The sequence below is a fragment of the Oncorhynchus gorbuscha genome, linkage group LG01, assembly GCF_021184085.1.
Source record: "Oncorhynchus gorbuscha isolate QuinsamMale2020 ecotype Even-year linkage group LG01, OgorEven_v1.0, whole genome shotgun sequence".
In the NCBI taxonomy this organism is placed as follows: domain Eukaryota; kingdom Metazoa; phylum Chordata; class Actinopteri; order Salmoniformes; family Salmonidae; genus Oncorhynchus; species Oncorhynchus gorbuscha.
Window position 1 is genome coordinate 61,266,870 of NC_060173.1, and position 119,103 is coordinate 61,385,972.

Sequence of the window (119,103 nt, forward strand, 5' to 3'; positions counted from 1 at the left end):
AGTCGGCCACCAAAAGCGCTGGCGAATAGACGCAAGAGTGCCTCGAACACCGGGATGACCAGCTAACTTGGCAGAGTGAGCCCACTGAAGAACAGCCAGACGAGTGGAAACAGGAACGAAAAGGAGGTTACTAGGACAAGCGCGCGGCGACGCAGTGTGCGTGAGTGCTTGCTTAACCTGTCTTTCAATTCCCCAGACTGTCAACCCGACAACACGCCCATAAGGAAGAATCCCCTCGGGATCAGTAGAAGCCACAGAAGAACTAAACAGACGGGATAAGGCATCAGGCTTGGTGTTTTTGCTACCCGGACGGTAAGAAATCACAAACTCGAAACGAGCGAAAAACAACGCCCAACGAGCTTGACGGGCATTAAGTCGTTTGGCAGAACGGATGTACTCAAGGTTCTTATGGTCTGTCCAAACGACAAAAGGAACGGTCGCCCCCTCCAACCACTGTCGCCATTCGCCTAGGGCTAAGCGGATGGCGAGCAGTTCACGGTTACCCACATCATAGTTGCGCTCAGATGGCGACAGGCGATGAGAAAAATAAGCGCAAGGATGAACCTTATCGTCAGACTGGAAGCGCTGGGATAGAATGGCTCCCACGCCTACCTCTGAAGCGTCAACCTCGACAATGAATTGTCTAGTGACGTCAGGAGTAACGAGGATAGGAGCGGACGTAAAACGTTCTTTTAGAAGATCAAAAGCTCCTGGGCGGAACCGGACCACTTAAAACACGTCTTGACAGAAGTAAGAGCTGTGAGAGGGGCAGCAACTTGACCGAAATTACGAATGAAACGCCGATAGAAATTAGCGAAACCTAAAAAGCGCTGCAACTCGACACGTGACCTTGGAACGGGCCAATCACTGACAGCTTGGACCTTAGCGGAATCCATCTGAATGCCTTCAGCGGAAATAACGGAACCGAGAAAAGTAACGGAGGAGACATGAAAAGAGCACTTCTCAGCCTTTACGTAGAGACAATTCTCTAAAAGGCGCTGTAGAACACGTCGAACGTGCTGAACATGAATCTCGAGTGACGGTGAAAAAATCAGGATATCGTCAAGATAGACAAAAACAAAGATGTTCAGCATGTCTCTCAGAACATCATTAACTAATGCCTGAAAAACAGCTGGCGCATTGGCGAGACCAAACGGCAGAACCCGGTACTCAAAATGCCCTAACGGAGTGTTAAACGCCGTTTTCCACGTCCCCCTCTCTGATGCGCACGAGATGGTAAGCGTTACGAAGGTCCAACTTAGTAAAGCACCTGGCTCCCTGCAGAATCTCGAAGGCTGATGACATAAGGGGAAGTGGATAACGATTCTTAACCGTTATGTCATTCAGCCCTCGATAATCCACGCAGGGGCGCAGAGTACCGTCCTTCTTCTTAACAAAAAAGAACCCCGCCCCGGCCGGAGAGGAAGAAGGCACTATGGTACCGGCGTCAAGAGACACAGATAAATAATCCTCGAGAGCCTTACGTTCGGGAGCCGACAGAGAGTATAGTCTACCCCGAGGAGGAGTGGTCCCCGGAAGGAGATCAATACTACAATCATACGACCGGTGAGGAGGAAGGGAGTTGGCTCGGGACCGACTGAAGACAGTGCGCAGATCATGATATTCCTCCGGCACTCCTGTCAAATCGCCAGGTTCCTCCTGAGAAGTGGGGACAGAAGAAATGGGAGGGATGGCAGACATTAAACACTTCACATGACAAGAAACGTTCCAGGATAGGATAGAATTACTAGACCAATTAATAGAAGGATTATGACATACTAGCCAGGGATGACCCAAAACAACAGGTGTAAAAGGTGAACGAAAAATCAAAAAAGAAATAGTCTCACTGTGGTTACCAGATACTGTGAGAGTTAAAGGTAGTGTCTCAAATCTGATACTGGGAAGATGACTACCATCTAAGGCAAACATGGGCGTAGGCTTGTCTAACTGTCTGAAAGGAATGTCATGTTTCCGAGCCCATGCTTCGTCCATGAAACAACCCTCAGCCCCAGAGTCAATCAAGGCACTGCATGTAGCACCCGAACCGGTCCAGCGTAGATGGACCGACATAGTAGTACATGATCTAGATGAAGAGACCTGAGTAGTAGCGCTCACCAGTAGCCCTCCGCTTACTGATGAGCTCTGGCCTTTACTGGACATGAATTGACAAAATGTCCATCAAATCCGCAATAGAGGCACAGGCGGTTGGTGATCCTCCGTTCCCTCTCCTTAGTCGAGATGCGAATCCCTCCCAGCTGCATGGGCTCAGTCTCTGAGCCAGAGGAGGGAGATGGTTGCGATGCGGAGCAGGGAAACACCGTTGATGCGAGCTCTCTTCCACGAGCCTGGTGACGAAGATCTACCCGTCGTTCTATGCGGATGGCGAGAGCAATCAAAGAGTCCACATCTGAAGGAACCTCCCGGGAGAGAATCTCATCCTTAACCACTGCGTGGAGTCCCTCCAGAAAACGAGCGAGCAGCGCCGGCTCGTTCCACTCACTAGAGGCAGCAAGAGTGCGAAACTCAATAGAGTAATCCGTTATGGATCGATCACCTTGGCATAGGGAAGCCAGGGCCCTAGAAGCCTCCCTACCAAAAACTGAACGGTCAAAAACCCGAATCATCTCCTCTTTAAAGTTCTGGTATTTGTTAGAGCAATCAGCCCTTGCCTCCCAGATAGCTGTGCCCCACTCTCGAGCCCGGCCAGTAAGGAGTGAAATGACGTAAGCAACCCGAGCTCTCTCTCTAGAGTATGTGTTGGGTTGGAGAGAGAACACAATCTCACACTGGGTGAGAAAGGAGCGGCACTCAGTGGGCTGCCCGGAGTAGCAAGGTGGGTTATTAACCCTAGGTTCTGGAGGCTCGGCAGGCCAGGAAGTAACAGGTGGCACGAGACGAAGACTCTGGAACTGTCCAGAGAGGTCGGAAACCTGAGCGGCCAGGTTCTCCACGGCATGGCGAGCAGCAGACAATTCCTGCTCGTGTCTGCCGAGCATGGCTCCTTGGATCTCGACGGCAGTGTTACGAGCGTCTGTAGTCGCTGGGTCCATTCCTTGGTCGGATCCTTCTGTCATGCAGGTGAATGAGGACCCAAAAGCGACTTGGCGAAAACAGAGTTTTTAATCCAGTAAGATACTTAACAAAACAAAAGGCATAATACTACTCGTAAAGACGAGAACAGACTGGAGACATGATCAAGAACTGCAGGTTGCCTCGGGAAGGCACTTGAACCTAGCAGACTCAGACACCTGCTCACCACGCAGCATCTGAGGGAAACACGACACGACAGGGCAAAACATAGACACAGCACGGTGAATATAGACAAGGATCCGACAGGGCAGGTACGGAAAACAAGGAGAGAAATAGGGACTCTAATCAGGGAAAAGGATCGGGAACAGGTGTGGGAAGACTAAATGATTGATTAGGTGAATAGGAACAGCCGGGAGCAGGAACGGAACGATAGAGAGAAGAGAGAGCCAGAGAGTGAGAGAGGGAGGGGGAGAGAGAGGGATAGAAAGAGGGAAAGAACCTAATAAGACCAGCAGAGGGAAACGAATAGAAGGGGAAGCACAGGGACAAGACATGATAATTAATGACAAAACATGACACATGGAGCTTCATTATGCCGACAACAATGTCATCGCAGCAGACTCCGAAGAAGACCTTCAGTGTTTCCTGGATGCCATTGCCAAGTCATAGAGGCTCCTGGGTCTAGCCTTGAATTTAAAGAATACTAAAATCTTCACCAACCACCACCCAACAAGCCCTCTACTCCACCCACAATACAGGTTGACGATAACACCCTTGAAAATGTGTCTCACTTCCCATACCTCGACAGCCTTACCTTCTCCAACTCCGACACTGACTCTGCGATAAACCACCCCCTGAGTTGTGCCTATGGAGCTTATGCAAGAACAAAGAACATTTGTGTTTGAAGACCATGACCTATACAACTAGCTCTCAAGTCAGAATGATGTTCATCCATGTTTCTCAAACGTCAAATTTCGAAGTTCTTCCAAACAACAGTGTTTAAGGGTAGTATTAGTCATTAAATCAGAATTTTTAAGGTTAGGGTTAAGTTAAGGCATTACATCCAAATTGTTAAGGTAAGGGTTAAGGTTTGGGATAGGCTTAAAACAAACATTTTTAAATCGACTTTCTATTGCGGGATTTTAACACACAACCTTTGGCATCAGGCAGATTCTTACACCCATCTGGCATCCCTGTCCACAAAGATCTAGCAAACCGAAACCTACTTGAAGGTAACAGTGCTCACTGGCTGGTTTCTACGACATCTCCCGACATCCTCAGACATGGATGGACGTTGAATACTGACTTGTATCACAGGTGACCTGGATGGACCTACAGGTCCAAACGAAACTCCTGGTCTACAGGACACTGCTCTAAACAGACATAACTGAAGAGAAAATACTCAAGAGGGAATTGCACTACACAAAAAAAGATATCCACCATGCCGCGGAGGACTAGTGGCAGCTACACAAGTAGAGGCCCAACCAGGAAGGCACAACCACCACCCCTGCCCACACTGCACCAAAATATGTGGCTCCCGGATTGGCCTCTACAGCCATCTGAAGACCCACAACTAGAAGGCCCAAATGGAGGACAATCATACTTGACTTAAGTGATCGCCGATGATGGTGTATAAGTAGACTACCATGGTAATGTGAGTACCGGTATGTGTGCTAATAGCTCTATGGGTGTGCTTCAACAGGACATGCGTGTGGTAATGTGTATGTCCCCAGACCACAGTATTACTGTGACAAGCGGAGTGATTTCTATGTGCTTATTTTGGACCTAAGCTTGTCACCTCCTTCCCGCCTTTGGGACAATGACTCCCACTGTTAGGGTGGAAACATGAGCATCCCATAATTATATACAGAACTCTGGCTGTCACCAGCTGTCTACCACCTTAGGTATGGATAAAGTGATTAGCAGACGTGATCAGCAGAGATCGCACCATGGATAGAACACACGTTTTGATTGGTTTACAGTTTATTACTAGGCAGCGTTTGCCTGTCCAGCTAGCAAACATAAAAATAAGTATTTTACAAAAATGTGCAAGAATTGACATTGCCAACACATGGAAATGTGTTCAGATGAAACAAATACCGTGCCTTCGGAAAGTATTCAGACCCCTTAACTTTCTCCACCTTTTGCGTTAAGTTACAGCCTTATTCTAAAATTGATTAAATCGTTTTTTCCCTCATCAGTCTACACACAATATCCCATAATGACAAAGCAAAAACAGATTTTTAGAATCTTCGCAAATTTACAAAAAAATAAAAAAGATTAAATTTACATACAGTTGAAGGAGGAAGTTTACATACACGTAGGTTGGAGTCATTACAACTCGTTTTTCAATCACTCCACAAATTTGGGGACAAAGATTGTACATTTTTGATAAATGTCCTCTGGTCTCATGAAACAAACTTAGAACTGTTTGGCCATAATGACCATCCTTATGTTTGGACGAAAAAAGGGGAGGATTGCAAGCCGAAGAACACCATATCAACCGTGAAGCACGGGGGTGACAGCATCATGTTGTGGGGGTGCTTTGCTGCAGGAGGGACCAGTGCACTTCAAAAATAGATGGCATCACAAGGAAAGAAAATGATGTGGATACACTGAGGCAAAATCTCAAGACATCAGTCAGGAAGTTAAAGCTTGGTCGCAAATGGGTCTTCCAAATGGACAATAACCCCAAGCATACTTCCAAAGTTGTTGCAAAATGGCTTAAGGACAACAAAGTCAAGGTATTGGAGTGGCCATCACAAAGTCCTGACCTCAATCCTATAGAAAATATGTGGGCAGAACTGAAAACGTGTGTGCGAGCAAGGAGGCCTACAAACCTGACTCAGTTACACCAGCTCTGTCAGGAGGAATGGGTCAAAATTCACCCAACTTATTGTGGGAAGCTTGTGGAAGTCTACCAGAAACATTTGACCAAAGTTAAACAATTTGAAGGCAATGCTACCAAATACTAATTGAGTGTATGTAAACTTCTGACATACTGAGAATGTAATGAAAGAAATACAAGCTCATTCTCTCTACCATTATTCTGACATTTCACATTCATAAAATAAAGTTGTGATTCTAACAGACCTAAGACAGGGAATTTTTACTAGGATTAAATGTCAGGAATTGTGAAAAAAAGTTTAAATGTATTTGACTAAGGTGTATGTAAACTTCTGACTTCAACTGTAAGTAAGGCAGCAATTACAGCATAGACTCTTCTTGGGTATGACGCTACAAGCTTGGCACACCTCTATTTGGGGAGATTCATTATTCTCTGCTGATCCTCTTAAGCTCTGTCAGGTTGGATGGGGAGTGTTGCTGCACAGCTATTTTCAGGTCTCTCTAGAGATGTCCGATTCAAGTCCAAGCTCTGGCTGGGCCACTCAAAGACATTCTAAGACTTGTTTCGTAGCCACTCCTGCATTGTCTTGGCTGTGTGCTTAGGGTCGTTGTCCTTTTGGAAGGGTAACCTTCACCCCAATCTGAGGTCCGGAGCGCTCTGGACAGGTTTTTATCAACGATCTCTCTGTACTTTGCTCTATTCATCCCTGCCTTGATCCTGACTAGTCTCCCAGTCCCTGCCGCTGAAAAACATTCCCACAGCATGATGCTGCCACCACAATGCTTCGCCTTAGGGATGGTGCCAGGTTTCCTCCAGATGTGATGCTTGTCATTCAGGCCAACGTGTTCAATCTTGGTTTCATCAGACCAGAGAATCTTGTTTCTCATCATCTGAGTCTTCAAGTGCCTTTTGGTGAACTCCAAGCTGGTTGTCATGTGTCTTTTACTGAGGAGTGGCTTCCGCCTGGCCATTCTACCATAAATTCCTGATTGGTGGAGTGCTGCAGAGATGGTTGTCCTTCTGGAAGTTTCTCCCATCTCCACAGAAGAACTCTAGAGTTCTGTCAGAGGACCACCGTGTTATTGGTCATCTCTCTGACCAAGGCACTTCTCCCCCGATTGCTCCGTTTGGCCGGCTGACCAGCTCTAGTACGAGTCTTGGTGGTTCTAAACCCTTTTCATTCAAGAATTACGGAGGCCACTGTGTTCTTGGAGACCTTCAATGCTAAAGACATTTTTTGGTACCCTTCCCCAGATCTGTGCTTCGACACAATCCTTTCTTGGAGCTCTACGGACAATTCATTCGACCTCATGGCTTGGTTTTTGCTCTGACATGCATTGTCAACTGCGGGACCTTATATAGAAAGGTGTGTGCCTTTCCAAATCATGTCCAATCAATTGAATTTACCACAGATGGACTCTAATCAAGTTTTAGAAACATCTCAAGGATGATCAATGGAAACAGGATGCACCTTAGCTAAATTTCGAGCCTCATAGCAAAGGGTCTGAATACTAATAGATTTGAATAGATTTGCAAACATTTCTAAAACCCTGTTTTCGCTGTGTCAATATGGGGTATTGTGTGTAGATTGCTGAGAACTTAAAAACAAATAAATTTTAGAATGAGACTAACTTAACAAAATGTGGAAAAAGTTAAGGGGTCTGAATACTTTCCGAAGGCACTGTATACACAATATGTGACCAACTAGCTCGATTCGGTCTTATGTAGCAAAGTTTGAAATTGTGTTTTTTACATTGAATAAAAATAGAGACTGTGCTAGAAAATTGTATATCATACACAACAGTTGAATAAACAATGGGAAAGTAATTATGCTTTGAAAGTTGATAAACTTGTAACCCCACTTTTGAGAAAATGTCAATTGAATTTTTTCGTACACCTACTGGAGAGCTCTTCTTTGTCTACACACATTCAGCATCAATCACACCCTCGTAAGCCCTACCCCCACCCATCTCTTTTTTTTATTTTGTATTTTATTTTAAGGGGTGGATCAGCTTAATATTGAGTAAAGAATGTTGCTTCCATCAATGTAATTGTCTGCATCATTTCCAATCCCCCATATATATTTCCTTGTAAATATATATCCATATACATACATGCATGCATACATATACACATATATACATACCTATATAGACATACAGACTTTCTTTTAGAATATACCTTTATTATTCCCCGCAAACCCTACCACCCTTCCCCCCCAATTAGAGTAAACCAATAAACACTAAGGCTTCTAGCTTCAGTTTACATATCTTATACACATTTTACAGACACAATCTATTTTACAATAGTTATATTTTGTTTGTTTTTAGTCCTTCCTCTATTTCTGATGTCCATCCAGTTTGATTTCTATTTGTAACTGTGCTATTTCACAAAAGTTCTGAATCTATATACATACCCCCACTCATCTCTTTAAGGATTCACATGTGAGGCCATGTGCTAAACAGTGAGTACATTCGTGTACTAAACAACCAAAGATTTCAAGACAAAACGCTGGTTTATACTACATCTATCGACATGTCTGTATACAGTTCAATATTACAGGGAAATAAACTCACAACAAGATCATTATTTACAAGTTACAGAATATTAAAGAAAATAGCTTCCAGTTGTGAGTGTGAAGAAATAAAAGCAGGGCATTCTACTGGAAGAATTTTAGAACATGGACTCTGTGCCGATAGATTCTCCCTTCCCCGTGCACTCCCTAGACAGCCGGCCGTTAGGGTCAGGGTTGGTCAGGGAGGCCACGGTTCCACTGGACATGGTGACGCAGGGGAATCATAGGGGGCGAATTAGTCTTCGTTAATGATTCGCCAGCATTTCCAGTGGTGCTGGGGATTCCCTGGCTGGCTAGTCACAATCCTAAGATTTCGTGGAGACTGGGGGTTCTCCAGGGGTGGTCAGAGGAGTGTACTGGAAGGTGTCTGGGAGTTTCCATCGGTGGCACGTCGGTGGAGAGTCCAGACCAGGGTTCCACGGTGCGCAGCCCCCCTGAAAATGCAGATTTGGCTTTCAGTAAGTAAAGAGCGACTAAATTGCCACCTCATCAACAGGGGGATTGTGCGATAAATCTCCAGGTTAACGCTGCACTTCCCAAGAGTCACGTGTACCCCTTGTCCCAGGAGGAGACGTTGGCTATGGAGACATATGTCACGGAATCTCTGGGGCAGGGGTACATTCGGCCCTCCATCTCACCCGTCTCCTCTAGTTTCTTTTTTGTGAAGAAAAAGGAGGGAGGTCGACTCCTACCACGGTGAAGGAGGTGCAGCGGTTTTTGGGATTTGCCCATTACTACTGGAGGTTTATCCGGAGTTTTGGCCAGGTAACGGCCCCCATTAACTCACTGCTGACAGAGGCTGACAGAGCCTATAGGTTGCCAATAGGTTGAAGGCGCTGTTCACAGATGCACCCGTGTTGGCACACCCGGAACCCTCTCTAGCATTCATAGTGGAGGCGGATGTGTCCGAGGCTGGGGTGGGTGCCGTGCTATCACAGCGTTCGGGTACGCCACCACTGGCTTGAGGGGGCTAAGCACCCCTTTCTCATCTGGACCGACCACCAGAATCTGGAGTATATTCGGGCAGCTAGGAGACTGAATCCGCGTCAGGCACGGTGGGCCATGTTCTTCACCCGATTTAGGTTCACTCTGTCTTATAGACCAGGCTCCATGAACATAAAGGCTGACACGCTGTCCCGTCTCTATGACACCGAGGATCGGTCCACCGAGCCTACTCCCATACATCCAGCCTCGAGGCTGATGGCACCAGTGGTATGGGATGTGGACTCGGACATCGAGCGGGCGTTATGGGCGGAGCCTGCGCCGGCTGGGCGTAAGTATGTGCTGCTTGGTGTTCGGGACCAACTGATTCGGTGGTCTCACACCCTATCCTCCTCGGGTCATCCTGGGGTGGTGAGGACAGTGCGGGGCCTCCGGGGGAAGTATTGGTGGCCCACCTTGGTGGTTGTGGATCGGTTTTCTAAGTCCTGCCGTCTCCTCCCGTTGCCCGGTCTCCCTACAGCCCTACAGACTGCGGAGGCGTTATTTACCCACGTCTTCCGGCACTGCGGTCGTATTGCCAGGACAGGCCCAGGGAGTGGTCGAGGTACGTCCCATGGGCGGAGTTGGCCCAAGACACACTCCGTCACTCCTTGACGAACCTATCATGTAGGTTGTTGTACACGGCTGTAGGTCATGGTTGTCCGTGTATTTTGTATTTTGCTGGACTGTTTAAGTTGGCGTCGTTTACACTGTTGTGATGCAAATAAAGCAGAGATACCCTGAACTCTCTGCTTCCTGCACCTGACTTCTTCCTCCACTACACCCCGGGCGTAACAGTAATGTTAGCTAGCAAGCCAGTTAACGTTAGCTATCAGTACGCTTTAACTTGCAATGAAAAACAACTCTCTGACAAAAGTAGAAAATTATAATATTTGAAAATGTAGCTAGCAAGACTCTTTCACCTGTAAACATGAATGAAGGCTTCTCCTTTTCTGTCATGGATGCCATGGTTGCCTTTAGTTTGAGGATGTGATCCAGAGAGGTGTTTTATACAACAGTCTTCTGTGTTCTCTTTTCGACTCCCTCCATATCTCCTTAGCTATCATACTCTGCTTCCACCGGGCATTCCACTGACTTCAAAATTTGGTCCTCCAGAAAGTGGATAGATATCTTTCAAATAAATCCCAGTTAGAAAGGATTACCTACAACAACTGAGCAGCTCATTATAGACAGAAGCGTGCTAGATGACAAACCAATCCTAACTCATCTCTCGGCATGTCCAACCCATCCATTATCTCATCCGATCATGGCTAGCGGGAAGGTTCATGGCTTTTTCCATTGCTAAATCAACTAGGATCGTAATTTAACAATTGTATTCGTATTTACAGATGGCATACACGTTTGCTACTAAGGCACTTGAAAGTTCACATGTTCCAGAAGGTATTTCTGTCAAAAAACGCATTTTGAAAACCAGTCATGTAAAAACCAGCTTCTCCCTCAACAGAGATCAATCATCTCCCAAACTAAAGCAGATAGCTTGCTATGGCTCACCACCTAATTGTGACACACCCAAGACACACGTTGTTAGTGAAGCTGCGACTGCCTGTCTGTTACGCTATGCTCCGGTTCAGTAATAAATCACAGTTTATAAAGAGCCACTTCTTCCAAGGCATAAAGAGTTCCATGTGTTATTACAATTTCATGTATAATTTTTTTATCCAAACATTTGGTAATTGTAAAAGCATCGATCTTGCCAAAAGGTTGCCTTTTTTCAACCATGTTTTACCAAGCTAGCTAGCTAACCAGGCTAGTGATGAGCTAAGCTAGATATCTAGCTAGCCAGTTCACGTTGGACAATTTCAGTTGAAACTGGAACGAGAAAAGTCTGGGTTCACTTTTAAAATTACATTTATCGACAGCTAGACCATGTACATAATCCTTGACTAACCATGGGGTCTAGAATTTGTTTTACATTTCCCATTTGGCATATATAATTTTGTTGTGGTTTGAAGCAGCAGTAACAGCTGTGTTGACATGACAAATGGGTTCCTAACAGAATGGTATAGAGCTGACCAGCTTGTGGTCCTAAAAAACGGAAATGAGTTACCTCTGGTTCGTTCAGCCATTCATACTGTATGGGGGACATAAGTGGGAAAAGAATGGGGTTTTATGATAAATGCCAAAAATAAGGTCTGAGGTTAACACAGACTTAGTACATCTTACACATTTTATTCTATGATATAATATCAGTCAGTTAACATGACCTATATGAATTATGAAGCCTTTATGCTTGTTTTGATTACATAAATGCTTCAAAATTCACAAAAGGTTATGTTAGCTGAAGAAGATTGTCATAGAACAAAATGTATAAGATCTCCTACACCAGTTTTAACCACATACCTTATTTTCAGCATTTATCCAAAAACCCTACAGAAAAACCCATTCATTTCCCAATAGGCTTTGACCAACGAGCCATGGCAGGGTTAGTGCCTACAAAAAGTGACCATTAGGCTATTGCTCTATGATTGATTTATATTTCTTGTGATGCAATTCAATTAAATTGCAGGCAATTTTTGGAGGTTGAGACAATGACCAACCCAGATGCAACTTTATTTCAAGCAACATAAATTGCATCCAGATAGCTTTCTGTGAATATTGGCTTTTAAGGTCAAATGTAATTGCAACTGGCCAAATGTAACCTACTTGTTGATGTTTTGCCCACTATAGGCCTAGGCCTACTCCATAGAAAGTCAAGTCAATTGTAACCTAAAGACATTGAGTTCCAAAAATTGTTAAGCTACACCATTTTACCCCTCTCCAAATTAATATTTATTCGGCTGATATTAACTTAAGCGCAGTGTTGTAAAAACGTGCAATGGCGAGCCTGCCAGTTGGAGCGCATGCAAGGAGAGCGAGCACCGGTCACTCCCCACCGCCAATGGCCTGCTCGCCCCAACCGGCTGCTCTGGGACTGCCTGTCAAGCCAAGCTCCTCGCGTCTACCGGCTCCCTTATCACTATATCCTCTCTACTCTACCTTTCTGAAGAAACAGCCTGGCGTTACGTCAGACCTGGGCAAAAACCGCAGGGCAAGCAAGTCGGAGTCTAAGGAGCTAGGCATTGCTGCCAAACCCGAGTTAAGGCTGCTCACTCACAGCACAGCGTTCAATGTCATTAAAAAGGAACACTTTTAAACCGCGGCAGCATGTGGTAAGTCAATTTTTCTCTGATTCGTTTTTCCAGCCGTTGGGATTTTTTTTTTACAGTTTTCACTCACATGACACTTTGACCAGTTGTCTCTAGCTGGCATAATTGCGCAAAAACTGCGGTAACACCGCGTGTTGGAGATTGTTCAAAAGTAGACTAACAAACGTTCAGCCACTTTGAAACCTACATGACATGATGATGAGGCACCCAAGCTTTTCAACAACCACTTGCAGAGATTTTTTCTTCATTTTTTAAATTTGATTCTTGATCATTTCAAAAACAAACATGCCTCATGCTCGAAATAGGAACCCTAGCCCCATCCCTGAGGTAACATGGGATACGGGATTGAAGGAGATGAACGAAACTTGGAAGGGAGCTATTGCCTGTCTCGGGGTGGCAGTCTTTTTCGTCATGACCATTGGGATCATATACTGGCAAGTGGTGGATCAGCCTAACAAGAACTGGATCCTAAAGGGGAGTTATAGCGGGCTTATCTGGGAGAGACGGACTCACTCTCTGGTCATACAGACACTGACAGAAGACAAGACCTACGTGGAGATTGACGTGGGCAACGTGGGGAACCCCGATATTGAAGTGCCGTTTGTCAGGAACCTGTGCTGGCTCAATAAGACGGAGTTCTGCTACACATGGGATTCGGTGGCGGACGTTAAAATCTCTTTGGAGGTGAATGAGGCGACGGAGACAGAGTGTTATAGCATGACATGGTCGCCGGTGCACTGTCATGTGGAGCTGAAGGTACGGGAACGGTTTCTCTCTCTCTATCTCTCTCTCTCTCTCTCTCTCTCTCTGAGTGTGTGGCATACACACAACCGGTTCAGCCTGTCAGACAGATATCAGACTATTCAGAGGCGTTTTATTCACATAAACCCATCAGGATATATTTTCCAAAATGGTCGTTTCCAAATCAATCAATTTACATACATAAGTGGCTTTTATGATGGTTGTCACACTTTTTATTCTTGTGTGTATTTGTCAGCACCTGTATATTTTACAAGAGTCTTTTCAATATTATGAGAAAGACCAAGGTCTTTGGTTGAAATGGGGTCCCGTTTTATCCTGCATATCTTATTCCAACATAGAGTTAGTTATTAGCCATCAAACCCCTCTGTCCACTTGTGACAACCAGCCCCATTGTGGGGTTGGTTGTCACACAGTATGGGGGTTGGTTGTCACAATGTTTGCTAGTAGCTTATTCCTTTTGTAACAGGAAATTAAGCAATATAGCATATAGCATATGATTTAACAACATTCTGCATTTTATCCCTTGATAATAACATGACATATTGAGTAAATTTGTGCATGTGAATGTCAATTTACGAGTGCTGTCATATTTTTGTTCTAAAAAATATGTGTGTGAGAGGGAGGCAAAGAAGTGAGCTCTCTATAGTACTAGCAAAAAAGATCTTAGGATTTATTGTAATGTCCCTGAACAATATGCCCAGCAAACCACAATTGGTTCTGTGAAAGTTCCCAGAACATTCGTTAGGTTGTGGCAAATGTTCTCGTAACACAAAAACTGTCAAAAAAACATTTTCCTGATGTTGCAAGAATGTTCCCAGAATGTTGTTCTCACATTTTGTTGCAGCAGTATGTTAATAATAATAACCCGGTCCAAAAAACATTACTGGTACATTGTGCTATTACATTACCTGGAAACCTAATGAGAACGTTTGGGTTCGGGGAATGTTATTTTGTGGTTGTTACATTTTAGGGAATGTTAGGACAACATTCCAAGGATATTTTAATTTAAATATTAATGTTTTTGGTATGTTGTCATCCTAATGATTTCTGGTCAAACAACATATGGAAGAGGGGTCTTAGAAAACAGTAGAGTATAGTTCAGTACAATACAGTACAGTAGACTAGAGTTCAGTACAATACAATAGAGTTCAGTACAGTACAGTACATTTGAGCACACTAGCGTAGAGTACAGTATGATTGACTGTATTGTACTATACTGTACTGTACTCTTTTGTACTGTACTAAACTGTGCTGTACTGTTCTCTACTGTGCTGTTCTGTGATGTCCAAACCTGTGAAACATAGATGTCTATGATTGGTACAGATTTCGTCCAGTCCGGGCTAAACCAATTTTGGTCTTGTTTGGAGGTGAAGCTCGTTAGAATAATAGCCAGTATATAGAATAATAACCACGCATACAAAGGACGATTCTACATTTTTACCATGAAGATAATGACATTCATTATTATGGATTTCTGTATTGTACAGAATCGGGACCAATGATGTCATTCTGTTACTGTCACGTTCTGACCTTAGTTCCTTTGTTTTGTCTTTGTTTTAGTATGGTCAGGGTGTGAGTTGGGGTGGGCAGTCTATTTTTGCTTTTCTATGTTGGTTTCTGTGTTCCGCCTAGTATGGTTCTCAATCAGAGGCAGGTGTCGTTAGTTGTCTCTGATTGAGAATCATACTTCGGTAGCCTTTTTCCACCTGTGTTTCGTGGGTGTTTATTTTCTGTCTTTGTGTATGTCGCCAGACAGGACTGTTTCGGTTTTGGTTCGTTCACTTTATTGTTTTTTGTATTTCAGTGTTCAGTTTGATTCATTAAATATTACATCATGAACACTTACCACGCTGCAAATTGGTCCTCCGATCCTTCTCACTACTCCTCCTCAGAAGAGGAGGACGAGAGCCATTACAGTTACCATCATTCTGTTACCATAGAATTGCCCACAATCAACACCAATTTGTTTTTATAATGGAGTTGATTATGACAACCACCCACCCAATGCTAATTAAGATGCTAGTTACCACATGACTTGACCTAGGAACTCAGAAATAGGTTTGAAATATATCTTTCCCTTTCCTCTTTTCAACGAACATAATTGTTCATGGCTACAGCTGCACCATCTACAGCTGCACCATCGAGAGCATCACTGCCTGGAATGGCAACTGCTCGGCCTCCGAGTGCAAGGCACTACAGAGGGTAGTGCGTACGACCCAGTACATCACTGGGGCCAAGCTTCCTGCCATCTAGGACCTATATATTAGGCAGTGTCAGAGGAAGGCCATAAAATTGTCAAAGACTCCAGCCACCCTAGTCATAGACTGTTCTCTCTGCTTCCGCAAGGCAAGAGGTACCGGACACCAAGTCGAGGTCCAAAAGGCTTCTTAATAGCTTCTACCCCCAAGCCATAAGACTCCTGAACAGCTCAAAGGGCTACCCCGACTGTTTGCACTGCCCCCCCCCCTCTTTTACGCTCTGTTTATTATTTATGCATAGTCAATTTACCTCTACATACATGTATATATTACCCCAATTACCTCGACTAACCGGTGTCCCCTAAAAATTTACTCTACCGGTACCCCTGGTATATTGCCTCGCTTGTTATGTTACTGCTGCTGTTTAATAATTTGTTACTTTGATTTTCTATTTTTTACTTAACACTTATTTAAATGTTTTCCTTAACTTAAAGCATGGTTGGTTAAGGGCTTGTAAGTAAGCATTTCACTGTAAGGTCTACACCTGTTGTAGTCGGTGCATGTGACAAATACAATTGGATTTGATTTGATACCCACATTTTCTTTCACTGTCACCTACGCTACTGTTCAAAAGTTTGTGTCTAATTTTGTTGTTTTTGTCCATTAAAATATAATAAAATTGATCAGAAATACAGCGTAGACATGGATATTGTTGTAAATGACTATTGTAGCTGGACACGGATGATTTTTAATGGAATATCTACATAGGCGTACAAAGGCCCAATATCAGCAACCATCACTCCTGTGTTCCAATGGCACGTTGTGTTAGCTAATCCAAATGTATAATTTTAAAATACTAATTGATAATTAGAAAACTCTTTTGTAATTATGTTAGCACAGCTGAAAACTGTTGTGCTAGTTAAAGAAGCAATAAAACTGTCCTTCTTTAGACTAGTTGAGTATCTGGAGCATCAGCATTTGTGGGTTCGATTACAGGCTCAAAATGGCCCGAAACAAAGGACTTTCTTCTGAAACTCGTAAGTCTATTCTTGTTTTGAGAATTGAAGGCTATCCCGTGTGAGAAATTGCCAAGAAACTGAAGATCTCGTACAACACTGTGTACTACACTGTGTACTACACTAACACTGTCTCTAACCAGAATAGAAAGATGAGTGTGACTCCCCGGTGCACAACTGAGCAAGAGGACAAGTACATTAGAGTGTCTAGTTTGAGAAACAGATGCCTCACAAGTCCTCAACTGGCAGCTTCATTAAGTAGTACCTGCAAAACACCAGTCTCAACGTCAACAGTGAAGAGGCGACTCCGGGATGCTGGACTTCTAAGCAGATATGCACAGAAAAAAGCCATATCTCAGACTGGCCAATAAAAAGAAAAGATTAAGATAGGAGAAATAACACAGTGCCTGGACCAAGGAAGATTGGAAAAAAGACAAATCTAAGACAAATATAAGTTTGAGGTGTTCGGATTACAAGATGAAAGAACAACATTCATGAGACGCAGAAAAAAATCAAAAAATGCTGAAGGGGTGCATGACACAATCTGTGAAGCATGGTGGAGGTCTGGGGGTGCTTTGGTGGTGGGAAAGTGGGAGATTTGTACAGGGTAAAAGGGATCTTGAAGAAGGAAGGCTATCACTCAATTTTGCAACGCCATGCCATACTCTGTGGCCGGCGCTAGAGCCAATTTCCTCCTACAACAGGACAATTACCCAAAGCACAGCTCCAAACTATGCAAGAACTATTTAGGGAAGAAGCAGTCAGCTGCTATTGTGTCTATAATGGAGTGGCCAGCACTGTCACTGGATCTCAACCCTATTGAGCTGTTGTGGGAGCAGCTTGACTGTATGGTATGTAAGAAGTGCCCATCAAGCCAATCCAACTTGTGGGAGGTGCTTCAGGAAGCTTGGGTTGAAATCTCTTCAGATTCCCTCAACAAATTGACAACTAGAATGCCAAAGATCTGCAAGGCTGTAATTGCTGCAAATGGAGGAACACAATTATTATTTCAATTAAAAATCATTATTTATAACATTGTCAACGTCTTGACTATATTTCCTATTCATTTTGCAACTCATTTCATGTATGTTTTCATGGATAACAAGGACATTTCTAAGTGACCCCAAACTTTTGAATGGGAGTGTATGAAAAACATTTATATCATGCTGACATAAATTAACCAGGTGGATGTGTTCTTTCAAAGAGTTCACATATTCAAACCTTAAAAAATAACACACAGAGCCATTTTGAGAGTAATTAGCACTGTGACAACTCCTGAGACAAATAACCCCAGTCTCCTCTATACTTTAATATTGTGCCTATTTTTCATAAATAACTGAATCTTTTGGATTGTGTGCACTAGGCCTACTGTTTGTAGCCTATTGTTTGTAGAAGTTTTGGGGGACTGACACATTAGTTAATTCATTGTTAAAATATACCCTGGAAACAGTTTCATTTGTGACTTGTTTCAGCATGTCACGGGTCACTACTCTAGAGGAGATCTGCATGGAGGAATGGGCCAAACTACCAGCAACAGTGTGTGAAAACCTTGTGAAGACTTACAGAAAATGTTTGATCTCTGTCATTGCCAACAAAGGGTATATAACAAAGTATTGAGATAAACTTTTGTTATTATTTTCCACCATAATTTTCAAATAAATTCATTAAAAATCCTACAATGTGATTTTCTGGATTTTTTTCCTCATTTTGTCTGTCATAGATGAAGTGTACCTATGATGAAAATTACAGGCCTCTCATCTTTTTAAGTGGGAGAACTTGCACAATTGGTGGCTGACTAAATACTTTTTTGCCCCACTGTATACAGGTAAGATAGTCTCGCTAGCTACATTTTCAGATATTACACATTTCTAATTTTGACAGAAAGTGGTTTCATTTCAAGCTAAATTGTACTGTTAGCCATCTAGCTGACGTTAGCTGGCTGGCTCCCTAGCTAACGTTACGTGTACTATATTATTATTCGTATCCCAGAGCCGTTTGCTTGGCTAGTTAGAGCCTATTGTTAGCTAGCTGTGGCTGGCTTCCTAGCTAACATTACGTGTATGATATTATTATTCGTATCCCAGAGCCGTTTGCTTGGCTAGTTAGAGCCTAATGTTAGCTAGCTGCCTGGCTGGCTCGCTAGCTAACATTACGTATATGATGTTATTATTTGTTTCTCAGAGCCATTTGCTTTACTTGTTAGCCTAATGTTAGCTAACTAACATTGAATCTAGTTGGTTATCTTCCATCTGATTCATGCAGGGTAGTAACGACATTATTTGGCTCTATGTTCATTGTTGTTTAACTAGCTAACTAGCTGGCTGGCACGCTAGCTAACGCTACGTGATGTGTATGATCTTACACTTTATTTACCTAGCTAGGTTCATTGTTTACCTAGCTAGCTAGCTACATGTCTTAACAAAAGACTCCACTATGCACCTAACCATTTCAGGTTAGTTTGTAAATTAAATCTGAGTATGCCAGAGCCCCTAATAACTGATGAATTTATGTATGTGTAACACCCATTGAATATGGCCAGTGTCAGTAAACGTCGGAAAAAAGCGTAATGCAATTGTTGCCAGCAGAGCTGGTTAGGCTGTTTTCATGTTATCCAGAGGTAAACAAATCATCGGCCAGAGCATCAAGTCTGCGTTCCGAACACTCCGACAGCGAAACGAGATGGGTGGGGCTAAAGCTTAAGAGGGTGTGAATGATGCTGAATGGTTGTAGACAAAGAAGAGCTCTTCACTAGGTACCAAAACTTTCAAAGGCCATTTTCTCAAAAGTGAGTTTACAAGTTTATCAACTTTCAAAGCAGAGTTACTTCCCCATTGTTCCTAAAAAAATGCATTGTATGATATACCATTTCTCTTTTTTTATCCAATGTAAAAAAACACAATTTCAAATGTTGCTACATAAGACCAATTTGAGCCAGTTGGTCACATTTATACTAGACATTTGTATTATTTGGTTGAACTTGAGAACATTTGAATCAGATGTCCAGTGCACGTACGATGTACAGACATGGTTGTGGAAGGGAAGCAGGATCTTGAACGTCCAGTCTGCTTTGTCATGGCACTGGGTTCTAAGACCACATAATTACTTTCCTTCTATCCCTCTTGCTGCCTAATGATTAAACACTTAACAATTCGGTTGTTTTGAAAGTTTAATCCTTGTATTGGTACATTCCCTGGCATACATCTGTTGTCCCGTGTCATTTGGGGATTCCAGTGGCTTCATATCCTAAAAGATGGTCATTTCATAAGTCCCAAATCCTAGCACGTGTGTGAGAGAAATTACAAGATTATGTTATAATGCTGTTATTGCATCAAATGGTTGTTTTATGCAACAGAATAAGGGGTTGTTAGAGCACTCATCTAGAGCACTCAATCGATTCACTTTATATGTGTGTGTTGTCTTGATCTGCTCCCTTATTAATAAACTAAATCTTTATTCACTTAAGTATAACTCTGACTTGTGTGATAAGTTTGTCTCTCCTCATTTGATAGTAAAGAAAGTAACTGTCACACGTGTCTCAGGTGACCGCCTGGCACTTGTATAAATTCCTGGCACGGAGCGGAAAATACTTTGGAGGAAAAGCAGAATGAACATCATAGAGGCTAGGGTGAAAGACTACAAATGTGGCGTGATGGGGTTTACGTGGACATATTTTCTTCTTTAGGCTACAGTAAAGCAGTGAAGTGGAGATAGATTCAAGTGCCACATTTGAATTCATGTGGAATCATATTGCCGGCCAGCAGACCATTGTTCTCTGCACATTTGAAGGAAACGTTATGTAATATTGTAGGCCTGTCATTTTTCATTTGATTCAATGTCACATGCCATTATTATTCCACATAATTCACCAACTTTACTATAAGTGGAATATTGATCAGGTATATATATATTTTTAATTTAACCTAATTTTGATGCTCAAAAATTACAAAACACAGTCGCTTACAGCACTATAGTACTTATCACAATTGGATTAGAGTATGTAATGAGAATGTGAAGTGCAATATTTTGCCAGTGACACTGTAAAGAGGATGCGATGAATTTGACAGTAACTTACAGGAAGAAAAGTGTCAAGTAGGTTACTGTATTTTATATTGCAGTAAATCTACTGTAATCTAAATACATTATCAAAGCAAGTACTGTGTAATTACACACAGTACGATACCAAACAATTGCATGTATTATACTGTAAAAAATTAAATGCTACTGTAATCATAACTGAATGAATGAAATTCATTGAGGGGAGGGGTTTGTATTTCACAATATTTTACATAGGATTGGTGTAAGCAGGTTGGCAGGTTGGCTGCTAGGTAATGCGTTTATGAATATTTGGTGTTTTATATTACTTGCACTACTAGAGGCCTTAACAAAGGCTTCCAAAATGGCAGAGACTACAGGGCAAAACAGACCAAAAAGAAATGGCAAAATGTTCAACCATTTAAGGCTTAAAGGCCCAATGCAGCCATTTTTATATACATTTTAAGTCATTTCTGTGTAACAATTAAGTAGATTACTGTAATAGTTTTCCATTCAAAAGGTTAAAAAATGATCATAAATAGCTTTTTCGCAACAACTTTTTCTCTCTTTGTTATTGGTTTATTAGCTATTTTAGAAGCCAAAACCCCACCCATTCAAAACATGCTGGTTATATACACTGAGTGTACTTAACATTAGGAACACCTGCTCTTTCCATGACAAAGACTGACCAGGTTATTGCAGGTGAAAGGTTATTGCAGGTGAATATGATCCCTTATTGATGTCAGCTGTTAAATCCACTTCAATCAGTGTAGATGAAGGGGAGGAAACAGGTTAAAGAATAACTTTTAAGCCTTGAGACATGGATTGTGTATGTGTTGTATCCAGAGGGTGAATTGACAAGACAACATATTTAAATGCCTTTGAACGGGGTATGGTAGTAGGTGCCAGGCGCACCAGTTTGAGTGTGTCAAGAACTACAATGCTGCTGTGGTTTTCACGCTCAGCAGTTTCCCGTATCAAGAATGGTCTATCATCCAAAGGACATAACACTGATCATATTTGTTCACACTTTTACAGTGTTAGTTTCATCAGCTGTAAAATGTTTCACAGTATTTTACTGTTGATGATACACCAAATTACTCTATAAATGACAGTTTTACGTCACAGCGTACAGTTAAGTCAAGTGGATATAGCGATCACTATAATTAAGATTTCATTGGATACATTTGTTGTAAAATTGTTCTGACAGGTTACACCTAAGTGTATCCTGACCAACTGGCCCTCCAAATACACCTCCGCTGTCTTCAAACAGAATCTCAGCGATCACTGCCTCATTGCCTTGTATCCGCTACGGGCCCACAGTCAAACGACCACCCCTCATCACTGTCAAACGCTCCCTAAAACACTTCTGCGAGCAGGCCTTTCTAATCGACCTGGCCCGGGTATCCTGGAAGGATATTGACCTCATCCCGTCAGTTGAGGATGCCTGGTTATTCTTTAAAAGTAAATTCCTCACCATCTTAGATAAGCATGCTCCGTTAAAAAAATGCATAACGAAGAACAGATATAGCCCTTGGTTCACTCCAGACCTGACTGCCCTCGACCAGCACAAAAACATCCTGTGGCGGACTGCAATAGCATCGAATAGTCCCCGCGATATGCAGCTGTTCAGAGAAGTCAGGAGCCAATACATGCAGTCAGTCAGGAAAGCAAAGGCCAGCTTTTTCAAGCAGAAATTTGCATCCTATAGCTCTAACTCCAAAAAGTTCTGGGACACTGTAAAGTCCATGGAGAACAAGAGCACCTCCTCCCAGCTGCCCACTGCACTGAGGCTAGGTAACACGGTCACCACTGATAAATCCATGATAATCGAAAACTTCAACAAGCATTTCTCAACGGCTGGCCATGCCTTCCTCCTGGCTACTCCAACCTCGGCCAACAGCTCCCCCCCCCCGCGCAGCTACTCGCCCAAGCCTCCCCAGCTTCTCCTTTACCCAAATCCAGATAGCAGACGTTCTGAAAGAGCTGCAAAACCTGGACCCGTACAAATCAGCTGGTCTTGACAATCTGGACCCTCTATTTCTGAAACTCTCCGCCGCCATTGTCGCAACCCCTATTACCAGCCTGTTCAACCTCTCTTTCATATCGTCTGAGATCCCCAAGGATTGGAAAGCTGCCGCAGTCATCCCCCTCTTCAAAGGGGAAGACACCCTGGACCCAAACTGTTACGGACCTATATCCATCCTGCCCTGCCTATCTAAGGTCTTCGAAAGCCTAGTCAACAAACAGATCACTGACCATCTCGAATCCCACCATACCTTCTCCGCTGTGCAATCTGGTTTCCGAGCCGGTCACGGGTGCACATCAGCCACGCTCAAGGTACTAAACGATATCATAACCGCCATCGATAAAAGACAGTACTGTGCAGCCGTCTTCATCGACCTGGCCAAGGCTTTCGACTTTTGTCAATCACCATATTCTTATCGGCAGACTCAGTAGCCTCGGTTTTTCTAATGACTGCCTTGCCTGGTTCACCAACTACTTTGCAGACAGAGTTCAGTGTGTCAAATCGGAGGGCATGTTGTCCAGTCCTCTGGCAGTCTCTATGGGGGTGCCACAGGGTTCAATTCTCGGGCCGATTCTTTTCTCTGTATATATCAATGATGTTGCTCTTGCTGCGGGCGATTCCCCGATTCACCTCTACACAGACGACAACATTCTGTATACTTCTGGCCCTTCCTTGGACACTGTGCTATCTAACCTCCAAACGAGCTTCAATGCCATACGACACTCCTTCTGTGGCCTCCAACTGCTCTTAAACGCTAGTAAAACCAAATTAATGCTTTTCAACCGTTCGCTGCCTGCACCCGCACGCCCGACTAGCATCACCACTCTGGATGGTTCCGACCTAGAATATGTGGACTTCTATAAGTACCTAGGTGTCTGGCTAGACTGTAAACTCTCCTTCCAGTCTCATATCAAACATCTCCAATCTAAAATCAAATCTAGAGTCGGCTTTCTATTCTGCATCAAAGCCTCCTTCACTTACGCCGCCAAACTTACCCTAGTAAACTGACTATCCTACCGATCCTCGACTTTGGCGATGTCATCTACAAAATAGCTTTCAATACTCTACTCAGCAAACTGGATGCAGTTTATCACAGTGCCATCCGTTTTGTTACTAAAGCACCTTATACCACCCACCACTGCGACCTGTATGCTCCAGTCGGCTGGTCCTCGCTACATATTCGTCGCCAGACCCACTGGCTCCAGGTCATCTACAAGTCCATGCTAGGTAAAGCTCCGCCTTATCTCAGTTCACTAGTCACGATGGCAACACCCACCCGTAGCACGGGCTCCAGCAGGTGTATCTCACTGATCATCCCTAAAGCCAACACCTCATTTGGCCGCCTTTCCTTCCAGTTCCCTGCTGCCTGTGACTGGAACGAATTGCAAAAATCGCTGAAGTTGGAGACTTTTATCTCCCTCACCAACTTTAAACATCTGCTATCTGAGCAGCTAACCGATCGCTGCAGCTGTACATAGTCTATCGGTAAATAGCCCACCCAATTTACCTACCTCATCCCCATACTGTTTTTATTTATGTACTTTTCTGCTCTTTTGCACACCAGTATATCTTCCTGCACATGACCATCTGATAATTTATCACTCCAGTGTTAATCTGCTAAATTGTAATTATTCGCCTACCTGCTCATGCCTTTTGCACACAATGTACTGTATATAAACTCTTTTAAAAAATGTGCTACTGTGTTATTAACTTGTTTATTGTTTACTCCATGTGTAACTCTGTGTTGTCTGTTCACATTGCTATGTTTTATCTTGGCCAGGTCGCAGTTGTAAATGATAACTTGTTCTCAACTAGCCTACCTGGTTAAATAAAGGTGAAATAAAAAAATTAAAAAAGTGTTTTCCAGATATGGCAGATTTGTCTGGATAATTTGTTGAGAATTTCTGCAGCATCTACGTATTACACCTCTCTTGGCCGTATGAAATCAAAAAGAGCTACTTGTGATTATTATTAATATATTTATTTAAATCACAGCTCTTGGTAGAAAAGTCTGTTGCCCTCAGTCACAACCAGCTCATTATTTTTGTAGACTTTTTAAGTTAGATCTTCAACGCTCGTCCGCTCTTACATTGCTCCTCCTTTTTCTTCTTCCTTATCCTCCTCTTCCCCCTTTTCCTTCTCCTCCCCTTCCTCCTTTATTTTTTATGAATATATCTATTAGTGTGTGAGACTGATTCTTGATGACACTAAAGACCTCAGATCAACCCCTTTAGATTTTCCAACTCTGTCTCAATCTCTGTTTTCTTCCACGGTGTATTCGTTATCATTCAACTACCTTTCATCTATCTCTCATCATTTTCCTCCCTCCTTCTTTACCCTGTTCCAATTCACCTTTCTCTCCCCATTCTGTTTCTTTAGAGGAATATTCTCTCTTCCTCCCGCCTTCCACTGTCACAAGCCCAGTCTCTTTTTTCTTTGTCCATCTCTCACTCCCTCTTGCTGTCATTGTATTAATCTCCTCTCTCCTCTGTCTTTTCCAACCATCTACTTCTCTCTCTCTCCTCCTCATATTTCACTCACTCTTTAACTGTATCTTCTCTGTGTTTGTGTGTGTGTGTGTGTGTGTGTCCCTTCCCCAGGACTGCTTCTCCATGGCTAACATGTCGTGGTACGGTGGCGCCAGCGTCCAGAACCAGAGCTGGCCAATCAACGAGCAGAATGTCACCATGCAGCCGTTCACTGTTAGCAACCTCAGGGACAACCCGTCTGGCTTTGGCTCAGTCCTCGAACGCTACTTCCTGGGCTCGTCAGGTAAGGGGTCTTCGCCTTGACAACAAGCGCAATATCTGGTCCGTCGGCTTAATAACGGGTGCAGAATGAGAATGTTGCCAGATTGATTTAGCTAAAAGTTGCCCCTATTCACCTATACAGCGTTAGATATGTTTTCCATCCCCTAATGGTTATGGTTAGGACAGGGGAAGAGATATCTGATTCTATATCTGTGGTTATTGGTGACTTGATGAGTCACAGGGACAGGGGAAAGCCCTGTCGTTGTTCTTTTGTTGACTTACTGTATCACTTACAGGCCTACGGGACACATGCTCTGTAAATAGAGTGTAACACAATACAGATTGTCCCTGGGTTTATTCATTGAGAGATTATACTACAAAAGGCAGGAAAACCACCACATTTACATGAACTCCTAGGGATGCAGCACTAATTGCCTTTTATTTCTATTATTAGAAGCAACAGATTACTTTATTGGACAGGTTATTTTTGGGGGGGGGGGGGTGTTGGTTTTATCGGGATAGGAGTGTAGGGAATGCCATGCTAGTGGTCCCAGCCGGATGTAAATGTGTGTGTGTGATGAGGGGTATTGCAATGACCCCCGGGGACTATGGACTACCACGCCTGCTATGTGTGGCATGTGTGACAGGGCCTCTGAGCTCCAAACCCAGTCTCTGCTTAAAGTGAGCCATATGTAAATGCCAAACACACACACACTCACACAAACACACACACACACACACACACACACACACACACACACACACACACACACACACACACACACACACACACACACACACACACACACACACACACACACACACACACACACACACACACACAATGAGAAAAGGGTACGAAATACAAAGACATCTTAATACAATGTCTGTGAGTCGAGGTTTGTTTGTGTACGTGTGTGTCTGAGTTTGTGTGTATGTGTGTGTACGTGCGCGCGCGTGTGTCTGTGTGTGTGTGTACACATGTGTGAGTGAGAGAGTGTACCATGACTGTGTGTGTTTCTTGGAGCTAAAACATGCTAATCTTTGTCCCAGACAGCTTTGCCAGTCCAGATCAGAGCATGGGGCAATGCATCAACTAAAAGCCATAATTATCATCATGTGATACAAACAAAAGCCCTTTGTGATTCATCACACCATTGTTTCCCCACTCACACACACACACACACACACACACACACACACACACACACACACACACACACACACACACACACACACACACACACACACACACACACACACACACACACACACACACACACACACACACACACACACACACACACACACACACACACACACACACACACACACACACACACACACAGTCTTATATAACATAGTAGCAGGGGCTTAACTGTCACATGACTTAAATCTCTTCTCCACCTTCTGAGAGGGCAGCAGTAATGTCCAGGACCTTTTAACCCACTATCTATCACTGTGCTTTGAAGACAAATAACAATAGTGCTCTGGGCTGAAGCTACTGCCGCTATCTCTGGGCATAGCAAACCTGATCCTCAACCATGTCAGACATGCTAATGTGATACTAATGCTAACATTTTGCAGGTAATATTTCCTCATTCAAAAATGTAGTGCCGGTTTCCCAGACACAGATTAAGCCTAGTCCTGGATTAAAAAGCTCCACTGAAAGCGCTTTTCAAATCAAATTGTATTTGTCACATACACATATTTAGCAGATGTGATTGATTGTGGGTGTAGTGAAATGCTTGTGTTCCTAGCTCCAACAGTACAGTAATATATAACAATTCACAACAATACACACAAATCTAGAAGCAAATAATGGAATTAAGAAATTAGGACGAGCAATGTCGGAGTAGCATTGACTAAACTACAGTAGAATAGAATTACAGTCACACCTGCTCCCTCTCTCCCTCCCTGGCACTCGAGGGCACCAGGCTGCCCTGCATTACTCCCTCCTGACACCATCATTACACACACCTGCTTAACTCGTCACTCGCATCAGTGACCATTTGGACTCACCTGGACTCAATCACCTGTATTATTTCCTTCCCTATATTTGTCTGTCCCCCAGCTCTGCTCCCCGCTTCCGCATTGATTGTCGTATGTCTCTGTTTTACCCGGTTCTGATGCTGTTCCTGTCCTGTTCCATGTCTGTGTAAATTAAATGTTCACTCTCTGTACCTGCTTCTCATCTCCAGGGTTGGTTCTTACAGAATACAGTATATACATATGAAATTAGTAAAGCAGTATGTAAACATTATTAAACTGACTAGTGTTCCATTAGTCAAGTCACCAGTGATTCCATGACTATGTACTGTATATAGGGCAGCAGCCTCTAAGGTGCAGGGTTGAGTAACCGGATGGTAGCTGGCTAGTGATGGCTGTTTAACAGTCTGATGGCTATTGTGCCTTCTTCACCACACTGTCTGTGTGAGTGGACCATTTCAGATTGTCAGTGATGTGTATGCCGAGGAACTTGAAGCTTTCCACCTTCTCCACTGCGGTCCTGTCAATGTGGATGGGGTGTGCTCCTTCTGCTTTTTCCTGAAGTCCACGATCAGGTCCTTCGTTTTGTTGACGTTGAGGGAGAGGTTATTTTCCCTGGCACCACTTCGCCAGGGACCTCACCTCCTCCCTGTAGGCTGTCTCGTCATTGTTGGTAATCAAGCCCACTTCTGTTGTGTCGTCTGCAAACTTGATGATTGAGTTGGAGGCGTATGTGGTCACGCAGTCATGGGTGAACAGGGAGTACAGGAGGGGGCTGTGTATGCACCCTTGTGGGGCCCCTGTGTTAAGGATCAATGAAGTGGAGGTGTTGTTTCCTACCTTCAGCCCGTCAGAAAGTCCAGGACCCAGTTGCACAGGGCGGAGTTCAGACCCAGGGACCCGAGCTTGATGATGAGCTTGGAGGGTACTATGGTGTTGAAGGCTGAGCTATAGTCAATGAACAGCATCCTTACATAGGTATTCTTCTTGTCCAGATGGGATTTGGCGGTGTACAGTGCAATGGCAATTGCATCGTAAGCAAATAGGGGCGGTAAGCAAATTGAAGTCGGTCTAGGGTGTCAGTTAAGGTAGAAGTGATATGATCCTTAACTAGCCTCTCAAAGTTCTTCATGATGACAGATGTGAGTGCTACGGGGTGAAAGTCATTTAGTTCAGTTACCTTTGCTTATTTGGGTACAGGAACAATGGTGGACATCTTGAAGCAAGTGAGGACAGCAGACTGGGATAGGGAGTGATTGAATATGACCTTAAACACTCTAGCCAGTTGGTTTGAGGACGCGGCCAAGGATGTCTTCTGGGCTGGCAGCTTTGTGAGGGTTAACATGCTTAAATATCTTCCTCACGTAGGCCAAGGAGAAGGAGAGCCTTGGGAAGGAGAGCCAGTCATTGGGAGCAGTCCGCGTTGATGGCACTGTGTTATCCCTAAATCGGGCGAAGAAGGTGTTTAGCTTGTCTGGGAGCAAGACGTTGGTGTCCGCAATGTGGTTAGTTTTCTCTTTGTAATCCGTGATTGTCTGTAGACCCTGCTACATGTCTCGTGTCTGAGCTGTTGAATTGCGACTCCACTTTGTCTCTGTACTGAGGTTTTGCCTGTTTGATTGCCTTATGGAGGGAATAACTACACTGTTTGTATTCAACCATATTCCCAGTCACCTTGCCATGGTTAAATGCAGTGCTTCGCGCTTTCAGTTTAGCGCAAATGCTGCCATTTATCTATGGTTTCTGGTTTTGGTCGGTTTTAATAGTCACAGTGGGAACGATATCCCCTATACACTTCCTGATGAACTCAGTCACTGTGTCATTGTATACATCAATGATATTATCCAAGGCTACACGGAACATATCCCAGTCCACGTGATCAAAACAATCTTGAAGCATGGATTCCAATTGGTCAGACCAGCATTGAATAGACCTTTGCATGGGTACTTCCTGTTTCAGTTTCTGCCTATAGGAAGGGTGGAGAAAAATGCGGACATTATCTGATTTGCTGAAGGGAGGGCTAAGGATCTTGTAGGCATCCCAGAAGAGAGAATAGAGTCCGTGTGTTTAAAGAACTTCGGTATCATTTTCCTCTAATTTGCATGGTTAAAATCCCAAGCAACAATAAATGCGGCTTCAGGATATGTGGTTTCCAGTTTGCATAAAGTCCAGTGTAGGTCCTTGAGGGCCGTCGTGGTATCGGCTTGAGGGGCAATATACACGGCTGTGACTATAACCGAAGACAATTCTCTTGGGCGGTAATACGGTCGGCATTTGATTGTGAGGTATTCTAGGCCGGGTGAACAAAAGGACTTGAGTTTCTGTATGTTATCACAATTACACCATGATTGGTTAATCATGAAACATACACTACCGCCCTTCTTCTTCCCGGAGAGATCTTTATTCTTGTCTGTGCGATGTACTGAGAACCCAGCTGGCTGTATGGACAGAGACACTATATCCGGAGAGAGCCATGATTCCGTGAAACAGAGAATGTTACAGTCCCTGCCTTGAGCTCATCTACATTATTATCCAGAGACTGAACATTAGCGAGTAATATACTTGGAAGCGGTGGATGGCGTGCCCGCCTCCTGAGTCAGACTAGAAGTCCACTCCGAATACCTCTTCTTTCCTGGCTGCGTTTTGGAGCAGCCTCTGGGATAAGTTCAATTGCCCTGGGGGGCCGAACAAAGGATCCAATTCAGGAAAGTCGTATTCCTGGTCGTAGTGCTGGTGAGTTACCGCCGCTCTGATATCCAAAAGTTATATCCAGCTGTATGTAATAACACAAAAAACGTTCTGGGCTAATAGTGTAAGAAATAACACACAAAAAAACAAAATATTGCAAAGTTGCTTAGGAGCTAGGAGCAGAGCTGTCATGTCTGTCGGCGCCATTTTTCTTTTTAGCCCAGGGCTAGGAAAACGTACCATAACGTATAGAGCCCACGTGGTTCTCTATTCTATTTGTTTTACATTAAATGCATTGTATCCATTTCTTTGGCTCCTTTGTCTCTGCCCTCCATTGAAAATGTGTGATTTTGTAGAGTGAATCCACGGTAACAATGAACTCAGGTTTCATTGTTCTACTGTATCTACTGAACGTGATAATAGCAGCAGCTGATCAAGCTGAAACGCAGACTGTCTTGGGAAAATCAGTGATCTGTCACTGTAATATTGGTGAAAGCAAAAGGGTGGAAACCATGTTTTTACCTATCCACTCACTTACAGATCACTGGTCTATCATCTCTATGGGAATAGAAGTACCCAGCTGGAAAAACTGGTAACAATGACATGGTCAGATTACATACTGGTTGTATAAAGATGACATCATGGTCAGATTACATACTGGTTGTATAGAGATGTTTTGCTACAAATAACAACCAGAATATGACGTCATTCCCATAATGTCTTGATCTTGTCATTAAAAATACCATTGGTTACATTGTTAAGACCAGGGGGTTGTAATATGGTGTAAGATGTTTACAATCAGACAATGACCTCATTAAGATGTCACACCAAAACCTGATCAGGTAAGTTGATCAAATGGTTTTGAGGAAACCGATTGCCTTGAGCCATTTGAGTTGGCAAATGAATCATTTGATTATACTGTACTGTCAATGTTTGAGTAAGCAATGTACTAAGCAAAATGTAAGCAAAGTGTTCCTGTTAGCTGTACTTGAATAAACAACGTAAATGTATCATAACACTATTGATTGAAGCTAACTTAAATTCTGTTGTTGGCTTTACTTGAATAATTGAGTGGAGTGCTTAAATTATGTTGTTGGCTTTACTTAAATATACTATGTTATTGACATGTAACCCTTGTCAGTGAAGTTGACGTAAACACAATTGAGTTAAGGTCACTTGACTGTGAAAACCTGCTACTTAAATGGTTTAAGGAAACCGATTGCCTTAAACCTATTAAATTAATGTATATGAAACAATATATCTGTAAAAAACTTGTAAAACAAAGTTACTTTTGTCCTCCGGATAGGGGGTACAAAAAGCACAGCTGATTGGGGGTACTTAGGGACTGGAGTTGGGAAACAATGACATAGGCTTACTGATATAACCTGGTACATCAACAGTATATCATTGGTAATAATTGACAAAATATCCACCAGAGAAACATTTGTATATTTTGCCTAAAATCACTTGTGATAAGTGCCGGGCTTGGTTTAATTTGCCTTGGTTTATTGAACATTTACAAAAAGTCAAACTCTTTGCTACCTTTCAAATACTATTATAATACTTTCAAGGTGTAACAAGTAGTTGATCTTTGAACCAGATCTGATTCCAGCATTATGTGCAGTGCCCTAAAGATCGGAGTCCTCCGTCTTGCCTGTAGCCTAGATCATGACACCTCAGAATGTCAACCAAAGCGTCAGCGATCCTTCCATTCTTTGATGCCCTCTGTCAGTACAATGTCATAAAACAAGGGGTGTGACGGTCGAGCGCAGAATCGAAGGTGTTCGGCATGTCCTGGTACGTTATTTGCAGAAATTGCATACACCTACATTTGGAAATGACAGACGGCAAAGAACAGTTTTTAGCAATATTATCACAAGTTTGGCACAGCAAAACAATTGTTATATTTGTGTAAAAAAAACAGCTGTGGAATTTTACCTTCGACTACCTTCCACCTGTAAAGGAACTCCTTTACAGGTGGGCTGTAGGTGACGTCACAGAGCAAATGTGATCTGCATCAAGGCTATACTTGAGATGATAAGAATAGTCCATCATGTACTGGATTCTGTTTGTCAATGTCTTCTTGAAGGTCTGAGTGTCATGGGGAGAATCTCAATTGCATTTCCTCTCTCTTTGTTTCCATCTCAAAACCCCATTGGGTGAGAAGGTCAGAAGGGAGGGAACTCTTACCTTCTCGTCCATTTGGGTTTTGAAAAGGAGAGAGGATCTGATGACGTCATGTTAGCTATTACGACGTAATGTTGGCCCTGGCATGCCAGTTAGCAGCCTGATTACTAGCTTGACAGATTAACCTTTGAAATTTGACAAATTAACACACATGGTTCAAATGAACAATGAAAAACTTTATACCATTGAGAAAGTATCCACTGTTGCCGGAAATAGTTGATTACAGCTTGCTATGGAGATAATACCGATTTAAGGAATCGTGGCGGTTTAGCCGCCATGTTGGAAGTCATTTTTCGGAACTTGACAAATGTGCCTTTGGAACGTCAACGTGCATGACGTCAGACGTAATCAAGGTCACACTTGAAAGAGCTTGCATCTAACTAATTTGTTCTATCAAATACACTCAATCTTATTGAGTGCAACCTATAATAACTAATAATTGAGAAATAACTACTGAGTGAAAGTGAGTAAATTTTACTTTTAGTAACCTTTTAGTAAATTGTACTTAATTCTTTTAGCAAGATATACTGTTAGGTTTCACAGTGCATGTGCCATGGGGTTTGCCAGCTGGGAAGTCAGAATGCATGTTAAAGGTATTCAAACAGGCCCTGAGACTCAGGCATTGGCTGTGAGAGACTCTGTCTGTCTGTCTGTCTGTCTGTCTGTCTGTCTGTCTGTCTGTCTGTCTGTCTGTCTGTCTGTCTGTCTGTCTGTCTGTCTGTCTGTCTGTCTGTCTGTCTGTCTGTCTGTCTGTCTGTCTGTCTGTCTGTCTGTCTGTCTGTCTGTCTGTCTGTCTGCCTGCCTGCCTGCCTGCCTGCCTGCCTGCCTGCCTGCCTGCCTGCCTGCCTGCCTGCCTGCCTGCCTGCCTGCCTGTCTGTCTGTCTGTCTGTCTGTCTGTCTGTCTGTCTGTCTGTCTGTCTGTCTGTCTGTGTGTGTGTGTGTGTGTGTGTGTGTGTGTGTGTGTGTGTGTGTGTGTGTGTGTGTGTGTGTGTGTGTGTGTGTGTGTGTGTGTGTGTGTGTGTGTGTGTGTGTGTGTGTGTGTGTGTCTGACTGTACTCATAGAGATTATTTTAAATTACTAGAGGGGCTATGTCATAAATACTCAAAAGTTCCAGAATGGAAATCCAAAACCAGTCTAATTGGAATGAATGGCAATAGAGGCATAGGTGATGCATGTCCTGCTTTTACTCATGCAAGAGAATAAAAGTAAGGCATGTGATGTATCAGAAATGGTGTAATGGAATTAGAGTCAACTTAAAATATTGTAATATAATTATTAATGCAGTTTATACAGGTTTTATACACATTTTCTGTATAAAAAGCCTTTAAAATATATGTAAACAGACCTTAAATGTCTCAGGAAAGCTGTGAGTGCTATTATATGATACAACCTCAGTACTTGTTGCATTTGCTACTTGTCTACGTCCTATCATCAAATGATTTGAGCCAGTGTATGCATGTGGATTGACTGCATAGAGGGCTTGCAGTTGACGTATATATATATATATATATATGCCATTTAGCAGACGCTTTTATCCAAAGCGACTTACAGTCATGTGTGCATACATTCTACGTATGGGTGGTCCCATGAACCCACTACCCTGGCGAAGCGCCATGACCAACTGAGCTACAGAAGGACCATACTTATGATGCCTCCTGGCGGCTATGTTGGAAGACCACCGCATTAATTATTCCGGCAACAACAGTTAAGTGGCTACCCCAAACTGCATGATAACAGTGCCTTAAACTAGTTGATCCATTACCACGATCATTTTCTGTGCAGTATTTGGCTGCTCTAACAAGGCAGGAAAGAAAATATGAAAAACACATGTTTACAGATTCCCCGCAATCATGAAACACCATTGGTGACATCAAGAAGATAAGTCTCAGGAACTGTCAGAAATGCGAGAAAAAAAAAACATTTAGCCCGTCAAGACCTGAAACCAGACAGCTGTCAGTACAAGGTCTGCTACGGTAATTTCATCACTGGTATGTCAAGTCTGATCGATTTTGAGTGTAGTTTAGCTGTTATGCTAAGCAGGTGTTAACAACAACAGTATGTTAGCTAAAATTAGCTAGCTAGATAGCTGGTAGTCTAGCTATTAGTATGTGTCCCAAGAGTCTCAAGTTTTGGGGAAGCAATTTTTTCACCATAAAAATGCACCTTTATAACAATGGATCGCATGCGTCTATCATCACATTTGCAGACTAATTGTAAGCCTACTATTCCTAATGTTATGAGTAGATTGGATAGTCATAATTTAGGCTATTTAACAAGCGCTTATTGGCAAAGATCTAAAGGCTATACCAGAGACTTTTCTTTCCTTTGTACAGGAAACGTGGCCTTTGATAATGTCAGACTTTTACTACACTTTATATGACTGAAGACATTAGCAGAATCATTTTTTATTTGATGGTAGCCTAGGCCTATTCTGCTGACACTGACAACAGATCAATAAAAATGACTATGTCTTGAATGTAACCATGTAATCTAGGCCTATGAAAAAAGGGTCATGGCTAGAATGGATCTAGCTTTTGTCAAATTAATGTCAAAAGTACATTAACCCTAACTCTTTTCCTTATCTTAACCTAATTATCCTAACCTGCTACATTAATTATCCTAACCTGCTACATTAATTATCCTAGTCTGCAGCGTAAATTACATTAATTTGAAAAAATATGGATCCCTTCTAGCCATGACCATGAAAAGGGGAGACACAAATTGTGCAATATTAGGTCCATATAGCCTGGAGGAGGACATTATTATCCAAAACAACTCCAGTGACACTGAACCACTCAATCATTTGTTGAGAACTTTATTAGTAAGAGGAGGGAAATTGTATAGACACTACAGCATAGGAAAAATGCCGCAATAGGATAGGACAACTTATCCCATTGTTCCAGCCCAACAATAGATGTAATCTATATATGACACTAAAACACCTGCTGTAATTAAACACAACCAAACAAGAGCCCGGATGGTTTAGGTGACCTAAAGAAGTGATATTCTAACATCAGGTGTGATTTTTATTTGTTTATGTTCTGTTCACCAGCTGACCTTTATCAAGACACCAATGTCAACTGGATTCCCCCTGTGAAGATGAGGAATTCTGCAGCAGCATCAGATTCTACTTTTACTACGTTGTCCTTTTCCAGATATGAAAGGAGACATCCCTCAGTTATACGAGATGGTTGTTAAATGCTGTGCTTTGGTTAATCTGAATGATTCTGTTGTGCAATATTCTGTTGTTGTATGGGTGAAATTAAAAGTATTTTGTTTGTCATCTCTTAATATATTTATTATATTAAGAGATATTTATATTAAGAGATATTATAATTGTTGTGGTACTCTTAGGCAAACTATTATCACAGTGGCACTTCCAAGTGCCACTCAGACATTCTGGTTGAAAAGTATCTGGAATTGAACTTGGTAGTAGTAGTGTGAATGTTTCAAACCTCTACAGCAGGGGTGTCAAAGTCAAATGGACGGAGGGCCAAATAAAAAATTTAGCTACAAGCCGAGGGCCGGACTGTTCGAATGTTCATTGAAAATTTTTTAAATGACGCATATAGTCTAGTGAACCTAATTGAACCTACTGAAAACCTAACAAATATATTCCAATATGATCAGATAAATAAAGCAATATTTTCTTATGGCTCTGTCAGTAATCTTTAATTTTCAACAGACACAAAAGACAAATTTCCTTTATATAAAAATCCACATAACATGAACATTAAATGAAAGAAACCGGTATTCAAGGCACCATCAGTAGCCTATATTTTCTATTTTAGCAAAAGTGGGCTAAATTTACTTCAAAGAAAAAAACAATAATAGCAATTTTCTATCATCCACTCAACTGAAATATTTTAAAAATATAATTGGATTGAAATACAATAAAATAAAGTGCAAAAATCTATTAATCAAAAACAACACTTTGTTTAAGGAGAAGTAACATGCAGTGAAAACAAATATTAAACTTTAACTTTTAAACTTGAACTGAGTAAAAACTCTAAATATGTGATTGCACAGTAATGTTCACTTGTTTGAGGTTGAGGGTGATACTTGGTGGTGTCCCATCTTTTCCACAAGTTCATCAATGTTCGGGGTAAGGCTCTGAGCTGAGGAAATCCTCAGAATTGAGTGGAGGTGTTCAGCAGTAAGTCGACTTCTGTGTGATGTTTTGTTCAAGTTCATCAAAGAAAACAGTTGTTCACACAGGTATGTGCTGCCAAACATAGACAACGTTTGAGCAGCCTGGATGCGCAGCTGGGGCATTGTGTCGGGGAGGAAACGGGCGAACTCCGCAGCACCCACTGCCGCATATTTTGCCCTCAGTGCATCATTGCATTGGAGGTCAATCAACTCCATTTGGAGGTTTGGTGGTGAGCTTTCCACGTCAACAGCAAATGGGTTACCGAGCAGTTCCAACCTGCTTTTTTGTGCTTCAAAGTCAGCAAATCGGCGTCGAAAGTCAGCGGCAAGCATACCTATTTTATCAGCCAACTGTGCGCTCGGGAACGCACTGGTAGATAGCTTCTCTTTCATGGTCTGGCAGCTGGGAAAGTGGCTCAAATTTTCTTTCCGCATCTGCGTCTCCCACAGAGTCAGTTTGGTTTTAAATGCCTTCACTGTACTGTACATATCAGAGATGACACGATCCCGACCCTGCAGCTGCAAGTTCATTGCATTCAGATGACTCGTAATGTCACACAGAAAAGCCATTTCACACAGAAACATTTCGTCTCGGAGTTGTGTTGTGTCTTTCCCTTTGCTGTCCAAGAACAGACAAATCTCCTCACGAAGCTCGAAACATCTTTGAAGCACCTTTCCCTGGCTTAGCCATCGCACCTCTGTGTGATAAGGCAAATCACCATGCTCCGTTTCTAACTCCGTCAGAAATGCCTTGAACTGGCGGTGATTCAAACCTTTGGCTCTGATAAAGTTAACTGTGCGCGTGATGATGCTCATTACATGCTCCATTTTCAAGGCTTTACCGCACAACGCTTCCTGGTGTATGATACAATGATAAGCTGTCAGCTCACCTGTCGCGTTTTCCTCTTGCATCTTTTCCCGTATCTATGCCGCCAGTCCGCTCCTGTGTCCACACATCGCAGGTGCTCCGTCGGTTGTCAAACCCACGAGTTTTTCCCAAGGCAGCTCCATCTCATTTACACATCTTGACACCTCTTCATACAAATCATGCCCCGTAGTTGTGCCATGCATAGGACGTAAAGCCAAAAACTCCTCTGTCACGCTTAGGCTGGAGTCCACTCCGCGGATGAAAATTGACAACTGGGCAATGTCAGAAATGTCGGTGCTCTCATCCACAGCCAAGGAATATGCAATGAAATCTTTAACCTTTTTCACAAGCTGCTCTTTTAGATTGATGGACAAATGGTCTACTCTCTCGGCAATGGTGTTTCTGCTCAGACTCACATTTAAAAAGAGTTGCCTTTTTTCTGGGCAAACTTCGTCACAAACTTTAATCATGCAGTTTTTGATGAAATCCCCCTCCGTAAATGGCCGGGCTGATTTAGCGATCTCTTCTGCCAAAATAAAACTGGCCTTGACAGCAGCCTGGCCTTGTGATTTGGCTTTTTTGAACAGAGCCTGTCGAGATTTGAGGCCTCGTTTTAATTCCTCTGCCTTTTGTAGCCTTTGTTCCATGTCCATATTCTTGTTTTTGTCCGCGTGTTTCGTTTCATAATGTCGTCTCAGATTATACTCTTTCAGTACCGCCACACTTTCTCCACACAGAAGACACACAGGTTTTCCAGCTACCTCCGTGAACAAATACTCCGACTCCCACCTTGTTTGAAACCCCCGGTTCTCAGTGTCCACCTTCCGTTTTGCCATTTTTGATGGGTATCTGAAAGTTAATTTTACTGTGATGCTGACAACTGCTGTGCCAATAAATATTGAAATGAAGCAGCCTACTGCTCGGTGCGTCACCGTTGCATTGTGGGAAATGTAGTATTGGTGCGTGTAAAAGATCTGCGGGCTGCCGGCTTGCTGCGGTCTGCGGGCCGGTTCTAATAACAAATCAAGATCATCCCAGGGGCCGTAAAAAACCTTCTCGCGGGCCGGATGTGGCCCGCGGGCCTTGACTCTGACATATGTGCTCTACAGGATCAGTGGGTCCACCGCGGGACAGGTTTAGCTAACGTAGGCTAATGCTATTATCATGAGGTTGTAAGTAACAAGAAACTTTCCCAGGACATAAACATATCTGATATTGGCAGAAAGCTTCAATTATTTTTAATCTAACTGCACTGTCCAATTTACCATAGCTATTACAGTGAAATAATACCATGCTATTGTTTAAGAAGAGTGCAGTTATGAACTTGAAAATGTCTTAATAAACCAATTTGGCACATTTGGGCAGTCTTAATACAACATTTCGAACAGAAATGCAATGGTTCATCGGATCAGTCTAAAACGTTGCACATACATTGCTGCCAACTAGTGGCCAAAATTTAAATTGTACCTGGGCTGGAATAATACAGTATGTCCTTTCTCTTGCATTTCAAAGATGATGGTACAAAAAAAGAAAAATAAACATGTTTTGTCCTTTGTATTATCTTTACCAGATCTAATGTATTACATTCTCCTACATTAATTTCAAAGTTCCACAAACTTCAAACTGTTTCCTTTCAAATAGTATCAAGAATATGCCTATCCTTGCTGCAGGGTCTGAGCTACAGGCAGTTGGATTTGGGTATGTAATTTTAGGTGATTTTTTTTATTTAAAGGGGCTAATCCTTAGAGATTTTAAAGCTAAGGATCCCATCACTTCCTGCTTCCAGATATTTCACCAGCAAGATTACAAGGGTTGGATTTGCACTAAACAATTTCTTGTCAGACAAGGTAACATCAAGTTCTAGTATAATGATTAGTACACTATATATACAAAATAATGTGGACACCCCTTCAAATTAGTAGATTCGGCTATTTCAGCAACAGCCGTTGCTGACAGATGTATAAAATCGAGCACACTGCCATGCAATCTCCATACACAAACATTGGCAGGAGAATGGCCTTACTGAAGGACTCATTGACTTTCAACGTGGCATTGTTATAGGATGCCACCTTTCCAACAAGTCAGTTCGTCAAATTTCTGCCCTACTAAAGCTTCCCTGGTCAACTGTAAGTACTGTTATTGTGAAGTGGAAACATCTAGGAGCAACAATGGCTCAGCCGCGAAGTGGTAGGCCACACAAGCTCACAGAATGGGACCGCCTAGTGCTGAACCGCTTAGTGTGTAAAAATCATCTGTCGTTGGTTACAACACTCACGACTGAGTTCCAAACTGCATCTGGAAGCAACGTCAGTACAAGAACTGTTCATAATGAGCTTCAATGGTTTTCCATGGCCAAGCAGGTACACACAAGCCTAAGATCACCATGATTAATGCCAAGCTCTGGAGCAGTGGAAACGCGTTCTCTGGAGTGATGAATCATCCTTCACCATCTGGCAGTCTGACAGACAACTCTGGGTTTGGCAGATGTCATGAGAACGCTACCTGCAGACACAGACACAAATGTGAGCAGTTCAGTCATCTGCACCCAATAAAGCTAGCCATATTTTTATAGCATACAGTACATATTCTTACCTCTGTTGATTGATATCCATTGAATTGTGTCCATTTTCTGATTTGAGAAAGATTTGCACAAATATGAAAACATAGATGGTATCTTCATAAAACAAAATCACTTCAGATCATACAAGTGATAAACCTTACCTTAAATTGAGGAGAACTTTACATTTTTCAGTTAAGTACCTCCACCTGCTGTCCTTTCATATTCAAATCCAAATGTTTCAGTTGGGCAGGTAGGTTCCTACAAGAACCACCACCAACTAAGAGGTTCCTCGATGAACCCCACCTACTATGGGGTTCTTGGAAGAATCTTTTGGCGGCAAGTTTCAGTACCAAGAACCCTAAGGTTCTTCGAAGAACTTTGAGGAACTTAGAAGAACCCTTGTTGAAACCCTAATTCTTAGAGTGTATGTTAGGCCCGGATCTGGCAATGCCATTTGGTTGTGGGTTACACTAGTTCATTTAGCAAACAAAATTTGCTTAGAATTGTGTGGCATTATTTTATATAATTTTATAGTATGAAGAATACAATTGAACATAACTGAATAAAATAGAAAGGACATTTTCTCCAAACGATTTGAGGGAGTGTGCACATGTGGCTGTTCTGTGTTGAGCGGTTAACAAAACAACAGGTACTCTTCTATGCTTAACTTAGAGTTATTTATGTAACTTTAGTTGTGATACAAATGTTGAGCTATATGTTTTGATTTTTAATACATTGTAAGGCTGCATGATGCAACTCTAATGATGATTTGAAAAAAAATCACATGAAAGGCATGAGTTCTGCTTTGTTTTTTTGTGCAGGTTGTACACACTTCATCAGTCTCTCGTTTACAATTTGACAAGCACTTGATAAGGCCTCAAATTTCCTGGCTGCATCCTCTTTGTGTGGCTATAATCCCCCTAAAATAATCCATGTCTTTTGCGGCCAGTGGCCGTTGTTCCCTTTGGCTGAATGTAATAATTATAATTCCCTTCTCCCCGAGGGTGCCGAAGCACCTCTCACTTACATGGCTCTCAGTCACATGATCAGTTCTTTCTCACGATTCTGACTAGTCTCCCACTCCCTGCCGCTGAAAAACATCCCTACAGCATGATGCTACCACCACCATGCTTCACCATATGGATGGTGCCAGGTTTCCTCCAGAAGTGATGCTTGGCATTCAGGTCAACGAGTTCAATCTTGGTTTCATCAGACCAGAGAATCTTGCTTCTCATGGTCTGAGAGTCTTTGGGTGCCTTTTGGCAAACTCCAAGTGGACTCAAGGAAAAGTCTTGGTGGTTCCAAACTACTTCCATTTAAGAATGATGGAGGCCACTGTGTTCTTGGGAACCTTCAATTGCTTGGTACCCTTCCTCAGATCTCTTCTTCGACGCAATCCTATCTCGGAGCTCTACGTTTAATTCCTTCGACCACATGGCTTGGTTTTTGCACTGATATGCACTCCCAACTGTGGTACCTTATATAGATAGGTGTGTGCCTTTCCAAATCATGTCCAGTCAATTCGAATTTGCTACAGGTGGACTCCAATCACGTTGTAGAAACATCTCAGGGGTGATCAATGGAAACAGGATGCACCTGAGCTCAATTTCGAGTCACATAGGGTCTGAATTAGAGGTTGACTGATTATGATTTTTCAACGCCGATAAAAAAAAAAGCTGATACCGATTCATCGGCCAGTTTTTTTAAATGTATATATATACACACATTTTTGTAGTAATGACAATTGCAACAATACTGAATGAACAATGAACACTTTTATTTGAACTTAATATAATACATATGGGCTTTTGGATTGGTGTTCTTAAGGTGATTCCACAGGTTGGTGGTATTTTCTGATTTAGCCGTTGCTGACAACATGCTTACATCTTTATCACAAATAAGACACCTTGCTTTCCCTGGTGCCAATTCCATGTCATTGTCCCACACTGGTGCTCTGCTTTTCTCTGCCATCTGTAAAACACACACACAGCTCTGAAGTAACAATGATACTGAAGAGTCTGCTTAGGAGACAAATACTCTCAACTGTTTGAATAAAAATAGAGTTTAAGTTACCTGTGATGAATGTTGAAAACAAAAACTGTTATTTCTATATGCAGGAAATCCTATTTTAATAATGGACATGGTAAGAATTGACTACCAAAGTACGAGTCATAATTCCCATGACACCTTATTGCAAAATCTGAAAAGCGGTTCCTTCATTCATTTATTCCATAAGATATTTTTAGATTCACTTAAAATAAGGTCTGTGTTTCGTGTAGGCTTACACCACATTGCCAATTGTATAACTGTGTCGATATCCATAGTACAAGGTAACTCTGATCAATATTGGCTAAATATAAGCAAAGATCTTTTTTATTTGAAGAGTTGATTTATGAAAATATTTTGACAAACGTTACTTTATCCTAGTGAGATTTACACGGGTATCAAAAAGCTGAGGCGGTTTAAGCACGAAACACAGACCTTATTTGAAGTAGATCAAGACATTCTGTATGGAAGACATGAACGGTAAAATAACGAAGGAACCCCTTTCAAGTTCAGCCGCAAGTTATTACAGGAATTATAACATGTCGACTATTTCTCTCAAAACCATATACCTTTGACTATTACGAGCCTGCTGCTGCCTACCACCCCTCAGTCAGACTGCTCTATCAAATATCAAATCACAGACTTACTATAATAAACACACAGAAATACGAGCCTTAGGTCAAATCCAGAAACTATCACCTCGAAAACAAAATGTTTATTCCGCTCCATATTTTATGGGTGGCATCCATGAGTCTAAATATTCCTGTTACATTGCACAACCTTCAATGTTATGTCATAATTACGTAAAATTCTGTCAAATTAGTTCGCAAAGTGCCAGGTGGCCCAAACTGTTGCATATACCCTGACTCTGCATGCAATGAACGCAAGAGAAGTGACACAATTTCACCTGGTTAATATTGCCTGCTAACCTGGATTTCTTTTAGCTAAATATGCAGGTTTAAAAATATATACTTGTGTTTTGATTTTAAGAAAGGCATTGATGTTTATGGTTAAGTACACATTGGTGCAACGATAGTTGTTGATTGATTGTTGATTGATTCGCGTAACAGGCGGGCTCCTCGTGAGGCTGGTGGTTAGAGCGTTGGACTAGTTAACTATAGGTTGCAAAATTGGATCCCCCGAGCTGACAAGGGAAAAATCTGTCGCCTTGTTCCTAGGCCGTGAAAATAAGAATGTGTTCTTAACTGACTTGCCTAGTTAAATAAAGATTAAATAAAGGTGTAAAAAAATAATAATAATAAAATCGGCAAAATCTGTGCCCAAAAATACCGATTTCCGATTGTTATGAAAACTTGAAATCTGCCCTAATTAATCGGCCATTTCGATTAATCGGTCGACCTCGAGTCTGAATACTTATGTAAGTAAGATTTTTCAGTTTTTTATATTTAATACATTTGAATAAAAAAATGTAAAGCTGTTTTCACTTTGTCATTATGGGGTATTGTGTTTAGATTGCTGAGGATTTAAAAAAAATGCTATCCATTTTAAAATATAGCTGTAACGTAACAAAATGTGGGAAAAGTCAAAGGGTCTGAATACTTTCTGAAGGCACTGTATTTATGCCAGTTAGGCTCTACACCCATTGTAAAGCAGATTAATATGCTTAATTTTAAGAAGTTATTTGGCCACTTTAGTTGTGATTACAAACCTTATCAAAACATATATGCCTATGGGCTAGGCTACATGAGGTGTGCGACTATGATTTGAAAGTTGCAAAAAAAAGCCTGCTCTATTTGCCTTAAGCTGGTGATAATGCCATTCATAAGTGATAGGCTAATATTGTCACCCCATCACACTATTCTTGATTTAATAATGTCTTTACATATACTAAATAATATATATGTGAACTTTGTTTTGATTTAGAATGGACCATTATCATGCGCCTGTCTCGAATCAGGGGCAGCGTAAAATAATACATGTATTCTATGCACTTAAATACCGAATAGAGGATGTTTTTCCTGTGGTTCATTGTCATGCCAGCCAGGTAAGCTATACTCCTGTTTAGGAAGGAGGAAGGTTGAGAAATAAATATAGTAGGCCGAGCATACACAACACTGATGGGATCCTCCTATTTTTAATAGAGGCTATCACTCTGTTTTCTCACACAATTGCATAGCCTAATGAAATGTTCGCGCAACATTGAGAGCTCATGGGCTCTCATGAAGTGTTTGATTATATTTTGCATTACATTTGCATGAATGTCAGAGTTATAAGAGGGACAATAGAGTTTGGAATACCAGGCAGTTAGCAAGTTTGGTAGGATACTAATGACCATCAGCAGCAACAGAACTTGAGAAGCCTAATTACGTGACTAAACGGTCACATGGAATTTGATCATGACCGCCGGTGTGACAGTAATACGGTCACCGTAACAGCCCAAGGTACACATATAATCCATGGTATACAAGGATTTACCCTTATTCTCTTGGGACATTTATTGGGACCTCTTATAGGGTTTCATGGCTCTCTTTATCTGAGGACAGAAAACATCTCAAAGAAACAGGCTGTATTATACTCAAATTACACAGCACTGAATATTATGTTGCTCAATCGCTCTGTCCTCATAGTTTTTCTCGCTAGTGACTGGAACTGGATAATCTTTTCATAAAGTCCTCTTACAAAGGTAACTGCTCTATCTAGAATAGCCTACTCTCCCTTCTATGACAGCTGGAACTGCTAGCTAATCCTTTCACCCTCTTTCATGGCTATTAGCTAGCTACAAATGCATTTCGAGTTACAACAATAAATACATCAAGATAGGTAGCTAACTAGCTTATATGAAGTTAGCTAGCTGGTGATATTTAATTCACTTGGCTAGCTATACAGTATGTAAAGTTAGCTAGCTAGCTAACATCACGTTAGCAGCCCTTTTGAATTAGCTTGCACACAAAGTTCCTGTAGCTATCATTTTCAAAATTAAATTTACTTACTTGAATAGGTTCTATAAATGCCTCCACTTTCTAGATCCTTAGAAAAACGAAATAATGGGCAATCTTCCTGAAGTTTCCGGTGATAGCAAAACGCAGCCACCCATGTGGACGATTGGTCTTCGGACATGCCACCTGGTTCGGTTGCTAGGTGATTTGTGATGTAACTGCAAGCTCTCCATTGTTTGAATGGAATTTTGGCAGTTAATTTGAACAAATGTATGCAATCATTCCTTTAAAACTGTCTGGCCATCTAGATAATACACAAACAGTGCAGAAACATTCTAAACATTCATTGTTTCACACAATATCTTATCACAGCACTGGCAAACCATGGTTGACCAACATGGCTGACCTTTGGACTGTCATAAGAAGGTTCATGTCCATTCTAGTATTTTAATTCCTAATTCTATGTCTATACTTCTGTCTGTCTGTTCGTCCGTCTGTCCAGCAGCAGCTGAATACCATGTCTTTGTCTTGGCTGGTAAAATGAGCTTCCCTCGACCCAGTGGTAACCTTTTTATCTCTTGCAGCGGTACCCCATGCATATGAAGACATTGGGACAGTCGAGGGGTGTGTTTTATTTTTTTTGCAGTGGGCTATTGTTGTTTCTCAGTTGTCTAACCTGGGACCTGTCAACTGTGGCCTAGTATCCTCTTTGGTCCAAACCAGGCTTGGCTTTGGCCTTGAGACACTTTGGTAGGTAATGCTTCCTTCTGAGTTCTGAGAGAGAGAGAGAGAGCAACAGAGAGAGAAGAGAGAAAATGGGAGAGATAGAGAAAGTCCTAAAGAGAGCACAGGAGAGAAAGAGCACACGGGGAAGTGACAGAGACGGGAGAGATAAAAAAAAGAGAGGGTAATGGAGAGTACAGGAGGAAGAGACTGCAGGAAAGAGAGAGCAGGAAAGTGACATTTGAGCTAGTTGCCAACTGGGGGAGCTTGTCCTATGCCCACCTGTCTTAAACTGTACAGAACAACTGGAAGTACTGGAGTGCAGATTAGATATCGCTGAGATGCAAGATACCTTTTTTTTTTGGAGCTATCATGCGAGCCTTCTAAAGCCCAAAGGCTTATTCCTATATTTACACATCATTAAGTAATGTAGATACACGTTACAGGGGGTTACCACAACCAAGACGTAAGCATTATTGGTGTAAAGTATACTATAGGATAGGTGATATACTACCGGTTTATAACAGTTGATGATACGTAAACATTGTCACCTACTCATATTAGTGATTCATTAGTGATTCACTACTCATATTAGTGATTCATTAGTGATTCACTACTCATATGTGATTCATGAACTTGGTCTCACTAAGGCTGGGATTAAATCTGAGGCGCATTGTGATGTAGAGCGCTTGACATTAAAGGTATGTGTTTGCGATTTAGCTGACATTTGCAGCATTAACTGTGAATGTGATCTCTGTGAACATCGGGAACATTGCCTTAAAAAGGTGCATTGTCGGCTGTATAGTGCACTGCTCTATAACGCCCCTCAGATTGTTAGTTAAATTCAAATCCATCTCTGATTGGTAAGGTAAACTTTCACAGATGGGCTATACCTGGGAAAACAACATATTATTGAAAAGAGTATTATTGATTGGAAAAATGAATGTTTTGCCAAGTAAAGTGTTTTGTCTGAGAGCAATTAGATATTTGGTTAATCTTGTATATTTCATATTTTATGTGTTTGAAACTCTGAAGTGTGACAACGATTGTACAGTAAATGTTCATGTTTGTCAGATGATAAGCAAAGTAATGTGTCTAGGTGTGTGTGTGTGTGTGTGTGTGTGTGTGTGTGTGTGTGTGTGTGTGTGTGTGTGTGTGTGTGTGTGTGTGTGTGTGTGTGTGTGTGTGTGTGTGTGTGTGTGTGTGTGTGTGTGTGTGTGTGTGTGCACGCGTGCGTGCGTGCGTGTGTGTGTGTGTGTGTGTGTGTGTGTGTGTGTGTGTGTGTGTGTGTGTGTGTGTGTGTGTGTGTGTGTGTGTGTGTGTGTGTGTGTGTGTGTGTGTGTGTGTGTGTGTGTGTGTGTGTGTGTGCACGCATGCGTGTGTGTGTGTGTGTGTGCACGCATGCGTGTGTGTGTTTGCATTTATTTTACTAGCTTTGACTTGTACATCGTACATTTAGGAGACATAATATCATAGCATACTATTTTCCACTCAAATATAATTAGCCTATTTTCCATTCTCTTTTTTTCTGGAGGTCCATAATTCACAGACAAAGGGTTTCTCTTCAAATCCCCTTATGCTGACATACCTAAATAAGACAGATCGCTTGGCTCTCCTCAAAGTTTCCACAACCCATCATTGCAAATAAGGCCCAGAAAAGATCCTGTCCTTTGTTGTTTTCCTAGCAGGCTCTTTTAAATGATGGCCTGATAGCTCCTCCAAAGAGATCACCTGTCTTAGAATCAGTCTGGAACCAATAAAAGTAATTCATTCGGCTGTCTTCTGATATCTGTTATTTTTTCCTCCATTCCCTCCTTCTCCCTCTTTAAAGAAGTTGCTATCAGGGATTAGCGTTTGAAATTAATTCTAGACAATGAACAAGACCTCAGATCAACTCTGTGAGACTTTTCCACTTCTCCCTGCTCTCCTCTTTCTCTCTTTCTATTCCCTGCTCTCTGTCCCTCTTTCTCTATACCTCTCTCTCCATCTCTCATCTCCTTTTCTTTCTCTCCATCTCTTTTTCTTTCACTCTCTGTCTCTCAAACTATATCTTTCCATCTGTTGATCCTCGAGAAAGAGAGACTCTCCTCCTTCTTTAGTTGTTTTTCTAGAAGACCTTGCCAAGCACCGCTCAGAGACAGTAAGGACAGAGTGGTCATACATAGAAGTGGTCTCAAATGTCTTTCAGAAGCAGGTTTACCTCTAGGGCAGTGTTTCCCAACTCCAGTCCTCGAGTACCCCCAACAGCACACGTGTGTTATAGCCCCGGACAAACTGTTGTGGGTACTCGAGTACTGGAGTTGGGAAACACTGCTCCAGGGTACCCCAATCTAAACCACTGGAAACCAGGGTTGTGTTCAATAGTCACCAAACCAATTAAAGTTTTCTGTAAAATACCATGAGAACATTTAGTTTATTCACGAATACAATGATAGGCTCAACTTTGAATTTTAGTTTATTCAGCTTAGTCAATTTAGTGAAAACAGGTTTTTAGAAATGTTTGCTAATTTATTAAAAATAAAGAACAGAAATACCTTATTGACATAAGCATTCAGAACCTTTGCATGAGACTCGAAAATGAGCTCAGGTGCATCCTGTTTCCATAGATCATCCTTGAGATGTTTCTACAACTTGATTGGAGTCCACCTGTGGTAAATTCAATTGATTGGACTTGATTTGGAAAGGCACCCACTAGTCTATATAAGGTCCTATAGTTGATGGTGCATGTCAGAGCAAATGCCAAGCCATGAGGTTGAAGGAATTGTCCATAGAGCTCAGAGACAGGATTGTGTTGAGGCACAGCTCTGGGGAAGGGTACTAAAACGTTTCTGCAGCATTGCAGGTCCCTAAGGACACCGTGGTCTCCATCATTCTTAAATGGAAGAAGTTTGGAACCACCAAGACTTTTTCTAGAGCTGGCCGCCCAGCCAAACTGAGCAATCGGGGCAGAAGGTTCTTGGTCAGGGAGGTGACCAAGAACCCGATGGTCACTCTGAAAGAGCTCCAGAGTTCCTCTGTTGAGATGGGAGAATCTTCCAGAAGGACAACCATCTCTGCAGCACTCCACCAATCAGGCATTTATGGTAGAGTGGCCAGATAGAATCAAATCTAATCAAATGTATTTATATAGTTCTTCGTACATCACCTGATAGTTCAAAGTGCTGTACAGAAACCCAGCCTGAAACCCCAAACAGCAAGCAATGCAGGTGTAGAAGCTCGGTGGCTAGGAAAAACTCCCTAGAAAGGCCAAAACCTAGGAAGAAACCTAGAGAGGAACCAGGCTATGTGGTGTGGCTAGTCATCTTCTGGCTGTGCCGGGTGGAGATTATAACAGAACATGGCCAAGATGTTCAAATGTTCATAAATGACCAGCATGGTCCAATAATAACAAGGCAGAACAGTTGAAACTGGAGCAGCAGCATGGCCAGGTGGACTGGGGACAGCAAGGAGTCATCATGTCAGGTAGTCCTGAGGCATGGTCCTAGGGCTCAGGTCCTCCGAGAGAGAGAAAGAAAGAGAGAAAGAGAGAATTAGAAAGAGCACACTTAAATTCACAGCAAGCCCATGTAATGCTTTGTAGGTTAGCAGTAAAACCTTGAAATCAGCCCTTGCTTTGACAGGAAGCCAGTGTAGGGAGGCTAGCACTGGAGTAATATGATATTTTTTTTTGGTTCTAGTCAGGATTCTAGCAGCCGTATTTAGCACTAACTGAAGTTTATTTAGTGCTTTATCCGGGTAGCCGGTAAGTAGAGCATTGCAGTAGTCTGACCAAGAAGTGACAAAAGCATGGATTAATTTTTCTGCATAATTTCTGGACAGAAAGTTTCTGATTTTTGCAATGTTACGTAGATGGAAAAAATCTGACCTTGAAATGGTCTTGATATGTTCTTCAAAAGAGTGATCAGGGTCCAGAGTAACGCCGAGCTCCTTCACAGTTTTATTTGAGACGACTGTACAACAGATTTAAAGAGGAGTCCGTAATTTGTTTTCTAATAATCATGATCTTTTCCTCAAAGAAATTCATGAATTTATCACTGCTAAAGTGAAAGCCATCCTCTCTTGGGGAATGCTGCTTTTTAGTTAGCTTTGCGACAGTATCAAAAAGGAATTTTGGATTGTTCTTATTTTCCTCAATTAAGTTCGAAAAATAGGATGATCGAGCAGCAGTAAGGGCTCTTCGGTACTGCACGGTACTGTCTTTCCAAGCTCGTCGGAAGACTTCCAGTTTGGTGTGGCGCCATTTCCGTTCCAATTTTCTGGAAGCTTGCTTCAGAGCTCGGGTATTTTCTGTGTACCAGATGGAAGCCAATCCTCCGTAAAAGGCACATCACAGCCCGCTTGGAGTTTACCAAAAAGCACCTAAAACTCTCAGACCATGAGAAACCAGACTCTTTTACCTGAATGTCAAGCATCATGTCTGGAGGAAACCTGGCACCATCCCTCCGGTGAAGCATGATGGTGGCATCATCATGCTGTGGGGATGTTTTTCAGCGGCTGGGACTGGGAAACTCGTCAGGATCGAAGGAAAGACGAACAGAGCAAAGTACGGAGACATCCTTGATGAAAACCTGCTCTAGAGCGCTCAGCACCTCAGACTGGGGCAAAGGATCACCTTCTAACAGGACAACGACCCTAAGCACACAGCCAAGACAATGCAGCAGTGGCTTCGGGACATGTCTCTGAATATCCTTGAGTGGCCCAGCTAGAGCCCGGACTTAAACCTGATTGAATAAATCTGAATGAATCTGGAAAGACTTGAAAATAGCTGTGCAGCAACGCTCCCCATCCAACCTGACAGAACTTGAGAGGATCTGCAGAGAAGGTGTGCCAAGCTTGTAGCGTCATACCAAAGAAGACTCGAGGCTGTAATCACTGCCAAAAGTGCTTCAGCAAAGTACTGAGTAAAGGCTTTGAAAACGTATGTAAATGTGCAGTGGCGACCCGTCATTCAGGGCAGTTGGGGCAGAGCCCCACTTGTTTTGAGCCCCACATTTAAATGTAAAACAATGTTATATTTTAAATTTTGGCATTAATCCATGTCACATATCAGTTTGCAAACAATGTAAAAATATATATGTATCAATGGGCTAATAAAGCCTCATACAATCATGATCTCTTTTTTGTTTTCTTGAGTAAGGCAGCTCCAAAATGTAGGTGTTTCAGCCAAGCTCAGTGCTTTCTGTGGTGGTTGGACAAGCCAGCAGATAATATGGAGCGTTGTACCATGATTGGCTCAGTGATTCTGTCAGTGATTCTGTGACTTCAAAAATTCTAGCCCTTTCGGTGCTGACATAGAGTTACATTAGACGTGCCTATCCAAGAAGTCTCAAGGTCATTGGCCACAGATAAAATGACGTCAAATCACGTTATATGCACAGTAGCTTTAATTGGACTGATCATGTCAACATCATACTTTCAAAATCTTAGCTAGCAGTCATCATCATGAATCAAGTAGACAATCTACTGGCAAATCCTTTTCAATCCGTGTCATATGAAGATATATAATGAAGAGAAATTGTAGATAAAATGTGTCGGTGCACATCGGCCATTGGACATAAACATTACACAGCAAGTTGGAAATCGCAAATTCAACAATGAGTGGTTTGGAAGAAAGTGAGCACAGCACAAAAAGATGAGTCCAAAAATGTATTGTATGCTGCTGCATAAATTATGTAATATGTGTACTGTAGCTAAGAAAGTAATACTAGGTGTATGTTGTGTAGTAAGCTGTTAGTAGCCCATGTGCCTCATGCTAATAGTTTGGTCCCTTTTCCCCTCTTAGTTTTGCCTTCTGTTCTGACTTTGCGGTGCACATGTAGCCTATAGCCTGTTTTAGAGAAATGTAATCATTGAATATTGTAAGATCTTTCATTGTCTGCTTATATGTCCCCGTTATTTATCCTACGGTTCTGACTTGGTGTACAGGGAATGACCCACGTTTTGAAATCTGTCTCTGTACATGTCATAAGTGCTGAACAAAGTTATATTGACAACGTCCATCCTAGCTCGCTCATTAATGTCTTAATCAAAATTATGGATTGCCATATATACGCTCATCGTTCCCTTATGCCATAGTTTGTACATCTCCATTGTCAGTAGAAACCACATTTATTTAAACAAATCAGCCATATCAGCTATCTTTTTATTAAAGGCAGTAAATGAGGCTGAATGAACTGTTTCGCTGCCAGATAAGGCTCCGCTGATAGCCAGTTGTAGTAGTGGTAAGGTGTTGGGACAGCTGTTGGGACTCTGCTGTTGGGACAGCTTTATGTAGACCCTAACAGTTTGCGGGCACCGTTTGTCACTGTTATAGTTTTGTGTGGTGGCTTTGCTGGCATGCATGAAATCAATTGTTATTTTTTTGCATATAAGATTTACATGCTAATATCTCCACTGTAATTGTAATATTTCAGTAATTTTATTTATTTTTTGGTAAAAACAGTTTTTTCTTTGTCATTGTGGGGTATTGTGTGTAGATTGACGAGGAGAAAAAAACTATTTCATCCATTTTAGAATAAAGCTGTAGAATAACAAAATGTGGAAAAAGTAAAGGGGTCTGAATACTTTCCGATTGCACTGTACATTTGAGAGTGCATGCAGACACACACACAAACACACATTTTAACAGGATGCCAAAGCCATCCAAGAAAAACAAGAAAGGCTTCTTAAAAAGTAAATGTGCTTCACTCCTCACTTCCTGTCCCTCTGTAGTGAAAGGTCAAAGTTAAAAGGTGACATTTGAAGTGACCCTGTGCTCATTGTGAAGGATTAGGTGGGTTTTACAGTGGTGGCTAGCCACCGATGAATGGGGGAATTGGGGGCGAAGCTCCAGCCTGACTCCCTGCTGCTGCTGTGGACCAGATGGGCTGCAGTCTTTTACCTGTGAACAAGGGTGTCATGTTTTGTCTTATATTGTCTTGTCATTTTGCTTTTCCTTCTGTTCGTTTTCCCCCTGCTGGTCTTTTTAGGTTCGTTCCCCTTTTTCTCTCTCCCTTCCTCTCTCTCTTCTCTCTATCGTTCCGTTCCTGCTCCCAGCTGTTCCTATTCCCCTAATCAATCATTTAGTCTTCCCACACCTGTTCCCTATCTTTTCCCCTTATTAGAGTCCCTATTTCTCCCCTTGTTTTCCGTTTCTGTCCTGTCGGATCGTTGTATATTGTTCACCGTGCTGTGTCTTTGTATCGCCCTGTCGTGTCGTGTTTCCCTCAGATGCTGCGTGGTGAGCAGGTGTCTGAGTCTGCTACGGTCAAGTGCCTTCCCGAGGCAACCTGCAGTTAATTATCGAGTCTCCAGTCAGTTCTCGTGATTACGAGTGAAATTGTTTTTATGCTTTATTTACCGCTCCGATTTGTCTAGGAGTATTGCTATTTCCTTAAACTGGATTAAAGACTCTGTTTTCGCCAAGTCGCTTTTGGGTCCTCATTCACCTGCATAACAGAACGATCCGACCAAAGAATGGACCCAGCGACTACAGACGCTCGTAACACTGCCGTCGAGATCCAAGGAGCCATGCTCGGCAGACACGAGCAGGAATTGTCTGCTGCTCGTCATGCCATGGAGAACCTGGCCGCTCAGGTTTCCGACCTCTCTGGACAGTTCCAGAGTCTTCGTCTCGTGCCACCTGTTACTTCCTGGTCTGCCGAGCCTCCGGAACCTAGGGTTAATAACCCACCTTGCTACTCCGGGCAGCCCAAGGAGTGCCGCTCCTTTCTCACCCAGTGTGATATTGTGTTCTCTCTCCAACCCAACACATACTCTAGAGAGAGAGCTCGGGTTGCTTACGTCATTTCACTCCTTACTGGCCGGGCTCGAGAGTGGGGCACAGCTATCTGGGAGGCAAGGGCTGATTGTTCAAACAATTACCAGAACTTTAAAGAGGAGATGATTCGGGTTTTTGACCGTTCAGTTTTTGGTAGGGAGGCTTCTAGGGCCCTGGCTTCCCTATGCCAAGGTGATCGATCCATAACGGATTACTCTATAGAGTTTCGCACTCTTGCTGCCTCTAGTGACTGGAACGAGCCGGCGCTGCTCGCTCGTTTTCTGGAGGGACTCCACGCAGTGGTCAAAGATGAGATTCTCTCCCGGGAGGTTCCTTCCAGTGTGGACTCTTTGATTGCTCTCGCCATCTGCATAGAACGACGGGTAGATCTTCGTCACCAAGCTCGTGGAAGAGAGCTTGCGTCAACGGTGTTTCCCTGCTCCGCATCGCAACCATCTCCCTCCTCTGGCTCAGAGACTGAGCCCATGCAGCTGGGAGGTATTCGCATCTCGACTAAGGAGAGGGAACGGAGGATCACCTGTGCCTCTATTGCGGATTTGATGGACATTTTGTCAATTCATGTCCAGTAAAAGCCAGAGCTCATCAGTAAGCGGAGGGCTACTGGTGAGCGCTACTACTCAGGTCTCTCCATCTAGATCCTGTACTACTATGTCGGTCCATCTACGCTGGACCGGTTCGGGTGCTACATGCAGTGCCTTGATAGACTCTGGGGCTGAGGGTTGTTTCATGGACGAAGCATGGGCTCGGAAACATGACATTCCTTTCAGAGAGTTAGACAAGCCTACGCCCATGTTCGCCTTAGATGGTAGTCATCTTCCCAGTATCAGATTTGAGACACTACCGTTAACCCTCACAGTATCTGGTAACCACAGTGAGACTATTTCTTTTTTGATTTTTCGTTCACCTTTTACACCTGTTGTTTTGGGTCATCCCTGGCTAGTATGTCATAATCCTTCTATTAATTGGTCTAGTAATTCTATCCTATCCTGGAACGTTTCTTGTCATGTGAAGTGTTTAATGTCTGCCATCCCTCCCATTTCTTCTGTCCCCACTTCTCAGGAGGAACCTGGCGATTTGACAGGAGTGCCGGAGGAATATCATGATCTGCGCACGGTCTTCAGTCGGTCCCGAGCCAACTCCCTTCCTCCTCACCGGTCGTATGATTGTAGTATTGATCTCCTTCCGGGGACCACTCCTCCTCGGGGTAGACTATACTCTCTGTCGGCTCCCGAACGTATGGCTCTCGAGGATTATTTGTCTGTGTCTCTTGACGCCGGTACCATAGTGCCTACTTCCTCTCCGGCCGGGGCGGGGTTTTTTTTTTTGTTAAGAAAAAGGACGGTACTCTGCGCCCCTGCGTGGATTATCGAGGGCTGAATGACATAACGGTTAAGAATCGTTATCCGCTTCCCCTTATGTCATCAGCCTTCGAGATTCTGCAGGGAGCCAGGTGCTTTACTAAGTTGGACCTTCGTAACGCTTACCATCTCGTGCGCATCAGAGAGGGGGACGAGTGGAAAACGGCGTTTAACACTCCGTTAGGGCATTTTGAGTACCGGGTTCTGCCGTTTGGTCTCGCCAATGCGCCAGCTGTTTTTCAGGCATTAGTTAATGATGTTCTGAGAGACATGCTGAACATCTTTGTTTTTGTCTATCTTGACGATATCCTGATTTTTTCACCGTCACTCGAGATTCATGTTCAGCACGTTCGACGTGTTCTACAGCGCCTTTTAGAGAATTGTCTCTACGTGAAGGCTGAGAAGTGCTCTTTTCATGTCTCCTCCGTTACTTTTCTCGGTTCCGTTATTTCCGCTGAAGGCATTCAGATGGATTCCGCTAAGGTCCAAGCTGTCAGTGATTGGCCCGTTCCAAGGTCACGTGTCGAGTTGCAGCGCTTTCTAGGTTTCGCTAATTTCTATCGGCGTTTCATTCGTAATTTCGGTCAAGTTGCTGCCCCTCTCACAGCTCTTACTTCTGTCAAGACGTGTTTTAAGTGGTCCGGTTCCGCCCAGGGAGCTTTTGATCTTCTAAAAGAATGTTTTACGTCCGCTCCTATCCTCGTTACTCCTGACGTCACTAGACAATTCATTGTCGAGGTTGACGCTTCAGAGGTAGGCGTGGGAGCCATTCTATCCCAGCGCTTCCAGTCTGACGATAAGGTTCATCCTTGCGCTTATTTTTCTCATCGCCTGTCGCCATCTGAACGCAACTATGATGTGGGTAACCGCGAACTGCTCGCCATCCGCTTAGCCCTAGGCGAATGGCGACAGTGGTTGGAGGGGGCGACCGTTCCTTTTGTCGTTTGGACAGACCATAAGAACCTTGAGTACATCCGTTCTGCCAAACGACTTAATGCTCGTCAAGCTCGTTGGGCGTTATTTTTCGCTCGTTTCGAGTTTGTGATTTCTTACCGTCCGGGTAGCAAGAACACCAAGCCTGATGCCTTATCCCGTCTTTTTAGTTCTTCTGTGGCTTCTACTGATCCCGAGGGGATTCTTCCTTATGGGTGTGTTGTCGGGTTGACAGTCTGGGGAATTGAAAGACAGGTTAAGCAAGCACTCACGCACACTGCGTCGCCGCGCGCTTGTCCTAGTAACCTTCTTTTCGTTCCTGTTTCCACTCGTCTGGCTGTTCTTCAGTGGGCTCACTCTGCCAAGTTAGCTGGTCATCCCGGTGTTCGAGGCACTCTTGCTTCTATTCGCCAGCGCTTTTGGTGGCCGACTCAGGAGCGTGACACGCGCCGTTTCGTGGCTGCTTGTTCGGACTGCACGCAGACTAAGTCAGGTAACTCTCCTCCTGCCGGTCGTCTCAGACCGCTCCCCATTCCTTCTCGACCATGGTCTCACATCGCCCTAGACTTCATTACCGGTCTGCCTTTGTCTGCGGGGAAGACTGTGATTCTTACGGTTGTCGATAGGTTCTCTAAGGCGGCACATTTCATTCCTCTCGCTAAACTTCCTTCCGCTAAGGAGACGGCACAAATCATCATCGAGAATGTGTTCAGAATTCATGGCCTCCCGTTAGACGCCGTTTCAGACAGAGGTCCGCAATTCACGTCACAGTTTTGGAGGGAGTTCTGTCGTTTGATTGGTGCGTCCGTCAGTCTCTCTTCCGGGTTTCATCCCCAGTCTAACGGTCAAGCAGAGAGGGCCAATCAGACGATTGGTCGCATACTACGCAGCCTTTCTTTCAGAAACCCTGCGTCTTGGGCAGAACAGCTCCCCTGGGCAGAATACGCTCACAACTCGCTTCCTTCGTCTGCTACCGGGTTATCTCCGTTTCAGAGTAGTCTGGGTTACCAGCCTCCTCTGTTCTCATCCCAGCTTGCCGAGTCCAGCGTTCCCTCCGCTCAAGCGTTTGTCCAACGTTGTGAGCGCACCTGGAGGAGGATGAGGTCTGCACTTTGCCGTTACAGGGCACAGACTGTGAGAGCCGCCAATAAACGTAGGATTAAGAGTCCAAGGTATTGTTGCGGCCAGAGAGTGTGGCTTTCCACTCGCAACCTTCCTCTTACGACAGCTTCTCGTAAGTTGACTCCGCGGTTCATTGGTCCGTTCCGTGTCTCCCAGGTCGTCAATCCTGTCGCTGTGCGACTGCTTCTTCCGCGACATCTTCGTCGCGTCCATCCTGTCTTCCATGTCTCCTGTGTCAAGCCCTTTCTTCGCACCCCGTTCGTCTTCCCTCCCCCTCCCGTCCTTGTCGAGAGCGCACCTATTTACAAGGTACGTAGGATCATGGACATGCGTTCGGGGACGGGGTCACCAATACTTAGTGGATTGGGAGGGTTACGGTCCTGAGGAGAGGAGTTGGGTTCCGTCTCGGGACGTGCTGGACCGTTCACTGATTGATGATTTCCTCCGTTGCTGCCAGGATTCCTCCTCGAGTGCGCCAGGAGGCGCTCGGTGAGTGGGGGGGTACTGTCATGTTTTGTCTTATATTGTCTTGTCATTTTGCTTTTCCTTCTGTTCGTTTTCCCCCTGCTGGTCTTTTTAGGTTCGTTCCCCTTTTTCTCTCTCCCTTCCTCTCTCTCTTCTCTATCGTTCCGTTCCTGCTCCCAGCTGTTCCTATTCCCCTAATCAATCATTTAGTCTTCCCACACCTGTTCCCTATCTTTTCCCCTGATTAGAGTCCCTATTTCTCCCCTTGTTTTCCGTTTCTGTCCTGTCGGATCGTTGTATATTGTTCACCGTGCTGTGTCTTTGTATCGCCCTGTCGTGTCGTGTTTCCCTCAGATGCTGCGTGGTGAGCAGGTGTCTGAGTCTGCTACGGTCAAGTGCCTTCCCGAGGCAACCTGCAGTTAATTATCGAGTCTCCAGTCAGTTCTCGTGATTACGAGTGAAATTGTTTTTATGCTTTATTTACCGCTCCGATTTGTCTAGGAGTATTGCTATTTCCTTAAACTGGATTAAAGACTCTGTTTTCGCCAAGTCGCTTTTGGGTCCTCATTCACCTGCATAACAAAGGGTTATAAAAATCTGTATTCAAACACTGGGAGAGCATTAGAGTGTGTGTGTTTGTGCTCATGTGTGTGTACATGTGTGCAATGAGTGAATCGTTGTGAGAGACAGAGAGATGGTGTTTGATTTATGTTCCAGCTCAACAGCTGTAAAACCGATACATGTGTGAGTGCCATATCATTCACGTCTGCTCAATAAAATTCATTCACTTTATTTTCTTATTTTTACTTCTATGCGTCTGCCGGCTTTGAAGGTAAAAGGATACGGTCAGTCTGACATTCAATTTTTCTTTTAAGAGCTAGTGGAAAATATTTCATGGAACCTGGTAGTATTTAGGGAATTGTTCTAAAAATAAGAGGCACCCCTGAGTGCCCTCCAATATACCATTAAACTCCTGAGGAAGCCACCTTGGATGTAACTCAAACCCTAAAACTACATTTCAACAAATTACAGTTATTTCAACAAATTACAGTTAATGATTCTCTTATTGGTTGGATTCCTGTCTGTTACAGGCATCATAGGCCACTGTTCAATCCAAAACGCAGACAAGATTTTCCAGCAAGGGGTATGAAAACAATTTGGGGTGAGGTAAAAATAAATCTGTTTCTATTTCACCATGAACACGTTATTTGCTGTGTGGACAGAAAAGCCAGATTAACTTCATATTCCTTCAAACAGCTCTGTTGTGCATGTCTTTAGTCTGTATTTAGTGCAAGCCTGTATTTAGACCTGACCTGAAAACCTGGTGACATGTTTAGATTTAGTCCTGCCCTATAGACATTTACATTTTACATTTAAGTCATTTAGCAGACGCTCTTATCCATAGCGACTTACAAATTGGTGCATTCACCTTATGACATCCAGTGGAACAGTCACTTTACAATAGTGCATCTAAATCTTAAAGGGGGGGGGGGTGAGAGGGATTACTTATCCTATCCTAGGTATTCCTTAAAGAGGTGGGGTTTCAGGTGTCTCCGGAAGGTGGTGATTGACTCCGCTGTCCTGGAGTCAATCAACAAATTACAGTTAATGATTCTCTTATTGGTTGGATTCCTGTCTGTTACAGGCATCATAGGCCACTGTTCAATCCAAAACGCAGACAAGATTTTCCAGCAAGGGGTATGAAAACAATTTGGGGTGAGGTAAAAATAAATCTGTTTCTATTTCACCATGAACACGTTATAGAGTACTATAGAGTACATATTCAGTACACTCTTAGAATTAAATATGCCTGGAAGAACCTTTTGTGTTGCCACATCGGCAGAACCTTTCCAGTTCTTAGAGGAACCCCTCTGAAAAGGGTTTTTGAGGAACCCCTGTATAAAGGTTCGAACTGGAACCTTTTTGTAATGGGAGAGGTTACATTTTGAACTTTTTAAATAATATATTGTAGAGATGGCAGCCTATCAGAGGCGTGGCTTATTGGAGGTGTGGCTTTGAGATAGTTATTTTGGGCCACCCTTCAGTGTAAATGTAATTCCTGTTCATCATGTTAAGTTTGTACATTGCAAAAAAATATGTATTCATATTACATATTCTAATATAATATGAAGAATATTAACATTGCTAATCACATATAGCTATTAAGTGGTAACTATTCCAACTTTGGGATTTGCATAGGCTCTTGAGAAACTCATACGCCTCTGTTAGCCTCATTGAGGCTACAAAACTGTCAGTGTTCAACCCTAACGTGATGACAATACAACAGAACAGAACAGATGAACAGGAATGACATTTATTTTTTTTTAAATCTTAAAGTCACACCCCTACTAAGCCACGTATTCACTCCAAGGTTCTTCCAGGAACCCAATGCTACATTGAACCATTAAAGGTTCCTCCAAGAACCCCTCAATTAACTGAAGGTGCAAATATGAACCATTGACTAGCAATGGTTCCTTGAGGAACTCCAGGGGTTCCTCGAGTCACCACTAATTATAAGAGTGTAATTATATCCCCCTTCCACAAAACACATGTAAATATTTTTTCTAGAAATTGTGCCTTTCTGTATAATACTTGTGCTAAAAATGATATTCTACTGAGCCGTTTACTTTGTTCGTATTCTTATATTTTCTTATTTATTATTGTTGTTGCATTGACGAGGAGTTTGCAAGTAAGCATTTTGTTGGATGGTGTATACCATGTATATCCTGTACATGTGACTAATAAAACTTGAAACTATTTACTTACATCAACATAATCGGTGACATTTTACTGTTCCTATTCCTTTTCACGGAATACAGAGATTTGTGATAAGTTTAGGTCAGATCTATGCAACTTTGTTGTCACAGGACAAAAACTTAAGAGTTGGCAGCTCAGACCAGACGTATAAAGGACAAGGATAAAAGTGATATGCATTGATAGCAAATTTGTCCATGCTATTTGAATGTATGCAAAATGTTAGACCCTGCATTCTATGAACCAGTGGAGACAGCAATCCACTAGCTAATATTAGCATTTGCTAATTAAAAACGAGGTCAATTTCCCCCTTTTAGTATGCTTTATATGTCATGACCCCCCAAAAAACTGTAAATTAAATTACATGACCAAAGGTATGTGGACACCTGCTTGTCGAACATCTTATTACAAAATCATGGGCATTCATTTGGAGTTGGTCCCCCCTTTGCTGCTATAACAGCCTCCACTATTATTGGAAGGCTTTCCACTAGATGTTGGAACATTGCTGCGGGGACATGCTTCCATTCAGCCACAAGATCATTAGTGAGGTCGGGCACTGATGTTGGGCGATTAGGCCTGTTTTGTAGTTGCAGTTCCAATTCATCCCAAAGGTGTTTGATAGGGTTAAGGTCAGGACTCTGTGCAGGCCAATCAAGTACTTCCACACCGATCTCGACAAACCATTTCTGTATGGACCTCACTTTGTGCACAGTGGCATTGTCATGCTGAAACAAGAAAGGGCCTGCCCCAAATTGTTGCAACAAAGCACAGAAGCACAGAATCGTTTAGAATGAGCTTTAGAGTTCAGATTTCCCTTCACTGGAACTAAGGGGCCTAGCCCGAACCATGAAAACATCCCCAGGACATTATTCCTCCTCCACCAAACTTTACAGTTGGTTATATGTATTGGGTTAGGTAGAATTTTCCTGGCATCCGCCAATCCCAGACTTCATAGTTGAAGTGTACCTATGATGAAAATGACAGGCCTCTCTCATCTTTTTAAGTGGGAGAACTTGCACAATTGGTAGCTGACTAAATGCTTTTTTGCCCAACTGTATGGACAAGCGATATCAGAGCTGAACGGACTAAGATACAATAGAATAGTATAAGAAACAGTATATACATATGAGATGAGTAATGCCAGATATGTAAACATTAAGTGACTAAGATACCACAGAATAGTGTAGAATACAGTATTATAAGGGCACAGGGTGAGACCCAGATGCAGACATGGGAGGCAGATGGTTTGAGTCTCTGATATTTATTAGTATCCAAGGGGGTAGGCAAGAGAACGGTCGTGGACAGGCAAAATGATCATAACAAGGTCAGAGTCCAGGAGGTAGAGTGGCAGGCAGGCAGAAATGGTCAGGCAGGCGGGTTCACTGATAAATATACCGGGGAAAATAAGTGACACCTGGAGGGGGGGTGGAGACAATCTCAAGGACAGTTGAAACAGATCAAGGCGTGGACATAATGGACATACACAAAATAATCCAAATTGGTGAAATGAAATGAAAAAAATAACTTGTTTCAAAAAACAAAAATTTAAACGGAAAAGTGGTGCTTACATATGTATTCACCCCCTTTGCTATGAAGTCCCTAAATAAGATCTGGTGCAACAACCAATTACCTTCAGAAGTCACATAATTAGTTAAATAAAGTCCTTCTGTGTGCAATCTAAGTGTCACATGATCTGTCACATGATCTCAGTATATATGCACCTGTTCTGAAAGGCCCTAGAGGCTACAACACCACTAAGCAAGGCACACCACCAAGCAAGCAGCACCATGAAGACCAAGGAGCTCTCCAAACAGGTCAAGGACAAAGTTGTGGAGAAGTACAGATCAAGGTTGGGAGACTCCCCAAACATATGGAAGAAGGTACTCTGGTCAGATGAGACTAAAATTGAGCTTTTTGGCGTTCAAGGAAAACGCTATGTCTGGCACAAACCCAGCACCTCTCATCACCCCGAGAATACCATCCCCACAGTGAAGCATGGTGGTGGCAGCATCATGCTGTGGGGATGTTTTTCATTGGCAGGGACTGGGAAACTGGTCAGAATTGAAGGTATGATGGATGACGCTAAATACAGGGAAATTCTTATGGGAAACCTGTTTCAGTCTTCCAGAGATTTGAGACTGGGATGGAGGTTCACCTTCCAGCAGGACAAAAACCCTAAGCATACTGCATAAGCAACACTAAAATATTTATAAGGGGAAACATTTACAATTTTTACAATCTTGGAATGGCCTAGTCAAAGCCCAGACCACAATCCAATTGAGAATATGTGGTATGACTGTGGTATGACTCTGGTAAGACTTAAAGTTTGCTGAAAACCAGCTGTCCCAACTTTGATGTACCTGTACTGACCTCACCTTCTGGATGACAGGCAGTGGCTTGGGTGTTTGATGTCCTTGATGATCTTTTTGGCCTTCCTGTGACATTGGGTGCTGTTGGTGCCCTGAAGGGTGGGTAGTTTGCCCCCGGTAATGCGTTGGGCAGACCAGCGCCACCCTCAGGAGAGCCTTGCTGTTGTGGGCAGTGCAGTTGCCGTACCAGGCGTTGATAAAGCCCATCAGGATTCTTTCAATTGTGCATCTGTAAAAGTTTGTGAGGGTTTTACGTGATCGTCTGTAGTCCCTGCCACATTTTTTGTATATACCTTTATTTAACTAGGCAAGTCAGTTTAGAACAAATTCTTATTTTCAATGATGACCAGTGGGTTAGGAACAGTGGTTTAACTGCCTGTTCAGGGGCAGAATGACAGATTTGTACCTTGTCAGCTCAGGGGTTTGAACTTGCAACCTTCCAGTTACTGGTCCAACGCCCTAACCACTAGGCTACCCTGCCGTACGTCTTGTGTCTGAGCCGTTGAATTGCTACTCCACTTTATCTCTATGCTGACGTTTAGCTTGTTTGATTGCCTTGTGGAGTGAATAACTATAACTATTCTGCCATATTACCAGTCGCCTTGTCATGTGTAAATATTAAATTTTTATTTTACCGTTATTGCAAAATCCAGTGTGCAAAGCTCTTAGAGACTCAGAAAGCCTCAGTTGTAATCACTTACAAATGTGATTATAACATTTATCTACTCAGTGGTGTGAATACTTATGTAAATGAGATATTTCATTGTTTTTCACTTTGTCGTTATGGGGTATTGTGTATATAAAGGTGATACATATTTTTTAATCCATTTTGAATTCAGGCTGTGACACAAAATGTGGAATAAGTCAAAGGGTACACACACACACAGTTTGTGTTTGTTGTCGGTGACTCAAGTTCAAACTTTTCAACGGTGTTCATACTTTTTTCATACTAAACAGTACAGAGTATCGCCACCGCAGTACTGATACTTAAATAATACCTGTTTTAAAAGTAGAAATGCGTGAAGTGAACAGTAATAACATCCGATTTCTGCAACAACGACAAATATAAATAATACCTGTTTTCAAGGTAGAGTCAGCGATGCATGAAGTAAATAGTAATATCATCTGATTTCTGCAACAATGAAGAATATGAATCACAGCGCTAAACTTTCTCTGCTGTTTTGGTCCCACAGCTATCACTTTGCAGCAGCAGGAAGCGCACCCATGCACATATATTTTTTTGCAAGTGTAACATCGCTCATCAGCATTTCATCCGGCAACGTCATATCGTTAAGTATCAGTTTAAAATATGAACCCAATTGCAGTATAGTTAACGTGAGTACCATTAGTCCTTAAAGTGGACTGAAATAGTTACCCATAATCAATTCGGGTGCCTGTAGACGTTATATTTAGATGCTGATCCACAATTAAAACTTAAGAAATGCAATGTATTTGGTCATTAAGAGTGGGGTGGTGACTTAATACCTTGGGAAAGGCGGCTGAAGTGTTACCACTATCCCTTTGACATTCTCCATTGCACACACATGCTCGCACCATCACTGTTATTTTATTGAAAATGTATTGACTCATTTTGTACCGTGCTTTCGGACCACACTGAGAAAATGTTTGTGATCTGAGGCGTTTCACTTCCCATGAGGTGCCGGACCGAATAATTCATGTATTCATTGGCATTTTGATATTAGAATTTTTGAATGAAGTAAAACAATATATGTCAAGGTACTGTGTTGTTGGAGCATTGGAGTACGCATAAAGACAGAGAAATCCATCAGCATAGTCATGTTATGAGTTAGAGAGAATAGTCCTTGTTGTTACACAGCAACAATCAGAGCCACTGCTATTTTTTTCTGATCACCTGGCATATAATAGACTTTATATAGTACAGCATGTACAGCGGACTATTCATCTGATCTTATTGTGATCAATTGCCGTGGTGCTCAGAGTAAAGCCATTGAAACAAGAGAGACTCACGTTTGAGTCTTAAGGAGCTCTGTTCTCAGGGTTCTCGGGACTCTCGGACACGGCCTAAATTGACCTTAGTTAGGCACAGATTTAGGATTAGCCTACCCTCCCATGATTGTAACCTAAACCATAATGGTGGGGAAATGCAAAACTGACCTTAGATCAGTGTTTATAGGGGTAACTATATAGGATTATGTCCTGGTGTATGGGGCAGGGCATGGAACAGTTTCATAAGAGAGACCTGTTAGAGACATGGATGGTGGAAAGGAGGTTGGTGGGGGTGAGGTGAGGAGGGAGGTAACCTGAGAGGCAGGAGGCATTCCTGGTAGGGCAGCTACATCTGTGGACACAATTATCTGGTTCACATAATCTTATTTCACATGAACACCATACATACAAACAGGAGTGAGGGAGAGAGAGAGGATATGAGAGTACAGAAAGATTTGCTGTAGGTTAACTGTCTCAAGAAAGCAATAGCGAAGTTAAGTAGATTTGATTTTGCTGTGTAGAAAAATGGTCTGTTAACGTGTACTTTGTTGTGGATTTCTTAAAAACTGAAAGTTTACATTTTTTATTTGCCTAGGTGGCAGCAAACCAATTTTTGCTAACCAAGTTCATTAGCTGGTTATTTAGCCATTTTTGTGAATTGCCTTGGTGAAACAAGTTAAAATAACCTGCTTTCCAACTTCAAAATGGTTTAGAAATAACACTTATTTAGAAATAAGATTTAACTTCAACTAAAGTTAACTATCCCTTAAAAGCCATAAGAGTTTAAGCCCTGTCTAAGCTGGGAAGTTCTACTACGCTAAATGGAGTGTCATACCAAGGATAATTTAGCTATTTGATTTTTAATTTAGAATTATAAAAACAAATAATACAAATATATATATATGTTTAAATGGGACCTTACTGCTATTAGCCCATACAAACACATTGAATAACAGGGGGTTTCTACTAAGCTATACCAAGGATAATAAGAAAATAGCTTACAGTTGTGCGTGTGAAGAAATAATAGCAGGGGATTCTAACAGAGAATTTTAGAACATGGGACACCGTGTCGTTGGCCTAACGTTATATCCTGATTTGAATTTGGTGCAGGTCATGTTGTTCTTCACATTACTGTCTCTGGTAAGCACACACTATATCAAATAAAGTGTCAGTTTATTTCTCATATGGACAGGATACAGAAGGTGTAAACGGTACAGTGAAATGGTTACTTGCATAGTGGAGTCTTTTGTATTGACATGTAGCCAGCTAGCTAAACAATGAACCATAATCCAAACTCATAACATTACTACCCTGCATGAATCTACAGGTAGCTAAATGCTAACAAACTAGGTGCAATGTTAAACTAAAATGTTAAATGCTAACAAACTAGGTGAAAACTAGGTGCAATTAGGCTATAACTAGCAATGCAAATGGCTCTGAGACACAAATAATATTACTACACAGATCAAACATGTAACATTAGCTAGCTAGGTAGCTAACAGTATGCATGAATTAAAAATGACTTTCTGACAAAATTAGAAACGTATAATAGCTTAGAACATTTCGCTAAATGTAGCTCTTTTTCCTCTAAACATTGATGAAGGCTTCTCCTTCTCTATCGCGGATGCCATGGTTGCCTTTAGTTTGAAGATGTAATCCGGAGACAGGTGTTTTATACAACAGCCTTCTGTGTTCTCTTTTCGCCTCCCTCCACATTTGCAATCAAATGCCTGAATTTTCTCCATCTCCTTAGCTATCGTACTCTGCTTCCAACGGGCATTCCACTGATTTTAAAACTCGGTCCTCCAGAAGGTGGATAGATATCTTTTTTTAAATCTCAGTTTGAAAGGATAACCTACAACAACTGAGCAGCTCATTATAGACAGAAGCCATTATCTCATCCAATCATGGCTAGCGGGAAGATTGCATCCTTTTTTTGTGGCTAAACCCAGTAGGCGTGTATTTAACAATTGTATTTGTATTTACAGATGGCCAACATCCGGTGAAATTGCAGAGCGCAAAATTCAAACTACAGAATTATAAATATTTAACTTTCATAAAATCACAAGTGTAATACATCAAAATAAAGCTTAACTTCTTGTTAATCCAGCCACTGAGTCAGATTTAAAAAATGATTTACGGCGAAAGCACACCATGCGATTATCTGAGGACAGCGCCCCACATACAAAAGCATGAAAAACATATTTCAGACAGGTGCGACACGAAAGTCAGAAATAGCGATATAAAAAATGCCTTACCTTTGATGATCTTCTTCTGTTGACACTCCAAAAGGTCCCAGTTACATCACAAATGGTCCTTTTGTTCGATAATGTCCTTCTTTATATCCATAAAAACTCAGTTTAGCTGGCGCGCTTCAGTCAATAATCCACCCAGTTTCCCTCCATCAAAATGCATACAATATGAATCCCAAACGTTACTAATAAACTTTTCCAAACAAGTCAAACAACGTTTATAATCAAACCTTAGGTACCCTAATATGTAAATAATTTATACAAATTTAAGACGGAGAATCGTTATTGTATTGACCATAGAAAAATAACAAAGAATGCGCTCTCATTCACGCGCTTGGAAACACTACAGCCAAAATGGGACCCACCTAGAAAAACAACCATTTCTGGCTCATTTTTTCAAAAACCAGCATGAAGCTCTTTCTAAAGACTGTTGACATCTAGTGGAGGCCCTAGGATCTGCAATCTGGGAGGACTTTGCTCATAATAAAATAGTGGTAGGCTGAATTATTTTGGGTGGGGATGGTTTGTCCTCGGGGTTTCGCCTGCTATATCAGTTCTGTTATACTCACAGAGAGACTTTAGAGTGTTTTCTATGCAATCTACCAATTATATGCGTATCCTAGCTTCTGGGCCTGAGTAACAGGCAGTTTACTTTGGGCACGCTTTTCATCCGGATGTGAAAATACTGCCCCCTACCCAAGAGAGGTTAAGGTACATGAAAGTTTACATGTTCCAGAAGGTATTTCTGCCAAAAAAAAACACATTTTTACATGTGACATATGACTGAAACCAGTCAACTATATATATGTATATATATATGTTTTTACACATGTATTTTACACATGTATTCAAACCCTTATTTGTGGAACTAAACAGCCTCCATATATACTTCCATTCATTTTTTCAACTGGTACCAGGAGACCTTTAGATGAGTCTTGAGGCCTGTGGCCATCCTAGAGCAAAACAACTGACATGTACAGTATATGCTACAGATAGAAGATGGCAGATCGGCTATACCAACTTCAGACTAGTCCCAAGACGCTTGTCGGGGTCATAGAGCAAAACACAGAACACCATGGTGTTTGTGAGAGTCTCTTCTTTCCATAGAGGAATAGATTTTGTGAGAAGACCGATTTTCGGGATGTCTCATGGTCTGACAAACACTGCTCTAGCTCTGTCACCTTTCACTCTAAATACAGAAGTGCGACATATGCAGATGTGGTGGATTGAGACTCATCCAATGCAAAAAAAACAAATCTCTAGCTTAAACTGACAGATTGTGATGATGCTAATTAGATCTCTGTGATGGCGTGGCATCGAATTTAGAGGGTTTAAGATTGTGGTTGCTTGGTTAGTTGAGCAGAATTGAGCACTATGAAAGGATGTATGATGGGGCACCTACTGTAGGGGAGTGTAACTGGTAGTAGTTGGAGGTTTTTGCACAGTACCCAAGACCAGTATTTTAGTATATTTGACCAAGCTTGAATACCCCAATGGAGGTTGGATTGATATTGAGCCCCTAGATATCATCCTAAAGATGCTTCCGAGATCAGCTGACTACCACCCACTCCCCCACCCTTGCCACAACACCTTTCTCCCTTCTCTCTCACACATTATGTCACCCCTCTCGCTCTCTCACACTATGTCATTTCACTGGCATCTGACTGTCATTTCCGAGCCTGTGACTCTCAAATGTTCCTGCATCGTGATTTGTGACTCACAGTTCTCTGGTGACTCATCAGGTAAACAAAACAAATGTGAATAGGCTGTCGCAAAACAGGTACAACCCAATAGGAACTAAACACGATGCACCATTTGAGAAGCGTTGTCAGCAGCAAACCTGCATCTAACACATTATGTCAAATACGTTCAAATACTTTAGCTGTGGCTGATTTAGACAATGTGTGTAAGAGCTCTATATGTTGTGGGTCTTTTTTTGCTGCTTCATTGTCTTTAGATATTTTGTCAGATGTTACTATGGAATACTGATGTATATTTACAAGCATTTCATAAGTGTCAAAGGCTTTTTGTTGACATTTACATGAAGTTAATGCGAAGAGTCAATATTTGCAGTGTTGACCCTTCTTTTTCAAGACCTCTGCAATCTGCCCTGGCATGCTGTCAATTAACTTCTGGGCCACATCCTGACTGATGGCGACCCATTCTTGCATAATCAATGCTTGGAGTTTGTCAGAATTTGTGCGTTTTTGTTTGTCCACCCGCCTCGCCACAAGTTCTCGATGGAATTATGGTCTGTGGAGATTCCTGGCCATAGACCCAAAATATCGATGTTTTGTTTGCCGAGACACTTAGTGATCACTTTAGCCTATGGCAAGGTGCTCCATCATGCTGGAAAAGGCATTGTTCATCACCAAACTGTTCCTGGATGGTTGGGAGAAGTTGCTCTCGGAGGATGGCTGTGTTCTTAGGCAAAATTGTGAGTGAGCCCACTCCCTTGGCTGAGAAGCAACCCCACACATGAATGGTCTCAGGATGCTTTACTGTTGGCATGACACAGGACTGATGGTAGCGCTCACCTTGTCTTCTCTGGACAAGCTTTTTTCCGGATGCCCCAAACAATCGGGAAGGGGATTCATCAGAGAAAATGACTTTACCCCAGTCCTCAGCAGTCCAATCCCTGTACCTTTTGCAAAATATCAGTCTGTCCCTGATGTTTTTCCTAGAGAGAAGTGTCTTCTTTGCTGCCCTTCTTTGATGCACTCTCACCTGCTTGCTGCCATTCCTGAGCAAGCTCTGCACTGGTGGTGCCCCGATCCCGCAGCTGAATCAACTTTAGGAGATGGTCCTGGTGCTTGCTGAACTTTCTTGGGCGCCCTGAAGCCTTCTTCACAACAATTGAACCACCCTCCTTGAAGTTCTTGATGATCCAATAAATGGTTGATTTAGGTGCAATCTTACTGGCAGCAATTAAGTGTAACGAAGTTCGTCTGTTGTATGAAGAGAGTCAGACCGAAATGCAGCGTGTAGGTTACTCATGACTTTAATGAAAATAATCGCGGTACATGAAATAACTGTATATGAAAACAACAAACGAAACATGAAACCTATTACAGCCTATCTGGTGACTACAACACTAAGACAGGAACAAACACCCACAAAATACAATGCGAAAGTCAGGCTGTCTAAATATGGTTCTCAATCAGAGACAACGACAAGCACCTGACTCTGATTGAGAATCGCCCCAGGCAGCCAAGCCTAACTAGACACACCCCTAATCAGCCGCAATCCCAATTACTACAAACCCCAATACGAAACACAACATATAAACCCATGTCACACCCTGGCCTACCCAAACATATACCAAAAACACAAAATACAATGACCAAGGCGTGACATTAAGCCCTTTTTGTGAAGCCCTTTTTGTGCAAAGCAATGATGACAGCACGTGTTTCCTTGCAGTTAACCATGATTGACAGAGGAAGAACATTGATTCCAAGAACCACCATCATTTTGAAGCTTCCAGTCTGTTATTCGAACTCAGCACGACAGAGTGATCTCCAGCCTTGTCCTCGTCAACACTCACACCTGTGTTAACGAGAGAATCACTGACATGATGTCAGCTGGTCCTTTTGTGGCAGGGATGAAATGCAGTGGAAATGTTTTTGGGGGATTCAGTTCATTTGCATGGCAAAGAAGGATTTTGCAATTAATTGCAATTCATCTGATCACTCTTCATAACATTCTGGAGTATATGCAAATTGCCATCATACAAACTGAGGCAGCAGGACGAACCGTGGCTGCCTTCCAAGCAATGTGAACCTCCCCAGAAAGGAGAGAAAGGTTAAAAAGGTTGGAGATAGGCTTGGCGATAACAGGGGCAGCAACCTTATTTTAATGCTTTTTCCTATACAGCCCCCTTTGGTAAGACATAGGGTTTGACATTCCTTGTTTATTTACTATAGATCTTAACCTGAGTCTCTCTCTCTTTCTCCTCCAGGTGTTGCAGTGCTGGTGTCCCCAGATGTTCCTCTTCAGGTGGGAATGGAGAGCCGACAGCATTTTTGCCTACAGACTCCCTCCAGCCTGGAGCGCACCCCGCTTCAGTACACTGTGTGTGTGGGCCACAACATCAGGGCTGTACACCAGGAGGCGCTGCAGCAGCTCTCATCGCCCAGCAGGGAGCTGCCCAACATGGACGTCTTATGGTACAACTCCCTCATCTTCGTCTTCCTAAATTGTATTACATTTAGATAGATAGACAGTGAACAATTAACATAAAATCTAGCTATGTGTGATAACTTATGGATGGAGAACATTACCTATTTATAACACGACTAGATGCATCCTCAGGCAATGTCTACGATTGGTATAACTCCGGTAGCCGCTTATGGATCTGACATCTCTAACGCAGTTCCACTTTCAACACTGCCAAGACAACAGCTATGTGGGTGTCAGCTAGCGCGGATTGTTTGAAACCCAACGAGATCTCACAAATGTCCATTTCAGTTGGAATCCTAACTTGAGATGCCTGTGCTTTAACTCAGCAGTCGCATAATTGATGCATAACGCATTGATGTCAAAAACGTATGCATGTGATCTCCAGTTCGAATTCCGGTCTACATGACCAAATATCTATCTGTCTGTCCATCCGTCCCCATCCAGGTTGCCTTTCTGGAAGCTTCTGGCCAGTGTGGACTCAGGGCCAAAGGTAGAGAGGGAGTTGAGGACCTTCTCCAACCGTCTGAGGAGACACCAGCTGGGAGAGGGGGCCATCAGCCTCAACGAACATTCCACCGCCCTCCTCGCCGACATGGTATGTCCCTTATCTCCTCTCCTTACGTCAAAGAATTCAACCCAAATGGTTACCATTATAACAAGCAGTTTCTAACTGGTAAGCAGCGGCCTGAAAAATAAAGTGTTACCATATCCTCCTCCCTCATCTTCATTTTGACCCTCCTAGGTGTTTGATTGACAGTCGCTGGACCCAGGTTTGAGTCCTGCTCGAGGCTACCCCCAAAAAGTTTTTTCAAAATAAGAGGTAGTATAGCAAACTTTATTAGCCCAACAGCACCTCACAAACAAATCGAGAGGTTCGGACGCGTGTTTGTGGTGCCAAGACAACAACCCCTCCCTCAACGTGAGCAAGACAAAGGAGATGATCATGGACTACAGACAAAGGAGGGCCGAACACGCCCCCATTCACATCGATTGTGCTGTAGTGGAGCGGGTCGAGAGATTCAAGTTTCTTGGTGTCCACATCACCAACAAACTATCATGGTCCAAACACACAAGTCGTGAAGAGGGCACGACAATGCCTTTCCCCCTCAGGAGACTGAACATTTTTGGCATGGGTCCCCAGATCCTCAAAAAGTTCTACATCTGCAACATCTGCAGCATCCTGACAGGTTGCATCCTGACAGGTTGCATCACCGCCTGGTATGGCAACTGCTCGCCATCCGACCATGAGGCACAACAGAGGCTAGTGTGTACAGCCCAGTACATCACTGGGTCACACTTCGTGCCATCCTGAACCTATATAATAGGTGGTGCCAGAGGAAGGCCTAAAGAATTGTCAAAGACTCCAGTCACCCAAATCATAGACTGTTCTCCCTGCTACCACACGGTAAGTGGTAGAGGAGCGCTAAGTCTAAGTCCAAAAAGGCTCCTTAACAGCTTCTACCCACAAGCCATAAGACTTTAATCGTGAAGAATGCTCTCGATGGTGCAGCTGTAAAACCTTTTGACGATCTGAGAACCCATGCCAAATCTTTTCAGTCTCCTGAGGGGGAATAGGTTTAGTCGTGCCTGCTTCATGACTGTCTTGGTGTGCTTAGACCATGTTAGTTTGTTGGTGATGTAGACGCCAAGGAACGCTACAGCCCCGCCGATGAGAATGGGGGCGTGCTCGGTCCTCCTTTTCCTGTTGTCCACAATTATCTCCTTTGTCTTGATCACGTTGAGGAAGAGGTTGTTGTCATTGCAGTCATGAGTGAACAGGGAGTACAGGAGGGGACTGAGCATGCACCCCTGAGGGGCCCCTGTGTTGAGGATCAGCGTAGCGGATGTGCTGTTACCTACCCTTACCACCTGGGGGCAGCCCATCAGGAAGTCCAGGATCCAGTTGCAGAGGGAAGTGTTTAGTCCCAGGTTCCTTAGCTTAGTGATGACCTTTGAGGGCACTATGGTGTTGAACGCTGAGCTGTAGTCAGTGAATAGCATTCTCACAAAGGTGTTCCTTTTGTCCAGGTTTAAAAGGGCAGTGTTTAGTCCAATAGAGATTGCATCATCTGTGGATCTGTTGGTGCGGTATGCTTATTGGAGTGGGTCTAGGGTTTCTGGGACAGTGGTGTTGATGTGCGCCATGACCAGCCTTTCAAAGCAGTTCATGGCTAGAGATGTGAGTGCTACAGGTCGGTTGTCATTTAGGCAGGTTACCTTAGTGTTCTTGGGCACAGGGACTATGGTGGTCTGCTTGAAACATGTTGGTATTACAGACTCAGACAGGGAGAGGTTGAAAATGTCAGTGAAGACACTTGCCAGTTGGTCAGCGCATGCTCGGAGTACACGTCCTGGTAATCTGTCTGGCCCTGTGCCCTTGTGAATTTTTACCTGTTTACTTCTAATGGACGGTAGCGTCCCACCTGGCCAACATCCGGTGAAATGGCAGGGCGCGAAATTTAAACTACAGAATTATACATTTTTAACTTTCATAAAATCACAAGTGTAATACATCAAAATAAAGCTTAACTCCAGCCGCTGTGTCAGATTTCAAAAAGGATTTACGGAGAAAGCACACCATGCGATTATCTGAGAACAGGGCCCCAAATACAAAAGCATGAAAAACATATTTCAACCATGCAGGTGCGACACAAAAGTCAGAAATAGCGATATAATAAATGCCTTATCTTTGATGATCTTCTTCTGTTGGCACTCCAAAAGGAGTGGTCCTTTTGTTTGAAAATGTCCTTCTTTATATCTATAAAAACTCAGTTTAGCTGGGGCCCTTCAGTCAATTATCCACCCAGTTTCCGTCCATCAAAAAGCATACAATATGAATCCCAAACGTTAATAATAAACTTTTCCAAACAAGTCAAACAATGTTTATAATCAAACCTTAGGTACCCTAATATGTAAATAAACGATAACATTTAAGACGGAGAATCGTTATTGTCTTTACCGGAGAAAAATACAAAAGAACTCTTCCACGCATTTGGAAACACTCCACACAAAGGGAGCCACCTAGAAAAACTACAATTTCTGGCTTATTTCACATCTAGGGGAAGCTCTAGGAACTGCAAATTGGGAGGTTTACGCCTTCAAATAAAAGTGACAGCCGCTGAAAACAGTGGTAGGCTGAATTACATTTTTGGGGGATGGTTTGTCCTCTGGGTTTTGCCTGCCATATCAGTTCTGTTATACTCACAGACATAATTCTAATAGTTTTATAAACTTTAGAGTGATTTCTATCCAAATCGACCAATTATATACATAGCCTAGCTTCTGGGCCTGAGTAACAGGCAGATTACTTTGGGCACGCTTTTCATCCGGACGTAAAAATACTGCCCCCTACCGAAGAGAGGTTAAAGGTCTTTCTCAGAACACCTGCGGAGCACAGTCTGCCGGAGCAGCTAATTGCTCTCATGCATGTTTCAGTGTTACTTGCCTCGAAGCAAGCATAGAGGTTATTGGTAAGCTTGTGTCACGAGGCAGCTCTCGGCTGTGCTTGCCTTTGTAGTCTGTAATAGTTTGCAGGCCCTGCCAAATCCGCCGAGCGTCGGAGCCGGTGTAGTACGATTCAATCTTATTCCTGTATTGACGCTTTGCCTGTTTGATGGTTCTTTGGAGGCCATAGCGGGATTTCTTATAAGCTTCCAGATTAGAGTCCCGCTTCTTGAAAGCGGCAGCTCCAGCCTTTAGCTCAGTGCGGATGTTGCCTGTAATCCATGGCTTCTGGTGTATGTACGTACGGTCACTGTGGGGACAACGTCATCGATGCACTTATTCAATGCCATCGGAGGAAACCCGGAGCATATTCCAGTCTGTGATAGCAAAACAGTCCTGTAGTTTAGCATCTGCTTCATCTGACCACTTTTTATTAATCTAGTCACTGGTGCTTCCTGCTTTCATTTTTGCTTGTAAGCAGGAATCAGGAGGATAGAATTGTGGTCAAATTTGCCAAATGGAGGGCAAGGGAGAGCTTTGTACGTGTCTCTGTGTGTGGAGTAAATGTTTGACATTTTTTTTGCACAGTTATGCTAATAGAAATGAGGTAAAACTGATTTAAGTTTCCGTGCATTAAAGTCCCTGGCCAGTAGGAGTGTCTCCTCTGGATGAGCGTTTTCCTGTTTGCTTATGGCGGAATACAGCTCATTGAGTGTGGTGTTAGTGCCAGCATCGGACTGTGGGGGTATGTAGACAGCTACGAAAAATACAGATGAAAACTCTCTAGGTAGATGGTGTGGTCTACAGCTTATGAGATACTCTACCTCCGGCGAGCAAAACCTCGAGACGTCCTTAGATATCGTGCACCAGCTGTTGTTTACATAAATGCATAGGCCCCAGCCACGTGTCTTACCAGAGGCTGCTGTTCTGTCCTGCCGATAGAGTGTATAACCCGCCATGTTCTTAATGTTGTCAATCAGCCACGATTCGGTGAAACATAAGATATTACAGTTTTTAATGTCCCGTAGGATGAGCATTTCATCCCATTTATTTTCCAGCAACTGAACGTTAGCTAGCAGGATTGAAGACATGGGCAGATTAGCCACTCGTTGCCTGATCCTCACAAGGCACCCTGATCTCCTTCCACGAAATCTGCGTTTCTTTCTGCAGCGAATAACCGAGATCTGGGCCTGGTCGGGTGTCTGTATTATATCCCTGCCGTCCAACTCATTGAAGAAGAACTCTTCGTCCAGATTTAAGCGAGCAATCGCAGTTCTGATGTCCAGAAGCTATTTTTGTCATAAGAGATGTCCTACAGTCCTACTCATATTTTCTATGCATAGTCACTTTACCCCTACCTCTACTAGCCTGTACCCCTGCACATTGATTCAGTATCAGTACCCTCTGTATATAGCTTAATTATTGTTATTTTATTGTGTTACTTTATTTATTATTATTTTTACTTTAGTTTATTTAGTAAATATTCTCTTAACTCGATTTTCTTAAAACTGCATTGTTGGTTAAGGGCTTGTAAGTACGCATTTCACAGTAAGGTCGTATTCGACAAAAAATGCATTTGATTTGATATCTTGGTGTAACGGCGTAGTTATTGGGTTGTGCTGGTCAGGTACTACCCCCCGGTGTCTGCAATACTTTGATCTCATTAAAAACAAATACATCTGTAGGAAGAAAAATAGTCCTATGCCCCCGGCTGATAGTCAGACAGCCGAGATGTTTGACTGAGGCTGGGCTAGGCGGGGCAGGGAGCCAAGAGAAACTAGTTTAGTTGAAACTGACACCTAGCTAATGCAGTGATCTGCCTCAGCTACATGGGAGAGGAGTCGCCAGTTCATCTCCTGTTATTCTAAATTCACTGTCTATCATAACACACCAGGTTCGCGTTCCATCTCCACAGTCACTTTCCCACAGATGGAAGGGAGATGGGGAGGGAAGATAGAGAGTAGAGAGAGAGAGAGAGAGAGAGAGAGAGAGAGATGGGAAAAGAGAGAGGGAGCGGATAGAGGGACATAGAGGGTGTGAGATGGAAAAGACAGAAACAGAGGGAGAGAGGGAGACAGAGGTGGAGAAAGTAAGGAACGGAGAGATAGACCAAGAAGTGAAATAAAATAAGGATAATGGAGAAAGAAACATTGTGAGAGAAAGAGAAGGATAATATTTTTTAGATTCAGAACAAGAGCGTCTCTTAAGCGGATTTAAAGTTTTTTTTTCAACTTGATCAAAGGGCGTTCTACAGTTGCTGAGGCCACCCAGTTCACTTTGCTAATAACGTAAAATAATCCAGGGGTACAGTTAGCGTATGAAACTTTGGCACGATTGGCAAAGTAGCGTAAGTGTGAATGTGAACGGCAACAATGAATTGCTGCAAGGACTATGCTTCTCTCTCGTTACATTTTTACAAGTATTCATGAGTTATCAGTCAAGCCACAAGTTTCATTTTCTAGTTTCCATATTAGCTTTATACAACGGACTCTTGAGTTGGAACAACCACTTGGCGTAGAGCGAATTGGGATATAAATAGGACTGCCAGGTTTCTGCCTTTATTGCTGAAAAAACTCTGTGTAATGTAAGGTTGGCCAAACAAAATACAATCGGATCATACATTCTTGTTAGATAAGCATTATTCAATTGCACTTTTACATTTTAGTCATTCAGCACAGGCTCTTATAGAGAGCTACTTACAGCTAGCTAGTATGATAAATACTATAAGGGACTAAAGACTTTATAGAGCATTCATAGTCTTTATAAGCACTACATATCGGTAGATATTTCTCAAATAATTTACAAGCTACATTTACAAGCTATACTCAGTCCTTACATCTGTTGCTCTGTCAAATACGGTACAACCCTTTTTCTACCCTTCATGATATTTGCTTATGAAGTGTCTACATAGGCAAATAGTGTAATAATTACTGTGTAATGGTTGACCTCATGGGGTCAAGCTCAAAAGGTCAACTTTTATAAAAAGGCTTTCTTAGTTATGCCATTACATAAGCAGAAATCCCCTTCGCCCTTTTTTTCTCACGTCCCATCACCAGATGATTAAACGAGATGTTAAACAGTCGAGGTCATATCGCCATAGTTACATCTTTACTTAGTAGTTATAGCAGCCACAGAGTCCAAAGGCAGCATGAGTCAGCTACTTTACTCAATAGTAGAATTTAGAATAGTGGAACTTCTGTTCTTTTCAACCAATGGTGTCCTTCAGTGTCCCTTTCTTGGTTATTTTTCAACAGTAGTATTATTGTTATTTGATACTGTAGCTGTTCTTGTACATGTCTTACTTTGAAATGTATTTATTGAAGTGATGAAGATTATGTCTAACTAAACAAGTAACTTCAACAAAAAAAAATGGAAACTTTGTCAGTTAGCAAAGCGGCAACATCTTGTTTTCATTCAGGTTATAATTTTCAACGAGTAAAGAGAAAGAAAGAGAAGAAAAGTCCGCTCACTGATTTGCTGCTCCCAAACACAATTTTTGTTATGAAGCTGAGGTGATATGATCACAGTGTTTGGACCGACATGGTCTTCTTCAGTTCCCAGTTCATATCCTGCATTGTCTCTCTTCCAGTCTTCTGCTCCAATATCTCTTTCTCTCTCCCTACAGGACCAAGACTACCTCACCAGCAGGAAAAGGGGGACATCCAAGAGACAGACCAGGGACTTCAGGGACCTCTCACTGATCAAGCTTCTAAACATTTCCATCACCCTGTCCCCGTTCCTGAGCGTGGACACCACCCAGTTCCACAAGTCCCTGCTGGACGGCACTGAGGCCTATTGGCTCAGCCTCCCCGTAGCCCCACAGGGGCGACTGGTAAGCAGCCTAGCCCAGCCAACCTTCACCTGCTCTGGGGAGTGGTGGACCTCTACACTCAGAAAAAAGGATTACAAAAGGGTTCTTTGCGAAGGGATCGGGTTTTTATCATGAACAGTTTTCATCTGAATAACCCTTTTTGGAAGTTTTTTTTGTAAAGGGTTCCCCTATCGGGACAAGCCGAAGAACGCTATATGGTTCTACTCAGCACCGTTTTTTTCGACGAGTGTAAATGGGTGATCCATTGGACCGAGGGAGGTGTCCGTTGTGATGGGGTGGCGGGTGGTTATCTGGAAGATAAAAAGAAAAAAACTGTCATCGTTGCATTTGATATTTATTGTGGTGTTTATTTCCTGCTTGTCTTCTTCAGGTATTGTCCAAGTCAGGCATGTTCTAATGTTTTACGTATGTGAAGGCCATACAATGACATATCGCCCAATCTACTCTCTCTCTTTCCAGGTGCCTGTGCTGACCCAGTGGCGAGGGCAGTTCTGCGTGAAACTGAACATCAGCAACCCAGAGGCGGTCAGCTGGTTCCTGGACCGGGTGGGCTTGCTGCAGGCCCGTCTGGGCATGGAGTCCATCCATCTGGAGGGGGCAGAGGGGAACCCGCTGGACCTAGGCGGGGGAGACCAGTATATTGGCCAACTGGCAGATGTGGCAGCCAGGATAGAAGAGTCGGCTATCATGAATGCAGGGACTAGGTGAGGGCTGAGGGAGGACACACACACACACTCACAATACACTGACAATATGCATAACTATCATCTATCTCTCTTCCCCCAGGTCGAGCCACAAGCCTGTGTTTGTGCGGATGCCTCCTTTGCAGTCTGACTGGAGCTCCTCTGGACTGAAGGGCCTCATTCCCTCCTTGCTGCACCACACTCTGCTGGGGTACAACTTACTCATTCCCGACGCAGTAGGTAATACCACAGCTACTCACCATCACTATACCGTCAGTTCAGATTGTTGTACCAAAGACACTCACACTCTTGCTAGTGATCAAGCAAGCAAACGAGTGAATGTTGACTCACTCACTCATTAATTTGCTCACTCGCTCTATTCATCAATCAATTTATCAATCCCATACCTTTAAGCAGAACTATCAGTCAGTTATACCCTGAAATAGTCTATAGAAGACAGTAAGTCTGGGGCCTCCCGGGTGGCGCAGTGGTCTAAGGCAGTGCTAGTGCTAGCTGTGCCACCAGAGACTCTGGGTTTGAGCCCAGGCTCTGTCGCAGCTGGCCGCTACCGGGATATCCTTGTCTCATCGGGCGCAGTGCACGCTGACCAGGTCGCCAGGTGCACGGTGTTTCCTCCAACACATTGGTGCGGCTGTCTTCCTTCCGGGTTGGATGCACGCTGTGTTAACAATCAGTATGGCTTGATTGGGTTGTGTTTCAGAAGGACGCATGGCTTTCGACCTTTGTCTCTCCCGAGCCCATACGGGAGTTGTAGCGATGAGACAAGATAGTAACTACTAACAATTGGATACCACACAATTGGAGGGAAAAAGAGGGTAAAATAAAAAATGTTAAAAAATAATACATTAAGTCTGATTCAAATGCTCACTGCTTTTACATTGTTTGGATAGTCCTGCATAAAGGGAAAGTTCAGCAAATGTACATGTTAGCATATTTGTTTCCTTGCCCAAGGAGGGACTGCAATCCACACTTTAGTTTAGTTACGGTCTTGTACCATGGCTGCAGCTCTCGTACAGACTCAGGAGAGGCGACGGTCGAGAGCCATGCGTCCTCCGTAACACGGCCCTGCCAAGCCACACTGCTTCTTGACACACTGCTCGCTTAACCCAGAAGCCAGCCGCACCAATGTGTCGGAGGAAACACTGTACAACTGGTGACCGAAGTCAGCTTGCAGGTGCCACAAGTAGTTGCTAGAGCGCGATGGGACAAGGACATCCTGGTTTGCCAAACCCTCCCCTAACCCGGACGATGCTGTGACACACTGGGATCGAACCCGGGTCTGTAGTGATGCCTCAAGCACTGCGATGCAGTGTCTTAAACCGCTGCGCCACTCAGGAGGCCGCCCAAATCATCTCTTGAATGAATTGTGTTGATCAATGACTTGATTTGAAGTTATTTTGATATGGTTTAGTCATGGGTTCACTGCTATTTCTGCCATAAAGTGTGCAGTCAGACTTGATTCTATTTAAATTAACATCCATTGGACCACCTTTGAAATTCTGGACGACTGCACATTCCCAAAGGTGAAACATCCTTGGACTTTGGCAAAAAAAAAACATATTCCCAAAATACTCTGAATTCCGGTTAGGGAACATATCAGACAACTATTTACTTTGATGTTGAGAAAACAGAAATGTGTCAGAGAGAGGAAGGATAGATGGGCTGGAAATCACACTAACTTCTATCACCCTCTCAGACTAAAAGGCTGTATTAATAACAGTTGGATTTCACGCCTTCAGTGAAATGTCCGTCTACCTCTACAGTAAATGGGCATAGCAAGCTGGTTTGCTAAATTCTAACTCCCCCCTTCCCCTTCATATTCCTCCCCACCCCCACCCCCGCCCATCTCTTTATTTCTTTCTTTCTTCCAGGTGGTTCTCTATCTGGGGACCTGGTGACTGACGAGGAACTGTTCATCAGGTGGCTGCAGATTGTAGCCTTCCTCCCCGTCATCAGCTTCGAGACGCCTCCCTGGGTCTGTGGGGAAGATCGGGTGAGTGAACACCACCCTCACAAGACACCATAAAGTCTCCAAATAGGTTGTCAACATTTCAAAAACGTTCCCAGGGTTTTCAAAACTCCTCGTTCGAAAATGCAACCCTGAACCGTCATACACTCAAACACCCAAAATGTTCAGACCTCCTGGAAGACTACAATATTTGGGACTTTAGACCGAAGACCTTTTTACATACTCACCACCACACATTCCTAACACAGTTGTGAGGTGGGGAGTGAATTTGGCCAATTCGATGTGCCTGAGAGATGTTCTTTCATTCTTATAGGATAGTTTAGCTAGTGTGTTTAGGGTTACGGTGTGTGCTCTGTGGAGGCCTGATATTCTGATAGTGTGTTTATTGATCCAGCAGCCTCTCCCTTTGCCTCTGGGTCACTCAGCCCTTTTCACACCGCTTTCGTCCATCAGTCCATCTGTCTGTCTTTTTGTCAGTCACTTTTGTGTGTTTGTGGAAGTGTTTAGAGTACATTGAGCACATTGTCCCTGGGTCTATCCAAACCTAGGCCTTTCTCTCTGCCTTCCCTATTTCCCAGCATGATACTGGATCACTCCCCGTCCTTACCTCTCTGATGGACATCAGAAATATACACTTCACCTAGTGGGCAAGGAAAACAAGGGATTAGGGCTCCAAGGGTAGTCTCAGGGTGTCTGGTCACCAGGGGCGGACTGAAACAATAATTCAGGCCGGGAATTTGACTCCATCCCAGGCCACCCTGTTCACGCAAACCACCAGACCTGTAATTTTGTAGGCTAACCCTATTTGTTGATGTAACTAACGGGTTCCAAGCTAGTTATAAATTTGGCCACTATGTTCATCTGGGAAGAAAGCTTTCCACATTACAAAATACAAACACTTGGGACTGACCAACATGTAGCCTATCTGAACACTGAGTTTTCAAGATATGCTATGGCTATGGGTGCACCCTCATAAACTCACTAGGAATACACCAATCAAAGCCCATACAAATGTACAAGGCTAGGCACACCAAACAATTAGCCTACACTTTTTAAAAAGAGAACGAGATATGCGGAGTTAGCTCAAATGTTCAAATGATTACCTTTATATTCAAGCATCAAGCATATCAAAAGTAGTAAAAAAAACTTCACACACATTCACAGAACTTAAACATAAGCTACAACAGTGTAAGTAAGCATAATACAAAAAGTCCAAAAAACATGCCTCTGTACAAAAGCTTTGACTCACAGCAAATGTTCTTCCACCCTCGTCAGCCTGTTACGGAAGAGTCATAACATAGCTCCTTCAGCGTAACCAGGAAGTAATTACCACTAGTAACAATATAAGCTCAAAACACTAGCTATGATTGTCGGCAATGTTTTCCAAGTTATATGCTGCTTCGTGTCTGTGTCCTCTGTAGCTAAGCCCACATTTTCCAATAATTTTAACTACATCAATCACACGTACCATGACCTGCCTCCTCTTTCTGACCTGGTCTCGTTGAACTGACATTTGCTTATCACTCAGAAGGGTACGGATTTGCTGGCTCTAAGGAAAAAGGCTTCTGCACTTTCTCTATGTTCCTGTACTTTCTGATGGGCATGTTTCCAGGCCTCCTTTGACAAATGCACTATCACTGACTGAAGGTTTTGCGAATGCAAGACATACTGAGCAGAACAAGGAGTGAGTTACTTCCCTTGTATTGTCAGCCATTTTCTGTTTGTGCCATCGTTGAAGTGGAATACATTGGGAATGACTCTTTGAGGGGTTTGTTTGTGGTACTGAAAAAAGAAGTCAAAATCCTTTTAATTGAGGACGGGCAAAGTAATCAAATGGATGTTCAGTGCTTTCGCTGTCCCTTTCTATTTTCTATTTTCTCTGTACTGGGCTCTGAACTTGAAGAAAAGACTCTATTATCATACTCATCATAATCATTAGTGTATCAGTAGGCTACATTAATACGGCTCTGGAAAAAAATGAAGAGTGGCCTCTTAATTTGGAGTGGTCTCTTAATTTTTCCCAGAACTGTATATTATTGTAACTTGTAATGCTGGTACTAATGGTGCTAATGATCTTTGTCATTGCCTGTGTTGTGTCACGTTCATGGATGTATTATGGATACGTTACTGTAGCCTGTTTCTCTGTACAGTGTATGTGCACTTTCCTAGCTTATGTGGCATGAGTCATGACCGAATGCTGGCAAGTCCATAGTTTAGGTTTACTATTTTTTACTAGTTGAAACATATTGCCTTCATTGTCATATTATGATCGCTATGTTGCACTCATTGCTATGATATAATTCCTCCGCGAAGACGTAAGACGTGTCACTATTATTAGCTAGGCTACTTAGCTAGTCATGCTAGGTGTCGTGTGTGTGTGTCAGTGTGTGTGGTTTAGCTTGTGTTTTTGACTGACCTGGTCCCTTACTGGTGAACATCTCTTTTTTTATTCTCTCCCTCTCTGCTCCACCTTTCCTCTTCTGACTGTCCATTTTGCCGTGCGACTTGTCTAACATGTTATCCGTAGAGAGGCAGGTAGACGGTTGCTATGTGCGTCGCGGAGAGACCTGATGTCATTTTTGGTGCGCGCACCCTCGCGCGGGGACACTGCAGCGAGTGAGTGAGAGTCGCGCCCCATGTGTGGATTCTCCGTCAACTCATTCCTGCTTGCTATATTAGTGCTGGTCATGTTAACAATTCACCGCAGGCCAAAACGACCCCCAGGCCAATGGGAAATGTCCCGGTGCTCCCGACGACCAGTCCAACATTGCTGGTCACTGATATCAATGGGCCTATAGCAATGAAGATTGGCACAGGTTAGTCGAGGCAATTGAGGTAATATGTAGGTAGAGTTAAAGTGACTATACATAGATATCAAACAGAGTGTAGCGGCAGCAGCGTAAAAGAGGGGTCTGGGTAGCCCCTTGATTAGCTGTTCAGGAGTTGTATGGCTTGGGGGAAGAAGCTGTTAAGAAGCCTTTTGGACCTAGACTTGGCGCTCCGGTACTGCTTGCCATGTGGTAGCAGAGAGAACATCACTGGGTGGCTGGAGTCTTTGACAATTTTAGGGCCTTCCTCTGACACATAGCCTGGTATAGAGGTCCTGGATGGCAAGAAGCTTGGCCCCAGTGATGTACTGGGCCGTACGCACTACCCTCTGTAGTCACTTGAGGCCGAGCAGTTCCCATACAACCAGATGCAACCAGTTAGGATGCTCTTGATGGTGCAGCTGTGGAGCCTTTTGAGGATCTGAGGACCCATGCCACATCTTTTCAGTCTCTTGAGGGGGAATAGGCTTTGTCGTGCCCTCTTCACAACTGTCTTAGTGTGTTTCAACCATGATAGTTTGTTGGTGATGTGGACACCAAGGAACTTGAAGCTCTTAACCTGCTCCCCTACAGCCCCGTCGATGAGAATGGGGGCGTGCTCGGTCCTCCTTTTCCTGTAGTCCATAGCCATCTCCTTTGTCTTGATCACATTGAGGGGGGAGAGGTTGTTGTCCTGGCACCACACGGTCAGGTCTCTGGCCACCTCCTTATAGGCTGTCTCATCGTTAGCGGTAATTTGACCTACCACTGTTGTGTCATCGGCAAACTTGATGATAGTGTTGGAGTCGTGCCTGGCCATGCAGTCGTGGGTGAACAGGTAGTACCGGAGCGGACTGAGCACGCACCGCTGAGGGGCCCCCTGTGTCGAGGATCAGCGCAGCAGATGTGTTGTTACCTACCCTTACCACCTGGGGGCGGCCCGTCAGGAAGTCCAGGATCCAGTTGCAGAGGGAGGTGTTTAGTCCCAGGGTCCATAGCTTAATGATGAGCTTTGAGGACACTATGGTGTTATCACTGAGCTGTAGTCAGTGAATAGCATTCTCACATAGGTGTTCCTTTTGTCCAGGTGGGAAAGGGCAGTATGAAGTGCAATAGAGATTGCATCATCTGTGGATCTGTTGGGGCGGTATGCATATTGGAGTGGGTCTAGGGTTTCTGGGATAATGGTGTTGATGTGGGCCATGACCAGCCTTTCAAATGAGTTCATGGCTAGAGACGTGAGTGCTACAGGTCGGTAGTCATTTAGGCAGGTTACCTTAGTGTTCTTGGGCACAGGGACTATGGCGGTCTGCTTGAAACATGTTGGTATTACAGACTCAGTCAGGGACAGGTTGAAAATGCCAGCTGATCTGGAATTGTTTGAAGATGGATGTACCATGGATCATTTAGCTATTTAAAATGCATTGAATATCACGTTCATAAATGGCACAAAAAAAAAGACATTCCTTCTGATGTATTTTTTTACAAAAGTGTTGAAGTGTCTGTCCAATGTCTATTTCAGAATACTGTTTAGTAGAAACGGAACAAACACACAAATTATACAGAACAATAAAAACACCTGCTCTTTCCAGGATATAGACTGACCAGCTGAATTCAGGTGAAACCTATGATCCCTTATTGATGTCACTTGTTAAATCCACTTCAATCAGTGTAGATGAAGGGGAGGAGACGGGTTAAAGAAGATTTTTAAGCCTTGAGACAATTGATAGATGGATTGTGTATGTGTGCCATTGAGGGGGAATGGGCAAGACAAAATGCTTAAATTCCTTTGAATAGGGTATGTTCAACATACTATTGCTTATCCATACTAAGAAGTTGTCATATAATGCACAATTGGGTTGTTCCCTGCAATTAATTCATTTTGGAACATCCCCTTATTTATTATTCTGTTTTTGCATACCCACTGAGCCTACTATTTAGAACGCAAGCTAGGCCCAGTGGCTTTTCGGGGGTTGATGGTGGGTGGGGTGATAGTGTTAGGGTTTGGGGGTTGTGGTAGTGGAAGCGAGGGGGTGGAATTGTCTGGATTGGGTGGCTAGGTTTTTCCTTAAGCAAAGCACAGTATCTTTTTAGACAGGATAGAGGGTGAGGTGATGATGGTGGTGAAAGAGTGTTTTCCCCCTTCTGTCAATGGGAGCAATCGGTTGGCCCCCTCCCTCCCTCCGGCCCAGTATCACCTGTGGTTAGGAGTCCATCTGGTCGACATTAGGACCTTCCTCTAGATTTATGACTCTCTCACTCTCGGGCCATGACGCGAGCCACTTCGGCAGGAATGATAATGAATTTGAGGACAAGTCTTGGAAAAAGACTTTATTACCGTCATTAAGGTTCCCATGTGTAATTGACTAGTGTGACAGGGCTGAGGGAGATCAACTCATTTTTCCACGTTTGGGAAGCGAAGAGAGGGAGAAAATATCCAGAAAGAAACATCATTTGCATGACAATTATGGAGAAATGGGACATGTGAAAATATTGGTCAGTTAGTGATTGAGGGACTGCAGTTTTTCCATGTCGGTCCTTGGCTGTATCTCAAATGACACCCTTTTCCTCCATATGTGGTTCTGGTCAAAAGTAGTGCACTGTATGGGAAGTAGGGTGTCATTTGTGTCTCAGAGAGCTTGAATTAAAGTGGTGTTCTGCTGGATATATAACACATGACAAATTACAGTAGATATGTCAGACTGCTATTATTGTGTTGTCGTGAGAAATACCTTGGACTATCTTTATTCTCCATAGTGTGTGTGTGTGTGTGTGTGTGTGTGTGTGTGTGTGTGTGTGTGTGTGTGTGTGTGTGTGTGTGTGTGTGTGTGTGTGTGTGTGTGTGTGTGTGTGTGTGTGTGTGTGTGTGTGTGTGTGTGTGTGTGTGTGTGTGTGTGTGTGTGTGTGTGTGTGTGTGTGTGCGCAACACCCTTCAGGGACTGTTACATCAATCACCGTTTTGAGTCCAAATAGGAATACAACCATGGTTTACACCGCATGCCTGTTTTCTCAATTAGAGCTCCAGTCTTAGCCAGGCTATGATTCTTCCACATTCATTTCGACAAATGTTTTCCCCCCCTTGTCAAAATACATAGTTTTATGTTTGTGGTTGGGTTTTGTTTCCGTCACGGGAGACTGGAGAGGACGTTAACCCGGGTGTGTGACCCTTCCTGGAATGTCCGAGAGGTTTGGCCCGAGCCGGAGAGAGGAGACGGACACTGTTAGACCACAATGTTAACAATGCTCTGTTCTTTATTCCTGCATGTCTGAGAAGGACAGCTGAAATTGGCCCACCTCTCTCTCAACTCAAATGCATTTACTGGTCTTTAATGTACACTGAGGACCAGTTTCAGCAGCCAGATGAAGCTCACTCCTGGACTAAAATACATGCTCAAAGAAAAATCTCCACTGAAAGTGCTGGGCACAGACATGTTCAACTTCTATTTTTGATTTACATTTGATTTAGTTGTCAACTAACCTGAATTCATGTGAGATCAACAGAACATGTCACCATGTCATTGGATTTTGGTTCAAAGTTGGGTGGGGGAAGAAGAAAAAAGTCCCTTACGTTAATGACTTTTTTCAAATTCAATCAGTTTTCCATGTTGTTTCAACGTCATTACATTATATTTCTTTTGTTGAAATGACTTGAAAACAACTTTGATTCAAATCAGTTTTTGCCCAGTGGGAAAGGCTAAATCTGGTTTAAGACTGGCCCTCAGTACTGCTTAGAGCTTTGGCAGTTCCAATGATTGTTCAAAAGTATGTTGTTTCTGTGTATTTCTATGTGATTGTCCCTCCACCCTAGGTGCTGAACTTGACACGGGCTCTCATCGCGTGGCACCAGGACTTTGTGGTTCCACTGGTGACGAGGTATGCAGAAGACTGGATGACCTCGGGGAGCCCAATTTACCGGCCCCTGTGGTGGCTCAGCCCTGATGACCCCGCGACCTTCACCATTGATGACCAGTTCCTCATCGGAGACGAGGTGACCGAATGACACTCAGACGTGGCATTGTTTTATACATGTTCTGATTCTGCTGGTTAAGATCGAAGGACGCACAGCGATAATAAACATTATTATTGCATAAATTCTGGTACAACTTCTCCGTTTATAAAGCCCTCTTGCACGAACTTCAGCCGTACCTTACTTCATTGTTAACCTACAGACGTACGAGCTACCAGACCCGGTCCCAGAGATGGCCAACTCTGGAGATCCTTTTGGGAGTTAGGTAGATCTGCATTTCGTTTTTTTTTTTTCGTTACTTTTTCAGTGATCTCCAGAACTCTCTCAAATTGGATGTTTTGGTACCGCTAGGGTAACTTTAAACTGAGAATAGTTTTTCTTTTTCTTATGGTCGTTTCATGAAGCTACTTTTCTTAAATTGCTTGTAAATATTGTATGTTTTTATTGCGTTGGAATTGTACATTTGTATGATTGATTGCAGGGTACTTTTTGTAAAAGAAGCATGGGTCTCAATGAGGTTTTCCTGTCTAAACAAAAGGATCAATAAAAAAAAATATTTTTAAATATGCCGTTTGGGGCCTACTGAAGGAGACCCCCCCGGTTTCCAAGTGTAAGAAAGAGGCCTAGGGCCTCAGTATTCATCTCAGACAGTCTCCTGCGTGGATTCCACTTCTAACACCAACGTCAACTAATGGCCAATGCCATCCCAGAAGACTGAGGCCCTAGGCCTCTTTATTACAGTTGATGTCAGAAGTGGGATAGACATGTGTTGCATGCTCCTATCACTCCCATAGATTTTTTAGCTAGCGGTGGCTAAAGTTAGAAAATGTTTATAGTGGTTTAATGAAAACCAAATCATGGAGTACAGTTTCTCCTGGCCGATAAACTACTTTCAGGGTGAGGAACCATCTAACATTAAGTTTTAAAATACTGAACTTCTCCTTTAATGTATTGTTTTTTTATTTCTATGTTCTTCCAGGTCCTTGTTGCCCCGGTAATAGAGAGGGGGACAGTACGGAGAAATATTTACCTGCCCGACGGGGGCTTTCAGTGGCAGGACAGCCGCAACGCCCAGGTGTTCGACGGGGGAACTCTCTTGGAGGACTACCCTGTCGCCCTCGAGGAGGTTGCCATTTTCTTACGGAGGAGATCTTGAGGCTCAAGTCACGTGATTTATACGTGACCTATCCCGGATACTAGTTTGGAATCTTTTATTTTATGTTTTACTCGTGCTGTTCTCAAGTTGCACTTTTCCACAAAGACAATTGACAGAGGCTCAAGACTTCTTCTTGAGATTAGATGTGAATATTTTTATACTTGCACTTTACAATTCAGAACGATTTGTATTTTATTGACGTCGTTTTCTTCTCTCTTCTTCCTTTTTTAAACTTTAATCTGCTGTACCTCTCGGCTGATTGTTTCAGGACTTCTTTTTTGTTTCTTCTAATCATTGCTGTTCTTGCTTTTTTGTATCTCAGAAAGAAACCTATGTGTTTACATATGATTCATTTCTAACGTTTAACTGCTGCCGGTTCTCATGGAGACATGGAGTACCAACGCATGCCCCTCGTTCGCTTAAAAAGAAAAGATATGAATTTCTAAAGAAGACCAAACGAAGTAAAAGAAACAGAAGAATATGGTTTCTGCTAACGGAGAGCCTGGAAGGAATGAATGAGATGTTTGCTTAATATGAAAGAGGCTGAAGCAGCTTGGTATTTCTCTTTCATTCTTTGGAACAGCTTTTACTTGACCTAGGCTTAGAGCTGATGTATGATGAATGTACCTCAACTTCAGTTTTTTTCATTGCTTTACTACGCTAACAAGTCTGTCAATCAACACTTACACACTTCAAGACTTCGAGACACCCCTTCCTTTAAAGCACTTATTTTTTCAACTCATGCTCAAACAATATGCAGAATATAATGCTAATATTCTTTATTGTACTTTACAACCTTAACATACACTACTTGACCAAAAGTATGTGGACACCTGCAGGTCAAACATCTCATTCCAAAATCATGGGCATTAATATGGAGTTGGTCCCCCCTCTGCTGCTATAACAGCCTCCACTCTTCTGGGAAGGCTTTCCACTAGATGTTGGAACATTGCTGCGGGGAGTTGCTCCCAATCCAACCACAAGAGCATTAGTGAGGTCGGGCACTGATGTTGGGTGATTAGGGCTGGCTTGCAGTCAGCGTTACAATTCATCCCAAAGGTGTTCGATGGGGTTGAGGTCAGGGAACTGTACAGGCCAGTCAAGTTCTACCACACCAATCTCAACGAACCATATCTGTATGGGTCTCGCTTTGTGCACGGGGGCATTGTCATGCTGAAATAGGAAAGGGCCTTCCCCAACCTATTGTTGGAAGCTCAGAATTGTCAAGAATGTCATTGTATGCTGTATCATTATCATTTCCTTTCAAAAACAGCCCCAGACCATTACTCCTCCTCCACCAAACTTTACAGTTGGCACTATGTATTGAGGCAGGCAGCGTTCTCCTGGCATCCGCCAAACGTCCATCGGACTGCCAGATGGTGATGCGTAATTCATCACTCTCGAGAACCCGTTTCCACTGCTCCAGAGTCCATTGGTGGCGAGCCTTACACCACTCCAACTGATGCTTGGTATTGCGCATGGGGATCTTAGGCTTGTGTGCTGCTACTCGGCCATGGAAACCCATTTCGTGAAGCTCCCGACAAACACTTCCTGTGCTGACGTTGCTTCCAGAGGCAGTTTGGAACTTGTTAGTGTTGCAACTGAGGACAGACATTTTTGTACGCTCTTCAGCACTCAGTGGTCCCATTCTGTGGCTGTCCGCTGAATTTTTTACACTTGTCAGCAACGGGTGTGGCTGAAATTGCTGAATCTACTCATTTGAATGGGTGTCCACATACTTTCGTATACATAGTGTAGCTTTTCAAGCTCTATTCTGGTATAAGCAACCCATTTGAGTGCCTTTTTTATACATGAACTTGAACCTAAACCACTGTCCCAGCAAGAGCATGCACCATACGCAACAGATGTTGCTTATAGCAGCTTAGCCCACTCAAACCTCCTACTCAATATGCTGTCTGTCTTAAAATGTTTTAATCGTATGGTCATGTTTTACTGGCACTGCTGCTGTGTTGGTGTGCTCTTTCGTGGTAGCCAGAGGAAGCTCTAAAGAAAGACGCCTTGGCTCTAAAGGTGGACACCAGTTTAATGGAGATTCAAATAAGACAGGGATGTTCTGGGTCTATTATAACCCCCCCGCCCCAAAAAATAAGATCTATGTACTGTTTGCGCTGTCATGGCAACCGTTGCAGCACAGTTTAGATGCAGATTAGAATGACTATTGTCAAAGAATGCAAGCCCCTCCCCCAATTGTATACAGGGTGGATCACCTTTGAGACCAGGATCTCATTTGCAAGCGAGCCCGGTGAACAGGAACATACAATAAATAATATCAATACAAATAAATACAATAAGAGTCATCAAAACAAACAACTCACATATCACCTCCCCTTAAACTCAATCTAAACTGTCCAATTCAGACAAGCGAGTCTAATTTCAAGGTGGCCTGAAGGTTATTCCATGACCTGGGGGCATAGAAACAAAGGCATTTTTACCCAGGTCAGTGGAGACCCACGGGACCTCTAGAACCAGCCAGTCCAGAGAGTGCGTCTGAAAATTGCTGGATCTCCAGTTAATATGGGAGCTGAGTTAGAAGAACCGCTTTATATACAAAAAAGTAGCCACCGCTGGGCCCTTCCGGTAGTCAGAGGCTCCCAGTCAACAGAGCTGTAGATAATGCAGTGGTGTGGAAAAAAACATTGATAAAGCGCAGTGCTAAATGATAGACTGATTCGAAAGAGTTTAAAGCAAAGGCTGCGCATGAATGTAGATTATATCGCCATTATCAAGTACTGGGAGAAGCGTGGCTTGAACAATCTTCCTTCTACTTTCCAAAGTGAGGAATGATTTATTTCTATGAGAGAAAGCAATCTACATTGTTTTTTCAACGTGTGCTTTAAAAGAGAGCTTATTATCGTCAATCCAAACCCCCAAGTATTTTTAAATGGGGAACTTCGGGCTCCATTCAATGAGCAAATATGCAAGTCCTCAGGGTCAATATTAAGAGACCTAGAGAACAACATACGTTTGTTTTTATTAGCATTTAGCATTCATTTAAGATCACTAAGTGATTTTTGAATTGAGTCAAAACCAGGATGGATGTCATGAATGGCCTGCTGTAATGAAGGTACACAGAAGTAAATAAACTATAATCCACATAGAGATGAATGTTACAGGTCTTAACAGACAGACCAATATTATTTACATAAATAGTTGACAACAGGGCCCAAAATCGCCCTCTGGGGCATACCTTCGTAATATTGAGAAAACTAGATTTGATACCGTCAGTAAGCACACATTGTGTCCTGTCCGTTAGATAGTTCTTGAACCAATTGCGAGATGCCTGATCACGGTCTATTTCAGACAAACTTTGAACAAGTAAAAACATGGTCAACCATATCAAATGTTTTCGACAGGTCAATAAATAGGTCAGTACACATGTTTTTACGTTTGAAAAAATATAGCACATCATCTAAGACAAGTGTAGCCACTGAAACAGGGCTATGTTTGGGTCTAAAACCAGACTTATGGTCATCAAGAATAGAATGAGAAGTAAAGAAAGTTTCAAGCTGAGAGTTGGCCAGGGACTCTAAAACTTCGGCAAGGCAAGATAGCTTGGAAATTGGATGGTAGTTATCCAAGTCAGGAGGACTGTGTAGGAGGAGGACTTATGCCGTTTTCCAGATAACTCCAGAAACAATTGGCAAGTAAAAAATATAGGATAAGGATTCTGCATTAAGTGGGGCAGAAATCTGCAGCAGAAAGGGATCGAGTGAGTCAGCTACAGCAAATTTTTTTTTTTTTTTACATCGATCTTCAATAAGGAACCTAGTACATACTGTAGACATCCAATGGTTGAAATGAGGAATGTGTATCTGGGAATGTATTGTTCTCTGCAACCTGGCTCGAGGCGGAATCAGAGTTTTCAGAAGCTATAAAACCAAGGGCAAAGTGGTTACTAAAAATGTCCATCACAAATGTCCATCTTATCTGTTATGGGAACAGAGGCTGTCATAACATGCTGGAGTAATGAGGGGATGGAGTTTTGTTTCGGAGATTTGACTCCCTTCCAGAAGGCAGCTGGATTCTCACCAGTTCAAGAAGTATGTCGATTTTTGCCTTTTTAACCAGGCATAGACATATTTCTCAAGCGTCTGAAGGACTGCCAGTCAGACTTAAATTCGGTCATCCTAGCCTTAGCCCAAGCTACATTTATCTCCAGAAGTATTTCTGATAGTTCATGCGTGAACCAGGGATTAGCTTTATCCCTTACCCTTAGTTTCTTAAATGGAGCATGCTTATCTGCAATAGAGCAAAGAAGTAAAACGATGCGAAATGCCTATAATTTATCTTGAAATAATGTGAGGGCGAGGTGTAGGTAGCTTTGCATCTCTTATGCAGACAACGGAACAATGGTCACTGAACTCATTAGCAAAAATAAAATTGGCTGTATACTTATGAGGGTCATTTCTCAAAATAATATCTAAAAGACTAGATTTTTCAGGGTGTTCAAAGATGGGGTGGGTTAGTTCAGTTATCAACTGAGTTAGATTTAGCTCAATGCAGATATGTTTCCGCCTATCAGAGCTACAATAGACTCATAGCCAGTCGTACAATGCCAGCAACCTACTGAATCTTTCGCTGCCATGACTCCATGATGGCACTGGGCCTGAAATAATCAGTTCTTTGAAATTCCGTTTCAGCAGTTCTGAGCTTGCCTTCCTAATGTCATTAGAACCCACATGGACTACTACAGCGACAACCCCCGTTTTCTGGCGTAAAAGAGTAGGATGTAGCCCAGTAATGTCCTGAAGCCGAGCCCCAGGATAGCACAAGGTTTTTGTCCCGGGAACGGAGATGTTTCACACCATAAAGCTGGCGATGATAATGGCTGGTGAGATGGCAGCGGAGGTCCGGAGGTTTTTGTGCCTCCCTCCAGCCACAAAACCCATTATGGCTGACTTACGAGCCGATGCGTCAAGACACCCTCGACGTCCGGTGAGAAGAGGAGTGCAGCGGATCGGAATCTGGGACAGTACACCCTCGGGAACTTAGAGAATCCGAGGCAGAATCCCCCTCGGAAAGAGTCCGGATAGGGGGCAATGGCGCTGGAGTCTCTGGAAGCCAAGATGGTAAAACTGTTTGACAACTGGATTTGGATCGGGCTTCCCAGCACCAAAGAAACCCCACTTGCCACAGGCCACTTCCCTCCATTTGGCCTATGGCGGGTGACGTACTTCCATGGTTGGGCAGCAGAATTGGTGAGAGTATTATCCTCGAAATCCACCAGAAGCAACGGCCCTGCTCCATTTCCCAGGGGAGTGGGAGGCTTCTTTAGGGAGGGGTCCCTGGAAGGCATTGGCCATTCAGTCAAGGAGTGTTGAGATGGTGGTGATACTCTCAACACATTGAAACAACGTCCAGTCTGTGGTGTGGAGAAGTTAGGCGTGGGTACTTTCCCCAGTAGATTGTGCAAGTTTTTAATCTGTTTACTAAGAGTAGTCACTTCTTCCCTATAGTCTTATGCAAGTAAACAATTGTTGCATCGAAACTCCGGTCAGTCCACATTGTCCCGGAAGAGAGCATAGTAAATACAGCACCTGCAGCACAAGAAATGCTCGCCTTTTCTCTGAACGGGAAAGCATCCATGGAAAGAGACATAGGAACTTAAGAGATAGTGATTTCAGGCAGAGTAATAAAATAGACAATAACTGATTTTCCGGACCTATACAGGCGGTAAATAGACCCGGTAAATGCACCAAATACAACAACAACAAAAATATTAAATGAAATAGACTCCAGCCTGTTAAACTTAACTTTCTTCTACAAACAATTCAGTCTCAAATAAATGTGTGCGCTCTCTCTCTTTCCAGTAACCCTAACCTTCATGGGATAGTTCAGGGAAATTACATATTTAGGTATGTTTCCTTGAAAGCAGTCTAGGTACAATGAGTGACTGCAATCCACACTGCAATCCAAATCATCTCTTAAATGGATTGTGTTGCTCAATGGTTCAGATGATTTTGGCAGAACATTTGAAATGGGGATACTATTTGGTCCCAAAATGCTAATATGAACAAAACCAAATTGTGGATTGCAGTCATTCAAAGTCAGAATTTCTAAATATCTAAATATGTAATTTCACAGAACTATCCCTTTAAAGTGATAGTTCACACAGCTACATCTTGATTGCTTAGAGTAGAAATTAAATGTTTCTGTATTAATCTTTCGTAATATGATAGCATATTTGTCTAACATAAATGGCTGGTGGGAACCATTCATTGGATCCATGAATTGGCATCAGTGCCCTTATCAAGATAATATTGAGTTGATCTCTATGAATTATTAGCTACATCCTCTCCTCAAAGCATCTGATTAATTTACTGCAGTAGTAGAGTTTTATGAAAAAAAAATCTCAAATATATTTTGAAGGCTACACAGCAATTGAAAGACGGATCTACTGTAAAGATGTTGAATTGACATTTGAGTGAGTTACCTGCTATACAGTTAGATAGACAGCCAATCTGGTTTAGAAAGCATGCGATTTTTATAGAGGCTGTCCAAACATAGAGCAATTGTTCTCCACACATTACAGACCTGCTAAGTGATTTGGTTAGTGAATTCATTATTTTATTTACTGTAACTATACCCTCAGTTCACAGACAGATTTTTCACCTCATTATATCCAGCATCATACCAGTGTATGTGAAAACGGTGCATTTCTAAGTTTTGTAGTCAGAAAGATAAGAAAAGGTTTTCAGCAATTTTCAGCAAAACGTTTCCTTCGTAAGAAACCAAAAAAACAGTCGTTGCTTAACAAATCAAACCTCGGTACGGGATTCTCTCTGTTTTGTTTGTCATCCTGGGACCTGAACTTCGTCATTTAATTACACCTTTCACTTTGACAACTGAATTGATTGACTTTAATTTGACTTGTTTACTTCATACAGAAAGAACACTCAGGTCTACTGTTTAGTAGCTAATCAAATCACACAATGTCTTAGTGCCACAGCACATTGTGGGCATGTGTCTTAAACGTCTTAAACCCTATTAGAGATTCATGTACTTAACCGTTATGGCCCAAATGTAGTAGAACTAACTGTTTATGTGACAAGCTTTTCTTTTCTCCTGCTTCTGTTTTTCAGTGTATGCTGTTTTATGGTACTGTAGATGGAAGTTGCTAAGAAAAGCTTGGAGACACTTTTCCCACCACACGCTGAGCAAGCGTGATGATATGTACCTTGTTGTCAGCCCTCTCTTATACAGTAGGAGGACGGACCGGGTATTACTATAACCACATCAGCAATGTACATATTTCAATGACTGTGCAATTACATGTTTTCTTTTTCTCTTCTGTAAATTAGAGAAATAGAATCGACAAAAACTGCAATAAAGTTTACATTTTCTTAAAGAAGCTATTTTTTTGACTTTGTTAAATGATGACAAGACAGATCATGATATCTCAAGATTGTGTTACTATGTACATGGTCAATGTGTGTCTTTGTTAGAGCTCTTGTCTGTAGTTATTGCATGATTATAGTATTATCATCTGTGCCTTTGGACAGAAAATAATGTGTGGTTCCTTGTTTCTGTATGCTTGGCTGTGTTTTGACCATGCTTGTTTTCTTATTTGTCAGTGTGTGTGTGTGCCGATGCAGTCATCCTTATATTTTTGTGCATGTGTGACTTCTGGTCCCCACAAGGATAATAACACATGGAAAATTCAGACAAGTGGGGACATTTTTGCCGATTACCACAAGGACAAAGGCTGTTTTAGGCTTAGGGGTTAGGGTTAAAATTAGGGTTAGAATTAAGGTTAAAGTTAAAATATCATTTTAAATGGGAATCAATGGTTTGGTGCCCACAAGGATAGCAAAACAAACGTGTGTGTGTGTTTTTCCTGCTCGCGTGTGTATTTCTGTGTGCTCATATTCATGATTGTGTGCTTCGTTTTTCAAGTGTGTGCTATCTTGGTTTTGTGAGTGTGCGCTTGGCTAGTTTTGTGAATGTGTTTTTGCTTGGTTGTACGTGTGCTCACTTGCTTGAGAGTATGCTCATGGTCATGTGCTTGGCTTTGTGAGTGTGTATTATCTTGCTTGTGCATTGGTGTGTGTGCAGTCTACATATGGACGTCACTCACTCTACCTGCCTCCGTGTCAGCCAGCCTGTCACTGTATATCTGCGTCCATGCTGACTACTAACATCTCCACGAATTCCTCTTAAAGCTAATAAAAGTTATTTATAGTGGCGTTGAGCATGCGGTGGTGGCTGAGATTCTCTGGGGAATCACATTCCCCCATGCAGCCCACCCCCCCCCCCCCAACCCGACCTACCTTTCAGCTCCCTGCCTGGCCAGGATCCACCCAGGGGCCCCTTTCTCTCTTCTCTCTCCTTCCCTCTCTACTCCTTTACTTCAGACCGACGGGTGCAGCAGGCCACCGACATCTTACCTTCACCAAATCACCCTACTCAGCCCTATTTAGGATTTATGTAATCCCTTTTATACTAGGTATTTCTTAAAGCAGGATCAATGAGTTAGCTTGCCAGCTTTTAACTGGTAAGGTTAAGGTTAATTCTGCCATGTGAAATACCAGCCAGGTCTCTGGAGGTATTTTTGGAGAGCGACCTGGGTCATGTTCATTAGGCACCAAATGGTTGAAAACAGAGTGAAAAATGGAAAGACGCTCATTTTCGTTTCCATCGCAAAACATTTTAAAGTGTTTTCTGTTGTGTGCCCTATTGAACACAACCCAGATGGCATTGAAGGGCAAAATTCCAATAATTGGTTGTTACAGTGTTAAGCAAAGCGACACAGGGGTACCCAAGAGCAGTCTCAGATGAGGAAACAGCAATGAATGAACCAAACTATTTATTGTTACACAGAGAGATATGGAGTGCAGATCCGGGGAAGCTCGGATGAGTATCAGAAAAACCTGATGTGGAGACTGTGGTTGGAGTTGGCTGAGTAGAACAGGGTAAACAGGTCCTGAGGGGAATCCAAGGTAGTGGTGGTGAGTAAAATCCGGAGCAAGGTAGTTGGGTGGTGAGATGTGGAACAGGAAACAGGAGCCAGAGCGGTAACTGCAATACACGGTGTCAGGCAGGGAAACAGGCACACAGAGTAACAGGATCTTTAATAATCATAAATGACTAGAATCATAAACTGACTGAGCAGAGATTACAATCTGGCAAAATGGAAGTGGCAGGACTGAGTATTTGTAGAGGTCTTGATTGTGGAACGAGTTGCAGCTGGTAGGGATCTGCTCTGACTCAGCACACCTGTCTCCAACCACACAGTGAGAGGGAGAGAGTGTACAGGGGGAGTAACTGCAGGTCAAGAAGACACCGGATGAACACCAGAGGGCATAGCAGGAGCAGATGTGACATACAGTTTAGATAGTCTCATATTTTAGTCATTCTGAATGCAAGTTGCAGGTGAATGAAATTTCAGAATGTTGGCTGTCCCAACTCTTTTTGGATTCCGATAGGAATTACACGTCACTTTGCAAACATGCATAATGTGACTTACAGGCCTGATGAGTGTTAGGATAAAACTAGGCCCTGAAAATAACACCTTATGAAATATGCATTGTATTGTGTTAAATCATTTTATTTGAACTATAATATGTTTGCCTAGAATCTCACTTGAAGGTCACAGGACTAAAAATGCATGTATGCGACAACCATGTCTCTGTCAGTAACAGATACAGTCATGGGTGGTAAACTCAAAAGTTTACTTGAATGGCAAGGCATTCTGGGAAATATGTCAATAAAACTTTTCACTAAGCAGTGTGTTAATTTAACACTGAAACGTGTGGACCTGTAAAGACACTGGACAGGTGTTAAATTTAACACTCGGTGTTGATATAACACTGGAGAATTTGCTGTCTACTCAATTAGCTTTGAGCTTAACACAGCCTTGCCAGCCCGGCATGAAAAACAAATTGTACAGCCAAACCCGAATCAAGAATGCCACGAATGAACAACTTTGATATCCAATCTACATAACTGACATGAACCGACAATGTCATTCACTCTTTCTTTGGCCATTTCATAACGGCAAAGACTATGAATGAATGGTCACTTTGGTTTAGAATGTGGACACCCCTGGCCTGTATTAATGGATCAAAGCACATGACGATTGGCCAGCCAGCACACACAGCAGACAATACGGTCTATTTCTTTAGGGTGTTGTGTACTGGGAAGACAGGCAGATGAATTAAACTGGTGACAAGCAGAGGCCTGAGACCTCTCGCTCAGTCTACTTTTAGAAAGTGCAAGTCAAGTTTTAGGTTTCAGTGTCTGCCCCAGAGTGAATGGGTTTTCCAGCTTGCCAATTAGACATACAATTTAAAAGCCTCTTGTCCACAGGCCAGTTGGTTGGGAGCCTCTTGTGCAGTGCAAGGCTTGTGTCAGTCTGTGTATGTGTGTGTGTGTTTGCATTTTTGTGCGCATGTGTGTGTATATTTGTGTATCTGCATGTGAGTTGTGGTTTGGTGTGGAGTATGAGTCTGTGTCCCGTCTGGCTTGTAGTCTGTTATTCATTCTCAGCAGATAGAATAAGGTATATTGTATAACAGCAGATGTAATGAATGCAACAGACTCAATCTCTTAGAGATATGTATTCAAAGAAAGTGTTTTGAAATTTTGATTTACAAAGGCCCTGCCTTTGAAAGTGATCCTTTTCCCCCAAGCAGCCAAGCTGCAGGTTCCCAGAGTTGACGAGGGGCAAGTAGACCTCAGGAATGCGGCCTTGAAACATTAGCCCACCAGCGGAAGCCCAGGGCTGGGTGACATAGGGGCGGGCGTACCATTCTGGAGGTGTGGGATTTAAAGGGTGGGGGGGGTGTCCCATCTAATCATTTCCTGTTCCTGCCCTGCTTGGAAATCTGTCACCTTGTGATAGAGGTCTGTGCAGGAATGATTTATTCATCCCTTCTAGGCAATGTAGTAAACCAGGGGCGGACTTTGCCCAAAATGCCAGATGGGCTGGTTTATTTTTTAGCCCAGTGGGCCTGTCTAACTTGGGTTTTTTGTTTTAAATTACTATTATCTGGCTAATATTGGGGGCCATAAAGAAAAAAATGGGCTTGTGTGGGGGCCTTGAGGAAAAATATGGGCCAGTGTGGGCTAGTGTAGGGGCCTCAAAGGTTAAAAATTGTCCGGTGTGGGGGCATAAAGGAAATGCCAGGGCTGATTTTTGGTTCCAGGCGGTCGTTGTAGTGAACTATAGCCTAATCATATTCAGGAAGTACATTTCCTTGGAAAGATATCTGCCCCGGTGTTCTCCACCCATGCAGAGGCTATAGCCAAGCCTGCTCTATTTAAGTGAGACCACACGTGCTCCTGATCTAGCACATATGGCCACGAAACTTGAAGCAGCGAATGATGAGTGCAGACACTTGCACTTTCTCTTGAGCTATGTTTTGCATATGGAATATAGGCAAACTTTTAGGAGGAAGATTTGCAGGCAAAGACAAATAAATGGGTAATCAATATTTATTGAAAATGGAAAGTTGCAATGCTCGCTTTGTGCTTTTCAATGACGATCACAATTTTTGATTGCACCTCCACTTCTTTACATGATCGATATTTATTTACAGACACTGAGGTAAACTATAGTCTAATCGTATTTAATGTCATTTCATTGGAGAGATAGCTGATACGTAATTCTCCGCCAATGCATAGGCAGCCTACCCTTTTTCATTGAGACCACACATACAGGTAGCAGGCACACTCAACTCGGACCGAAGAGGTAGGCTACTTAACTTGAAGCAGCAAATTCGGACTGTGTGTGAATAATACAGTAGGTAGGCTAATGCATACAACGCAGAAAGATTACCATATCCAAACTATTTGCGGGACAACAACAAATGTTTTCATCCCAAAGTTGTCTGTGTGACCACCTGCTCCCAACCGCACCGCAATGATCTTTGTCGGGACTGCATGTCCCTCAGATATCCCGTGGTAATGCCGCTGTCTACCTCGTGGCACCTTTAAAAGTTTTCCTTTTCATTTGGGCTCCTGAGGAATAACGCTCAAACGCTGGTCTTTGACAGTTTTATTAATACCACGGCAGGTGGATCTGCCTCCTCTTTGCGGTCCATTTGAGGCCAACCACCTGGCTGTGTGGTGGGCTGCTGCAAGGGGACAGCTCCCTCAAGGTAAATCTGCATTGCCTTGTAGCAGGAAGGATTCCATTTTCCTACAGTCTTCATTTCAAAGTGATTTTCAATTTTCTCAAAGAAGAAGTGAAGGATGTAGGGCCTAGTTACGCATGCTAGCTGGTTGCTCCATTCTTTGATGGTTTTTGTCTGTATAATATTATATATATTAATACTGACTTAACCAAATGGTGTCTAGGTGTTGTTGTGTCAACTATGTTTTGCTTGGGTCTGGATGAACACCAACCAAGACAATGTTCAAGGCTAAGGACCACGTACTCTCCTGTTTGTTTTGAAGTAGCTTCAGACACCGTTTAACTTTCACTACCTTTCTCTCACACACACACACACACACACACACACACACACACACACACACACACACACACACACACACACACACACACACACACACACACACACACACACACACACACACACACACACACACACACACACACACACACACACACACACACACACACAAACATACAATTGAAAAGAAAAACGTTATTTACATCCACAAATCACATGAAAGTCGAGAAAGACTGAAACATTTCAAAGATCAGGGATATATGGATACCAAAAAGCACTTTCTTCTCCATACAGCTAGGCTGACCATGACCGCTGACAGGGAGCAGCACCTTGCAAGCTGCTTTGCTTTTGTCCTATGCAGGCATGCAATCTGTATGCCACGTACTGTCAGCCAATGTACAGCACGTGGAGACATACTGTATCAGTACCACTAGTTTGCACTAGTACACAAGGCGTGATACAACGGGTGGATGTTTTCTCCGTCTATGGGTAACCAACTTCAAAAATAGCAGCCCACGTAAAAAATTAGCATCTCCCTCTGACCTCCCCCAACAACAACAAATTCTGGTGTGTTTAGCACACAAGGGAACACATCATGAACATCAAAACAGATGCCTCTGACAAGAGAATGTTGGTGAATGTGCACTGCTGGTGGTAGTGCCTGTCTCACCTCACAATGGACCAGGTCAACAAGGCATGTCTAGCTACAGTATTTACAGGTTCTTAAACACACATCCACCGTTTCATCTTGGAGTCCAAATGACCCCAGTTGGTAATCCATGTAAGTAAAATATGTTGGTAGGGTTAATGTATGCAGTGAACCACGGTACACTGAAATGAGTGAAGTCGGAAATTTACATACACTTAGGTTGGAGTCATTAAAACTTGTTTTTCAACCACTCCAAAGATTTATTGTAAACAAACTATAGTTTTGGCAAGTCGGTTAGGATATCTACTGTGTGCATGACACAAGTAAATTTACCAACAATTGTTCTCAGACGTATAATTTTACTTATAATTCACTATCACAATTCCAGTGGGTGTTTACATACACTAAGTTGACTGTGCCTTTAAACAGCTTGGAAAATTCCAGAAAATTATGTCACGGCTTTAGAAGCTTCTGATAGGCTAATTGACATAATTTGAGTCAGTTGGGGGTGTACCTGTGGATGTACTTCAAGGCCTACCTTCAAACTCAGTCCCTCTTTGCTTGACATCATGGGAAAATCAAAAGAAATCAGCCAAAGACCTCTGAAAAAATTGTACACCTCCACAGGACTGGTTCATCCTTGGGAGCAATTTCCAAATGCCTGGAGGTACCACATTCATCTGCACAAACAAAAGTATGCAAGTATAAACACCATGGGACCACGCAGCCGTCATACCACTCAGGAAGGAGATGCGTTCTGTCTCCTAGAGATTCATGTACTTTTGTGCAAAAAGTGCAAATCAATTCCAGAACAACAGCAAATGACCTTGTGAAGATGCTGGAGGAAACAGGTACAAAAGTATCTATATCCACAGTAAAACGGGTCCTATATCAACATAACCTGAAATGCCGCTCGGCAAGGAAGTAGACGCTGCTCCAAAACTGCCACAAAAAAGCCAGTCTACGGTGTTTAACTTTACATGGGGACAAAGATCGTACTTTTGGGAGAAATGTCCTCTCCTCTGATGAAACAAAAGTAGAACTGTTTGGCCATAATGACCATCGTTATGTTAGGAGGAAAAAGGGGGAGGCTTGCAAGCCGAAGAACACCATCCCAACCCTGAAGCACAAGGGTGGCAGCATCATGTTGTGTGGGTGCTTTGCTGCAGGAGGAACTGGTGCATTTCACAAACTAGATGGCATCATGAGGAAAGAAAATTATGTGGATATATTAATGCAACATCTCAAGGAAGTTAAAGCTTGGTCGCAAATGGGTCTTCCAAATGGACAATGACCCCAAGCATACTTCCAAAGTTGTGGCAAAATGGCTTAAGGACAACAAAGTCAAGGTATTGGAGTGGCCATCACAAAGCCCTGACCTCAATCCTATGGACAATTTGTGGCAGAACTGAAGAAGCGTGTGCGAGCAAGGAGGCCTACAAACCTGACTCAGTTACACCAGCTCTGTTAAGAGGAATGGGCCAAAATTCACCCAAATTATTGTGAATGTGATGTGGCTACCCAAAACTTTGACCCAAGTTAAACAATTAAAGGCAACGCAACCAAATACTAATTGAGTGTATGTAAATTTCTGACCCACTGGGAATGTGATGAAAGAAATCAAAGCTGAAATAAATAATTCTCTCTACTATTATTCTGACATTTCACATTCTTAAAATAAAGTGGGGATCCTAACTGACCTAAGACAGGGAATTTTTACTTGGATTAAATGTCAGGAATTGTGAAAAACTGAGTTTAAATGTATTTGGCTAAGGTGTATATAAACGTCCGACTTCAACTGTAATTGTTTACCACAGCAAATCTACTATGACAATATACCGACACTGTATGAATGGAAACTAATCCTGGTTTGGCCTATTGCTTCCTATTTATGTTATCCAAAAGTGTCAAGATCGAGGGTAAAATATCTTCAGACTGTCCATGTCTGAAATGTATAAATATATCAAGTCAATCAGGGGATTGAGTTCTTTATGCCAGAAGGGCATGGGCTGGAATCAAACCCACACCGACACAGGTCTGCTGTATATTTACGATCTGAAGGCAGCAGCCCTAACCACGAGACAACCCCAGGCCACAATTTAACTGAATTTTGACCTTAGGATACATTTGACCCTTGAATGTCAATGACTACTGGAGAGGAAAAACTACCTTGTGTTATTCATCTACATAAAATGACAGTTGTTGATGTGTATTTCCTGCATTTTAGATACATTTTTGTTCATTTAAATGTTGCAGTAATAGGACCTAGGACTAGCGTTTGAGAGAGTGAAAATGAAAATTCTCCACAACAAAAGAATGATTAAGTTAAGATCCGACATCGCCAAGCATAATATCTAAGGTGATTACCCAGTTATAACCAGTTGTCTATCTGGTCAAAATCACTGATACAGGTCCCCTCCACCCTCTAGTGGGATGATTAACTCGTTATTATGTTTCCAGATAAAAATAGATTCAAATAAAGGTCCTATCTATCAAATTACTATAGGCGGAATGACTGTAGGTGTTTTTGGCTGGGGTCAAAATGACCACAAAGAACTTGAACATTTTCAAAGTCCGTATTGATACCGAAACACTAAACAATGACTTCGATTTGTTCAGAAAATGTTGATTGACAAAGTGATGAAACATTTAAATAATTGAATAAAAGTGTTCTGCAGCCCTGATGTGGTTCAGTTTTGTTCAGTTGGTCGAGCATGTCACTTGCAATGTCAGTGTTATATGGGTTCCTGCTGGGGCCACCCATGCAAAAATTAATGCATGCACTACTGTAAGTTGCTTTGGATAAATGTGTCTTCTAAATGGCATTTATTAAATAGTATAGAATGTCATGGCCCAGTCATGGCGCATTCTTTAAACGGGGAGTCGTCATACCATACATCATACTCTATCTTTTAGCTCCCTCTATGGGATACAATCATCACTACAATAAGCTGACACCCAAACATTTTGGAAGAGGTGCTGACTAACGGAATCGTAACCTTTGTAAAAAAAAAAAATAAGCAGAAAGTAGCAAAGGTTTTGTGGATGCTCCCAAAAAATGTTTTATTATAGAGTGTGTGAATTTCTTCATTAAGTTTTACCCTGTGTTGGATAAAAAGGAAAGCTGAGTTTATTCAAAGATTGAGTGTATTCACACTTTACGTATTTGAATTTATAAATCAAATGAAGGGGTCGCTCATGATATAGGCTAGACGTTCATTTGATGAGCATAATATATATATATATTTTCTCAGACAAATAGGTACATTTTACGTAAAAAACACTTGTTATAACAAACATACCAAATAAAATGTTATTTACACGTGTTCAGCAGATGTTATTGCGATTCTAGCGAAATGCTTGTGCTTCTAGTTCCGACAGTGCAGCAATATCTAACATGTAATCTAACAATTCCACAACAACCTCCTAATACACACACATCTAAGTAAGGAATGGAATAAGAATATATACATATAAATATATGGGTGAGCAATGACAGACCGGCATAGGCAAGATTCAATCGATGGTATAAAATACAGTATATACATATGAGATGAGTAATGCAAGATATGCAGACATTATTACAGTGGCATTAATTAGAGTGACAACTGATCCATTTATTAAACTGGCCAATGATTTCAAGTCTGTATGTAGGCAGCAGACTCTCTGTGTTAGTGATGGCTGTTTCACAGTCTGATGGCCTTGAGATAGAAGCTGTTTTTCAGTCTCTCGGTCCCAGCTTTGACGCACCTGTACTGACCTCGCCTTCTGGATGATAGCAGTGTGAACAGACAGTGGCTCAGGTGGTTGTTGTTGATTATCTTTTTGGCCTTTTGTGACATCGGGTGCTGTAGGTGTCCTGGAGGGCAGGTAGTTTGCCCCCCCTCCCGGTGATGCGTTGTGCAGACCTCACTACCCTCTGGAGAGCAGTTGAGGTACCAGGTGGTGATACAGCCCAACAGGATGCTCTCAATTGTGCATCTGTAAAAGTTTTAGGTGGGTTTTAGGTGACACGCCAAATTTCTTCAGCCTCCTGTTTTTTGAAACCAGGTTTGCTGTTTATTTGAGCAATATGAGATGGAAGAAGTTCCATGCAATAAATATAATATAATACTGTACTATAATATAATAACATAAAATCAACATTTCGGTCGTCCATTAGGAAATCAAATATGCCATCATAATAAGTTAAATTGAGTATAATAAGATCATTATATGTAATCCAGTATTGAAATACATCCAAAAAGGTTTTAATGAGTTGACATTATGTTGAAAAAGAGTATTATATGTTCTGCCGTTTCAATATCAAAATTACAAAAAAACACAATGATTCTCTGGGATATTCGGGACGATAGCGTCCCACCCCACCAACAGCCAGTGAAAGTGCAGGGCCAGTTATCGAAAAGGTGATGGATCGAATCTCTGAGCTGACAAGGTAAAAATGAGTCGTTCTGTCCCTGAGCAAGGCAGTTAACCCACTGTTTCCCGGGCGCCGAAGACATGAATGTTGATTAAGGCAGCCCCCCGCACCTCTCTGATTCAGAGGCATTCCGTTGTACAACTGACTAGGTATCCCCTTTCCCTATTACAGAACAAAAAAAACGGAGGAGGTAGGAGCCTATATTGTCTGAAAAGACAGCTATACACACTGAAAGCAGTAGACGGCGCTATTGAGACCACAAGCAGTACAGTATAGTAGACTACATACAATGAAACTATACCACAGGTAGTACAGTAGGCTTCAGAATATTTGATAGACCTACATACTGTACAATGGCAGCTACAATGAAATCAGTAGACAGTGCTACTGAGACCACAGGCAGTACAGTATACAGTAGACAATGCTAGCCTACTAACCGAGGAAGTTAAACGGAATAAAGCAGAAGTCTGCACTACTGGACTGACCACCTGCACTGACTCTCCACACTCACTCACTCGCGCATGCACGCACACACCCACACACACAAACACACACACACACACTACATGCATCACAATTGCTGCTTCCAGACTTTTATTTACTGTTGCTGCACTATTGCTATTATTTTTGTTACTATTGCTATTACTGCGCAATTTAAATACTTGTCCCTCAATCCCCTCTTACTCTAATACATGTGTAACTATTAGACTATAAATGGTGTCTTCCTGTATTGTACTGATGCTAAATTGTCTATTCTATTCTACTGAGCCATTTACTTCATGTTCATATTCTTACATGTTATTATTTGTTATTGTTGTAGCATTGTCGAGAAGGAACCTATAAGTAAGTACATTCATTGGATGGGATACGATGTGTATCGTGTACATATGACTGATACAACTTGAAATGGAAAACGACTAAGTCCCCAAGCAGCACAGTATAGGCCTGGTAGTAGACAGATGGTAGATATAATAAAAGCGTATTTGAATATAATATGCTTATACTATTATATGTATGCTTATACTTACATATAATAGTAGTTGGCACTACTGAGACAACATGGTAGATACATTTCTAATCGCAGGTGCAGCGAAATGCTTATGTTTCTAGCTCCAATAGTGCAACAATATCTAGCAATACAATGACAATACACACATAATTCCCAAAAATATATCAGAACAACCAATATCAATATGGACAATGTCTGGAATATATATATGTATAAATATATATATATAAAAATGGTGTAAATAGGCAGAATGGACAATATATGAATAGAAAAGGTGTGCACAGCAGTAGTTACTGTATATAAGACAGCTGGCTAGTGACTGCGTCTAAGGTGCCGGGCAGAGTACTGGGCGGTGACCGACTAGCGATACCTGTTCAACAGTCTGATGGCCTAGACCACATATGTCAGAGTCAAGGCCCGCGGGCCACATCCGGCCCGCGAGAAGGTTTTTTACGGCCCCTGGGATGATCTTGATTTATTATTAGAACCGGCCCGCAGACCGCAGCAAGCCGGCAGCCCGCAGATCTTTTACACGCACCAATACTACATTTCCCACAATGCAACGGTGACGCACCGAGCAGTAGGCTGCTTCATTTCAATATTTATTGGCACAGCAGTTGTCAGCATCACAGTAAAATTAACTTTCAGATACCCATCAAAAATGGCAAAACGGAAGGTGGACACTGAGAACCGGGGGTTTCAAACAAGGTGGGAGTCGGAGTATTTGTTCACGGAGGTAGCTGGAAAACCTGTGTGTCTTCTGTGTGGAGAAAGTGTGGCGGTACTGAAAGAGTATAATCTGAGACGACATTATGAAACGAAACACGCGGACAACAACAAGAATATGGACATGGAACAAAGGCTACAAAAGGCAGAGGAATTAAAACGAGGCCTCAAATCTCGACAGGCTCTGTTCAAAAAGCCTAATCACAAGGCCAGGCTGCTGTCAAGGCCAGTTTTATTTTGGCAGAAGAGATCGCTAAATCAGCCCGGCCATTTACGGAGGGGGATTTCATCAAAAACTGCATGATTAAAGTTTGTGACGAAGTTTGCCCAGAAAAAAGGCAACTCTTTTTAAATGTGAGTCTGAGCAGAAACACCATTGCCGAGAGAGTAGACCAGTTGTCCATCAATCTAAAAGAGCAGCTTGTGAAAAAGGGAAAAGATTTCATTGCATATTCCTTGGCTGTGGATGAGAGCACCGACATTTCTGACATTGCCCAGTTGTCAATTTTCATCCGCGGAGTGGACTCCAGCCTAAGCGTGACAGAGGAGTTTTTGGCTTTACGTCCTATGCATGGCACAACTACGGGGCATGATTTGTATGAAGAGGTGTCAAGATGTGTAAATGAGATGGAGCTGCCTTGGGAAAAACTCGTGGGTTTGACAACCGACGGAGCACCTGCGATGTGTGGACACAGGAGCGGACTGGTGGCGATAGATACGGGAAAAGATGCAAGAGGAAAACGCGACAGGTGAGCTGACAGCTTATCATTGTATCATACACCAGGAAGCGTTGTGCGGTAAAGCCTTGAAAATGGAGCATGTAATGAGCATCATCACACGCACAGTTAACTTTATCAGAGCCAAAGGTTTGAATCACCGCCAATTCAAGGCATTTCTGACGGAGTTAGAAACGGAGCATGGTGATTTGCCTTATCACACAGAGGTGCGATGGCTAAGCCAGGGAAAGGTGCTTCAAAGATGTTTCGAGCTTCGTGAGGAGATTTGTCTGTTCTTGGACAGCAAAGGAAAGACACAACACAACTCCGAGACGAAATGTTTCTGTGTGAAATGGCTTTTCTGTGTGACATTACGAGTCATCTGAATGCAATGAACTTGCAGCTGCAGGGTCGGGATCGTGTCATCTCTGATATGTACAGTACAGTGAAGGCATTTAAAACCAAACTGACTCTGTGGGAGACGCAGATGCGGAAAGAACATTTGAGCCACTTTCCCAGCTGCCAGACCATGAAAGAGAAGCTATCTACCAGTGCGTTCCCGAGCGCACAGTTGGCTGATAAAATAGGTATGCTTGCCGCTGACTTTCGACTCCGATTTGCTGACTTTGAAGCACAAAAAAGCAGGTTGGAACTGCTCGGTAACCCATTTGCTGTTGACGTGGAAAGCTCACCACCAAACCTCCAAATGGAGTTGATTGACCTCCAATGCAATGATGCACTGAGGGCAAAATATGCGGCAGTGGGTGCTGCGGAGTTCGCCCGTTTCCTCCCGACACAATGCCCCAGCTGCGCATCCAGGCTGCTCAAACGTTGTCTATGTTTGGCAGCACATACCTGTGTGAACAACTGTTTTCTTTGATGAACTTGAACAAAACATCACACAGAAGTCGACTTACTGCTGAACACCTCCACTCAATTCTGAGGATTTCCTCAGCTCAGAGCCTTACCCCGAACATTGATGAACTTGTGGAAAAGATGGGACACCACCAAGTATCACCCTCAACCTCAAACAAGTGAACATTACTGTGCAATCACATATTTAGAGTTTTTACTCAGTTCAAGTTTAAAAGTTAAAGTTTAATATTTGTTTTCACTGCATGTTACTTCTCCTTAAACAAAGTGTTGTTTTTGATTAATAGATTTTTGCACTTTATTTTATTGTATTTCAATCCAATTATATTTTAAAAATATTTCAGTTGAGTGGATGATAGAAAATTGCTATTATTGTTTTTTTCTTTGAAGTAAATTTAGCCCACTTTTGCTAAAATAGAAAATATAGGCTACTGATGGTGCCTTGAATACCGGTTTCTTTCATTTAATGTTCATGTTATGGGGATTTTTATATAAAGGAAATTTGTCTTTTGTGTCTGTTGAAAATTAAAGATTACTGACAGAGCCATAAGAAAATATTGCTTTATTTATCTGATCATATTGGAATATATTTGTTAGGTTTTCAGTAGGTTCAATTAGGTTCACTAGACTATATGCGTCATTTAAAAAATTTTCAATGAACATTCGAACAGTCCGGCCCTCGGCTTGTAGCTAAATTTTTTATTTGGCCCTCCGTCCATTTGACTTTGACACCCCTGGCCTAGACGATTTCAGTGTCAGTGATGTGTATACCGAGGAACTTCAAGCTTTTCACCTTATCCACTGCGGCCCCTTCGATGTAGATGGGGGCGTGCTCCCTCTTGCTGTCTCCTGAAGTCCACGATTAGTTCCTTCATTTTGTTGACGTTGAGGGAGAGGTTATTTTCCTGGCACCACTCTGCCAGGGCTTTCACCTCACTGTAGGTTGTCTCGTCACTGTTTGTAATCAGGCCTACTACTGTTGTGTCGTCTGCAAACTTGATGATTGAGTTGGAGGCGTGCGTGGCCACGCAGCCATGGGTGAACAGGGAGTACAGCAGAGGGCTGAGTACGCACCCTTGTGGGGCCCCAGTGTTGAGGATCAGCGTAGTGGAGGTGTTGTTTCCTTTCCATTCTAAGTCCAGGACACAGTTACACAGGGTGGGGTTCAGACCCAGGGCCCTGAGCTCAATTGCGTGATTGTTGTGCATTATTAACGTCTGTCTAAGTTACTGCCTAGATCAGCCAGCCTGGACAACCGGACTACGGGTCCGGAACGACAATCCACGACCAGGACATCCCATGGCCATTTCTATGGTCGTCTACAGCTTGCAGAAATTCTACCAGGTTAAGCTACCAGAGAGGGGACTGTCAGGATGATCCACAAACCAGGACACCCCGTGGTCATTCTTGTGGTGGGTTGCAACTTGCAACAGGAAACAGGAGACAAAGGGCTGGGAGACATGGATTTGATCCTAGACCATTAAGTGTTTGCAGGCGGTGAGTTTGAACCTTTCACCAGCAGTGGCTCAATTGAACTCAACTAGGGTATTCCTCCAAGACTACCGCTCCGATACAGCTTTCGCTGGCGCATTAGCAAGCGCAAAAGAGTTGGCAAAGGAGATGGGTATTGAGCCCTGTTTCCCAGTGCATCCCACAGTCTGTCCCAGGAAGACCTCAGCAGAAATTCAAAGTACATTTCTTTAATCGGATTCTTGATTCTGCTCCAGCAGTTATATTTCACTGGTCACCCCCAAAGTCAATTCTTCCTTTGGCCTCCTCTCCTTCCAGTTCTCTGCTGCCAATGACTGGAATGAATTGAAAAAACACTAAGGCTGGAGACTCATATCTCCCTCACTAGCTTTAAGCACCAGCTGTCAGAGCAGCTCACAGATCACTGCACCTGTATATAGCCAATCTGTAAATAGCCCATCCAACTACCTCATCCCCATCCCCAGTATCTCCACTTGCACATCTACCATTCCAGTGTTGAATTGCTATATTATAATTATTTTGCCAGAATGGCCTATTTATTGCCTTACCTCCCTTTTCCTACCTCATTTGCACACACTGTATATATACTTTTTCTACTGTATTATTATTACTGTATTGTTTATTCCATGTGTAACTCTGTGTTGTTGTATATGTCGAAATGCTTTGCTTTATCTTGGCCAGGTCGCAGTTGTAAATGAGAACTTGTCTCAACTAGTCTACCTGGATAAATAAAGGTGAAATAAAAAATAAATGTATTCAGATAAGTATCCAGACACTTTACTCAGTACTTTCTTGAAGCACCTTTGGCAGCGATTACAGCCTTGAGTCTTCTTGAGTATGACGCTACAAGCTTGGCACACCTGTATTTGGGGAGTTTCTCCCATTCTTCTCTGCAGATCCTCAAAATCTCTGTCAGGTTGGATGGGGAGCGTCGACGCATAGCTATCTTCAGGTCTCTCCAGAGATGTTCGATCGGGTCCAAGTCCGGGCTCTGGCTGGGACGCTCCAGGACATTCAGAGACTTGTCCCAAAGCCACCCCTGCGTTGTCTTGGCTGTGTGCTTAGGGTTGTTGTCCTGTTGGAAGGTGAACCTTCACCCCAGCTCTGGAGCAAGTTCTCATCAAGGATCTCTCAATACTTTGCTCTGTTCATCTTTCCATCGAAACCTGACTTGTCTCCCAGTCCCTGCCGCTGAAAAACAACCACACAGGATGATGCTACCACCTTGCTTCACCGTAGGAATAGAAGCAGGTTTCCTCCAGACCAAATAGTTAAATCTGGTTTCTTTAGACCAGAGAATATTGTTTCTCATGGTCTGTGTCCTTTAGGTTCCTTTCGGCAAACTCCAAGTGGGCTGTCATGTGCTTTTTACTGAGGAGTGTCTTCCCTGGCCACTCTACCATAAAGGCCTGATTGTTGGTGCTGCAGCGATGGTTGTCCTTCTGGAAGGTTCTCCCATCTCCACAGAGGAACTCTATAGCTCTGTCACCTCCCTGACCAAGGCCCTTTCCCCCGATTGCTCAGTTTGGCTGGGAAGCCAGCTCTAGGAAGAGTCTTGGTGGTTCCAAACTTCTTCCATTTAAGAATGAAGGAGGCCCCTGTGTTTTTGGGGACTTTCAATGCTGCAGACAATTTTTGGTACCCTTCCCCAGATCTGTGCCTCAAAATAGTCCTGTCTCTGAGCTCTACGGACAATTCCTTCGACCTCATGGCTTGGTTTTTGCTCTGACATGCACTGTCAACTATGTGACATTATATAGACAGGTGTGTGCCTTTCCAAATCATGTCCAATCAATTGAATTTACCACAGGTGGACTCCAATCAAGTTGTAGAAACAACTCAAGGATGATCAATGGAAACAGGATGCACCTGAGCTAAATTTCAAGTCTCATCTTCTCCTTTCCCCCTTCTGATGACCAGGTGGCGAATCGCATCTCTGCATGTCTGGCAGACATATCAGTGTGGATGACGGATCACCACCTCAAGCTGAACTTCGGCAAGACGGAGCTGCTCTTCCTCCCGGGGAAGGACTGCCCGTTCCATGATCTCGCCATCACGGTTGACAACTCCATTGTGTCCTCCTCCCAGAGCGCTAAGAACCTTGGCGTGATCCTGGACAACAAACTGTCGTTCTCAACTAACATCAAGGCGGTGGCCCGTTCCTGTAGGTTCATGCTCTACAACATCCGCAGAGTACAACCCTGCCTCACACAGGAAGCGGCGCAGGTCCTAATCCAGGCACTTGTCATCTCCCGTCTGGATTACTGCAACTCGCTGTTGGCTGGGCTCCCTGCCTGTGCCATTAAACCCCTACAACTCATCCAGAACGCCGCAGCCCGTCTAGTGTTCAACCTTCCCAAGTTCTCTCACGTCACCCCGCTCCTCCGCTCTCTCCACTGGCTTCCAGTTGAAGCTCGCATCCGCTACAAGACCATGGTGCTTGCCTACGGAGCTGTGAGGGGAACGGCACCTCAGTACCTCCAGGCTCTGATCAGGCCCTACACCCAAATAAGGGCACTGCGTTCATCCACCTCTGGCCTGCTCGCCTCCCTACCACTGAGGAAGTACAGTTCCCGCTCAGCTCAGTCAAAACTGTTCGCTGCTCTGGCTCCCCAATGGTGGAACAAACTCCCTCACGACGCCAGGACAGCGGAGTCAATCACCACCTTCCGGAGACACCTGAAACCCCACCTCTTTAAGGAATACCTAGGATAGGATAAAGTAATCCTTCTCACCCCCCCCCCCCTTAAAATATTTAGATGCACTATTGTAAAGTGGTTGTTCCACTGGATGTGTCATGTTTTGTCATTTATTATCATGTCTTGTCCCTGTGCTCCCCATTCTATTCGTTTCCCTCTGCTGGTCTTATTAGGTTCTTTCCCTCTTTCTATCCCTCTCTCTCCCCCTCCCTCTCTCACTCTCTCGCTCTCTCTTCTCTCTATCGTTCCGTTCCTGCTCCCAGCTGTTCCTATTCCCCTAATCATCATTTAGCCTTCCCACACCTGTTCCCGATCCTTTTCCCTGATTAGAGTCCCTATTTCTCTCCTTGTTATTCGTTTCTGCCCTGTCGGTTCCTTGTCTAGAATTCACCGTGCTGTGTTTGTGTATCGCCCTGTCGTGTCGTGTTTTCCTCAGATGCTGCGTGGTGAGCAGGTGTCTGAGTCTGTCTGGTTCAAGTGCCTTCCCGAGGCAACCTGCTGTTCACCTGCTGTTCAAGATCGAGTCTCCAGTTTGTCCTCGTCATTTCGAGTGATAGTTGTGTTTTTTGATTGTATTTACTTCACTGGATTAAAGACTCTGTTTTCGCCAAGTCGCTTTTGGGTCCTCTTTCACCTGCATGACAGAAGGAACCGACCAAGGAATGGACCCAGCGACTTCAGACGCTCGTTACACTGCCGTCGAGATCCAAGGAGCCATGCTCGGCAGACACGAGCAGGAATTGTCTGCTGCTCGCCATGCCGTGGAGAACCTGGCCGCTCAGGTTTCCGACCTCTCTGGACAGTTCCAGAGTCTTCGTCTCGTGCCACCTGTTACTTCCTGGCCTGCCGAGCCTCCAGAACCTAGGGTTAATAACCCACCTTGCTACTCCGGGCAGCCCACTGAGTGCCGCTCCTTTCTCACGCAGTGTGAGATTGTGTTCTCTCTCCAACCCAACACATACTCTAGAGAGAGCTCGGGTTGCTTACGTCATTTCACTCCTTACTGGCCGGGCTCGAGAATGGGGCACAGCTATCTGGGAGGCAAGGGCTGATTGCTCTAACAAGTTCCAGAACTTTAAAGAGGAGATGATTCGGGTTTTTGACCGTTCAGTTTTTGGTAGGGAGGCTTCTAGGGCCCTGGCTTCCTTATGCCAAGGTGAACGGTCCATAACGGATTATTCTATTGAGTTTCGCACTCTTGCTGCCTCTAGTGAGTGGAACGAGCCGGCGCTGCTCGCTCGTTTTCTGGAGGGACTCCACGCAGTGGTTAAGGATGAGATTCTCTCCCGGGAGGTTCCTTCAGATGTGGACTCTTTGATTGCTCTCGCCATCCGCATAGAACGACGGGTAGATCTTCGTCACCGGGCTCGTGGAAGAGAGCTCGCATCAACGGTGTTTCCCTGCTCCGCATCGCAACCATCTCCCTCCTCTGGCTCAGAGACTGAGCCCATGCAGCTGGGAGGGATTCGCATCTCGACTAAGGAGAGGGAACGGAGGATCACCAACCGCCTGTGCCTCTATTGCGGAGTTGCTGGACATTTTGTTAATTCATGTCCAGTAAAAGCCAGAGCTCATCTGTAAGCGGAGGGCTACAGGTGAGCGCAACTACTCAAGTCTCTCCATCAAAATCCTGTACTACTTTGTCGGTCCATCTACGCTGGACCGGTTCGGGTGCTACATGTAGTGCCTTGATAGACTCTGGGGCTGAGGGTTGTTTCATGGACGAAGCATGGGTTCGGAAACATGACATTCCTTTCAGAGAGTTAGAGAAGCCTACGCCCATGTTCGCCTTAGATGGTAGTCATCTTCCCAGTATCAGATTTGAGACACTACCTTTAACCCTCACAGTATCTGGTAACCACAGTGAGACTATTTCTTTTTTGATTTTTCGTTCACCGTTTACACCTGTTGTTTTGGGTCATCCCTGGCTAGTATGTCATAATCCTTCTATTAATTGGTCTAGTAATTCTATCCTATCCTGGAACGTTTCTTGTCATGTGAAGTGTTTAATGTCTGCCATCCCTCCCGTTTCTTCTGTCCCTACTTCTCAGGAGGAACCTGGCGATTTGACAGGAGTGCCGGAGGAATATCATGATCTGCGCACGGTCTTCAGTCGGTCCCGAGCCAACTCCCTTCCTCCTCACCGGTCGTATGATTGTAGTATTGATCTCCTTCCGGGGACCACTCCCCCTCGGGGTAGACTATACTCTCTGTCGGCTCCCGAACGTAAGGCTCTCGAGGATTATTTGTCTGTGTCTCTTGACGCCGGTACCATAGTGCCTTCTTCCTCTCCGGCCGGGGCGGGGTTCTTTTTTGTTAAGAAGAAGGACGGTACTCTGCGCCCCTGCGTGGATTATCGAGGGCTGAATGACATAACGGTTAAGAATCGTTATCCGCTTCCCCTTATGTCATCAGCCTTCAAGATTCTGCAGGGAGCCAGGTGCTTTACTAAGTTGGACCTTCGTAACGCTTACCATCTCGTGCGCATCAGAGAGGGGGACGAGTGGAAAACGGCGTTTAACACTCCGTTAGGGCATTTTGAGTACCGGGTTCTGCCGTTTGGTCTCGCCAATGCGCCAGCTGTTTTTCAGGCATTAGTTAATGATGTTCTGAGAGACATGCTGAACATCTTTGTTTTTGTCTATCTTGACGATATCCTGATTTTTTCACCGTCACTCGAGATTCATGTTCAGCACGTTCGACGTGTTCTACAGCGCCTTTTAGAGAATTGTCTCTACGTAAAGGCTGAGAAGTGCTCTTTTCATGTCTCCTCCGTTACTTTTCTCGGTTCCGTTATTTCCGCTGAAGGCATTCAGATGGATTCCGCTAAGGTCCAAGCTGTCAGTGATTGGCCCGTTCCAAGGTCACGTGTCGAGTTGCAGCGCTTTTTAGGTTTCGCTAATTTCTATCGGCGTTTCATTCGTAATTTCGGTCAAGTTGCTGCCCCTCTCACAGCTCTTACTTCTGTCAAGACGTGTTTTAAGTGGTCCGGTTCCGCCCAGGGAGCTTTTGATCTTCTAAAAGAACGTTTTACGTCCGCTCCTATCCTCGTTACTCCTGACGTCACTAGACAATTCATTGTCGAGGTTGACGCTTCAGAGGTAGGCGTGGGAGCCATTCTATCCCAGCGCTTCCAGTCTGACGATAAGGTTCATCCTTGCGCTTATTTTTCTCATCGCCTGTCGCCATCTGAGCGCAACTATGATGTGGGTAACCGTGAACTGCTCGCCATCCGCTTAGCCCTAGGCGAATGGCGACAGTGGTTGGAGGGGGCGACCGTTCCTTTTGTCGTTTGGACAGACCATAAGAACCTTGAGTACATCCGTTCTGCCAAACGACTTAATGCCCGTCAAGCTCGTTGGGCGTTGTTTTTCGCTCGTTTCGAGTTTGTGATTTCTTACCGTCCGGGTAGCAAGAACACCAAGCCTGATGCCTTATCCCGTCTGTTTAGTTCTTCTGTGGCTTCTACTGATCCCGAGGGGATTCTTCCTTATGGGCGTGTTGTCGGGTTAACAGTCTGGGGAATTGAAAGACAGGTTAAGCAAGCACTCACGCACACTGCGTCGCCGCGCGCTTGTCCTAGTAACCTCCTTTTCGTTCCTGTTTCCACTCGTCTGGCTGTTCTTCAGTGGGCTCACTCTGCCAAGTTAGCTGGTCATCCCGGTGTTCGAGGCACTCTTGCGTCTATTCGCCAGCGCTTTTGGTGGCCGACTCAGGAGCGTGACACGCGCCGTTTCGTGGCTGCTTGTTCGGACTGCGCGCAGACTAAGTCGGGTAACTCTCCTCCTGCCGGTCGTCTCAGACCGCTCCCCATTCCTTCTCGACCATGGTCTCACATCGCCCTAGACTTCATTACCGGTCTGCCTTTGTCTGCGGGGAAGACTGTGATTCTTACGGTTGTCGATAGGTTCTCTAAGGCGGCACATTTCATTCCCTCGCTAAACTTCCTTCCGCTAAGGAGACGGCACAAATCATTATCGAGAATGTATTCAGAATTCATGGCCTCCCGTTAGACGCCGTTTCAGACAGAGGCCCGCAATTCACGTCACAGTTTTGGAGGGAGTTCTGTCGTTTGATTGGTGCGTCCGTCAGTCTCTCTTCCGGGTTTCATCCCCAGTCTAACGGTCAAGCAGAGAGGGCCAATCAGACGATTGGTCGCATACTACGCAGCCTTTCTTTCAGAAACCCTGCGTCTTGGGCAGAACAGCTCCCCTGGGCAGAATACGCTCACAATTCGCTTCCTTCGTCTGCTACCGGGTTATCTCCGTTTCAGAGTAGTCTGGGTTACCAGCCTCCTCTGTTCTCATCCCAGCTTGCCGAGTCCAGCGTTCCCTCCGCTCAAGCGTTTGTCCAACGTTGTGAGCGCACCTGGAGGAGGGTGAGGTCTGCACTTTGCCGTTACAGGGCACAGACTGTGAGAGCCGCCAATAAACGCAGGATTAAGAGTCCAAGGTATTGTTGCGGCCAGAGAGTGTGGCTTTCCACTCGCAACCTTCCTCTTACGACAGCTTCTCGTAAGTTGACTCCGCGGTTCATTGGTCCGTTCCGTGTCTCCCAGGTCGTCAATCCTGTCGCTGTGCGACTGCTTCTTCCGCGACATCTTCGTCGCGTCCATCCTGTCTTCCATGTCTCCTGTGTTAAGCCCTTTCTTCGCACCCCGTTCGTCTTCCCTCCCCCCTCCCGTCCTTGTCGAGAGCGCACCTATTTACAAGGTACATAAGATCATGGACATGCGTTCTCGGGGACGGGGTCACCAATACTTAGTGGATTGGGAGGGTTACGGTCCTGAGGAGAGGAGTTGGGTTCCGTCTCGGGACGTGCTGGACCGTTCACTCATTGATGATTTCCTCCGTTGCCGCCAGGATTCCTCCTCGAGTGCGCCAGGAGGCGCTCGGTGAGTGGGGGGTACTGTCATGTTTTGTCATTTATTATCATGTCTTGTCCCTGTGCTCCCCATTCTATTCGTTTCCCTCTGCTGGTCTTATTAGGTTCTTTCCCTCTTTCTATCCCTCTCTCTCCCCCTCCCTCTCTCACTCTCTCGCTCTCTCTTCTCTCTATCGTTCCGTTCCTGCTCCCAGCTGTTCCTATTCCCCTAATCATCATTTAGCCTTCCCACACCTGTTCCCGATCCTTTTCCCTGATTAGAGTCCCTATTTCTCTCCTTGTTATTCGTTTCTGCCCTGTCGGTTCCTTGTCTAGAATTCACCGTGCTGTGTTTGTGTATCGCCCTGTCGTGTCGTGTTTTCCTCAGATGCTGCGTGGTGAGCAGGTGTCTGAGTCTGTCTGGTTCAAGTGCCTTCCCGAGGCAACCTGCTGTTCACCTGCTGTTCAAGATCGAGTCTCCAGTTTGTCCTCGTCATTTCGAGTGATAGTTGTGTTTTTTGATTGTATTTACTTCACTGGATTAAAGACTCTGTTTTCGCCAAGTCGCTTTTGGGTCCTCTTTCACCTGCATGACAGGATGTCATAAGGTGAATGCACCAATTTGTAAGTCGCTCTGGATAAGAGCGTCTGCTAAATGACTT

General features: G+C 43.3%; 1 protein-coding gene across 1 annotated transcript; it reads left to right on the plus strand.

Moving 5' to 3' along the window:
- Positions 1-12,337: 12,337 nt before the first annotated feature.
- Positions 12,338-89,419, plus strand: si:ch211-236l14.4 (SITS-binding protein). The gene is made up of 10 exons (XM_046365127.1): positions 12,338-13,357; positions 25,239-25,410; positions 70,459-70,666; positions 71,124-71,274; positions 77,749-77,955; positions 78,415-78,659; positions 78,742-78,878; positions 80,531-80,652; positions 87,244-87,423; positions 88,382-89,419. The coding sequence occupies exons 1-10, from the start codon at positions 12,887-12,889 to the stop codon at positions 88,556-88,558; spliced, it is 2,070 nt and encodes a 689-aa protein (XP_046221083.1). The 5' UTR covers positions 12,338-12,886; the 3' UTR covers positions 88,559-89,419.
- The last annotated feature ends 29,684 nt before the right edge of the window (positions 89,420-119,103 follow it).

Excerpts from the sequence above, each read along its gene's own strand:
- si:ch211-236l14.4 (XM_046365127.1), top strand. The coding sequence starts at position 12,887 with ATGCCTCATGCTCGAAATAGGAACCCTAGCCCCATCCCTGAGGTAACA. Across the intron at positions 78,879-80,530 it reads ACTCATTCCCGACGCAGTAG|GTGGTTCTCTATCTGGGGAC; the intron begins GTAATACCACAG and ends TCTTTCTTCCAG. Across the intron at positions 87,424-88,381 it reads AGTTCCTCATCGGAGACGAG|GTCCTTGTTGCCCCGGTAAT; the intron begins GTGACCGAATGA and ends ATGTTCTTCCAG.